Source organism: Sardina pilchardus, chromosome 1 (assembly GCF_963854185.1).
Source record: "Sardina pilchardus chromosome 1, fSarPil1.1, whole genome shotgun sequence".
Taxonomy (NCBI): Eukaryota; Metazoa; Chordata; class Actinopteri; order Clupeiformes; family Clupeidae; genus Sardina; species Sardina pilchardus.
The window spans coordinates 7008294-7135517 of record NC_084994.1 but is presented as its reverse complement, the minus strand read 5'-3'; the positions used below and the strand labels follow the sequence as shown (position 1 = coordinate 7135517).

General features: G+C 40.5%; 8 protein-coding genes and 1 long non-coding RNA gene across 9 annotated transcripts; 2 read left to right on the top strand and 7 right to left on the bottom strand.

Moving 5' to 3' along the window:
* Nucleotides 1-481: 481 nt before the first annotated feature.
* Nucleotides 482-2391, bottom strand: LOC134076010 (zinc finger protein 239-like). The gene is made up of 4 exons (XM_062531030.1): nucleotides 2187-2391; nucleotides 1694-2005; nucleotides 1215-1612; nucleotides 482-508 (listed from the first exon to the last, which is right to left on the bottom strand). The coding sequence occupies exons 1-4, from the start codon at nucleotides 2389-2391 to the stop codon at nucleotides 482-484; spliced, it is 942 nt and encodes a 313-aa protein (XP_062387014.1).
* Nucleotides 2392-9658: 7267 nt separating this feature from the next.
* Nucleotides 9659-11204, bottom strand: LOC134076000 (zinc finger protein 239-like). Its single transcript, XM_062531024.1, has 3 exons — nucleotides 11088-11204; nucleotides 10369-10609; nucleotides 9659-10284 (listed from the first exon to the last, which is right to left on the bottom strand). Exons 1-3 carry the CDS (start codon nucleotides 11202-11204, stop codon nucleotides 9659-9661), a joined length of 984 nt encoding a protein of 327 aa, XP_062387008.1.
* A 4604-nt stretch (nucleotides 11205-15808) lies between these two features.
* LOC134082325 (uncharacterized) lies at nucleotides 15809-17023 on the top strand. The gene is made up of 3 exons (XR_009939616.1): nucleotides 15809-15855; nucleotides 16746-16863; nucleotides 16948-17023. It is a non-coding gene; the product is annotated as an uncharacterized LOC134082325 (long non-coding RNA).
* Nucleotides 17024-37808: 20785 nt separating this feature from the next.
* On the bottom strand, nucleotides 37809-47182 carry LOC134075990 (zinc finger protein 883-like). Its single transcript, XM_062531016.1, has 5 exons — nucleotides 46963-47182; nucleotides 46401-46625; nucleotides 45729-46316; nucleotides 38497-39389; nucleotides 37809-37835 (listed from the first exon to the last, which is right to left on the bottom strand). Exons 1-5 carry the CDS (start codon nucleotides 47180-47182, stop codon nucleotides 37809-37811), a joined length of 1953 nt encoding a protein of 650 aa, XP_062387000.1.
* On the top strand, nucleotides 41641-45441 carry LOC134080314 (zinc finger protein ZFP2-like). The gene is made up of 6 exons (XM_062536689.1): nucleotides 41641-41785; nucleotides 42030-42577; nucleotides 43352-43433; nucleotides 43706-44426; nucleotides 44881-45001; nucleotides 45307-45441. Exons 1-6 carry the CDS (start codon nucleotides 41641-41643, stop codon nucleotides 45439-45441), a joined length of 1752 nt encoding a protein of 583 aa, XP_062392673.1.
* A 3104-nt stretch (nucleotides 47183-50286) lies between the features above and the next one.
* Nucleotides 50287-70420, bottom strand: LOC134082305 (zinc finger protein 850-like). The gene is made up of 7 exons (XM_062537957.1): nucleotides 70297-70420; nucleotides 69323-70197; nucleotide 69216; nucleotides 61107-62676; nucleotides 55230-56479; nucleotides 51333-52172; nucleotides 50287-51164 (listed from the first exon to the last, which is right to left on the bottom strand). The coding sequence occupies exons 1-7, from the start codon at nucleotides 70391-70393 to the stop codon at nucleotides 50287-50289; spliced, it is 5511 nt and encodes a 1836-aa protein (XP_062393941.1). The 5' UTR covers nucleotides 70394-70420.
* A 6601-nt stretch (nucleotides 70421-77021) lies between these two features.
* On the bottom strand, nucleotides 77022-80485 carry LOC134079918 (zinc finger protein 501-like). The gene is made up of 5 exons (XM_062536106.1): nucleotides 80341-80485; nucleotides 79470-79805; nucleotides 78546-79301; nucleotides 78261-78377; nucleotides 77022-77089 (listed from the first exon to the last, which is right to left on the bottom strand). The coding sequence occupies exons 1-5, from the start codon at nucleotides 80483-80485 to the stop codon at nucleotides 77022-77024; spliced, it is 1422 nt and encodes a 473-aa protein (XP_062392090.1).
* Nucleotides 80486-83930: 3445 nt separating this feature from the next.
* Nucleotides 83931-85295, bottom strand: LOC134079842 (zinc finger protein 658B-like). Its single transcript, XM_062535985.1, has 3 exons — nucleotides 85085-85295; nucleotides 84295-84985; nucleotides 83931-84231 (listed from the first exon to the last, which is right to left on the bottom strand). The coding sequence occupies exons 1-3, from the start codon at nucleotides 85293-85295 to the stop codon at nucleotides 83931-83933; spliced, it is 1203 nt and encodes a 400-aa protein (XP_062391969.1).
* Nucleotides 85296-96181: 10886 nt separating this feature from the next.
* On the bottom strand, nucleotides 96182-103469 carry LOC134079757 (zinc finger protein 665-like; the record flags this gene model as incomplete). Its single annotated transcript, XM_062535866.1, has 5 exons — nucleotides 103331-103469; nucleotides 102352-103121; nucleotides 102090-102189; nucleotides 96380-96936; nucleotides 96182-96295 (listed from the first exon to the last, which is right to left on the bottom strand). Coding segments are annotated over exons 1-5 (1680 nt in total), but the record flags the coding sequence as incomplete, so codon positions are not given.
* Between the last annotated feature and the right edge of the window lie 23755 nt (nucleotides 103470-127224).

The window sequence follows — 127224 nt, the reverse complement described above, 5'->3', positions numbered from 1 at the left end:
TGTCCTCTGACGGGTATTATTGTCTTAAGCTCTGTGTGCTGCTTTGGGCTCGTAAAGGAAGTCAATTGGATTCACTCATGGGAATGTAGCATGCTAATTCACTAGTCAGTCAATGGCTATGAGTGTCCTGGTCAACTGAGCTTGATTCAGGTATATGTCGGGGTGAGGGGGAATTTCCTATGATCCATCAACTCTGAATGTTGGCTCACTCAGAAACTTCAGTTGAAACCCTCTCATACAAGATGGCAAAATAGCATAGACACCTTCTCATATAAAAGAACACAATATTTCAGATGCCGTCTTATACAAGACAGCAGCATAAAATTGACACAGTCTTACACAAGACAGTAATATTGCAAAGAAACCCTCTTATGGAGTCAGGAGCCAACCTCCATGACCTCTCAGTTCACTCATCCACCCCACCCCCACCCCCACCCACCATCCTCTGCAGGTTTTTCTGCAGGTTAAGCTATGGCCCTGCTCACCTGAGGACCATCAGATGTGTCAACTGTGCCCATACACATGGGAATCATTACCACAATCTGTTGGCATTCCAGTTACAACATTCCTGCAGCTGACTGGCTAAATGTGAATTTAATTGTTCAGACTAATGGAGCATGAACTCTTTGTGTGTTTTAGATAATGGAATGGAGCACAATAAAATATCAACACAAATAAAAAACAGTATCATTTTAAAAGTGTTTTATGGTCACTACTGATCCCACTACAGTGCAGGAACAGACTCAAAACTACATAGCAATTGACCATCCAACATCTTAGTATTGACATGACACTACAGAGACAGCATGAGACTGAACCACTGGTGAGACACCTATTGTAAATATCTTTTCAAATTGAGAACATAGATATGGTCTCTTCGCTGACAGGATCCTCTGCTGTACCAGGAAATTAAACACAATTTAATGGCATTTAATAAATAAAGACATTCTACCCAAGGACTACCAAGCATGGATCTTCTGATGTGCCTTGAGATTACTCACTTCAGTAAAAGTCTCATCCCAATCTGAACAGTAATGAGACTTATACACAGTATGTACATTCTGCTGTCTCTTCACTTGAGATTCACAAATGAAAGTCTTTCAACACTCTGAACGCTACTATGGTTTAACTCCAGTATGGATCATCAGATGTGTTTTGAGGTGACCTGCCTGAGTAAAAGTCTTTCCACAATCTGAACACTGATATGGCTTCACTCCAGTATGTGTTCTCTGATGTGTCTTCAAATGATCTGCCCGGGTAAAAGTCTTTCCACAATCTGAACAATGATATGGCTTTTCTCCCGTATGTGTTCTCTGATGGACAGTGCGATCTTTGCTGGTTCTGAAACGTTTCAAACATGTAGAACAATGATATGGCTTTTCCCCAGTATGGATCATCAGATGTCTCTTAAGATGAACTGAGTGAGCAAAAGTCTTTCCACAATCTGAACACTGATATGGCTTTTCTCCAGTATGGATCATCTGATGGAGAGTAAGCCCTCTCTTGGTTATGAAACCCTTCCCACATGTAGCACACTGATATGGCTTTTCTCCAGTATGGATCATCATATGTTTCTTAAGATTACCTGCCTGAGCAAAAGTCTTTCCACAATCTGAACAGTGATGAAACTTTTCCCCAGTATGGATTGTCTGGTACCTCTTCAGATCAGTTCCTGAAATAAAAGTATTTCCGCAATCTGAACACTGATATGGCTTTTCTCCAGTATGGATCATCTGATGTGTCTTGAGATGAGCTGCCTGAGTAAAATTCTTTCCACAATCTGAACACTGATATGGCTTAACTTCAGTATGGATCATCAGATGGGTCTTGAGATTACCTGCCTGAGTAAAAGTCTTTCCACAATGTGAACAATGATATGGCTTTACTCCAGTATGTGTTCTCTGATGTGTCTTCAAATGATCTGCCCGGGTAAAAGTCTTTTCACAATCTGAACAATGATATGGCTTTTCTCCCGTATGTGTTCTCTGATGTGTCTTCAGACTTTCTGCCCGAGTAAAAGTCTTTCCACAATCTGAACACTGATTGGGCTTTTCTCCAGTATGAATCCTCTCATGTATCCTGAGATCCTAAAATGTTTGAGGAGGAAAATAACATTCCGTTATTTCATACCTGAGAGAATTAGACACAGTATTATGAGACCTTTTAGAGTCCAGTCATCTACTTACTTGTAGGAGAAGATCCGTGGTGACCATATTCTCTGAGATCAGATTCTTCTTCCACTTTCATTTCCATTGGTGACTCTTTGATTGGTGATGTATCCATCTTACAGCCATGTCCCAGTCCGGGGCTTTCCTCCATGTCTGTGTTGAGCAAATACTCTTGCAGGAAATCATCAAATTCTTCTTCTGCTATCTCCTTCTTCACTGGCATTAAGTCTTGTGATGGTTCTGTAAGTCTTGACATCTCAGACAGCCTCACAGTACCTCTGTGAAAAGAATGAGTTCAGTCATCTGACCCAACTCCTTTATGTTTCTCAAACCCATTTCTTTCCAACCAATCAAACAACTGTATTCAGACATGGACCAATCAGCAGCAGAGGCTTTTGTAATTCAAAACAATAGACTGGCAAAGGATTCTGGGAAGGAGTTCCATGAGTGTTTTGCATACCTGCAGAATCTCCACAAAGGAGGTGTGAACTGAAAGGTAATTGGACAACAGAGTAGAGGGGGGTGGGAAGTAAGGTGTGAACTGGAAGGTAATTGGACAACAGAGTAAATTAGGGGGAAGGAGGTGGGAAATGAAAGGTGATTGGACAACAGAGTAAATGGGGGTGGGAAGTAACGTGTGAACTGGAAGGTGATTGGACAACAGAGTAAATGGGGTGGGAAGGAGTTGGGAAATGAAAGGTGATGTGATAGGGTATGTAGGGAGGTCTACAGTGAAAAAAAAACAATAAAAATGTACACAAACATTCAGATAATAATTTGTGATTTACTGTATTATGAGGAAAAAAACAAATGCAGGATTATTTTTTAAGAAAAGCAATGTTTTGATGACACAGCTATTATTTAATATGTTTACATTAATCAATTTTAATATTTCCTTGGGGATCAATAGATAGATAGATAGATAGATAGATAGATAGATAGATAGATAGATAGATAAATAGATAGATAGATACTTTATTGATCCCCAAGGGGAAATTCAAGGTCCCAGCAGCTTAAGACACCACACACAACATACTGTACAATGTAGACAATGTAAACATGAAAAATAAAAAGCAAATCAACATGACTAAAGGAGCAGTAAAATACTATAGATTAGGTATGCATGAATGTACTGAGGATTGGTACTGTGATCCAGTCTGAGGTGTGTGTCAAGTTGGTAGTGCAAATAAGTCCAACAGTGCAACAGTGCAAGATTAAATTCTAGTGACCAGCAATAAATGTGTGCAGTACAAAATGTAAGCATAGTAATAATAATAACAGTACTAGTATAAATATATGGACAATTAAAATAAACTTAACATAGTAATAATATAAGAGTTGGACATGAGGGTAGACATGTAAGCCATGCCATGTAAGTGTATAAGAGGGTGTAGTTGCAGATATACTATGCATAGAAGTCCAACTCTCCTTTTCCCTTCAGTCCATCTATCTATTTATCTATCTATCTATCTATCTATCAATTTGGCAGACTAATTTATCCAAAGCTGCTTACAGCAATATGATGACATCTAAGCAACAGAGCTGCCTCCATTTCATGCAAAAGCTATTCTACTAGTCATAAGCCATTCAACTGAGAACCCCCCTTACACAAGTGAAGCAGAGTTCTTCCACAATAGGACAGTGTGATCCCAATAATAAAACAGGCCTCCTTACATGACTGAACCCAATGCTATGACTGGAGTACACAGCATATCACAATACTATAGACATCCTTTATGGAGTCTGGTGCAGATATCCATTACCTTTCAGTTCACTTACTCCATCCCCCATCCCCACCTTGCTGCATGTTGAGCTATGGCCTACAAGAGGACCATCAGTTTGGTCAACAGTGCCCTTACATATGGGCCTGATCCCATAATCTATTGTTATGCTAGTTAACCCTAAGCACCTTTGGCTATTACAAACATTTACTTTTAATTACAAACATTTACCCTGGTCATTGTAAGCAGTAGTCGAGTTGAGGGGGAATGGCATCCCCCTTTGGAATTGATATGGTCAAAATCATCCCCCCTCTGAAACGGCCATCCCCCTCCCCATCCCCTGTCATTTTTCAATGAATGTGGAAATATCACCACTATTTCATTTTCAACATTTAGCTTTTGCGCACATCGAGGCTAAAATACTGTGGACCAGGGGTGGAAATTAAAATTTTAAAATGCGACAATCTATCAGCCAATAGCAGATTTCTGGTGAAATCTACCAGCCACTCTCACATTTTACCAGCATTTGGCTGGTGGCTGGTGCTAATTTCCATCCCTGCTGTGGACGAGGGGCATGCTCCTCTTATTGTCACGGCAGTCAGCGACATGCATGAAGTAGTGGTGGGCGATACTGTAAAATTTGGTATCAATCCGATACCAAGTACTTATAGGGTCAGTATTGCCGATACCGATACCGATACGATACTTTTTACTTATATTAAAATATATATATATTTTACTTATAGGCTATATATTGTGTAGGGGAAAACAGTAGCCTATGTCATTATGTATGAATGATCAATTCTTTAGGAAATATTTTTTATTAATGTATTGAATTAGCCTACACAAAATTATTAGCACTTTATTTATTTATTTATCTCCTCAGCATAGGTCATATTACCTATAGATTGGTCATTATTTGACCAGTGAAAATAAGAGTTCTTGAACGTTAATGTCACTAATGCTGATTATTCAATGATTCATTTGAATTGAAAAACGTAAAATACTTTAACAGCAAAGATTAGGGTCACTCTATATGTGATTAATTTAGATTTATTGATCACAGAGTGTTCTGCAGTCTTTGATGAGAGTGTTGTTGATATGGTGAGATGATTCTGGAGAGGAGAGCAGGAACAGAACAAGATGGGAGAAAAGCAGAACGCTGAATAAACAGGATTTATGACTTCAGAGATTTGTGTTGTCACTGCCACATCACTGAGCTCATAGGTTCCCGACGAAACGAGACGAGCCGTGACGTTCGAAAACCTTGCGACTGCGATTAAACATGTTGAATGCTCTGCGACGGCTTGCAACTACGTGCAACTTCTAATTCACACCACTGCAACTCGATATGAGTAAAATATTATTAGCCTACTCTTACTATAAGCTACCTGGGTATTCTCTGCCTCTTTGAAATGACTCTGCCAACTAACTGTGCTCTAAAATAGCTCCACAGCTACTCCACACAGCGCTTCTCTGCCTCTCGGCATCTCTCATTCAAAGTGCTGCTGCTCCTCTACGTGTGGGGTTAGTGAGTCACGTGACGGCACGACAACGAATCACAGCAGAGCGGCAGGAGGCTCGTTCAAAGATGTGAAACAGCGTTTGCTCAGGATTGTAGTCGGAGACATGAGCAAAGAATAACGTAGAGGAGACATTTGAATAAAAATATCGATACTATTACAATTGGATCGATCAATACCAATACCAGCTTGGGCATCGATAGTATCGATTATTTATATCGATCCGCCCACCCCTAGCATGAAGCATGCAACCTTCTTTTACTGTCTATGCGCACGTCAGGTGATTTCATTCAGCAGCATCATGGCCAAGCGACAAGCAAAGTTTGATCTAAGGGACGTCGGCTTTATTACAGTAAGAGGACAAAAAGTTGATGAATTAGAAAGAGTACATTTATACTCAAAACTGAAACGCCCAGTCTCCCTTGTTTGCTAAAGTGAAGGTACCTAGCCCGCTAGCGAGAGCTAGGTGAAAGGATAGGCTACCGTAGCGGCTCATGGCGAGCTAACGCAATGTTGTCCAACCTTTTAGGTCATCTTATTGAGAGTGATGTATGAATGCATCCTCACTCACACGAAAGAATAGTTTTGTAGTGTGCGGTTCTGCAAATAGACAATGTCACGAGGTGGCTGAAGAGACAAACGTCTGAGCTTCTGTTCATCTTTAGAATTATTATTCCGCTGTGCAGGTAGCCTAGGCACAAAGAATACGCTTTTGTTTTGCATTTTTAAAGGTAGAGCGTAAGACTGAGACCGAGCTACAAAGTATCCCACCAACATTGTTGTGTGGCAATTAAAGTTTCTGTTCTAGGCTAGCCTACTTAGGCTATGGTGGTTGAATTCCAGAGTGAAAGCAAAAAGTCTCAACTTTTTTTGTTGGTTCCATTTAACTAGATTGGTAATTATAACAAGTCATCGTTGAATGCATTAAAATTGATGTCTGGTTCACTAATTCAGATCTGATAGATATTTAGTATATGTGATAATGTTATGTTACTCTGAACTGGGATCAATTTTAGCAACTCGACGTAGACATGATCTAAAATGTTAGTGACACATAAAATGTACATGAATTGGAAGAAATTTAGGATTTGCCAATGTCCAGCAGATCACGCTATAAATGGACTAGAATACAGGAAATTGCATCTTAAAAATTAAAAATGTTCTGGGGGAGGACCGCAAGACTAATACCCAGATGTGCATTTTAAAATCCACCATCCCCCCTGCCATTTTTTAACAACTCGACTACTGATTGTAAGTGCCATTCACACATGCTACATATTGTGTATTTTTCAGCACAGTCTAGGCTACCAAGAACTGTCACAATGTCATATACTAATACTTGCATTCATTTGATTTTGCTATTTAAACAATAAAAAATACCAGAAGCATAGACCTGTTTTTAGGAACTGTGTTATGCACCAGGTAGGCTGGTCTGTCTGGCCATACAAGATAGTAAAACAGCATAGACACCCTCTTACTGAATGCTTAAGCACTAATCCTGATTCTTGTAGCACAATTTCTAAAACTATGAACACATATAGCAAAACCACTCACTGAGTTTGACAAACTAAAAGCAAAAGCACTGCTTTGAACTCAGTTTGCAATTATGTAACACACACTTTGCAAAACTGGCACAATTCACTGCACAACACTCTTTTTGCGGAACTTTGAACACAACTCACTGCTTACACTGAATTACCAAATTTCTAACACACTCCTAGCAAAATTATACACACATTTATTATTATGTATACTGTTTTGCCAACTGTACGGCACACATCATGAAAACTGTTTTAGATAATTAGTTCACTTTGCAATCAGCCTAAGCAGTAAAAATAAGGCACAGGTAAGATATCCGTGTGTAGTACAATGCAGGGAGCAGGAAGAGTGAGAATTAGAGGAGGCCTAGGAGGAGGACATGGAGGTGAAGAAGTAGGAGGAAGAGGACAAGGGGGTGAAGGAGTGAGAGGGAGAGGACGACAAGGAAAAGGAGCCCGGTGCCTTGGGCAGGGGGACATTGCATGCGATGTAGATGAAATTTTGTGGCCGTACCCAGAGAGACGTCATCATGTAGACAGATTTTTTTTTTTTTTTTTTGTGTTTTGACTTTGTATTTGTTTTGATGAGTGTAAACACCAATACTTGAAGTTTGGATCCCTATATGTTTACAGAACTATGACAAAAGTATGACCTCAAACTGACATACCTTGTGCACAGAGAAAGCAAAGACAGATGTGTCTTGTATTCATACCTTCAGTGTGTAGTTGGCACATTGTGTGCTTAGTAAAAGATGGCATGAGTTTACTGTTTGATTCAGAAACACCATTTTTACAAAGGTGTGGAGAGTTAATCAAGCTGTGTTTGCTTTTGCAAGATAACTACAATGTTTTGATAATTGGTGAAAGGTTTTGTTATTTGTGGTGTAGTGGAGCTTCAAAATAATGGCAAATGTACAGTACTTTAGCAAATAGCTTTAATGAAAACATCAAGCAGAAGGTTTTGTTATTTGTGGTGTAGTGGAGCTTCAAAATAACGCTAAATGTACAGTACTTTAGCAAATAGCTTTAATGAAAACATCAAGCAGCAACATAACGTGTGTAGTATCTCACTCATACATTCTTCTTCAACTAACATAGTATGTGACTGCACACGCATACATTCTGTTACAGTGCCTCCTAGTGGCGGAATAATAAAGCTGCAAGCATTACAGAACACAACATTATTTGTATGTAGAGTTTTGCAAAAATAGCCAATAGTTACAAAAAATGTGCTTAAGCAATCAGAAAAAACTGTAAACAAGACAGTACAATAGCAAGAAAACCCTCATAGTAGGTGTTTACTCTAGGAGGTTTTTATTTACAGAAAACTCTAGACCTATGTGTTTTTTTTAAAAGATAAAAAGCAGACAGGGGTTTTTTATTCCCCTAAAACAGCACCGAACGTTAATTTGAATTCCCATGACAACTGCCGTTCTAGAGCACAAGTACCGGTAGCCTACATTACAGTTACCTTGCGTTCATTGCTACTGGTTAGCTTAGCTTGCCAGGTGAGCAGATGAAAACTGAAAATGAATATAATTATGCCTCAAAATCCCACCAATCGACCTCCAGCTGGTCTCCTTATAGTAAATGTTGTGGTATAACTTGTTGGTCATGTCATATAGCTCTACATGTTCACTCACAAAAACAACTACTTGTTCGGCTGGCACCTTTTTTCTTTGTTTTCGTCGGCATCTTTTTTTTCTGAAAAAATAACTTTCAATAAAGTTTCACTATGACTTGTTAATTGTTCAGCTGTAGAAAGAACACTTGACGTGGGGTGTTTTTTCTTGGAGAGTAGACATTTTCTCAACTTGAAAACCACCCAAGGCAGGAGGGGAAACGCTGGTGGCAGTGGTTTAAAAAGCGCCCAGGACATTTTTTATAAAACCTCTCTGTATCATAGGAATATAATGCAAAACATCCACCCGCACCCAAGAAAATACCTCCTAGTGTGAACACCCCCTTATGGAGTCAGGAGCCAACCTTCATGACCTCATCCACCCCACCCCCACCTCCCATCCTCTGCAGGTTAAGATATGGCCCTGCTCACCCACGGACCATCAGATGTGTCAACTGTGCCCATACACAAGGGAATCATTAACACAATCTGTTGGCATCCCAGTTACAACATAATTGGATAATGGGATGGTGTATAATAAGGAAACAACAGAAATAAAAACAGTATCATCTTAAAAGTGTTTATTGTGAGCACTAATCTCAATACAGTGCAGAAACAGATTGATAACTACATGGCAATTGACCATCAAACATTTTGATATGATCACGTAGATAAAGACAACACAGAGACAAAGACTGAGCCACTTGTGTCTCTTGAGAGATGAAACCGGAGTAAATGTTTCCAAAAGCAAAAAAAGGGTTAGCTGAGGCACTCCGAGATTTTTTTTTTGAGATATAAAAAGCCTTTAATGGTACATGGCTAGTAGTTTTAAAAGCACATGGGCCTATGCGTAACCCTAACCCTTTTTTTGCTTTTGGATTGTCACCTCACCCGTAGCAGAAGAGCACCTGAGTACTAATTTATCGATTCCTAAGCACCCTGAGCCCTTCTGTCTTTTCCGGAGTAAATGTTTTTTTCCAAACTGAGAACACAGGTATGGTCTCTCCGCTGAATGGATCTTCTGATGTACCAGGAAATTACACACCATTTAATGACATTGAATAACAAAAGGCTTCCTACACGAGGATTACCGAGCATGGGTTTTCTGGTGTGACTTCAGGTTAGATAAACATGTATAAGTCTTTCCACACTCTGAACAGATATATGGCTTTTCTCCAGTATGTGTTCTCTGATGGACAGTAAGTTCTGTACTGGTTTTGAAACCCTTTCCACATGTAGCACACTGATATGGCTTTTCTCCAGTATGGATCCTCTGGTGTGTCTTCAGATGAGCTGCCTGAGTAAAAGTCTTTCCACAATCTGAACACTGATATTGCTTTTGTCCGGTATGAATCCTCTGGTGTGTCTTCAGATTACTCACATAAGAAAAAGTCTTTCCACAATCTGAGCACTCATATGGCTTTACTTTAGAATGTGTTCTCTGATGGACAGTACGCTCTCCACTGGTTTTGAAACCCTTTCCACATGTAGCACACTGATATGGCTTTTCTCCAGTATGGATCATCTGATGTCTCTTCAGAGTACGTGCCTGAGGAAAAGTCTTTCCACAATCTGAACAATGATATGGCTTCTCCCCAGTATGGACCCTCTGGTGTGTCTTCAGATCGCCTGCCTTAATAAAACTCTTTCCACAATCTGAACAATGATATGGCTTCACTCCAGAATGTGTTCTTTGATGTTTCTTGAGATAACCTGTCTGAGCAAAACTCTTTCCACAATCTGAACAATGATATGGCTTTACTCCAGTATGGATCATCTGATGTTTCTTGAGATTACCTGTCTGAGCAAAAGTCTTTCCACAATCTGAACAATGATATGGCTTTTCTCCAGTATGGATCATCACATGTTTCTTGAGAGTAGCTGCATGAGCAAAAGTCTTTCCACAATCTGAACACTGATATGGCTTTTCTCCAGTATGGATCATCTGATGTATCTTGAGATGACTTGCCTTAGTAAAACTCTTTCCACAATCTGAACACTGATATGGCTTTTCTCCAGTATGGATCATCAGATGTGTCTTGAGATCATATGCCCGAGTAAAACTCTTTCCACAATCTGAACAATGATATGGCTTTTGTCCAGTGTGTGTTCTCTGATGTGGGTTGAGATCAGACCTGCTCTTGAAACTCTTCCCTTTTGTGATCTTTTCAGCAACTGTAAAATAAGAAGATGATTAAAAATAGGCTCAACAGTATTTATCCTACAACAATGCATGCAATCTCTCCACTCATCTGTGAGGGTCAACACTGACACAGAGATATGTATTCAAGGGCAGGACACAACTAATATAAAACAGCAAATAGCGTTCAAGTCTGAAAATAAAGATGACACATCTCAGAATAATCCCACTCCCACCGCAGACTGTCCTAATATGATTTTTTATTCTACAGTTTACTTGTAGGTGATGAGTCAGCGTCTTCATATTCTCCAAAATCCGAATGGTTTTCCTCTTTAATTTCCACTGGTGAGAATGGCTCTTCTTTGTAGGTACATACTGCCTGTGTCTTAAAGCCATGTCCCAGTCCAGGATTTTCATCCATGTCTGTGCTGAGCAAATACTCTTGTAGGAAATCATCAAATTCTTCTTCTTTTATCTTCTTCTTCACTGGCATTGAGTCTTGTGGCGGTTCACTAGATCTAGACATGTCACACAGACTGCAGTTGTTTGTAACCTAAATCCAGTCAACGATTCCCTCCAACAACATTCAGAGCACCCTTGTACCTCTGTGAAAAGAATGAGTTCATTCATCTGACCCAAGTCCTTTATGTTTCTCAGACCCATTTCTGTTCAACCAATCAAACAACTGTATTCAAACACGGACCAATCAGCAGCAGAGGCTTTTGTAATACAAAACAACAGACTGGCAAAGGATTCTGGGAAGGAGTTCCATGTGCATGAGTGTTTTGCATACCTGCATAATCTCCACAAAGGAGGTGTGAACTGAAGGGTGATTGGACAACAGAGTAAATGGGGGTGGGAAGGAGGTGTGAACTGAAAGGTGATGTGATAGGGTATGTAGGGAGGGCTTACAGTGACATAAGAATCAAAATGTACACAAATATTCAAATACATTATTTGTGAGTGATTTATTGTGTATGAGGAAAAAAAGCAAATGCAGGATTGTTTTTACAGTTTTTTCTGATTGGTTAAGCACTTTTTTTGTAACTATTGGCTATTTTTGCAAAACTCTACACACAAATAGCAAAACCTTTCACCAAATTATCAAAACATTGTAGTTCTCTTTCAAAAGCGAACACAGCTTGATTAACTCTTCACACCTTTGTAAAAATGGTGTTTCTTTATCAATCAGTAAACACAAGCCATCATCTACTAAGCACACATTGTGTCAACTACACACTGATGGTATGAATACAAGACACATCTGGCTTTTGCTTTCTCTGTGCACAAGATAGGTTAGAGTATGTCAGTTTGAGGTCATACTTTTGTCATAGTTCTGTAAACATATAGGAATCCAAACTTCAAGTATTGGTGTTCACACTCATCAAAACAAATACAAAGTCAAAACACAAAATAGTAATTTAACTGAGACAAAAAAAAAAAATCTGTCTACATCATGACATCTCTCTGGGTACGGCCACAAAATTTCATCTACAGTACATTGCATTCAATGTCCTCCTGTCCAAGGCACCGGGCTCCTTGTCCTTGTCGTCCTCTCCCTCTCTCTCCTTCACCTCCACGTCCTCTTCCTAGGCCTCCTCTAATTCTCACTCTTCCTGCTCCTTCCATTGTACTCCACACGGATATCTTACCTGTGCCTTATTTACACTACTTAGGCTGATTGCAAAGTGAACTAATGATCTAAAACAGTTTTCACATGTGAAAATGTGCCAAGACAGTTGGCAAAATAGTGTTAATGATAGCCATATATGTGTATGATTTTGCTAGGAGTGTGTTGGACATTTGGTAATTGAGTGTAAGTAGTGAGTTGTGTTTAAAGTTCCGCAAAAATAGAGTTGTGCAGTGAATTGTGCCTTCAGTTTTGCAAAGTGTGTGTTACAAAATTGCAAACTGAGTTCAAAGCAGTGTTTGTTCTTTTAGTTTTGCTATATGTATTAATAGTTTTAGAAATTGTGCTACAAGAATCACGATTAGTGCTTTAGCATTCAGAAAAAACTGTAAGAAAAACAATGTTTTGATGACACAACTATTATTTAATATATTTACATTCAGCAATTTGGTAGACTAATTTATTCAAAGCTGCTTACAACAATGTGATAACATTTAAGCAACAGAGCTGCCTCCATTTCATGCAAAAGCAAAACAGGCCTCCTTACATGACTGAACCCAATGCTATGACTGGAGTACACAGGATATCACAATACTATAGACATCCTTTATGGAGTCTGGTGCAGATATCCATTACCTTTCAGTTCACTTACTCCATCCCCACCTTGCTGCATGTTGAGCTATGGCCTAGAAGAGGACCATCAGCTTGGTCAACAGTGCCCTTACATATGGGCCTGTTTCCATAATCTATTGTTATGCTAGTTAACCCTAAGCACCTTTGGCTATTACAAACATTTACTTTTAATTAGAAACATTTACCCTGGTCATTGTAAGCAGTAGTCGAGTTGAGGGGGGATGGCATCCCCCTTTGAAATTGATATGGTCAAAATCATCCCCCCTCTGAAACGGCCATCCCCCTCCCCATGCCCCCCGGTCATTTTTCAATGAATGTGGAAATATCACCACTATTTCATTGTTCCCATAATCTATTGTTATGCTTGTTAACCCTATGCACCTTTGGCTATTACAAACATTTACTTTTAATTAGAAACATTTACCCTGGTCATTGTAAGTGCCATTTACACATGCTACATATTGTGTTTTTTTCAGTCAGTTCAGTTTCAGTCTAGGCTACCAAGAACTGTTACAATGTCATAAACTAATACTTGCATTCATTTGATTTTGCTATTTAAACAATAAAAAATACCAGAAGCACAGACCTGTTTTTAGGAACTGTGTTATGCACCAGGTAGACTGGCCTGTCTGGCCATAAAAGATAGTAAAACAGCAAAGACACCCTCTTACTGAATGCTTAAGCACTAATCCTGATTCTTGTAGCACAATTTCTAAACCTATGAACACATACAGTGGGTACGGGTTGAGAATGCACCTTCTCCCGCGGGACTCCCGAAGAGATCCCGCAGTGCGTCAAGCCGATTTTTTTCGAGGCTAAGGCAATGTACCCAAACAACCACCAGGTGGCAGAAAGTTTCAACTGCATTTAATGATGAAGACCGCATATCCGTCAATAGTCGACTCCTTAATCTCATTGAATCATTAAAATGAAGGTGATGACTGGCGAAATCATTCAAACGACACTTCAATGAACCATTGTTGAAATGAATGAAAATGGTTATAGAAATCGCCTACAGCCAGCGTTATAAGAAATATATAAGTAATAGTTAGTCTTCTTCCGTATTAAACAGATAGCCTACGACACGCTCTTTGTTCCGTAGGCTATTTTAAGGGACTACTCAATGCACACACACTGGGTAAACTGGCGCGCTACAAAGATTAAAATGTCAAATCATATTTATTTCTCTTTGTCGCCATGGTATTGGGGGAAACGCGGAGAGACGAGATGGTCAGTCCTCGTATTTTTTCTTCGCGTTTCGTTATAAGAAATATATAAGTAATAGTTAAAGTCTTCTTCTGTATTGAACAGGTAGCCTACGGGACGCTCTTTGTTCCATATTTTAAGGAACTACTCAATGCACACACACTGGGTAAACTGGCGCGCTACAAACATTAAAATGTCAAATCATATTTATTTCTCTTTGTCGCCATGGTATTGGGGGAAACGCGGAGAGGCGAGATGGTCAGTCCTCGTAGCCTATTTTTTCTTCGCGTTTCGTTATAAGAAATATATAAGTAATAGTTAAAGTCTTCTTCTGTATTGAACAGATAGCCTACGGGACGCTCTTTGTTCCGTATTTTAAGGAACTACTCAATGCACACACACTGGGTAAACTGGCGCGCTACAAACATTAAAATGTCAAATCATATTTATTTCTTTGTCGCCATGGTAGGCCTATTGGGGGAAACGCGGAGAGGCGAGATGGTCAGTCCTCGTATTTTTTCTTCGCGTTTCGTCATAAGAATATATAAGTAATAGTTAAAGTCTTCTTCTGTATTCTCTGCCACATTCGACAACAGCATTCAAGTTCCTTCTCAGCACGATGACGTGACTTTGCTTGCTGTTGGCCCAGAACAACATGCTCGAATTCACCAACAGAGTCGCGGCAACGTTGGAAGATACGGATGCCTGCTCTTCAGAGCCATCACAAAGGAGCACTACACTGTAAAAAATGGCTGTGAAATTCACAGTTATTTACAGGAAATTTCACAGTAGCACTACTGTATATGCTTTTTACAGTAGAATGTTGTGAAATTTACAGTAACGCCCCTACAATTACAGTAGTCCAAGTGTTACTGTAGACATTACAGTAGTCAAAGCACTACTGTAAAACAAATACAGTATAGCCACTATAGTACTGTAAATAGTAAAGTAAACTACTGTATTTTTTCTTTTCAACAATTGGCCAGTAAGTTACTGTAAATACTACTGAAATCACAGTATTTAATTGGTTTTCATTTTACAGTGAATGCATAAAATACTGTAAATGGAAATGCGGTACCTTTACTGTAAAAAGTATTCACAGTAACTTGCTGGCAACAATTGGGCAGTAAGTTACTGTAAAACTACTGAAATCACAGTATTTAATTGGTTTTCATTTCACAGTGAATACATAAAATACTGTAAATGGAAATGCGGTACCTCTACTGTAAACTACAATTACAGTAGTAAGTGTTACCGTAGAAATTACAGTAGTCAAAACACTACTGTAAACAAATCACAATATAGCCACTAGTAGGCTACTGTAAATAGTTAAGTAAACTAGCCTACTGTGTTTTCCCTTTTTTAATCTTATCTTTCTTTTAACTCATAATGACATACCAGAGATGGTTGAGAAAGTCAATTTGATGTCAAGAATTAAGGCTTTGATCACACTACTGAGCAAGCATAACACATTTCAGCCCAATAATTTTCCACGATTGTTTTTAACGGCTGCTTATCGCCTCTTGATAAGCGCATGCGCACACGCAGTAATTCCCATCCCCCACCCCTGACTTTTCAACTCCAGCCAGAGTGACTTCACTTCAACCATCAACCGTCACTTTTCAATGATGAATCTGACTGCAATCTTCAACTCTGTACAAACATCATATTCAAGGTAAGAATTACAGTACTTTTGTATGCCAATTGAAAACGGGAATTTATTAGAAATGTATTGTTTTCACAATGAAATGTTAACCAAAGCCATTATTGTCATGTTAGAATCAGCATAGCACATATCGATAGCTAGAACTAGCGAGCTAACGTCGCTAGCGTTAGCGATGTTAGCTGTTAATGTTAACTTTTCCAGTAACTAACTTAACCATCATGTGGGATTTTTCGAATGATAGTCAATATCATATCTAGCAATAATTCAGTCTGATATGTCGTTATGAATGTAGAGTTTTAGTTTGAATGAAATATCAGACGCAAGTAGCTTAGCTTAAAGTGGCTGTTACCATGCAGGCTGAAGGCTGAAGTTAACTAGCAGACAGACACAGGTGAAAGTTGTTAACGTTAGCAGCTAGTTAGTAACATTACTTTGCGAACTCCATGGGGCATGGGTAGTTAACGTTAAACTTAATACATGTAGTGTTGATGCATAATATGTAGTGTTGCTATAACTGGAAAGAGGACCAGTAAAACAAATTAATGAAGTAGGCTGATGTGTAGGTTATCTCACCCCTAATTTAGGAACTGTAGTTTTGCATAGTCATGCTCATAGATCCGTCATATAGTGGATGTGAAAGGGGAGCATTTGGGGAATTTCAATTACCAGAAATATCATGCCGATAAGTAAAGGGATCTTTAGTTTGTGAAGGGTAGTGTTTGGCTAAATGGTATTCATTTTATAGCCTTTATTTGCCCAATGTTTGGTGACTTACATTGAGGCATGTGTTTATTTAAGATGCATGTGAGTGTAGTAGTGCTTCAGTGATGGTCTTTTCATGTTCTGTGTGTTTTGCAATGTATTAATTAATGTAAGCCTCTTTCTGTTCCCTCTTTTAGTAGGTGGTGTGAGGACTGCTGCCCTGAGAACGCTGTGTCAGAGACACTTAGGCTGTGTGCATTTTGGAATGTTCCAAATGTGTGTCACTTCCATAAGGAAGAAGTTCCAAGCCTGCAAGTGAGTTCACTCACCAAATAGAGACACACGTATATAGCATTTAATATGTGTGCATGTACTGTATTTGTGTCTGTAACTGTTTAGTTTATCCCCTCCTTTCATGTGTCTGTTATGACTTTGTGGGCTCAACTGTCAACAACTGTCCAGGGCGAAGTCGGTCTACTCTGATGGCACTACCTGATGGCACTGCCCTGATGATGTCTGTTAGCCATGGCTGCTGCCCTCAACATGGTGTAAGTGTTTGTGTTTTATTTCTGTTCATAAATAAACTGATATCAAGAAGTAACATAGATGGTGACAAGGGTGGCAAGGGTGCCTCATGGCAAGGTAATTATCATTTCTATTTCTACATCTGATTGCCTTGCTTATTTTTTAAAACTATGATTTGTTTTGTATGGCAATTGCTGTTTATTAACAAATTATATGGCAATTGCTGTTTATTCTTTTTAGGAACCATCCAGAAGTCCCAGCCTGGAGCCAGAGGCTGCTATTGCAAGTCAGATGGGAGATGGCCTACAGTATGTTAGGCATCAGAAAAGTGGTGTTCGCATGAAGGCAGAGTTGCCGCAGGCAATTATGAGATTAGGTATGATATCACATAGACATACTTCTGTTCAGAAGTGTAGGGTCACTTCGAGATGTCCCCTTAAAAAAAAAAAAAACACTGGACATATCAAAGTGAACTCCCAAACTTTGCTATGGTGGTGTATTGTACACATCTGCATTACTTCTATCTATTGCACCTGACTAGTGTGGGTTTGCTTTTATTTGTCACACAACCGGAGTAGTTTGCATTAATTACTGTATATTCATGAACGGGGTCAATTGTAATGTATGCTTTCTTTCTCTTTTTCAGACACTTGACATTTACTGCGAAAGGTACCATCAGAGCACCTCTCCCTACCCTGCAGGATACCTATACCAGAAGAGTACAACAACGGCCCAAAAGTATTTCAAAAGACATTTCACGCTCTGACCACGGACTGTTTAAACCACGTCAAGCAGACGTCTCTGTTCCCACGTGGCAGACTGAGGGAACACCCACAAAACAGACTGGGGATGAGTTTCTTTACTCCGCATCCTGTACACACACAACTCCTTATACTACATTACATAGACTTGCCAGTTGCCATACTGCACTTACACACACTGCGCTTTTAACCCCCTTATCTGTGTCAAATCAGATAAGGTTGTGGTTGTGTTCAAACCATGTCTACTGTTGTCTGTCAACATCCACTTCAGTCATACATTTGAAATGTCTTATATAAATAACAAAAGTTAAAATTGTTTTATTGTCTGCAGTTAACTGAAATATTTTGGAATATGAGTTATTCTATTAATGATTGCTAATGTAAGTTCAATTGAATTCACAGTATTTAACTGACCTAGCTTCTACAGGGAAACAACCAATACTGTAAATACAACTAAAAAAAAAAAAAATCTTAATTTAAAATCAATTGTTTTTCACTTTACAGCGAATACATAAAATACTGTAAATGAAAATGCGGTACCTTTACTGTAAAAAGTATTCACAGTAACTTACTGGCAACAATTGGCCAGTAAGTTACCGTAAATGGAAATACAGCACCTTACTGTAAAAGGTTTTCACAGTAACTTACTGGCAACAATTGGCCAGTAAGTTACTGTAAATGGAAATACAGTGCCTTAACTGTAAAAGGTATTCACAGTAACTTACTGGCAACAATTGGCCAGTAAGTTACTGTAAATGGAAATACAGCACCTTTACTGTAAAAGGTTTTCACAGTAACTTACTGGCAACAATTGGCCAGTAAGTTACTGTAAATACGACTGAAATCACAGTATTTAATTGTTTTTCATTTTACAGTGAATATATAAATACTGTAAATGGAAATACAGTACCTGTACTGTAAAAGGTATTCACAGTAACTTACTGGCCAATTGTTGCCAGTAAGTTACTGTAAATTTTACAGTAAATTTTTTACAGTGTACAGAGCCTGGTGCAAAACCACCAACTGGGATGGATCGAAGGGCAAGCAAGCACTGCCACACAACGTCAAGATCAACGAATGCCTTCGCAAGCCCCGAAACCCTGGCGATACATTTTCTTTCCTTTAATTCAATAAAACATTGTTTATCTGAAGAACTTTTCCGAGGTTGTCTTGTCTAAATCCTACACTTAAATAGAGTAAACATTTTATCTTATGAAAAAACTCTTAGGGGGAACAGTTAGGCAGCCCTTCCTCCATTATCGTAGTAGGACTATAGGCAATTTATTAGAGGGGTCAAAAAAAAACTCATAAAGTAGGCTAGACTAAATGTGTCACTTTAGTGCAGTGGTTCTCAAACTTTTTCTTTCATTCCCCACTTCGATCAAGGGGGCTTTCTCGAGCCCCACCTGTCCATCATCGCTCTATAGAAAGTATAGGTCAAGCTCAAAATTGTCATATTTATAACGTCACTTGCTAAATATACATCAGTAGGCCTAACAAATAACAGTTAGGCTACTAAAGATAAATATCAGTTAAAGAATAGAGAAAATAAAAACCTTAATCAATGACCAATAACGTCAGTTTTTTGTTATTGACAAGGTGTCAATCCTTGCTTCAAAAAAAGCTGATTTCCAATAATACAGCAAAAGGGCCAACTATATGCTACCATTGTGTTATAAATGAAGTTTAACACTTTCAACCTCGTTCAAAATCTTATTCAGGTCAAGCCTTGACGCGAGCGCTTCCCTGAATGAAACAGTCCGTCTGTTGCGCATCTGGCACTACCCTCTTTATCACGACGATAGCATTTCTTTTACCTGCTTTCGTCTGTGCGCCAACCGAGCAAAGTCCCTCACAGTTTTTCCATTTGATGTCCTGTTCTGCCAGGTAGACTAATTGTTGAGATCAATGTTGAATAGTTCATCTGCAGTGGCCCTACTTTTGGCATACTCGCAGAATAGAATATCTTCGCCCGCTGTCAAGTTAACAAAGCGGACATAAGCAATAACTAAACCACCTTTGTAACTGTCGGTGGCCTTGTCCACTTGCAAGGCAAAACATGTTTGCGTTTGTCAAGCACTTGTTCTTCGAGATCGCAGAACAGCAATTGTGTCGTCGGACAGATAGCCAAGATATCCTTCAATTTTACTGCGCTCGTCTCGTACATAAACAGGTTTTTTTTGTTTCCGCTGCAATTAAAATTCCGACATCAATCATTTTTTTCGGACTATGGTTCCAGGACAGACTAACATTTTCATCTGGTCAATGATAGGCCTACAAGAGTCTAGATAACCTTGTTTGTGTTTGTTTTGTGAGATGGAGGTGCATTCTCGTAATTATCAATAAAGGAAGGCACAGGCTACAGATTAAAAAGAAATCTCCGGTTTTTCACGTCAGCTCGCGCCCCACCTGGCATGTCTCTGCGCCCCACAGTTTGAGAAACGCTGCTTTAGTGATTGGCTCTTTCAAATGCAAATTAGGTGGATGGGCTTTTGAATGGGCCTGCTGCAGGTGAGAGGACAAATCCTAAGAATTTATTGTTTTTAGAAAGTGCCATTATCATTGCCATATTCTCTTAAAACATAGGTTATATATTTGAAAACGAGTTGATTAAAGGCTTCTAATGGTGTTTCTATAATATGATAAAAGCAGAGATTGAGATGTGTGTTTGGAACAGTTTTTCAAATCCCCCGGGGATATTTAGACTCCAGGGTGTTAAGCACTCATTCACAACTGTCCCATCGCTAAATGCTCTCTTGTGTTGCGTGATCACACAAGTATACCTGTCGTAGTGTGCTTTTAATTTGATATGCTTAATTATTATCTCCGCCAAGGATATAGGATGAACAAAGTCTATGGATTTGCTATCCAGTAGCCTAATAATTAGGCGTGCCACGTCCGATTTCGCAAGTGGTGTAGTAGGCTACATTTAAAAACCGACAGCCGCCTGTGAGATCCATTTCATGAAGAGCATTATTGTCTTGTGCGATCATTCCCCCTCCCCCACACTCGTCTAACCAGTTCACTACATTATAGCCTATAGCCTATGCGGCACTGAGGACGACACTTGAGCCCGACACTATGTCAATGTAAAAATGTGTGTGAGTGCGCGCTGAACCACGAATTAACATATTAACTTTTCTTTTCAGCAGACATCGCAAACATAAAAAGAATCTCAAAACAGGCAATCTTTCATTTCTTTTAATAAATCGATTCATTTTGATGTGACGGGTTCCGGAGAGGTTCTTCGACTGGGTTTCGAACCTCGGTCGCTGGCGTACGGTACCTATGCTTCAACCACTTGCGCCACAGCTGGATGTGAATTTCGAAAGGCTTTATTCGGCATATGTACTTGAACGTCGCCGTACTTGAACGTCGCCGGTTAAAATGAACAAGCCTCCGTTTTAAAATAGCTTAGGCCTACACATTTCTAAGTATACCTAGCATGTAAATGTTGCCAAAATGTCCATCTTGTCCATCTCTTTCGTCTTCGCCTTGACGTTGACAATAATAGCCTATTCACGGAAATGCGGTCTTGTAACCGTAGCCTAATGAATTCATGAATTAATCTAAGGTTGCCTATTTCAGGTTGAATTGAAGGCTATTTCCTTCTGATAGGCCTATAGGTTTCTAAAACCATTTTCATTCATTTCAACAATGGTTTATTGAAACGTCGTTTGATTAATTTCGCCAGTCAGCACTTTCATTTTAAGGATAGGCCTATAGGATGAACAAAGTCTATGGATTTGCTATCCAGTAGCCTAATAATTAGGCTATGTGCCACGTCCGATTTCGCAAGTGGTGTAGTAGGCTACATTTAAAAACAGACAGCCGCCTGTGAGATCCATTTCATGAAGAGCATTATTGTCTTGTGCGATCATTCCCCCTCCCCCACAATCGTCTAACCAGGTCACTACATTATAGCCTATATGCGGCACTGAGGACGACACTAGAGGGCTGCATTGGGACTGGGACCCGCCGGGTCCCGCGGGACCCAACGCAAATCTTGCGGGAACGGGCGGTATGAACTTGACTGCGGGCGGGAGCGGGCGGCAGAAAAAAAACTCCGCGGGATCGAGATTTAGCATAGCAATAAAATGGAGAGCATAATTGGAGTGGAAAGCCTAGCCTAGCCTTGCCTCCCATTGAGATAGGCTACAGTGAGGGTTTAATTGTTTGTCCTGCGCGCTCTGTTGCGACTGTCATGAGGCAGAGGAGCTGTGATGCGCCTGGCTCGCTCCATGCCTGATTATTTTTATTTCTTTCCCGATATCTCAGACAGGCGTCCGTCATTTAGTACACAACGCACTGGGGGTGTGCAACACAGCCTAAGTGGCTGCATAAGTTGCAAAGATGTTTTAACTGAACGCAGTTTTTGTAGCCTAATGATTAAACGAAGTTCTAGCCGTGAACGGTCATTCAAACACAGTTGTTTTCTATTCAAGCAGCTGTTTTTTTTCTCTTGCGGGACGGGAGAAGATACAAAATCAATGCATGTCTATTACAATGCGGGCAAAAATTATCAGAATTTCGCGGGAGCGGGCGGGACTAAACATAAACATTGCGGGTGCGGGCGGGACTGTATCACACACTCCGCGGGTGCGGGCGGTAATGGTCAGAATTTCTGATTATGCGGGCGGGATTGGGATGAAGAAAACAGTCCCGCGCAGGGCTCCAGACGACACTTGAGCCCGACACTATGTCAATGTAAAAATGTGTGTGAGTGCGCGCTGAACCACGAATTAACATATTAACTTTTCTTTTCAGCAGACATCGCAAACATAAAAAGAATCTCAAAACAGGAAGTCTTTCGTTTCTTTTAATAAATCAATGCATTTTGTTTTGATGGGTTCCGGAGAGGTTCTTCGACTAGGTTTCGAACCCCAGTCGCTGGCGTACGATACCTATGCATCAACCACTTGCGCCACAGCCGGATATGAACTTCTATAGGCTTTATTCGCGAAATGTACTTGAAACGTCGCCGGTTAAAATGAACAAGCCTCCGTTTTAAAATAGCTTACACATTTCTAAGTATTCCTAGCATGTAAATGTTGCCAAAATGTCCATCTTGTCCATCTCTTTCGTCTTCGCCTTGACGTTGACAATAGCCTATTCACGGAAATGCGGTCTTGTAGCCTAACCGTAATGAATTCATGAATTAATCTAAGGTTGCCTTTCGAGTAGCCTATTTCAGGTTGAATTGAAGGCTATTTCCTTCTGATAGGCCAATAGGTTTCTAAAACCATTTTCATTCATTTCAACAATGGTTTATTGAAACGTCGTTTGATTAATTTCGCCAATCACTTTCATTTTAATGATTAAATGAGACGGATATGCGGAGCATTTCTCTCCCTCTCCGTTGACCAAAACGTTGCTCTGGCATCTCTGCTGGACTGACTGAGTTATAGGCTACGTCGAGTGAGAGAGCTGTGAGGTAGGCTGTAAACATTCGAAAACTCGGGCGGTCTATGTTGCCCCCTTGCGGTTGCAGTTTTCCCGATGCTTCGGGAGTCCCGATGTGCGGGAATGAAAGGAGCATTCTCAACCCGTACCATCTGTATATGTAACAGTTGTATGCGTTGTGTTGTAAATAGCAGAGCAGACACAAACTCCAAGTCGAGGGTTTTATTATTCTGAAGATAGACAAACAAAAGTTGTATCACACGACCGTCCAACCTGGCGAATGCCACACTTGCGCGGGCAAGATGAACTGGGGCACAACTAGATATATTCATAAAAACAAACATGTACCTTAAGATAGACAACAAAGTTGTATCACACGACTGTCCAACCTGGCGAATGCCACTAGAAGTATAGAGTCACTGTTAGCATACATGTAATATATTGTACACTTTACAAACCAACAGTCTACTTACTGGACAGTCCTAAACACATAGTTCTGTTCTCACTTAATGAAAATCGAATTCTAGGTACATGTAGATTGAGATAAAGGATATATATGCAATTAAAATTATTAAAATATCATACATTTTCTCCAGTGTGTAAAACTCGTAACCTACCACTCGCGCGGGCAAGATGAGATGGGAAGAGCCAAACGCGTCGTTCCCATACCAACCATTTTCTTAAAGGTGCAGAACACCATTACATAACATTACAGTGGCAAGTGGAAGCACTAACCCCGTTACATATAGCAAAACCACTCACTGAGTTTGACAAACTAAAAGCACCAGCACGGCTTTGAACTCAGTTTTCAATTTTGTAACACACACTCCTAGCAAAATTATACACACATTTATTATTATTTACGCTGTTTTGCCAACTGTACGGCACACATCATGAAAACTGTTTTAGATAATTAGTTCACTTTGCAATCAGCCTAAGCAGTAAAAATAAGGCACAGGTAAGATATCCGTGTGGAGTACAATGGAGGGAGCAGGAAGAGTGAGAATTAGAGGAGGCCTAGGAGGAGGACGTGGAGGTGAAGAAGTAGGAGAAAGAGGAGGAGGAAGAGGACAAGAGGGTGAAGGAGTTTGAGGGAGAGGACGACAAGGACAAGGAGCCTTGGACAGGCGGACATTGCATGCAATGTAGATGAATTTTTGTGGCCGTACCCAGAGAGACGTCATGATGTTTTTTTTGTCTCAGTGAAATTACTATTTTGTGTTTTGACTTTGTATTTGTTTTGATGAGTGTAAACACCAATACTTGATGTTTGGATCCCTATATGTTTACAGAACTATGACAAAAGTATGACCTCAAACTGACATACTGTAGCCTACCTTGTGCACAGAGAAAGCAAAGCCAGATGTGTGTTGTATTCACACCATCAGTTTGTAGTTGGCACATTGTGTGCTTAGTAAAAGATGGCTTGTGTTTACTGTTTGATACAGAAACATCATTTTTACAAAGGTGTGGAGAGTTAATCAAGCTGTGTTCGCTTTTGCAAGAGAACTACGATGTTTTGATAATTTGGTGAAAGGTTTTGTTATTTGTGGTGTAGTGGAGCTTCAGAATAACGGCAAATGTACAGTACTTTAGCAAATAGCTTTACTGAAAACATCAAGCAGCAACATAACATGTGTAGTATCTCACTCATACATTCTTCTTCATCTAACATAGTATGTGACTAGCTGCACACACATACATTCTGTTACAGTGCCTCCTAGTGGCTATGAGTGTCCTGGTCAAACTAATGGAGCATTGATTCACATGTGTGTGGTTATGATAATGGCATGGAGCACAGTAACATCACAACAGAAAGAAAAACAGTGTTATTTTAAAAGTGTTTTATTGTCACTACTGATCCCACTACAGTGCAGGAACAGACTCAAAACTACATAGCAATTGACCATCCAACATCTTTTTTTTTTTTTTAGTACTTTTATTGCATGTTTGTCCATATATACAGTACAAACTTCACTTACTTCAACTAACTTACATTGCATTCATTTTTTGTTTTGTTTTGTTATTAAGGATAAAGCAACAAAAAAAAAAGACAGAAGCAAACCGAGAGGGGGGGGCAATAACATAATCTATAAAAAATAAATAAATGAATAAAGAAAAAGGACTGTGTAGGGGAAGGGGAGTTACATATATATGCCCTATGTGTAATTGCTTATTGTTGAGTATTTTTGGGGGGGTAGGGGGGGGGGGGGGGTGTTCTTGCGTGTGTGTGTGTGTGTATATGTGGGTGCGTGTGTGTGTGTGTGTGTATGTGCATGTGTGTGCGTGCGCATGTAAAGTTGTAGTTGTTATTGAGGGGGAGGGGCGGGGAGGGGGTATTCGTTGTTGTACATTATGTGTACATAGGTGTGGGTGTGTGTGTGTTTGTGTGCGTGTGTATGTGTGTGAGTTCAGTGTATTTAAGCCTACAAGTATTGTTAACTTTTTATTTTAATTGCATACAAGCAAATCATGTCCTGTGTGGAATATTATTAATTAAATTGTATCATCTTATATTATTAAAGTAATTTGTTATTTTGTGTACTATTCTATCCGGGTATAAGTTTTCCCATTTGCCAAGCTGATCCCTAATTTTAAAAGTGAGTTTCTCCATTTCCAAAATGTTTTCTATTGTGTTGTGCCACTTACCTAAGTCTGGGGCTTTTGCTTGCTTCCAATTCCTGGTTATTTGTTTTATTGCAGATAGTCTTAATATATTGAATAATATTTCGTATTTAGGTTCCATTTTGTCAGACAAATTAATACCAAGTAAGTTTTCTGTTGTTACGTTCTGCTGTAAATCAAAAATAAATTTAATTGCTTCACCAAATTCCTCCCAGAATATTTCTAAGGCTGGGCAGAAAAAGAAAATATGACTATAGTTTGCGTTTTGTTCTCCACAGCTTCTCCAACAACTAGTTCCTTGTTGGGTGAATTTACTACATTTGTCAGGTGTAAGAAAGAATCTCTGTTGTACTTTCCAAGCAAATTCATTCCAATATCTTGATTGTGTTATTGCACAGTTTTCTTTTAACGAAGATCTCCAGTGTTCTCTTGTAATATCAATTTTTAACTCTTTTTCCCATTTTTCTTTAACTTCAGCCTTTACATCGGTTAGTTTTTGTAATATTTTGTAAATTTTTGAAAGATTCCCCTTACCTTTATTCCTATTGTGGATTAAATATTGTACTAAATCATTTTCTATTTCCTCCACTAACTTTTCCTTAACATAGCTTCTTACCTGTAGAAACTTAAAAAAGTGTCTTTTATCCAAGTCATATCTAGAGGCTATATTTTCATATGTGTCTACTGTATTTCTATTCATAACTTGTGCAAATGTTATTAATCCCTTCTTTGCCCAGCAATCTAAAATATGATCCATTCTATTTGGTAGGAAATCTGGGTCGTGTGCCATTTCTCTGAGATGTATACAGTCTGTCTTTATATTTATTTTTTTACAAATTCGTTTCCAAGTTCTTATGGTGCTCAAAATGCAAAAATGTTGCCCTGTATGAAGATTTTGAGTCTTTGAGTCCAAAAAAGGTAAGGTCCCCAAAGACACCGTTGTGAGTTCTCTTTCTATATTAATCCATTTAGTTTCTAATGCTATGTTCATCCATTTCATTATTGTTTGTATTTGTGTTGCATAGAAGTAATTTTGCAGGTCTGGCACCCCTAAACCCCCTTCTTCCCTTTGCTTAGTTAAGGAATTTAACTTAATTCTATGTTTCCCATAATTCCAAATAAAATTAGAGATCATTTTATTCCATACTCTAAACTGGGATTCTAGAAGTACCAGTGGCAATGCCTGAAACAAAAATAAAAATCGTGGAAGGACCATCATTTTGATCGCTTCCACCCTTCCCAACATACCTTCAGGAATTATTCTCCATCGATTCAAGTCTTGCCTTACTTTATGCTCCAATGCACCATAATTATTGTCATACAGATCATTCAGATTTTTACTTATATAGATACCAAGATATTTGATCTTCTGCTTATATTTAAAGTAGCAATCTTTCACCTCTTGTCTAATATCTCTCCCAATTATTAATGCTTCACATTTATTTTCATTTAACTTATATCCTGAAAATTTACTATATTCTTGAATTATTCTCTTTAACTCTGGTATTGTTTCTTTTGGTTCTGCTAAATAAACTATGACATCATCTGCATATAATGCTAGTTTGTGTATGTCGTTTCCTATGTTTATACCTTTTATCTCTACATTTTGCCTAATTGCTACTGCCAGCACTTCGATATATATCGCAAATAGAAGGGGCGAAAGTGGGTCTCCTTGCCTAGTGCCTCTCCGTATTTTAATATTTCTAGATAAAGTACCATTTGTTTTCACTCTAGAGGTCGGATTACTATATATTGCTTTTAGCCATGAACAGAATGTTTTATCTAAACCTACCTTATTAAGAACTTCAAACATAAAAGGCCAGCTAACTAAGTCAAATGCCTTTTCGGCATCTAATGTAATTAGACCCATATCCTTATTTTGTCTTTGGGCATAATCAATTATATTTAAAGTCCTTCTGATATTATCCCCCAGTAGCCTTCCAGGTATAAATCCACATTGATCCACGTTTACAACATCCACAATGATCTTTTTTAATCTATTTGCTAATATGGCTGATATAATTTTATGGTCTGTATTAAGCAGCGATATGGGCCTATATGAGGGACATCTTGTGGCATCCTTCCCCTCTTTATGTATAAGTGTTATTATAGATGACGCCCAAGTCTGTGCCCATCTTCCTGTATGTAGCGCGCAATTATATGCTTCAACTAATAGGGGGGTTAATTCTTTTTTAAATGCTTTATAAAACTCATTTGTAAAACCATCATCACCTGGAGTTTTCCCTATTTTCAAAGCTTGAATTTGTTTACTTACTTCCTCTGTTGTAATGTCTTTTATTAGTTCCATGTTGTTATCTTCTGTTAGCTTCGGCATGTCTAGGTTCCTCAGGTAGCTTTGAGTTGCCTCTATATCTTCACTTACCTCCTCTCTATATAGATCTTCGTAATAGTTGGCAAACTCCTCTGCAATCTGTTCTTTGTCAGTAATTAATGTATCATGCTTTGTTTTTAGTTTTGTAATATGTGCTCGTTTCATTTGTTGTTTTAATCTATATGCCAATATTTTTAAAGACTTTGGGCCGCCATCATAATTTTCTTGATTCATGAACTTCATTAATTTTTCAATTTCTAGTGTACGTAATCTGTCTAGTTTAAGACGTTTTTCCTTTAGTTTTATTCTATCTTCGTTACTATTTGTCTTGCTATGAGTATTTTCTATCTTCTTTATTTCTTCAGTTAACCATTTCTGTTGTGCTTCCCTTGCTCTTTTCTTAGCAGATGAGTATGAAATTATGTGGCCTCGAACAACAGCTTTAGCTCCTTCCCATAGCAGAATCGAATCTGTATCCTCTCTATCATTGATCTCTACATAATCTTTTAATACCTTTTTAATTTTATCCATGAAGTCTGTATGTTGTAACAATGAGTTATTTAATCTCCACAGTGTTTTGCCTTTATTAGAATTTAATACTAGTGTCAATGTCACAGCTGCATGGTCTGACATGTTTATCGAACTGATCGTACACCGTTTAACAAGTGTTACATTATTTTTAAACATAAAGAAATAATCCAACCTGTTGTATACTGAATGCCTACCCGAGAAACATGTGTACTCTTTTTTGCCTGGGTGAATTGTTCTCCATACGTCTACGAGACCCACATCTGTGCTAAATTTTCTCAGAAGGCTTGCATTTTTCTCTGCTCTATGTTTTTTAGTGCTGGACGAATCTAATTTTGGGTCCATAACTAAGTTAAAATCTCCTGCCATTACTAGTACTCCTTTACTTTTTGTTATTAACAGCTCTGTTAGGTGTAGCATAAATTCTATTCCTGTGTCTGGGGGATAGTAGACATTCAAAATAGAAAACTCTGTACCTTCTATGTTACCAACAACCAAAACATATCTACCTTCTTTATCGATAACACAGTTTTCTAATTCAAAGCCTACATGAGATTTAATGATTATTGCTACCCCTTTCTGACTAGAATTATATGAGCTAAAATAAACTTGGCCTTTAGTTTTTATTTTCAACTTTTCATGTTCTTGTTTTTGCAAATGAGTTTCTTGCAAACAGATTATATCTCCCTTATCTTTTTCCATCTGCAATAAGATTTTTTCCCTCTTTACTCGATTATTTAACCCATTCACATTTAATGATATTATATTTAGGTCACACATTAAGAATCAGTAAGGTTTGTTTTGCTTAATCAAAACCACATGCTGTTCACACATCCTGAAATATATGAGACTAGTTATGTTCCATTGTAATGTAGATAATGTATTTATGTATGGTATATACTTGTATGTGTAGGCAATTACCAGAAAGTTAGCGGGTTGGGTAAATAGGCAGGGATAAGGAAAAAGTACTCCCAAAAGGAAAAAGAAAAGAAAATCTAAAGACAAAAAAAGTAAAAAAAAAGAAAACACAAAATGATAGGTTCCAAAAATATCATTATCTTCAACCATCATCTCTAGATGGTTGGTTTGGCGTACTTGTAGTCGCCTCGAGAAAAAAAACAGGTCTATATCAAATAACACAATTTCTTCATTGGTAGGGATACTACAGTGTCTCTTCCCCCTTCATATTAATCAATTGCTATTTATCAACCTAAAGTTCACAGTTTAATTAACCAAAAGAAAGACAGTCATAATGTTTCCATTGTCTTACTCTCACACCCTCTCACCACCCTCCTCTCAACCCACTCCCCTCACATTCAGATAGACACACCCCAGTCTGTTCACATTAACACACAAACAGGCACACACACACAGACACGCACACACACACACATACCTCTGTACTCGTTGATCCACCTGTCTTCACCCACACGCAGACACTTGCACACTCACACAGACACACACATACACACCTCTGTACCCGTTGACCCACCTGTCTTTACTCACACGCATACACTTGCACACTCACACGTATACATTCTTTCGCTCCACCATCACTTAAACCCTTGCTTCCACCTTCCCATCTCTATTCACATTTACACACTCTCACACCCTTTCATTCCCTTATTCATACCCGTAACCCTTAACACCCTCACATACAACACTCCAAGACATGTATTCTCCTAATCTTTCCTATATAACCCCCACTCTCCACATGTAACCCATTTCATTCATACACTCATTCATTCATACACTCCCACACACAAATACACTCTTGTCTTTTTGCACTTCCATATACACCCACACATGTACAAACCCAAGCAAGCACCCTCACACAGATACACATGCTCACAAACACACATCCTTCATCCCACTGTCACTCACATCCATACATCCATTCCCCTCCCACCCCTTTCACATTCCCTCAACACACCCATTCACTCATGCATGCTAACTCAACCCTTCATCCACAGAATCCATAGAGAGAGATAAAGAGAGGGAGATACAGGTACAGGGAGAGTGAGAGACAGAGACAGACAGAGAAGAAGACAACAGCTGAGACAAAGACAAAAACAGAGAGAGAGAGAGAGAGAGAGAGAGAGAGAGAGAGAGAGAGCGACAGAGAGACAAGGATAGACGTCCATTTAGCAGTCAGTGTCCTCTTTTGTCTCTATAGCCTATACATTTTTTTTTTTTTTTTTTTGTCCATTGAGGCCTTCCACGATTCTTCATAGCTTAGTCCTTTGTCTCATTTTTAAATGTGTCCATCAGTCCATGAGAATAGTCGACCGCTGTTTAGTCTTAAACAAAGTCCCAATCCGACACAGAGTAGACTACAACAACGTCGGTTCGTTACACGCAATTCCTTCCGTAGGACGCTCCTAATCTTCGGCTGGCTTGTAGAGGCCTCTCTGTTGTAAATCCTTCTGGGCCTGTTCCGCGCTCCTATATATTGTTGTGGTTCCATCCGAATTGAACACCTTAAGTTTTGCTGGAGTCAGGATGTGTGATTTGAGCTGCAGCTTTTTTAATTGCTCTCGCAAAGGTCTATATTCCGCTCGCTGTTGTTTCACTTTTGTCGTCAAATCATGGTCGAAGTATACACGTGTATTATGGAAGAGGATCTCCTTCTTAGCCCAGGCAGTTTTAAGCATTTCATTCTTTCCATTGTAATTTGCGAAGTTAACAATGACTGGTCTTGAGAATCCTTCCTTTCGTTGACCAATTCTGTATGCCCGCGTAATGGGAAGTTCCTCTTTGATGCACAAGACGTCTGTACACAGTTTTTGGATGAACATAATCACGTCGTCACCTTCACTGTTTTCAGCAATATTATAGATGCATACATTGTTTTGTCTAGATTTGATTTCAATATAGTCCATCTGTTCGCCCATCTCATCAATGCGGGTTTGTAAGCAATTGATTTCTTTTTTATATTTTAACGTTTCGTCTTCTTGCTCACTCACCCTGGACTCTAGTTCAGAAGTTCTCTTCGTCAAGGCCTCTACATCTTCTCGTAAGGCCGCGGTTTGATGCATTATTGTCTTGATGTCTCGTTCCGTTTCTTTTCTGAAAGCTCTGAATTCCGTTCTAAACTCTTGAACTTCCCCAGAAAGTGATTCCTTTAAGTCCGTAATGAGCTGTTTAATTTCACCGGCGTCTACCATTGTTGTTGGCGGTTCGTCAGTTTCTTGTTGTTTTCCTTTCCGACGTCTTGTACTTGCCTTTGAGGACATCTGCGTTGTTTAACCAAACTGCATATCTTTCTTTGTTTTCCAAATTTAGCTTTGTTTGCTTATTTTAAGCACATTTTAGGGTTTGAGATCACGGAGTATCACACTACCTCCGCCATTAATCACCTGACCGGAACCTTACTCTGACCATCCAACATCTTAATATTGACATGACACTACAGAGACAGCATGAGACTGAACCACTGGTGTGGCACCTATTGTAAATATCTTTTCAAAATGAGAACATAGATATGGTCTCTTCGCTGAAAGGATCCTCTGCTGCACCAGGAAATTAAACACAATTTAATGCCATTTAATAAATAAAGACATTCTACCCAAGGACTACCAAGCATGGATCTTCTGATGTGCCTTGATATTACTCACTTCAGTAAAAGTCTCATCACAATCTGAACAGTAATGAGACTTATACTCAGTAACCACATTCTGCTGTCTCTTCACTTTAGATTAACAAATAAAAGTCTTTCCACACTCGGAACACTGCTATGGTTTAACTACAGAGTGTATTCTTTTATGAATATTAAGCTCATTATTGGTTTTGAAACCCTTCCCACATGTAGCACACTGATATGGCTTTTGTCCAGTATGGATCCTCTGATGTGTCTTCAGATTACTCACATAAGAAAAAGTCTTTCCACACTCTGAACAGATATATGGCTTTACTTCAGAATGTGTTCTCTGATGGAGAGTAAGTTCTGTACTGGTTTTGAAACCCTTTCCACATGTAGCACACTGATATGGCTTTTCTCCAGTATGGATCATCTGATGTATCTTCAGAGTACCTGCCTGAGCAAAAGTCTTTCCACAATCTGAACAATGATATGGCTTCTCCCCAGTATGGATCCTCTGGTGTGTCTTCAGATCGCCTGTCTGAGCAAAACTCTTTCCACAATCTGAACAATGATATGGCTTCTCCCCAGTATGGATCATCTGATGTGTCTTCAGACTATCTGCCCGAGTAAAAGTCTTTCCACAATCTGAACAATGATATGGCTTTACTCCAGAATGTGTTCTTTGATGTGTCTTCAAATTATGTGCCAGAGTAAAAGTCTTTCCACAATCTGAACACTGATATGGCTTTACTCCAGTAGGTGTTCTCTGATGTGGATTGAGATCAGACCTGCTCTTGAAGCTCTTCCCTTTTGTGATCTTTCCAGCAACTGTAAAATAAGAGGATGATTAAAAATAGGCTCAACAGTATTTATCCTACAACAATGCATGCAATCTCTCCACTCATCTGTGAGGGTCAACACTGACACTGAGATATGTATTCAAGGGCAGGACACAACTCATAATATAGCCGCAAGCGGCGATGGCGGGCCCGAGCACCTGCAGTGCGGAGACCTGTGAGATTTCGGAATCTAACAAAGCAACATGTGCGTGTTGGTGGGCATGTGCATGAGCAACACACATGCCCACCAAATTTGGTTAATTTTCATCAATGTATGTGTCAACCACAACAGACAACATGCTAGGTGGCGCTATAGAGTCCCAAAACCACACCCAAGGCCAGAGCTGTGTCTCTGACTAGTGGCAGCAATAACACACAAGCGTACCTAATTGTCGTGAATGTATGTGTCAACAATAATAGACAATGTGCTAGGTGGCGCTATAGAGTCCCTAAGCCTCACCCTAGGCCAGGGCTCTATCCCTGACAAGCAGTAGCAATAGCACACATGCCCAACAAATGTGGTTCATTTTCGTGAATGTGTCAACCATAATAGACAATGTGCTAGGTGGCGCTATAGAGTCCCTAAGCCACACCCTAGGCCAGAGCTCTGTTTCTGACTTGCGGCAGTAATAAAACACAAACTCACCAAATTTGATTCATTTTCGTGAATGTATATGTCAACCACAACAGGTAACACACTAGGTGGCGCTTTAGAGTCCCTAATTCACACCTGAGGCCAGAGCTCTGTCTCTGAATAGCTATAGCAAAACACATGCCCACCAAATTTGGTTCATTTTCTTGAATGTACGTGTCAACCACAACAGACAATGCGCTAGATGGCGCTATAGAGTCCTTAAGCCACACCCTCGGCCAGAGCTCTGTCTTTGACTAGCGGCAGCAATAACACACAAGCCCACCAAATTTGGTTAATTTTCGTGAATGTTTGTGTCAACCACAACAGACAATGCGCTATGTGGCGCTATAGAGTCCTTAAGCCACACCCTAGGCCAGAGCTCTGTCTCTGACTACCGATAGCAATAACACACAAGCCCACCAAATTTGGTTCATTTTCGTGAATGTATGTGTCAACCACAACAGACGACCCACTAGGTGGCGCTATAGAGTCCCTACGCTGCACCCTAGGCCAAAGCTCTGTCTCTGACTAGCCATAGCAATAACACACAAGTCCACCAAATTTTGTTCATTTTCGTGAATGTATGTGTCAACCACAACAGACAACCCACTAGGTGGCGCTATAGAGTCCCTACGCTGCAACCTAGGCCAAAGCACTGTCTCTGACTAGCCATAGCAATAACACACAAGTCCACCAAATTTGGTTCATTTTCGTGAATGTATGTGTCAACCACAACAGACAACACACTTGGTGGCGCTATAGAGTCCCTACGCCACACCCTAGACCAAAGCTCTGTCTCTGACTAGCCATAGCAATAACACACAAGTCCACCAAATTTGGTTCATTTTCGTGAATGTTTGTGTCAACCACAACAGATAACGTGCTGCTAGGTGGCGCTATAGAGTCCCAAAGCCACATCTTAGGCCAGAGCTCTGTCTCTGACTAGCAGAAGCAATTCCACATGTAGCTGCCAAATTACATCCAATTCATAACCTTTTTTCTGCCTATAACACCAACTTCCTGTTTCTTAATAAAACGCCATAATTCAAACCTTCGCCATTTGAATATACTTCAAAAATTCCAATTCCTCTCGGGCAACCCCTCAAGATCATTTTAGTGCTTATATGACATGATTTCGATAAACCGTCTAGGAGAAGTGTTTCAAAATATGTGATGTGCAAAAATCATAATCTTAATCATAACTCAAATTCTTATACGATTCACTATATAGTTTAAATGCAAAACTTGTTCAGATTCATACAACACACGTGTCCACCAAATTTGATTCATTTCCGTGAATGTATGTGTCAACCACAACAGACAGCGTGCTAGGTGGCGCTATAGAGTCCCTGAGCCACACCCTAGGCTACTAAGTCGGTCTTCCAGTAGAGGTATCAATTCTACAGGTAGCTGCCAAATTTCAAGAGTTTTAGAGCATGCCAAGTTGGTGAAAAAGGACACAACATTTCCGGTAAGAGGATTCCACTATAATAATAATAACAATAGGGCCTTGCACCTACGGTTGCACCTACCTCGGTGCTCGGGCCCTAATGAAACAGCAAATAGCGTTCAAGTCTGAAATTAAGGATTACACATCTCAGAATAGTCCCACTCCCACCGCAGACTGTCCTAATCTGATTTTTTATTCTACAGCTTACTTGTAGGTGATGAGTCTTTATCCTCTTCATATTCTCCAAAATCAGAATGGTTTTCCTCTTTTATTTCCACTGGTGAGAACGGCTCTTCTTTGTAGATAAATGATGCCTGTGTCTTACAGCCATGGCCCAGTCCAGGACTTTCCTCCATGTCTGTGTTGAGCAAATACTCTTGTAGGAAATCTTTAAATTCTTCTTCTTTAATCTCCTTCTTCACTGGCATTAAGTCTTGTGATGGTTCAGTAATACTTGACATCTCAGACAGACTGCAGTTGTTTGTAAACTAAATCCAGTCAACCTTTCCCTCAAAAAAAACATCAGAGCACCCTTGTACCTCTGTGAAAAGAATGAGTTCAGTCATCTGACCCAACTCCTTTATGTTTCTCAAACCCATTTCTGCCCAACCAATCAAGCAACTGTATTCAAACACGGACCAATCAGCAGCAGAGGCTTTTGTTATTCAAAACAACAGACTGGCAAAGGATTCTGGGAAGGAGTTCCATGTGCATGAGTGTTTTGCATACTTGCAGAATCTCCACAAAGGAGGTGTGAACTGAAATGTGATTGGACAGCAGAGTAAATGGGGGTGGGAAGGTGGTGTGAACTGAAAGGTGATTGGACAACAGAGTAAATGAGGGGTGGGAAGGAGGTGGAAAATGAAATGTGATGTGATAGGGTATTTAGGGAGGGCTTACAGTAAAAAAAAAAAACAATCAAAATGTACGCAAACATTCAATAATTTGAGATTTACTGTATTATGAGGAAAAAAACAAATGCAGGATTATTTTTTAAGAAAAGCAATGTTTTGATAACACAGCTATTATCTAATATATTTACATTAATCAATTTGAATTTCTCCTTGGGGATCAATAAAGTATCTATCTATCTATCTATGTATCTATTTATCTATCTATCAATTTGGCAGACTAATTTATTCAAAGCTGCTTACAGCAATATGATAACATCTAAGCAACAGAGCTGCCTCCATTTCATGCAAACGCTATTCTACTGTCCTAAGTCATTCTACTGAGAAATCCCCTCACACAAGTGAAGCAGAGTTCTTCCACAATAGGACAGTGTGATCTCACTAGTAAAACAGGCCTCCTTACATGACTGAACCCAATGCTATGACTGGAGTACACAGCATATCACAATACTATAGACGTCCTTTATGGAGTCTGGTGCAGATATCCATTACCTTTAAGTTCACTTACTCCATCCCCCATCCCCACCTTGCTGCATGTTGAGCTATGGCCTACAAGAGGACCATCAGTTTGGTCAACAAAACATATGGGATTGTCCCCATAAACTTGTGCTATGCCACTTAAAACACCCAGCATGTAACATTGAACATTATAGTGCCACCTATAGGTGCAGTGCCTCAGATTATAGTGTCTGAGCAGTAATGGTTCTCTGGTACCATATTGTGCAGTTTCACATTCCTGGGCCTTACAGTTTTTGCTTCACAGCAAGAGAGAGAGAGTGGGTTGAGAGAGTGGCTTGTGTTGTCCTCTGACGGGTATTATTGTCACATTCCTGGGCCTTACAGTTTTTGCTTCACAGCCACTTTTCACGAAGAGTAGCCCTAACAATGGCGTATAGGAGCAGGAGAAATTTCTTGTGTTGTTTCACATGTGAGAGAGTGGGCTGTGTTGTCCTCTGACGGGTATTATTATCTTAGGCTCTGTGTGCTGCTTTGGGCTCGTAAAGGAAGTCAATTGGATTCACTCATGGGAATGTAGCATGCTAACTCACTAGTCAGTCAATGGCTATGAGTGTCCTGGTCAGCTGAGCTTGATTCAGGTGTAAGAATGTGTCAATTTTATGCTGCTGTCTTGTATAAGACGGCGTCTGAGATATTTTGTTATTTTATATGAGAATGTGTCGGCTATTCTGCCATCTTGTATGAGAGGGTTTCAACTGAAGTTTCTGAGTGAGCCAACATTCAGAGTTGATGGATCATAGGAAATTCCCCCAGACCCGGACATATCCAAGACAGTAATATTGCAAAGAAACCCTCTTATGGAGTCAGGAGCCCCCATGACCTCTGAATGTTGGCTCACTCAGAAGCTTCAGTTGAAACCCTCTCATACAGGATGCCAAAATAGCATACACACCCTATTATACAAAATAATTACATAGCAAAGAAACCCTCTTATGGAGTCAGGAGCCAACCTCCATGACCTGTCAGTTCACTCATCCACTCATCCAAAATAGCATAGACACCCTCTTATACAAAATAATTACATAGCAAAGAAACCCTCTTATGGAGTCAGGAGCTAACCTCCATGACCTCTCAGTTCACTCATCCAGCCCACCCCCACCCCCACCCCCATCCTCTGCAGGTTTTTCTGCAGGTTAAGCTATGGCCCTGCTCACCTGAGGACCATCAGATGTGTCAACTGTGCCCATACACATGGGAATCATTACCACAATCTGTTGGCATTCCAGTTACAACATTCCTGCAGCTGATTGGCTAAATGTGGATTTAATTGTTCAGACTAATGGAGCATCATCTCACATTTGTGTGGTTTGGTTAATGAAAATGTACAATAACATCATAACAGAAATAAAAACAGTATCATTTTAAAAGTGTTTTATTGTCACTACTGATCCCACTACAGTGCAGGAACAGACTCAAAACTACATAGCAATTGACCATCCAACATCTTAGTATTGACATGACACTACAGAGACAGCATGAGACTGATCCACTGGTGTGACACCTATTGTAAATATAATTTCAAAGTGAGAACATAGATATGGTCTCTTCACTGAATGGATCCTCTGATGTACCAAGAAAATACACACCATTTCATGACATTTAGTAAATAAAGACATTCTACCCAAAGACTACCAAGCATGGATCTTCTGATGTGCCTTGAGATTACTCACTTCAGCAAAAGTCTCATCCCAATCTGAACAGTAATGAGACTTATACACAGTATGTACATTCTGCTGTCTCTTCACTTGAGATTCACAAATGAAAGTCTTTCAACACACTGAACGCTGCTATGGTTTGACTCCAGTATGGATCATCAGATGTGTTTTGAGGTGACCTGCCTGAGTAAAAGTCTTTCCACAATGTGAACAATAATATGGCTTCACTCCAGTATGTGTTCTCTGATGTGTCTTCAAATGATCTGCCCGGGTAAAAGTCTTTCCACAATCTGAACAATGATATGGCTTTTCTCCCGTATGTGTTCTCTGATGGACAGTGCGATCTTTGCTGGTTCTGAAACTTTTCAAACATGTAGAACAATGATATGGCTTTTCCCCAGTATGGATCATCAGATGTCTCTTAAGATGACCTGAGTGAACAAAAGTCTTTCCACAATCTGAACACTGATATGGCTTTTCTCCAGTATGGATCATCTGATGGAGAGTAAGCCCCCTCTTGGTTATGAAATCCTTCCCACATGTAGCACACTGATATGGCTTTTCTCCAGTATGGATCATCAGATGTGTTTTAAGATTACCTGCATGAGCAAAAGTCTTTCCACAATCTGAACAGTGATGAAACTTTTCCCCAGTATGGATCCTCTGGTGCCTCTTCAGATCAGTTCCTAAAATAAAAGTCTTTCCGCAATCTGAACACTGATATGGCTTTACTCCAGTATGTGTTCTCTGATGTGTCTTCAAATGATCTGCCCGGGTAAAAGTCTTTCCACAATCTGAACACTGATATGGCTTTTCTCCCGTATGTGTTCTCTGATGTGTCTTCAGACTTTCTGCCCGAGTAAAAGTCTTTCCACAATCTGAACACTGATATGGCTTTTCTCCCGTATGTGTTCTCTGATGGACAGTGCGCTCTATGCTGGTTCTGAAACTTTTCAAACATGTAGCACACTGATATGGCTTTTCCCCAGTATGGATCATCAGATGTGTTTTGAAATGAAATGCCTTTGTAAAAGTCTTTCCACAATCTGAACACTGATATGGCTTTTCTCCAGTATGTGTTCTTTGATGGACAGTCAGCTCTTTACTGGTTTTGTAACTCTTCCCACATGTAGCACAACGATATGGCTTTTGCTCAGTATGGATCATCATATGTTTCTTCAGAGAACCTGCCCGAGCAAAAGTCTGTCCACAATCTGAACACTGATTGGGCTTTTCTCCAGTATGAATCCTCTCATGTATCCTGAGAACTCCTAAAATGTTTGAGGAGGAAAATAACATTCAGTTATTTCATACCTGAGAGAATTAGAGACAGTATTATGAGACCTTTTAGAGTCCAGCCATCTACTTACTTGTAGGAGAAGATCCGTGGTGACCATATTCTCTGAGATGAGATTCTTCTTCCACTTTCATTTCCATTGGTGACTCTTTGATTGGTGATGTATATGTATCCATCTTACAGCCATGTCCCAGTCCGGGGCTTTCATCCATGTCTGTGTTGAGCAAATACTCTTGCAGGAAATCATCAAATTCTTCTTCTGCTATCTCCTTCTTCACTGGCATTAAGTCTTGTGATGGTTCAGTAAGTCTTGACATCTCAGACAACCTCACAGTACCTCTGTGAAAAGAATAAGTTCAGTCATCTGACCCGACTCCTTTATGTTTCTAAAACCCATTTCTTTCCAACCAATCAAACAACTGTATTCAGACATGGACCAATCAGCAGCAGAGGCTTTTGTAATTCAAAACAATAGACTGGCAAAGGATTCTGGGAAGGAGTTCCATGAGTGTTTTGCATACCTGCAGCATCTCCACAGAGGAGGTGTGAACTGAAAGGTAATTGGACAACAGAGTAGAGGGGGGTGGGAAGTAAGGTGTGAACTGGAAGGTAATTGGACAACAGAGTAAATTAGGGGGAAGGAGGTGGGAAATGAAAGGTGATTGGACAACAGAGTAAATGTGGGTGGGAAGTAACGTGTGAACTGGAAGGTGATTGGACAACAGAGTAAATGGGGTGGGAAGGAGTTGGGAAATGAAAGGTGATGTGATAGGGTATGTAGGGAGGTCTACAGAGAAAAAAAACAATAAAAATGTACACAAACATTCAGATAATAATTTGTGATTTACTGTATTATGAGGAAAAAAAACAAATGCAGGATTATTTTTTAAGAAAAGCAATGTTTTGATGACACAGCTATTATTTAATATGTTTACATTAATCAATTTTAATATCTCCTTGGGGATCAATAGATAGATAGATAGATAGATAGATAGATAGATAGATACTTTATTGATCCCCAAGGGGAAATTCAAGGTCCCAGCAGCTTAAGACACCACACACAACATACTGTACAATGTAAACAATGTAAACATGAAAAATAAAAAGCAAATCAACAAATCAACATGACTAAAGGAGCAGTAAAATACTATAGATTAGGTATGCATGAATGTACTGAGGATTGGTACTGTGATCCAGTCTGAGGTGTGTGTCAAGTTGGTAGTGCAAATAAGTCCAACAGTGCAACAGTGCAAGATTAAATTCTAGTGACCAGCAATAAATATGTGCAGTACAAAATGTAAGCATAGTAATAAAAATAACAGTACTAGTATAAATATATGTACAATTAAAATAAACTTAACATAGTAATAATATAAGAGTTAGACATGAGGGTAGACATGTAAGCCATGCCATGTAAGTGTATAAGAGGGTGTAGTTGCAGATATACTATGCATAGAAGTCCAACTCTCCTTTTCCCTTCAGTCCATCTATCTATCTATCTATCTATCTATCTATCTATCTATCAATTTGGCAGACTAATTTATCCAAAGCTGCTTACAGCAATATGATGACATCTAAGCACCAGAGCTGCCTCCATTTCATGCAAAAGCTATTCTACTGAGTCATAAGCCATTCAACTGAGAACCCCCCTTACACAAGTGAAGCAGAGTTCTTCCACAATAGGACAGTGTGATCCCAATAATAAAACAGGCCTCCTTACATGACTGAACCCAATGCTATGACTGGAGTACACAGCATATCACAATACTATAGACATCCTTTATGGAGTCTGGTGCAGATATCCATTACTTTTCAGTTCACTTACTCCATCCCCCATCCCCACCTTGCTGCATGTTGAGCTCTGATTGTTGTTGGAGGGAATCGTTGACTTGATTTAGGTTACAAACAACTGCAGTCTGTGTGACATGTCTAGATCTAGTGAACCGCCACAAGACTCAATGCCAGTGAAGAAGAAGATAAAAGAAGAAGAATTTGATGATTTCCTACAAGAGTATTTGCTCAACACAGACATGGAGGAACGTCCTGGACTGGGCCATGGCTGTAAGACACAGGCATCATTTATCTACAAAGAAGAGCCATTCTCACCAGTTGAAATTAAAGAGGAAAACCATTCTGATATTGGAGAATATGAAGACGCTGACTCATCACCTACAAGTAAGCTGTAGAATAAAAAAAATCATATTGGGACAGTCTGTGGCGGGATTGGGATTATTCTGAGATGTGTAATCCTTAATTTCAGACTTGACGCTATTTGCTGTGTTTTATATTAGTTGTGTCCTGCCCTTGAATACATATCTCTGTGTCTGTGCTGACACTCACAGATGAGTGGAAAGAAAACATGCATTGTTGTAGGATAAATACTGTTGAGCCTATTTTTAATCATCCTCTTATTGTACAGTTGCTGGAAAGATCACAAAAGGGAAGAGTTTCAAGAGCAGGTCTGATCTCAACCCACATCAGAGAACACATACTGGAGAAAAGCCGTATCAGTGTTCAGATTGTGGAAAGAGTTTTACTCGGGAACATCATTTGAAGACACATCAAAGAACACATTCTGGAGTAAAGCCATATCAGTGTTCAGATTGTGGAAAGACTTTTAGTCTGGCAAATAATCTCAAAACACATCTGATGATCCATACTGGAGAAAAGCCATATCAGTGTGCTACCTGTGGGAAGGGTTTCAAAACCAGCCAAGATCTTACTGTCCATCAGAGAATACATACTGGAGAAAGGCCGTATCAGTGTGCAGATTGTGGAAAGATGTTTAATCAGGCAGGTTCTCTGAAGAAACATCTGATGACCCATACTGGAGAAAAGCCATATCAGTGTTCAGATTGTGGAAAGACTTTTTCTGATGTGAATTGTTTCAAAAGACACCAGAGGACCCATACTGGAGTAAAGCCATATCAATGTTCAGATTGCGGAAAGACTTTATTACAGGAACTTGTCTGAAGAGTCACCAGAAGGTCCATACTGGAGAAAAGCCATATCACTGTTCAGATTGTGGAAAGTATTTTTCTGCTTGATTGGTTGAACAGAAATGGGTTTGAGAAACATAAAGGGGTTGGGTCAGATAACTGAACTCATTCTTTTCACAGAGGTACAAGTGTGCTCTGATTGTTGTTGGAGGGAAACATTGACTGGCTTTAGTTTACAAACAACTGCAGTCTGTCTGAGATGTCAAGACTTACTGAACCATCACAAGACTTAATGCCAGTGAAGATGAAGATTAAAGAAGAAGAATTTGATGATTTCCTACAAGAGTATTTGCTCAACACAGACATGGAGGAAAGCCCCGGACTGGGACATGGCAGTAAGATGGAAACATGTACATCACCAATCAAAGAGTCACCAATGGAAATGAAAGTGGAAGAAGAATCCGATCTCAGAGAATATGGTCACCACGGATCTTCTCCTACAAGTAAGTAGATGACTGGACTCTTCAAAAGGTCTTGAAGTGATGAAAAGCAAAATCCATAATGATGTGTTATTTGTGTATACATATCCTGAATTGTCAGTGAAGGGCTTAAGCTTGTGTATTGCTGTTGATGACAGTAAAAAGTATCATAATGCTGTCTCTAATTCTCTAATGTAAGTGCGTGAATCTGTTTTCATGTATAACTATTCTAACAAATTGTCCATCCTAAAACTTAAAAGCACAAAACTCAAGTGAAGAGGGCTGATATAACTGAATGTTATTTTCCTCCTCAAACATTTTAGGAGTTCTTCAGAAGATCCAGTCGAATGAAAGAGGGGATGCTGAGGAAAATCAAAAGACAGAGGGATGTCCCAATGGCTCCCAGTGCAGGAAGACATTATTACAGCAACAGAAATCACTGCAGCCATGTGGTCCCATTGGAAAGCAACATGAATGTTCTCAGTGCTTCAAGACCTTTGCTACTCCTCGGGCTCTCCACACTCATCAACAACGTCACAAAGGAGAAAAGCCACATTCGTGTTCACACTGTGGAAAGGCTTTCATTACAAAGGCTAAGCTAAGGATACCTGAGAGGATCCATACTGGAGAAAAGCCCCATCAGTGTTCAGATTGTGGAAAGACGTTTGCTCATGCAGCTACTCTCAAGACACATCTGATGATCCATACTGGAGTAAAGCAATATCAATGTTCAGATTGTGGAAAGACTTTCATTACAAAGGCTGAGCTCAGGACACATGAGAGGATCCATACTGGAGAAAAGCCTTATCAGTGTTCAGATTGTGGAAAGACTTTTACTCAGGCAGGTTCTCTAAAGAAACACCAGAGGATCCATACTGGAGTAAAGCCATATCACTGTTCAGATTGTGGAAAGACTTTTGCTCAGGCAGGTTATTTCAAAACACATCAGATGGTCCATACTGGGGAAAAGCCATATCAGTGTGCCACATGTGGGAAGGGTTTCATAACCAAAAGAGAGCTTACTATCCATCAGATGATCCATACTGCAGTAAAGCCATATGAGTGTTCAGATTGTGGAAAGACTTTTAGTCAGGCATGTAATCTCAAAACACATCTGATGATCCATGCTGGAGTAAAGCCATATCAGTGTTCAGATTGTGGAAAGAGTTTTATTCAGGCAGGCGATCTGAAGACACACCAGAGGATCCATACTGGGGAGAAGCCATATCATTGTTCAGATTGTGGAAAGACTTTTGCACGGGCAGGTACTCTGAAGATACATCAGATGATCCATACTGGAGAAAAGCCATATCAGTGTGCTACATGTGGAAAGGGTTTCAAAACCAGTAGAGAGCTTACTGTCCATCAGAGAATACATTCTGAAGTAAAGCCATATGAGTGTGCTACATGTGGGAAGGGGTTCAAAACCAGTAGAAAGCTAAATATTCATAAAAGAATACATACTGGAGATAAACCATAGCAGTGTTCAGTGTGTGGAAAGACTTTTATTTGTGAATCTCAAGTGAAGAGACACTTTGGGCTCGTAAAGGAAGTCAATTGGATTCACTCATGGGAATGTAGCATGCTAACTCACTAGTCAGTCAATGGCTATGAGTGTCCTGGTCAACTGAGCTTGATTCAGGTATATGTCGGGGTCTGGGGGAATTTCCTATGATCCATCAACTCTGAATGTTGGCTCACTCAGAAACTTCAGTTGAAACCCTCTCATACAAGCTGGCAAAATAGCATAGACACCTTCTCATATAAAAGAACAAAATATCTCAGACACTGTCTTATACAATAGCAAAGAACCCTCTTATGGAGTCGGTGGGTTCAATTCCTATCCCTGTAGTTCCCCTGAGAAAATCACTGAACCCCAAGTTGTTCATGGGACACCGACCCTTGTAGTCATTGCTGTGGGTACGCCAGTAGAGGAAGACGTCAGTAAGAAGGCTGCTGGTGGACACAAACAGGTAATGTGTGGAAGCTGGAGTTTTCAGGCCTCCTGAAATGATGCCTTGATAGCACTGTTATAGCCTCTGGCCAGGTCTGGAGGGATTTCCTATGATCTGCCATCTCAGAATGCTGGCTCACTCAGTAACTTCAGTTGAAACCCTCTCACACATGACAGTCTTATACAAAATACATAACAAAAAACGTCTAATAGAAGATAGTACAATAGCAAAGAAACCCTCTTATGAAGTCAGGAGCCAACCTCCATGACCTCTCAGTTCATTCATCCACCCCACCCCCACCCCCACCCCACCATCCTCTGCAGGTTTTTCTGCAGGTTAAGCTATGGCCCTGCTCACCTGAGGACCATCAGATGTGTCAACTGTGCCCATACACATGGGAATCGTTACCACAATCTGTTGCCATTCCAGTTACAACATTCCTGCAGCTGACTGGCTAAATGTGAATTTATAATTGTTCAAACTAATGGAGCATGAACTCACATTAGTGTGTTTTGGATAATGGAATGGAGCACAATAAAATCACAACAGAAATAAAAACAGTATCATTTTAAAAGTGTTTTATTGTCACCAATGATCCCACTACAGTGCAGGAACAGACTCAAAACTACATAGGAATTGACCATCCAACATCTTAATATTGAGAAATAAACGTCTTACAACGTTACAATCTTACAAATAAAAGTCTTTCCACACTCTGAACACTGCTATGGTTTAACTACAGTATGTATTCTTTTATGAACATTAAGCTCATTATTGGTTTTGAAACCTTTCCCACATGTAGCACACTGATATGGCTTTTCCCCAGTATGGATCATCTGATGGAGAGTAAGCTCTTTACTGGTTTTGAAACCCTTTCCACATGTAGCACACTGATATGGCTTTTCTCCAGTATGGATCATCTGATGTATCTTCAGAGTACCTGCCTGAGCAAAAGTCTTTCCACAATCTGAACACTGATATGGCTTTTGTCCAGTATGTGTTCTCTGATGGTCAGTAAGCTCTTTACTGGTTTTGAAACCCTTTCCACATGTAGCACACTGATATGGCTTTTCCCCAGTATGGATCATCTGATGTATCTTCAGAGTACCTGCCCGAGCAAAAGTCTCTCCACAATCTGAACAGTGATATGGCTTTTCTCCAGTATGGATCATCTGATGTATCTTGAGATAACCTGCCTGAGCAAAAGTCTTTCCACAATCTGAACAGTGATATGGCTTTTCCCCAGTATGGATCCTCTGGTGTTTCTTCAGACTATCTGCCCGAGTAAAAGCCTTTCCACAATCTGAACACTGATATGGTTTAACTCCAGTATGTGTTCTCTGATGGAAAGTGCACTCTCTGCTGGTTCTGAAACTTTTCAAACATGTAGAACACTGATATGGCTTTTCCCCAGTATGGATCATCAGATGTGTTTTAAGATGACTTGCCTGAGCAAAAGTCTTTCCACAATCTGAACAGTGATGAAACTTTTCCCCACTATGCAACTTCTGGTGAGTCTTCAGATTACGTTCCTGACTAAAAGTCTTTCCACAATCTGAACACTGATATGGCTTTTCTCCAGTATGGATCGTCAGGTGCATCTTCAAACTATCCGCCCGAGTAAAAGTCTTTCCACAATCTGAACAATGATATGGCTTTTGTCCAGTGTGTGTTCTCTGATGTGGATTGAGATCAGGCCTGCTCTTGAAACTCTTCCCTTTTGTGATCTTTCCAGCAACTGTAAAATAAGAGGATGATTAAAAATAGGCTCAAAAGTATTTATCCTTCAACAATGCATGCGATCTCTCCACTCATCTGTGAGGGTCAACACTGACACAGAGATATGTATTCAAGGGCAGGACACAACTAACATAAAACAGCAAATAGCTTTCAAGTCTGAAATTAAGGATTACACATCTCAGAATAATCCCACTCCCACCGCAGACCGTCCTAATATGATTTTTGATTCTACAGCTTACTTGTAGGTGATGCGTCTTTATCCTCTTCATATTCTCCAAAATCAGAATGGTTTTCCTCTTTAATTTCCACTGGTGAGAATGGCTCTTCTTTGTAGGTACATGATGCCTGTGTCTTACAGCCATGACCCAGTCCAGGACTTTCCTCCATGTCTGTGTTGAGTAAATACTCTTTTAGGAAATCATCAAATTCTTCTTTTTTAATCTCCTTCTTCACTGGCATCAAGTCTTGTGATGGTTCAGTAAGTCTTGACATCTCAGACAGACTGCAGTTGTTTGTAAACTAAATCCAGTCAACCTTTCCCTCCAACCACAATCAGAGCACCCTTGTACCTCTGTGAAAAGAATGAGTTCAGTCATCTGACCCAACTCCTTTATGTTTCTCAAACCCATTTCTGCCCAACCAATCAAGCAACTGTATTCAAACACGGACCAATCAGCAGCAGAGGCTTTTGTTATTCAAAACAACAGACTGGCAAAGGATTCTGGGAAGGAGTTCCATGTGCATGAGTGTTTTGCATACCTGCAGAATCTCCACAAAGGAGGTGTGAACTGAAACGTGATTGGACAACAGAATAAATGGGGGTGGGAAGGGGGTGTGAACTGAAAGGTGATTGGACAACAGCGTAAATGAGGGGGAGGAGGTGTGAACTGAAAGGTGATGTGATAGGGTATGTAGGGAGGGCTTACAGTGACAAAAGAATCAAAATGTGCACAAATATTCAGCTAAATCATTTGACACATTCATACATACTTATTTAACATATTATATTCATCAATTTGGCAGACTATTTTATTCAAAGCTGCTTACAACAATATGATAACATCTAAGCAACAGAGCTGCCTCCATTTCATGCAAAAGCTAAAGGGGAGAAACCCCCTTACACAAGTGAAGCAGAGTTCTTCCACAATAGGACAGTGTGATCCCACTAGTAAAACAGGCCTCCTTACATGAATGAACCCAATGCTATGACTGGAGTACACAGCATATCACAATACTATAGACATCCTTTATGGAGTCTGGTGCAGATATCCATTACCTTTCAGTTCACTTACTCCATCCCCCATCCCCACCTTGCTGCATGTTGAGCTATGGCCTACAAGAGGACCATCAGCTTGGACAGCTTGTGCTATTCTACTTAAAATTTTTTCTGATTGGTTAAGCACTTTTTTTGTAACTATTGGCTATTTTTGCAAAACTCTACACACAAATAGCAAAACCTTTCACCAAATTATCAAAACATTGTAGTTCTCTTGCAAAGAGAAATTACTATTTTGTGTTTTGACTTTGTATTTGTTTTAATGAGTGTGAACACCAATACTTGAAGTTTGGATTCCTATATGTTTACAGAACTATGACAAAAGTATGACCTCAAACTGACATACTGTAGCCTACCTTGTGCACAGAGAAAGCAAAGACAGATGTGTCTTGTATTCATACCATCAGTGTGTAGTTGGCACATTGTGTGCTTAGTAAAAGATGGCTTGAGTTTACTGTTTGATTCAGAAACACCATTTTTACAAAGGTGTGGAGAGTTAATCAAGCTGTGTTCGCTTTTGCAAGAGAACTACAATGTTTTGATAATTTGGTGAAAGGTTTTGTTATTTGTGGTGTAGTGGAGCTTCAAAATAACGGCAAATGTACAGTACTTTAGCAAATAGCTTTACTGAAAACATCAAGCAGCAACATAACGTGTGTAGTATCTCACTCATACATTCTTCTTCAAATAACATAGTACGTGACTGCACACGCATACATTCTGTTTCAGTGCCTCCTAGTGGCGGAATAATAAAGCTGTAAAGCATTACAGAACACAACATTATTTGTTTGTAGAGTTCTGCAAAAATAGCCAATAGTTACAAAAAATGTGCTTAAGCAATCAGAAAAAACAAGACAGTACAATAGCAAGAAAACCCTCATAGTAGGTGTTCACTCTAGGAGGTTTTTCTTGACAGACCTGTGTGTTTTTTTAAAAGATAAAAAGCAGACAGGGGTTTTTTATTCCCCTAAAACAGCACCGAACGTTAATTTGAATTCCCATGACAACTGCCGTTCTAGAGCACAAGTACCGGTAGCCTACGTTACAGTTACCTTGCGTTCATTGCTACTGGTTAGCTGAGCAAGCCAGGTGAGCAGATGAAAACTGAAAATGAATATAATTATGCCTCAAAATCCCACCAATCGACCTCCAGCTGGTCTCCTTATTGTAAATGTTGTGGTATAACTTGTTGGTCATGTCATATAGCTCTAAATGTTCACTCACAAAAACAACTACTTGTTCGTCTGGCACCTTTTTTCTTTGTTTTGGTCGGCATCTTTTTTTTCTGAAAAAATAACTTTCAATAAAGTTTCACTATGACTTGTTAATTGTTCAGCTGTAGAAAGAACACTTGACGTGGGGTGTTTTTTCATGGAGAGTAGACATTTTCTCAACTTGAAAACCACCCAAGGCAGGGGGGGGAACGCTGGTGGTAGTGGTTCAAAAAGCGCCCAGGCCATTTTTTAGAAAACCTCTCTGTATCATAGGAATATAATGCAAAACATCCACCCGCACCCAAGAAAATACCTCCTAGTGTGAACACCCCCTTATGGAGTCAGGAGCCAACCTTCATGACCTCAGCCACCCCACCCCCACCTCCCATCCTCTGCAGGTTAAGCTATGGCCCTGCTCACCTGATGACCATCAGATGTGTCAACTGTGCCCATACACAAGGGAATCATTAACACAATCTGTTGGCATCCCAGTTACAACATAATTGGATAATGGGATGGTGTATAATAAGGAAACAACAGAAATAAAAACAGTATCATCTTAAAAGTGTTTATTGTGAGCACTAATCTCAATACAGTGCAGAAACAGATTGATAAGTACATGGCAATTGACCATCAAACATTTTGATATGATCATGTAGATAAAGACAACACAGAGACAAAGACTGAGCCTCTAGTGTCTCTTGAGAGATGAAACCGGAGTAAATGTTTCCAAAACCAAAAAAAGGGTTAGCTGAGGCACTCCGAGATTTTTTTTTGAGATATAAAAAGCCTTTAATGGTACATGGCTAGTAGTTTTAAAAGCACATGGGCCTATGCGTAACCCTAACCCTTTTTTTGCTTTTGGATTCTCACCTCACCCGTAGCAGAAGAGCACCTGAGTACTAATTCATAGATTCCTGAGCGGCCTAAACCCTTCTGTCTTTTCCGGAGTAAATGGTTTTTTCCAAACTGAGAACACAGGTATGGTCTCTCCGCTGAATGGATCTTCTGATGTACCAGGAAATACACACCATTTAATGACATTGAATAACAAAAGGCTTCCTACAAGAGGATTACCGAGCATGGGTTTTCTGGTGTGACTTCAGGTTAGATGAACATCTATAAGTCTTTCCACACTCTGAACAGATATATGGCTTTTCTCCAGTATGTGTTCTCTGATGGACAGTAAGTTCTGTACTGGTTTTGAAACCCTTTCCACATGTTGCACACTGATATGGCTTTTGTCCAGTATGGCTCATCTGATGTGTTTTGAGATTACCTGCCTGAATAAAAGTCTTTCCACAATCTGAACACTGATATTGCTTTTGTCCGGTATGAATCCTCTGGTGTGTCTTCAGATTACTCACATAAGAAAAAGTCTTTCCACAATCTGAGCACTCATATGGCTTTACTTTAGAATGTGTTCTCTGATGGACAGTAAGCTCTCCACTGGTTTTGAAACCCTTTCCACATGTAGCACACTGATATGGCTTTTCTCCAGTATGGATCATCTGATGTATCTTCAGAGTACGTGCCAGAGGAAAGGTCTTTCCACAATCTGAACAATGATATTGCATCTCACCAGTATGGATCCTCTGGTGTGTCTTCAGATCACATGCCTGATTAAAACTCTTTCCACAATCTGAACACTGATATGGCTTCACTCCAGAATGTGTTCTTTGATGCATCTTGAGATTACCTGCCTGAATAAAACTCTTTCCACAATCTGAACAATGATATGGCTTCTCCCCAGTATGGATCATCTGATGTGTCTTCAGACTATTTGCCCGAGTAAAAGTCTTTCCACAATCTGAACACTGATATGGCTTTAATCCAGTATGGATCATCTGATGTTTCTTGAGATCACCTGTCTGAGCAAAAGTCTTTCCACAATCTGAACACTGATATGGCTTTTCTCCAGTATGGATCATCTGATGTTTCTTGAGATCATCTGCCCGAGTAAAAGTCTTTCCACAATCTGAACACTGATATGGCTTTACTCCAGTATGGATCGTCTGATGTTTCTTGAGATCATCTGCCCGAGTAAAAGTCTTTCCACAATCTGAACACTGATATGGCTTTACTCCAGTATGGATCATCTGATGTTTCTTGAGATCACCTGTCTGAGCAAAAGTCTTTCCACAATCTGAACAATGATATGGCTTTACTCCAGTATGGATCATCTGATGTATCTTGAGATTACTTGCCTTAGTAAAACTCTTTCCACAATCTGAACAATGATATGGCTTTTCTCCAGTATGGATCATCTGATGTATCTTGAGATTACTTGCCTTAGTAAAACTCTTTCCACAATCTGAACACTGATATGGCTTTTCTCCAGTATGGATCATCAGATGTGTCTTCAAATGATGTGCCCGAGTAAAACTCTTTCCACAATCTGAACACTGATATGGCTTTTCTCCAGTATGGATCATCTGATGTCTCTTCAGAGTACGTGCCTGAGTAAAACTCTTTCCACAATCTGAACACTGATATGGCTTTTCTCCAGTATGGATCCTCTGGTGTGTCTTCAGATCGCATGCCTGATTAAAACTCTTTCCACAATCTGAACACTGATATGGCTTCACTCCAGAATGTGTTCTTTGATGTATCTTGAGATAACCTGTCTGAGCAAAACTCTTTCCACAATCTGAACAATGATATGGCTTCTCCCCAGTATGGATCATCTGATGTGTCTTCAGACTATCTGCCCGAGTAAAAGTCGTTCCACAATCTGAACACTGATATGGCTTTACTCCAGTATGGATCATCTGATGTTTCTTGAGATCATCTGCCCGAGTAAAAGTCTTTCCACAATCTGAACACTGATATGGCTTTACTCCAGTATGGATCATCTGATGTTTCTTGAGATCATCTGCCCGAGTAAAAGTCTTTCCACAATCTGAACACTGATATGGCTTTACTCCAGTATGGATCATCTGATGTTTCTTGAGATCACCTGTCTGAGCAAAAGTCTTTCCACAATCTGAACAATGATATGGCTTTACTCCAGTAGGTGTTCTCTGATGTGGGTTGAGATCAGACCTGCTCTTGAAACTCTTCCCTTTTGTGATCTTTCCAGCATCTGTAAAATAAGAGGATGATTAAAAATAGGCTCAACAGTATTTATCCTACAACAATGCATGCAATCTCTCCACTCATCTGTGAGGGTCAACACTGACACAGAGATACCTATTCAAGGGCAGGACACAAATAAAACAGCAAATAGCGTTCAAGTCTGAAATTAAGGATTACACATCTCAGAATAATCCCAATCCCGCCACAGACTGTCCTAATATGATTTTTTATTCTACAGCTTACTTGTAGGTGATGCGTCTTTATCCTCTTCATATTCTCCAAAATCAGAATGGTTTTCCTCTTTAATTTCCACTGGTGAGAATGGCTCTTCTTTGTAGGTACATGATGCCTGTGTCTTACAGCCATGGCCCAGTCCAGGACTTTCCTCCATGTCTGTGTTGAGTAAATACTCTTGTAGGAAATCATCAAATTCTTCTTCTTTAATGTCCTTCTTCACTGGCATTACGTCTTGTGATGGTTCAGTAAGTCTTGACATCTCAGACAGACTGCAGTTGTTCGTAAACTAAATCCAATCAACCTTTCTGTCAAAAAAAACATCAGAGCACCCTTGTTCCTCTGTGAAAAGAATGAGTTCAGTCATCTGACCCAACTCCTTTATGTTTCTCAAACCCATTTCTGCCCAACCAATCAAGCAACTGTATTCAAACACGGACCAATCAGCAGCAGAGGCTTTTGTTAATCAAAACAACAGACTGGCTAAGGATTCTGGGAAGGAGTTCCATGTGCATGAGTGTTTTAAATACCTGCAGAATCTCCACAAAGGAGGTCTGAACTGAAACGTGATTGGACAACAGAGTAAATGGGGGTGGGAAGTGGGTGTGAACTGAAAGGTGATTGGACGACAGAGTAAATGGGGGTGGGGAGGAGGTGGGAAATGAAAGGTGATGTGATAGGGTATGTAGGGAGGGCTTACAGTGACAAAGGAATCAAATTGTACACACATATTCAGATAAATCATTTGACACATTCATACATACTTATTTAAAATATATTCATCAATTTGGCAGACTAATTTGATGATAACATCTAAGCAACAGAGCTGCCTCCATTTCATGCAAAAGCTAAAGGGGAGAAACCCCCTTACACAAGTGAAGCAGAGTTCTTCCACAATAGGACAGTGTGATCTCACTAGTAAAACAGGCCTCCTTACATGACTGAACCCAATGCTATGACTGGAGTACACAGCATATCACAATACTATAGACATCCTTTATGGAGTCTGGTGCAGATATCCATTACCTTTCAGCTCACTTACTCCATCCCCCATCCCCACCTTGCTGCATGGTGAGCTATGGCCTACAAGAGGACCATCAGTTTGGTCAACAAAACATATGAGATTGTCCCCATAAACTTGTGCTATGCCAATTAAAACACCCAGCATGTAACATTAACTTGAACATTATAGTGCCACCTATAGGTGCAGTGCCTCAGATCATAGTGTCTGAGTAGTGATGGTTCTCTGGTACCATATTGTGCAGTTTCACATTCCTGGGCCTTACAGTTTTTGCTTCACAGCAAGAGAGAGAGAGAGAGTGGGTTGAGAGAGTGGCTTGTGTTGTCCTCTGACGGGTATTATTGTCACATTCCTGGGCCTTACAGTTTTTGCTTCACAGACACTTTTAATGGAGAAAAAAATGAGCACAAAACCAGTAAGTAGGTTCCTGCTGCTGTTGTGATAGGAGCCCTAACAATGGCTCAGGAGCAGGAGACATTTCCTGTGTTGTTTCACATGTGAGAGAGTGGGTTGTGTTGTCCTCTGACGGGTGTTATTGTCTTAAGCTCTGTGTGCTGCTTTGGGCTCGTAAAGGAAGTCAATTGGATTCACTCATGGGAATGTAGCATGCTAATTCACTAGTCAGTCAATGGCTATGAGTGTCCTGGTCAACTGAGCTTGATTCAGGTATATGTCGGGGTGTGGGGGAATTTCCTATGATCCATCAACTCTGAATGTTGGCTCACTCAGAAACTTCAGTTGAAACCCTCTCATACAAGATGGCAAAATAGCATAGACACCTTCTCATATAAAAGAACAAAATATTTCAGATGCCGTCTTATACAAGACAGCAGCATAAAATTGACAGTCTTACACAAGACAGTAATATTGCAAAGAAACCCTCTTATGGAGTCTGGAGCCAACCTCCATGACCTCTCAGTTCATTCATCCACCCCACCCCACCCCACCCCCACCCACCATCCTCTGCAGGTTTTTCTGCAGGTTAAGCTATGGCCCTGCTCACCTGAGGACCATCAGATGTGTCAACTGTGCCCATACACATGGGAATCATTACCACAATCTGTTGCCATTCCAGTTACAACATTCCTGCAGCTGATTGGCTAAATGTGCATTTAATTGTTCAGACTAATGGAGCATCATCTCACATTTGTGTGGTTTGGTTAATGAAAATGTACAATAACATCATAACAGAAATAAAAACAGTATCATTTTAAAAGTGTTTTATTGTCACTACTGATCCCACTACAGTGCAGGAACAGACTCAAAACTACATAGCAATTGACCATCCAACATCTTAGTATTGACATGACACTACAGAGACAGCATGAGACTGATCCACTGGTGTGACACCTATTGTAAATATCTTTTCAAAGTGAGAACATAGATATGGTCTCTTCGCTGAAAGGATCCTCTGCTGTACCAGGAAATTAAACACTATTTAATGGCATTCAATAAATAAAGACATTCTACCCAAGGACTACCAAGCATGGATCTTCTGATGTGCCTTGAGATTACTCACTTCAGCAAAAGTCTCATCCCAATCTGAACAGTAATGAGACTTATACACAGTATGTACATTCTGCTGTCTCTTCACTTGAGATTCACAAATGAAAGTCTTTCAGCACTCTGAACGCTGCTATGGTTTAACTCCAGTATGGATCATCAGATGTGTTTTGAGGTGACCTGCCTGAGTAAAAGTCTTTCCACAATGTGAACAATGATATGGCTTCACTCCAGTATGTGTTCTCTGATGTGTCTTCAAATGATCTGCCCGGGTAAAAGTCTTTCCACAATCTGAACAATGATATGGCTTTTCTCCCGTATGTGTTCTCTGATGGACAGTGCGATCTTTGCTGGTTCTGAAACGTTTCAAACATGTAGAACAATGATATGGCTTTTCCCCAGTATGGATCATCAGATGTCTCTTAAGATGAACTGAGTGAGCAAAAGTCTTTCCACAATCTGAACACTGATATGGCTTTTCTCCAGTATGGATCATCTGATGGAGAGTAAGCCCTCTCTTGGTTATGAAACCCTTCCCACATGTAGCACACTGATATGGCTTTTCTCCAGTATGGATCATCAGATGTGTTTTAAGATAAGCTGCATGAGCAAAAGTCTTTCCACAATCTGAACAGTGATGAAACTTTTCCCCAGTATGGATCCTCTGGTGCCTCTTCAGATCAGTTCCTGAAATAAAAGTATTTCCACAATCTGAACACTGATATGGCTTTTCTCCAGTATGGATCATCTGATGTCTTTTGAGATGAGCTGCCTGAGTAAAAGTATTTCCACAATCTGAACACTGATATGGCTTAACTTCAGTATGGATCATCATATGGGTCTTGAGATTACCTGCCTGAGTAAAGGTCTTTCCACAATGTGAACAATGATATGGCTTTACTCCAGTATGTGTTCTCTGATGTGTCCTCAAATGATCTGCCCGGGTAAAAGTCTTTCCACAATCTGAACAATGATATGGCTTTTCTCCCGTATGTGTTCTCTGATGTGTCTTCAGACTTTCTGCCCGAGTAAAAGTCTTTCCACAATCTGAACACTGATTTGCCTTTTCTCCCGTATGTGTTCTCTGATGGACAGTGCGCTCTATGCTGGTTCTGAAACTTTTCAAACATGTAGCACACTGATATGGCTTTTCCCCAGTTTGGATCATCAGATGTGTTTTGAAATTACATGCCTTTGTAAAAGTCTTTCCACAATCTGAACACTGATATGGCTTTTCTCCAGTATGTGTTCTTTGATGGACAGTCAGCTCTTTACTGGTTTTGTAACTCTTCCCACATGTAGCACAACGATATGGCTTTTGCTCAGTATGGATCATCATATGTTTCTTCAGAGAATCTGCCCGAGCAAAAGTCTGTCCACAATCTGAACACTGATTGGGCTTTTCTCCAGTATGAATCCTCTCATGTATCCTGAGAACTCCTAAAATGTTTGAGGAGGAAAATAACATTCAGTTATTTCATACCTGAGAGAATTAGAGACAGTATTATGAGACCTTTTAGAGTCCAGTCATCTACTTACTTGTAGGAGAAGATCCGTGGTGACCATATTCTCTGAGATCAGATTCTTCTTCCACTTTCATTTCCATTGGTGACTCTTTGATTGGTGATGTATATGTACCCATCTTACAGCCATGTCCCAGTCCGGGGCTTTCCTCCATGTCTGTGTTGAGCAAATACTCTTGCAGGAAATCATCAAATTCTTCTTCTGCTTTCTCCTTCTTCACTGGCATTAAGTCTTGTGAGGGTTCTGTAAGTCTTGACATCTCAGACAACCTCACAGTACCTCTGTGAAAAGAATGAGTTCAGTCATCTGACCCAACTCCTTTATGTTTCTCAAACCCATTTCTGCCCAACCAATCAAGCAACTGTATTCAAACACGGACCAATCAGCAGCAGAGGCTTTTGTTTTTCAAAACAACAGACTGGCAAAGGATTCTGGGAAGGAGTCCCATGTGCATGAGTGTTTTGCATACCTGCATAGTCTCCACAAAGGAGGTGTGAACTGAAAGGTGATTGGACAACAGAGTAAATGGGGGTGGGAAGGAGGTATGAACTAAAAGGTGATTGGACAACAGAGTAAATGGGGGTGGGAAGGAGGTGTGAACTGAAAGGTGATGTGATAGGGTATGTAGGGAGGGCTTACAGTGAAATAAGAATCAAAATGTACACAAATATTCAAATACATTATTTGTCAGTGATTTATTGCGTATGAGAAAAAAAGCAAATGCAGGATTGATTTTAAGAAAAGCAATGTTTTGATGACACAACTATTATTTAATATATTTACATTCATCAATTTGGTAGACTAATTTATTCAAAGCTGCTTACAACAATGTGATAACATTTAAGCAACAGAGCTGCCTCCATTTCATTCAAAAGCAAAACAGGCCTCCTTACATGACTGAACCCAATGCTATGACTGGAGTACACAGGATATCACAATACTATCAACATCCTTTATGGAGTCTGGTGCAGGCATCCATTACCTTTCAGTTCACTTACTCCATCCCCCATCCCCACCTTGCTGCATGTTGAGCTATGGCCTACAAGAGGACCATCAGCTTGGTCAACAGTGCCCTTACATATGGGCCTGATCCCATAATCTATTGTTATGCTAGTTAACCCTATGCACCTTTGGCTATTACAAACATTTACTTTTAATTAGAAACATTTACCCTGGTCATTGTAAGCAGTAGTCGAGTTGAGGGGGGATGGCATCCCCCTTTGGAATTGATATGGTCAAAATCATCCCCCCTCTGAAACGGCCATCCCCCTCCCCATCCCCTGTCATTTTTCAATGAATGTGGAAATATCACCACTATTTCATTTTCAACATTTAGCTTTTGCGTACATCGAGGCTAAAATACTGTGGACCAGGGGTGGAAATTAAAATTTTAAAATGCGATAATCTATCAGCCAATAGCAGATTTCTGGTGAAATCTACCAGCCACTCTCACATTTTTCCAGCATTTGGCTGGTGGCTGGTGCTAATTTCCATCCCTGTGGACGAGGGGCATGCTCCTCCTATTGTCACGGCAATCAGCGACATGCATGAAGCATGCAACCTTCTTTTACTGTCTATGCGCACGTCAGGTGATTTCATTCAGCAGCATCATGGCCAAGCGACAAGCAAAGTTTGATCTAAGGGACGTCGGCTTTATTACAGTAAGAGGACAAAAAGTTGATGAATTAGAAAGAGTACATTTATACTCAAAACTGAAACGCCCAGTCTCCCTTGTTTGCTAAAGTGAAGGTACCTAGCCTGCTAGCGAGAGCTAGGTGAAAGGATAGGCTACCGTAGCAGCTCATGGCGAGCTAACGCAATGTTGTCCAACTTTTTAGGTCATCTTATTGAGAGTGATGTGTGAATGCATCCTCACTCACACGAAATAATAGTTTTGTAGTGTGCGGTTCTGCAAATGTCACGAGGTGGCTGAAGAGACAAACGTCTGAGCTTCTGTTCATCTTTAGAATTATTATTCCGCTGTGCAGGTAGCCTAGGCACAAAGAATACGCTTTTGTTTTGCATTTTTAAAGGTAGAGCGTAAGACTGAGACCGAGCTACAAAGTATCCCACCAACATTGTTGTGTGGCAATTAAAGTTTCTGTTCTAGGCTAGCCTACTTAGGCTATGGTGGTAGAATTCCAGAGTGAAAGCAAAAAGTCTCAACTTTTTTTGTTGGTTCCATTTAACTAGATTGGTAATTATAACAAGTCATCGTTGAAGGCATTAAAATTGATGTCTGGTTCACTAATTCAGATCTGATAGATATTTAGTATATGTGATAATGTTATGTTACTCTGAACTGGGATACATTTTAGCAACTCGACGTAGACATGATCTAAAATGTTAGTGACACATAAAATGTACATGAATTGGAAGAAATGTAGGATTTGCCAATGTCCAGCAGGTCACGCTATAAATGGACTAGAATACAGGAAATTGCATCTTAAAAATTAAAAATGTTCTGGGGGAGGACCCCAATACCCCCCGCAAGACTAATACCCAGATGTGCATTTTAAAATCCACCATCCCCCCTGCCATTTTTTAACAACTCGACTACTGATTGTAAGTGCCATTCACACATGCTACATATTGTGTTTTTTTCAGCACATTCTAGGCTACCAAGAACTGTCACAATGTATACTTGCATTCATTTGATTTTGCTATTTAAACAATACAAAATACCAGAAGCATAGACCTGTTTTTATGAACTGTGTTATGCACCAGGTAGGCTGGCCTGTGTGGCCATACAAGATAGTAAAACAGCATAGACACCCTCTTACTGAATGCTTAAGCACTAATCCTGATTCTTGTAGCACAATTTCTAAAACTATGAACACATATAGCAAAACCACTCACTGAGTTTGCCAAACTAAAAGCACAAGCACTGCTTTAAACTCAGTTTGCAATTTTGTAACACGCACTCCAAGCAAAATGATACACACATTTATTGTTATTTACACTGTTTTGCCAACTGTATGACACACATCATGAAAACTGTTTTAGATAATTAGTTCACTTTGCAATCAGCCTAAGCAGTGTAAATAAGGCACAGGTAAGATATCCTTGTGTAGTACAATGCAGGGAGCAGGAAGAGTGAGAATTAGAGGAGGCCTAGGAGGAGGACGTGGAGGTGAAGAAGTAGGAGGAAGAGGACAAGGGGGTGAAGGAGTGAGAGGGAGAGGACGACAAGGACAAGGAGCCCGGTGCCTTGGACAGGGGGACATTGCATGCGATGTAGATGAAATTTTGTGGCTGTACCCAGAGAGACGTCATGATGTAGACAGATTTTTTTTGTTTTGTTTTTGTCTCAGTGAAATTACTATTTTGTGTTTTGACTTTGTATTTGTTTTGATGAGTGTAAACACCAATACTTTGTTTGGATCCCTATATTTTTACAACACTATGACAAAAGTATGACCTCAAACTGACATACCTTGTGCACAGAGAAAGCAAAGCCAGATGTGTCTTGTATTCTTGCCATCAGTGTGTAGTTGGCACATTGTGTGCTTAGTAAAAGATGGCTTGTGTTTACTGTTTGATACAGAAACACCATTTTTACAAAGGTGTGGAGAGTTAATCAAGCTGTGTTCGCCTTTGCAAGATAACTACAATGTTATAATGATAATTTGGTGAAAGGTTTTGTTATGTGTGTGTAAAGTTTTGCAAAAATAGCCAATAGTTACAAAAAATGTGCTTAAGCAATCAGAAAAAACTGTAAACAAGACAGTACAATAGCAAGGACACCCTCATAGTAGGTGTTCACTCTGGGAGGTTTTTATTTACAGAAAACTCTTCACCTGTGTGTTTTTTTTAAAAGATAAAAAGCAGACAGGGTTTTTTTATTCCCCTAAAACAGCACCGAACGTTAATTTGAATTCCCATGACAACTGCCGTTCTAGAGCACAAGTACCGGTAGCCTATGTTACAGTTACCTTGCATTCATTGCTACAAACAGCAATGAAACAACAGATATAAAAACAGTATCATCTTAAAAGTGTTTATTGTGAGCACTAATCTCATTACGGTGCAGGAACAGATTGATAAGTACATAGGAATTGACCTTCAAACATTTTGCTATTATCATGTAGATAAAGACAACACAGAGACAGAGACTGAGCCACTTGTGTCTCTTGAGAGATGAAACCGGAGTAAATGTTTCCAAAAGCAAAAAAAGGGTTAGCTGAGGCACTCCGAGATTTTTTTTTGAGATATAAAAAGCCTTTAATGGTACATGGCCAGTAGTTTTAAAAGCACATGGGCCTATGCGTAACCCTAACCCTTTTTTTGCTTTTGATTCTGACCTCACCCGTAGCAGAAGAGCACCTGACTACTAATCTATAGATTCCTGAGCATCCTAAGCCCTTCTGTCTTTTCCGGAGTAAATGTTTTTTTCCAAACTGAGAACACATGTATGGTCTCTCCGCTGAATGGACCTTCTGATGTACCAGGAAATTACACACCATTTAATGACATTGAATAACAAAAGGCTTCCTACACTAGGATTACCGAGCATGGGTTTTCTGGTGTGACTTCAGGTTAGATAAACATGTATAAGTCTTTCCACACTCTGAACAGATATATGGCTTTTCTCCAGTATGTGTTCTCTGATGGACAGTAAGTTCTGTACTGGTTTTGAAACCCTTTCCACATGTTGCACACTGATATGGCTTTTGTCCAGTATGGCTCATCTGATGTGTTTTGAGATTACCTGCCTGAATAAAAGTCTTTCCACAATCTGAACACTGATATTGCTTTTGTCCGGTATGAATCCTCTGGTGTGTCTTCAGATTACTCACATAAGAAAAAGTCTTTCCACAATCTGAGCACTCATATGGCTTTACTTTAGAATGTGTTCTCTGATGGACAGTAAGCTCTCCACTGGTTTTGAAACCCTTTCCACATGTAGCACACTGATATGGCTTTTCTCCAGTATGGATCATCTGATGTATCTTCAGAGTACGTGCCAGAGGAAAAGTCTTTCCACAATCTGAACAATGATATTGCATCTCACCAGTATGGATCCTCTGGTGTGTCTTCAGATCACATGCCTGATTAAAACTCTTTCCACAATCTGAACACTGATATGGCTTCACTCCAGAATGTGTTCTTTGATGCATCTTGAGATTACCTGCCTGAATAAAACTCTTTCCACAATCTGAACAATGATATGGCTTCTCCCCAGTATGGATCATCTGATGTGTCTTCAGACTATTTGCCCGAGTAAAAGTCTTTCCACAATCTGAACACTGATATGGCTTTAATCCAGTATGGATCATCTGATGTTTCTTGAGATCACCTGTCTGAGCAAAAGTCTTTCCACAATCTGAACACTGATATGGCTTTTCTCCAGTATGGATCATCTGATGTTTCTTGAGATCATCTGCCCGAGTAAAAGTCTTTCCACAATCTGAACACTGATATGGCTTTACTCCAGTATGGATCGTCTGATGTTTCTTGAGATCATCTGCCCGAGTAAAAGTCTTTCCACAATCTGAACACTGATATGGCTTTACTCCAGTATGGATCATCTGATGTTTCTTGAGATTACTTGCCTTAGTAAAACTCTTTCCACAATCTGAACACTGATATGGCTTTTCTCCAGTATGGATCATCAGATGTGTCTTCAAATGATGTGCCCGAGTAAAACTCTTTCCACAATATGAACACTGATATGGCTTTTCTCCAGTATGGATCATCTGATGTCTCTTCAGAGTACGTGCCTGAGGAAAAGTCTTTCCACAATCTGAACAATGATATGGCTTCTCACCAGTATGGATCCTCTGATGTGTCTTCAGACTATCTGCCCGAGTAAAAGTCGTTCCACAATCTGAACACTGATATGGCTTTACTCCAGTATGGATCATCTGATGTTTCTTGAGATCATCTGCCCGAGTAAAAGTCTTTCCACAATCTGAACACTGATATGGCTTTACTCCAGTATGGATCATCTGATGTTTCTTGAGATCATCTGCCCGAGTAAAAGTCTTTCCACAATCTGAACACTGATATGGCTTTTCTCCAGTATGGATCATCTGATGTGTCTTCAGACTATCTGCCCGAGTAAAAGTCTTTCCACAATCTGAACACTGATATGGCTTTTCTCCAGTATGGATCATCAGATGTGTCTTCAAATTATGTGCCCGAGTAAAACTCTTTCCACAATCTGAACAATGATATGGCTTTACTCCAGTAGGTGTTCTCTGATGTGGGTTGAGATCAGATCTGCTCTTGAAACTCTTCCCTTTTGTGATCTTTCCAGCATCTGTAAAATAAGAGGATGATTAAAAATAGGCTCAACAGTATTTATCCTACAACAATGCATGCAATCTCTCCACTCATCTGTGAGGGTCAACACTGACATAGAGATACGTATTCAAGGGCAGGACACAATTAATATAAAACAGCAAATAGCGTTCAAATCTGAAATTAAGGATTACACATCTCAGAATAATCCCAATCCCGCCACAGACTGTCCTAATATGATTTTTTATTCTACAGCTTACTTGTAGGTGATGAGTCAGCGTCTTCATATTCTCCAAAATCAGAATGGTTTTCCTCTTTAATTTCCACTGGTGAGAATGGCTCTTCTTTGTATGTACATAATGCCTGTGTCTTACAGCCATGGCCCAGTCCAGGACTTTCCTCCATGTCTGTGTTGAGTAAATACTCTTGTAGGAAATCATCAAATTCTTCTTCTTTTATCTTCTTCTTCACTGGCATTGAGTCTTGTGATGGTTCAATAAGTCTAGACATCTCAGACAGACTGCAGTTGTTTGTAAACTAAATGCAGTCAATCTTTCCCTCCAACAAACATCAGCTCACTCTTGTAACTCTGTGAAAAGAATGAGTTCAGTCATCTGACCCAACTCCTTTATGTTTTTCAAACCCATTTCTGTCCAACCAATCAAGCAACTGTATTCAAACATTGACCAATCAGCAGAAGAGGCTTTTGTAATTCATAACAACAGACTGGCAAAGGATTCTGGGAAGGAGTTCCACGTGCATGAGTGTTTTGCATACCTGCAGAATCTCCACAAAGGAGGTGTGAACTGAAACGTGATTGGACAACAGAGTAAATGGGGGTGGGAAGTAAGGTGTGAACTGGAAGGTGATTGGACAACAGAGTAAATGGGGGGGAAGGAGGTGTGAACTGAAAGGTGATGTGATAGGGTATGTAGGGAGGGCTAACAGTGAAAAAATAATTTGTTTACATTTTGTATGAACAAATGCTGGATTGTTTTTAAGAAAAGCAACATTTGAATTATTTAAAATATTTACATGTATCAATTTCGCAGACTAATTTATCCAAAGCTGCTTACAGCAATATGATAACATCTAAGCAACAGAGCTGCCTCCATTTCATGCAAAAGCTATTCTACTGGGTCATAATTCATTCTACTGTAATCTATTTTTTTTTTCCTAAATTCCGCTGGTGCGTCTTATATTCAGGTGCGCCTTATAGTCTAGAAATTAAGGCACTGAAAAATCCCTTTACACAAGTGAAGCAGAGTTCTTCCACAATAGGACAGTGTGATCTCACTAGTAAAACAGGCCTCCTTACATGACTGAACCCAATGCTATGACTGGAGTACACAGCATATCACAATATTATAGCCATCCTTTATGGAGTCTGGTGCAGATATCCATTACCTTTCAGTTCACTTACTCCATCCCCCATCCCCACCTTTCTGCATGTTGAGCTATGGCCTAAGAGGACCATCAGCTTGGTCAGCTTGTGCTATTCTACTTACAGTTTTTCACAGTTGCTCAAACACTAAACCCCATTCTCTGAATCAAATTCTCAAATGCCTGAACACATTTATTGAATTATTCCCTTTTTTGGCAAAACCATAGACTACTTTCACCCACTTTCACCCATTTTACCAAACTCATTAACCCTTTTTGCAAAACTGTGAACACATTGTGCATTCTGATGCACTTCTTAATTATATTGATAACCAAACAACGCAGAAGTTGAATACAATTAGTGCACAGTTGTCTTCATTTGAACACTACCACTCAAAATTGATAACACTTCTGTCTAATGATGTGACAACCAATATAAGTCAGTTCAGAGTTGACAGAGACGCAGGGGACAAGTGTGTGTTACAGTAGAAGTTGGGTCCAAGGAAGAGGAGGGTGAAGGTAGGAGGAAGAGGATGAAGAGAAAGACAGAGAGTCCCAAGAGTTGCAATTCTGTAAATGATGATATTTGGGCAACAATCATTGACCATGTTCTGGTTCATGGAATGCCAATGAGAGAAGCAGGACTTCATGGTCCAACCCAACATCAGTGGTTTCTCTGTGGCATCAATAATCCAAAGATTCAGAAGAGAAATAGCGTAAATGTCCATTATCATACAGTACAGTAATCACTGAACATCCACTGTTACACACTTACTACCCTTTGAGCTCAACTCTGAGAGAGGGAAAGAGCTGAGTTATCAGTATGTCCAAGTAAGTTTACATTTAGGCACAATACAATATTACAGTATTGCATACTTACAGTACTATCAGAGTCTGTGGCATCACAGTACAAATCATATTCAGTACAGTATTGGCCTGTCTTTCTGTTTACTTACAAAACTATTGATTTATATCTTCATATAGGCTAAAGGATATGAGTAGAGAGTGATATAAGTCCTTATTCTTTATTTTCATTGTGATATTTTACAGTTTTTCACAGTTGCTCAAACACTAAACCCCATTCTCTGAATCAAATTCTCAAATGCCTGAACATATTTATTGAATTGTTCCCTTTTTTGGCAAAACCATAGACTACTTTCACCCACTTTCACCCATTTTACCAAACTCATTAACCCTTTTTGCAAAACTGTGAACACATTGTGCATTCTGATGCACTTCTTAATTATATTGATAACCAAACAACGCAGAAGTTGAACACAATTAGTGCACAGTTGTCTCCATTTGAACACTACCACTCAAAATTGATAACACTTCTGTCTAATGATGTGACAACCAATATAAGTCAGTTCAGAGTTGACAGAGACGCAGGGGACAACAAGTGTGTTACAGTAGAAGTGGGGTACAAGGAAGAGGAGGGTGCAGGTAGGAGGAAGAGGATGAAGAGAAAGACAGAGAGTCCCAAGAGTTGCAATACTGTAAATGATGATATTTGGGCAACAATCATTGACCATGTTCTGGTTCATGGAATGCCAATGAGAGAAGCAGGACTTCATGGTCCAACCCAACATCAGTGGTTTCTCTGTGGCGTCAATAATCCAAAGATTCAGACTACAGAAGAGAAATAGCGTACTGTAAATGTCCATTATCATACAGTACAGTAATCACTGAACATCCACTGTTACACACTTACTACCCTTTGAGCTCAACTCTGAGAGAGTGAAAGAGCTGAGTTATCAGTATGTCCAAGTAAGTCTAAATTTAGGCACAATACAATATTACAGTATTGCATACTTACAGTACTATCAGAGTCTGTGGCATCACAGTACAAATCATATTCAGTACAATATTGGCCTGTCTTTCTGTTCACTTACAAAACTATTGGATATGAGTAGAGAGTGATATAAGTCCTTATTCTTTATTTTCATTGTGATATTTTATTTTTCAAATTAGAATGAATACAATTCCTCCAGGAGCCATAAACACTGCCCTGAAAACTGTGTCTTCCATTGTTTGGTGTATTGTCTTATCACTGCTCTGCAGGAGTGTAGTTTTGCCTGATGTGTTCAATGATTTGAGACCATTAGCTGGTTTTGAGCAAAGTTAAAAGTGTTTTGAGGTGATTGTTCAGTTTTGCAACAAGATTGAAGGGTTTCGAGAATGTAGTTTGAGAAATGAGTTTTGTGTTCACAGTTTTGAGAAAAAGGTAAAGAGTTCTGAAAAAGATGTTCTAGCAATTGTGAAAAACTGTAAAACATTCAACAAGTAAAATTGAACATTATAGTGCCACCTATGGGTGCAGTACCTCAGATTATGGTGTCTGTGTAGTGATGGTTCTCTGATACCATATTGTGCAGTTTCACATTCCTGGGCCTTACAGTTTTTCCTTCACAGCCACTTTTAATGGAGAATAAAATTAGCACAAAACCAGTAAGTGCTGCTGCTCTGATAGGAGCCTAACAATGGCTCAGGAGCAGGAGACATTTCCTGTGTTGTTTCACATGTGAGACAGTGGGTTGTGTTGTCCTCTGACGGGTATCATTGTACTATAGGTGCAGTACCTCAGATTATAGTGTCTGAGTAGTGATGGTTCTCTGGTACCATATTGTGCAGGTTCACATTCCTGGGCCTTACAGTGTTTGCTTCACAGCAAGAGAGAGAGAGTGGGTTGAGAGAGTAGGTTGTGTTGTCCTCTGACGGGTATTATTGTCTTAGTGTCTGTTTGCTGCTTTGGGCTCGGAAGTCAATTGTATTCACTCATGGGAATGTAGCATGCTAACTCACTAGTCAGTCAATGGCTATGAGTGTCCTGGTCAACTGAGCTTGATTCAGGTATATGTCGGGGTATGGGGGAATTTCCTATGATCCATCAACTCTGAATGTTGGCTCACTCAGAAACTCTAGTTGAAACCCTCTCATACAAGATGGCAAAATAGCATAGACATCTTCTCATATAAGATAACAAATTACCTTAGACACTGTCTTACACAAGACAGCTATATAAAATTGACACATTCCTATTAGGAGTAAGAAAGTGTCGTCACAGCCGTGAGCTGAGCTCCTCCAAACGGAGCTCCTCCCCTGGTTGGAAGGATGGTCCTGGATACCGGGCGGCAAAGCGTAATTGTTTAAAGTGTGTTGTTAACCCGGTAGGTTCTAATTCCGCACAACTTGACAATGATTGGAAATCACTGCTGTGTGAAGAACTGCCCCCGTACCTCTTCTTTGTTTTCCCACTTAAGAACTTAGATAAGAATGCCCTGCACCATTCGTACACTAAACGCGATCATACGGTAGAGTTTTGTTTACAAGTGGCAACCGTTGCTAAGAGGAAAAGTCATGCCTTCAGGCACTCCCGGTTATCTTAACTTTGAAACGCTTTCTTTCTTGGAATTTGCCGTTTTTACTAGATAATACTGCCATTTCCATGGACTTTAGATATTTAAGAAATGAAACGTGTTCTACTCTGACGTCGACGTGCGCCGAATGCTGGCAGGAACCCTTCGGTCTATGCGAGTTTTCAGACAGAGGACTGAGCTACCGAAAGCAAGCTAAAATTGGCAATAAATGTTTGGCTCATATATCGTGAGTACACATAATAAAGGCTGATATTTCAAACGAGCTGTCTAAAACTGGTAAATGTGTTTATATTTATGACTATAAGAGGCCCGACTTTACGCTGTAACGTTTTTAAGACAGGTGCAGGGTTGTCTTAAAGTTGCGAGGAAAATTAAGAGTAGTCTACATTTAAGATCTTTGTTTTCAAGAATACCATTTGCAGGTTTTCTTAGGAAACATCTTAAGAAGAAAACATAAGAACTTTATTCATGAATATCAAATCTTCTTAAATTTGCTCTTAAGACAAAAGATAAGAAGAAAGCACCAGGAAGTATTTTTGTCTTAAGAAGCCTTCGTGAATCCGGCCCCTCGAGGCTTGTAGATGGCCAAATCCTGCACCCAACCACAGCAGAGAGTCTCATAACTTTCTAACGACTTGTGGCTTTTGAACTCTTGCATAGTGTAGTGACTTTGGATGCTGGAGAGCTTCTCCAAATATCGCTGCTTTGCGCTTGGTATAAGCTTGTCCTTGTACGGTCCTTGTAGACTAGAATCTAGACTACGGTTTTGATGAGCCTCTAAACGCGACTCTTCGGAAGGCGTTGCCCCTGGCAACCAATGATACATCCTTCCAAGATGGAGGATAGGCTCAGCCCCCTCCCAAATTGTCACGTGCTCGCTCATTCCTAATACAAGATAGTAAAACCAACCTCCATGACCTCTCAGTTCACTCATCCACCCCACCCCCACCCCCACCCCCACCCCCCCCCCCCCCCATCCTCTGCAGGTTTTTCTGCAGGTTAAGCTATGGCCCTGCTCACCTGAGGACCATCAGATGTGTCAACTGTGCCCATACACATGGGGATCATTACCACAATCTGTTGGCATTCCAGTAACAACATTCCTGCAGCTGACTGGCTAAATGTGCATTTAATTGTTCAGACTAATGGAGCATGAACTCTTTGTGTGTTTTAGATAATGGAATGGAGTAAAATAAATCATAACAGAAATAAAAACAGTATCATTTTAAAAGTGTTTTATTGTCACCAATAATCCCACTACAGTGCAGGAACAGACTCAAAACTACATAGGAATTGACCATCCAACATCTTAATATTGACATGACACTACAGAGACAGCATGAGACTGAACCACTGGTGTGGCACCTATTATAAATATCTTTTCAAAATGAGAACATAGATATGGTCTCTTCGCTGAAAGGATCCTCTGCTGTACCAGGAAATTAAACACTATTTAATGGCATTCAATAAAGACATTCTACCCAAGGACTACCAAGCATGGATCTTCTGATGTGCCTTGAGATTACTCACTTCAGCAAAAGTCTCATCCCAATCTGAACAGTAATGAGACTTATACACAGTATGTACATTCTGCTGTCTCTTCACTTGAGATTCACAAATGAAAGTCTTTCAGCACTCTGAACGCTGCTATGGTTTAACTCCAGTATGGATCATCAGATGTGTTTTGAGGTGACCTGCCTGAGTAAAAGTCTTTCCACAATGTGAACAATGATATGGCTTCACTCCAGTATGTGTTCTCTGATGTGTCTTCAAATGATCTGCCCGGGTAAAAGTCTTTCCACAATCTGAACAATGATATGGCTTTTCTCCCGTATGTGTTCTCTGATGGACAGTGCGATCTTTGCTGGTTCTGAAACGTTTCAAACATGTACAACAATGATATGGCTTTTCCCCAGTATGGATCATCAGATGTCTCTTAAGATGAACTGAGTGAGCAAAAGTCTTTCCACAATCTGAACACTGATATGGCTTTTCTCCAGTATGGATCATCTGATGGAGAGTAAGCCCTCTCTTGGTTATGAAACCCTTCCCACATGTAGCACACTGATATGGCTTTTCTCCAGTATGGATCATCAGATGTGTTTTAAGATAAGCTGCATGAGCAAAAGTCTTTCCACAATCTGAACAGTGATGAAACTTTTCCCCAGTATGGATTGTCTGGTGCCTCTTCAGATCAGTTCCTGAAATAAAAGTCTTTCCGCAATCTGAACACTGATATGGCTTTTCTCCAGTATGGATCATCTGATGTGTCTTGAGATGAGCTGCCTGAGTAAAATTCTTTCCACAATCTGAACACTGATATGGCTTAACTTCAGTATGGATCATCAGATGGGTCTTGAGATTACCTGCCTGAGTAAAAGTCTTTCCACAATGTGAACAATGATATGGCTTTACTCCAGTATGTGTTCTCTGATGTGTCTTCAAATGATCTGCCCGGGTAAAAGTCTTTTCACAATCTGAACAATGATATGGCTTTTCTCCCGTATGTGTTCTCTGATGTGTCTTCAGACTTTCTGCCCGAGTAAAAGTCTTTCCACAATCTGAACACTGATTGGGCTTTTCTCCAGTATGAATCCTCTCATGTATCCTGAGAACTCCTGAAATGTTTGAGGAGGAAAATAACATTCCGTTATTTCATACCTGAGAGAATTAGAGACAGTATTATGAGACCTTTTAGAGTCCAGTCATCTACTTACTTGTAGGAGAAGATCCGTGGTGACCATATTCTCTGAGATCAGATTCTTCTTCCACTTTCATTTCCATTGGTGACTCTTTGATTGGTGATGTATCCATCTTACAGCCATGTCCCAGTCCGGGGCTTTCCTCCATGTCTGTGTTGAGCAAATACTCTTGCAGGAAATCATCAAATTCTTCTTCTGCTATCTCCTTCTTCACTGGCATTAAGTCTTGTGATGGTTCTGTAAGTCTTGACATCTCAGACAGCCTCACAGTACCTCTGTGAAAAGAATGAGTTCAGTCATCTGACCCAACTCCTTTATGTTTCTCAAACCCATTTCTTTCCAACCAATCAAACAACTGTATTCAGACATGGACCAATCAGCAGCAGAGGCTTTTGTAATTCAAAACAATAGACTGGCAAAGGATTCTGGGAAGGAGTTCCATGAGTGTTTTGCATACCTGCAGAATCTCCACAAAGGAGGTGTGAACTGAAAGGTAATTGGACAACAGAGTAGAGGGGGATGGGAAGTAAGGTGTGAACTGGAAGGTAATTGGACAACAGAGTAAATTAGGGGGAAGGAGGTGGGAAATGAAAGGTGATTGGACAACAGAGTAAATGGGGGTGGGAAGTAACGTGTGAACTGGAAGGTGATTGGACAACAGAGTAAATGGGGTGGGAAGGAGTTGGGAAATGAAAGGTGATGTGATAGGGTATGTAGGGAGGTCTACAGTGAAAAAAAAACAATAAAAATGTACACAAACATTCAGATAATAATTTGTGATTTACTGTATTATGAGGAAAAAAACAAATGCAGGATTATTTTTTAAGAAAAGCAATGTTTTGATGACACAGCTATTATTTAATATGTTTACATTAATCAATTTTAATATTTCCTTGGGGATCAATAGATAGATAGATAGATAGATAGATAGATAGATAGATAGATAAATAGATAGATAGATACTTTATTGATCCCCAAGGGGAAATTCAAGGTCCCAGCAGCTTAAGACACCACACACAACATACTGTACAATGTAGACAATGTAAACATGAAAAATAAAAAGCAAATCAACATGACTAAAGGAGCAGTAAAATACTATAGATTAGGTATGCATGAATGTACTGAGGATTGGTACTGTGATCCAGTCTGAGGTGTGTGTCAAGTTGGTAGTGCAAATAAGTCCAACAGTGCAACAGTGCAAGATTAAATTCTAGTGACCAGCAATAAATGTGTGCAGTACAAAATGTAAGCATAGTAATAATAATAACAGTACTAGTATAAATATATGGACAATTAAAATAAACTTAACATAGTAATAATATAAGAGTTGGACATGAGGGTAGACATGTAAGCCATGCCATGTAAGTGTATAAGAGGGTGTAGTTGCAGATATACTATGCATAGAAGTCCAACTCTCCTTTTCCCTTCAGTCCATCTATCTATTTATCTATCTATCTATCTATCTATCAATTTGGCAGACTAATTTATCCAAAGCTGCTTACAGCAATATGATGACATCTAAGCAACAGAGCTGCCTCCATTTCATGCAAAAGCTATTCTACTGAGTCATAAGCCATTCAACTGAGAACTCCTCTTACACAAGTGAAGCAGAGTTCTTCCACAATAGGACAGTGTGATCCCAATAATAAAACAGGCCTCCTTACATGACTGAACCCAATGCTATGACTGGAGTACACAGCATATCACAATACTATAAACATCCTTTATGGAGTCTGGTGCAGATATCCATTACCTTTCAGTTCACTTACTCCATCCCCCATCCCCACCTTGTTGCATGTTGAGCTATGGCCTACAAGAGGACCATCAGTTTGATCAACAGTGCCCTTACATATGGGCCTGATCCCATAATCTATTGTTATGCTAGTTAACCCTAAGCACCTTTGGCTATTACAAACATTTACTTTTAATTACAAACATTTACCCTGGTCATTGTAAGCAGTAGTCGAGTTGAGGGGGAATGGCATCCCCCTTTGGAATTGATATGGTCAAAATCATCCCCCCTCTGAAACGGCCATCCCCCTCCCCATCCCCTGTCATTTTTCAATGAATGTGGAAATATCACCACTATTTCATTTTCAACATTTAGCTTTTGCGCACATCGAGGCTAAAATACTGTGGACCAGGGGTGGAAATTAAAATTTTAAAATGCGACAATCTATCAGCCAATAGCAGATTTCTGGTGAAATCTACCAGCCACTCTCACATTTTACCAGCATTTGGCTGGTGGCTGGTGCTAATTTCCATCCCTGCTGTGGACGAGGGGCATGCTCCTCCTATTGTCACGGCAATCAGCGACATGCATGAAGTAGTGGTGGGCGATACTGTAAAATTTGGTATCGATCCGATACCAAGTACTTATAGGGTCAGTATTGCCGATACCGATACCGATATGATACTTTTTACTTATATTAAAATATATACATATTTTACTTATAGGCTATATATTGTGTAGGGGAAAACAGTAGCCTATGCCATTATGTATGAATGATCAATTCTTTAGGAAATATTTTTTATTAATGTATTGAATTAGCCTACACAAAATTATTAGCACTTTATTTATTTATTTATCTCCTCAGCATAGGTCATATTACCTATAGATTGGTCATTATTTGACCAGTGAAAATAAGAGTTCTTGAACGTTAATGTCACTAATGCTGATTATTCAATGATTCATTTGAATTGAAAAACGTAAAATACTTAAACAGCAAAGATTAGGGTCACTCTATATGTGATTAATTTAGATTTATTGATCACAGAGTGTTCGGCAGTCTTTGATGAGAGTGTTGTTGATATGGTGAGATGATTCTGGAGAGGAGAGCAGGAACAGAACAAGATGGGAGAAAAGCAGAACGCTGAATAAACAGGATTTATGACTTCAGAGATTTGTGTTGTCACTGCCACATCACTGAGCTCATAGGTTCCCGACGAAACGAGACGAGCCGTGACGTTCGAAAACCTTGCGACTGCGATTAAACATGTTGAATGCTCTGCGACGGCTTGCAACTACGTGCAACTTCTAATTCACACCACTGCAACTCGATATGAGTAAAATATTATTAGCCTACTCTTACTATAAGCTACCTGGGTATTCTCTGCCTCTTTGAAATGACTCTGCCAACTAACTGTGCTCTAAAATAGCTCCACAGCTACTCCACACAGCGCTTCTCTGCCTCTCGGCATCTCTCATTCAAAGTGCTGCTGCTCCTCTACGTGTGGGGTTAGTGAGTCACGTGACGGCACGACAACGAATCACAGCAGAGCGGCAGGAGGCTCGTTCAAAGATGTGAAACAGCGTTTGCTCAGGATTGTAGTCGGAGACATGAGCAAAGAATAACGTAGAGGAGACATTTGAATTAAAATATCGATACTATTACAATTGGATCGATCAATACCAATACCAGCTTGGGCATCGATAGTATCGATTATTTATATCGATCCGCCCACCCCTAGCATGAAGCATGCAACCTTCTTTTACTGTCTATGCGCACGTCAGGTGATTTCATTCAGCAGCATCATGGCCAAGCGACAAGCAAAGTTTGATCTAAGGGACGTCGGCTTTATTAAGAGGACAAAAAGTTGATGAATTAGAAAGAGTACATTTATACTCAAAACTGAAACGCCCAGTCTCCCTTGTTTGCTAAAGTGAAGGTACCTAGCCCGCTAGCGAGAGCTAGGTGAAAGGATAGGCTACCGTAGCGGCTCATGGCGAGCTAACGCAATGTTGTCCAACCTTTTAGGTCATCTTATTGAGAGTGATGTATGAATGCATCTTCACTCACACGAAAGAATAGTTTTGTAGTGTGCGGTTCTGCAAATAGACAATGTCACGAGGTGGCTGAAGAGACAAACGTCTGAGCTTCTGTTCATCTTTAGAATTATTATTCCGCTGTGCAGGTAGCCTAGGCACAAAGAATACGCTTTTGTTTTGCATTTTTAAAGGTAGAGCGTAAGACTGAGACCGAGCTACAAAGTATCCCACCAACATTGTTGTGTGGCAATTAAAGTTTCTGTTCTAGGCTAGCCTACTTAGGCTATGGTGGTTGAATTCCAGAGTGAAAGCAAAAAGTCTCAACTTTTTTTGTTGGTTCCATTTAACTAGATTGGTAATTATAACAAGTCATCGTTGAATGCATTAAAATTGATGTCTGGTTCACTAATTCAGATCTGATAGATATTAGTATATGTGATAATGTTATGTTACTCTGAACTGGGATCAATTTTAGCAACTCGACGTAGACATGATCTAAAATGTTAGTGACACATAAAATGTACATGAATTGGAAGAAATGTAGGATTTGCCAATGTCCAGCAGATCACGCTATAAATGGACTAGAATACAGGAAATTGCATCTTAAAAATTAAAAATGTTCTGGGGGAGGACCGCAAGACTAATACCCAGATGTGCATTTTAAAATCCACCATCCCCCCTGCCATTTTTTAACAACTCGACTACTGATTGTAAGTGCCATTCACACATGCTACATATTGTGTATTTTTCAGCACAGTCTAGGCTACCAAGAACTGTCACAATGTCATATACTAATACTTGCATTCATTTGATTTTGCTATTTAAACAATAAAAAATACCAGAAGCATAGACCTGTTTTTAGGAACTGTGTTATGCACCAGGTAGGCTGGTCTGTCTGGCCATACAAGATAGTAAAACAGCATAGACACCCTCTTACTGAATGCTTAAGCACTAATCCTGATTCTTGTAGCACAATTTCTAAAACTATGAACACATATAGCAAAACCACTCACTGAGTTTGACAAACTAAAAGCAAAAGCACTGCTTTGAACTCAGTTTGCAATTATGTAACACACACTTTGCAAAACTGGCACAATTCACTGCACAACACTCTTTTTGCGGAACTTTGAACACAACTCACTGCTTACACTGAATTACCAAATTTCTAACACACTCCTAGCAAAATTATACACACATTTATTATTATGTATACTGTTTTGCCAACTGTACGGCACACATCATGAAAACTGTTTTAGATAATTAGTTCACTTTGCAATCAGCCTAAGCAGTAAAAATAAGGCACAGGTAAGATATCCGTGTGTAGTACAATGCAGGGAGCAGGAAGAGTGAGAATTAGAGGAGGCCTAGGAGGAGGACGTGGAGGTGAAGAAGTAGGAGGAAGAGGACAAGGGGGTGAAGGAGTGAGAGGGAGAGGACGACAAGGACAAGGAGCCCAGTGCCTTGGACAGGGGGACATTGCATGCGATGTAGATGAAATTTTGTGGCCGTACCCAGAGAGACGTCATCATGTAGACAGATTTTTTTTTTTTGTGTGTGTGTTTTGACTTTGTATTTGTTTTGATGAGTGTAAACACCAATACTTGAAGTTTGGATCCCTATATGTTTACAGAACTATGACAAAAGTATGACCTCAAACTGACATACCTTGTGCACAGAGAAAGCAAAGACAGATGTGTCTTGTATTCATACCTTCAGTGTGTAGTTGGCACATTGTGTGCTTAGTAAAAGATGGCATGAGTTTACTGTTTGATTCAGAAACACCATTTTTACAAAGGTGTGGAGAGTTAATCAAGCTGTGTTTGCTTTTGCAAGATAACTACAATGTTTTGATAATTGGTGAAAGGTTTTGTTATTTGTGGTGTAGTGGAGCTTCAAAATAATGGCAAATGTACAGTACTTTAGCAAATAGCTTTAATGAAAACATCAAGCAGAAGGTTTTGTTATTTGTGGTGTAGTGGAGCTTCAAAATAATGCTAAATGTACAGTACTTTAGCAAATAGCTTTAATGAAAACATCAAGCAGCAACATAACGTGTGTAGTATCTCACTCATACATTCTTCTTCAACTAACATAGTATGTGACTGCACACGCATACATTCTGTTACAGTGCCTCCTAGTGGCGGAATAATAAAGCTGCAAGCATTACAGAACACAACATTATTTGTATGTAGAGTTTTGCAAAAATAGCCAATAGTTACAAAAAATGTGCTTAAGCAATCAGAAAAAACTGTAAACAAGACAGTACAATAGCAAGAAAACCCTCATAGTAGGTGTTTACTCTAGGAGGTTTTTATTTACAGAAAACTCTAGACCTATGTGTTTTTTTTAAAAGATAAAAAGCAGACAGGGGTTTTTTATTCCCCTAAAACAGCACCGAACGTTAATTTGAATTCCCATGACAACTGCCGTTCTAGAGCACAAGTACCGGTAGCCTACGTTACAGTTACCTTGCGTTCATTGCTACTGGTTAGCTTAGCTTGCCAGGTGAGCAGATGAAAACTGAAAATGAATATAATTATGCCTCAAAATCCCACCAATCGACCTCCAGCTGGTCTCCTTATAGTAAATGTTGTGGTATAACTTGTTGGTCATGTCATATAGCTCTACATGTTCACTCACAAAAACAACTACTTGTTCGGCTGGCACCTTTTTTCTTTGTTTTCGTCAGCATCTTTTTTTTCTGAAAAAATAACTTTCAATAAAGTTTCACTATGACTTGTTAATTGTTCAGCTGTAGAAAGAACACTTGACGTGGGGTGTTTTTTCTTGGAGAGTAGACATTTTCTCAACTTGAAAACCACCCAAGGCAGGAGGGGAAACGCTGGTGGCAGTGGTTTAAAAAGCGCCCAGGACATTTTTTATAAAACCTCTCTGTATCATAGGAATATAATGCAAAACATCCACCCGCACCCAAGAAAATACCTCCTAGTGTGAACACCCCCTTATGGAGTCAGGAGCCAACCTTCATGACCTCAGCCTCACCCCCACCTCCCATCCTCTGCAGGTTAAGATATGGCCCTGCTCACCCACGGACCATAAGATGTGTCAACTGTGCCCATACACAAGGGAATCATTAACACAATCTGTTGGCATCCCAGTTACAACATAATTGGATAATGGGATGGTGTATAATAAGGAAACAACAGAAATAAAAACAGTATCATCTTAAAAGTGTTTATTGTGAGCACTAATCTCAATACAGTGCAGAAACAGATTGATAACTACATGGCAATTGACCATCAAACATTTTGATATGATCATGTAGATAAAGACAACACAGAGACAAAGACTGAGCCTTTTAGTGTCTCTTGAGAGATGAAACCGTAGTAAATATTTCCAAAAGCAAAAAAAGGGTTAGCTGAGGCACTCCGAGATTTTTATTGAGATATAAAAAGCCTTTAATGGTACATGGCTAGTAGTTTTAAAAGCACATGGGCCTACGCGTAACCCTAACCCTTTTTTTGCTTTTGGATTCTCACCTCACCCGTAGCAGAAGAGCACCTGAGTACTAATCTATAGATTCCTGAGCGGCCTAAACCCTTCTGTCTTTTCCGGAGTAAATGTTTTTTTCCAAACTGAGAACACATGTATGGTCTCTCCGCTGAATGGATCTTCTGATGTACCAGGAAATTACACACCATTTAATGACATTGAATAACAAAAGGCTTCCTACACGAGGATTACCGAGCATGGGTTTTCTGGTATGACTTCGGGTTAGATAAACATGTATAAGTCTTTCCTCACTCTGAACAGATATATGGCTTTTCTCCAGTATGTGTTCTCTGATGGACAGTAAGTTCTGTACTGGTTTTGAAACCCTTTCCATATGTTGCACACTGATATGGCTTTTGTCCAGTATGGCTCATCTGATGTGTTTTGAGATTACCTGCCTGAATTAAAGTCTTTCCACAATCTGAACACTGATATTGCTTTTGTCCGGTATGAATCCTCTGGTGTGTCTTCAGATTACTCACATAAGAAAAAGTCTTTCCACAATCTGAGCACTTATATGGCTTTACTTTAGAATGTGTTCTCTGATGGACAGTAAGCTCTCCACTGGTTTTGAAACCCTTTCCACATGTAGCACACTGATATGGCTTTTCTCCAGTATGGATCATCTGATGTATCTTCAGAGTACGTGCCTGAGGAAAAGTCTTTCCACAATCTGAACAATGATATGGCATCTCACCAGTATGGATCCTCTGGTGTGTCTTCAGATCGCATGCCTGATTAAAACTCTTTCCACAATCTGAACACTGATATGGCTTGACTCCAGAATGTGTTCTTTGATGTATCTTGAGATAACCTGTCTGAGCAAAACTCTTTCCACAATCTGAACAATGATATGGCTTTACTCCAGTATGGATCATCTGATGTTTCTTGAGATCATCTGCCCGAGTAAAAGTCTTTCCACAATCTGAACACTGATATGGCTTTACTCCAGTATGGATCATCTGATGTTTCTTGAGATCACCTGTCCGAGCAAAAGTCTTTCCACAATCTGAACAATGATATGGCTTTTCTCCAGTATGGACCATCTGATGTATCTTGAGATTACTTGCCTTGGTAAAACTCTTTCCACAATCTGAACACTGATATGGCTTTTCTCCAGTATGGATCATCAGATGTGTCTTCAAATGATGTGCCCGAGTAAAACTCTTTCCACAATATGAACACTGATATGGCTTTTCTCCAGAATGGATCATCTGATGTATCTTCAGAGTACGTGCCTGAGGAAAAGTCTTTCCACAATCTGAACAATGATATGGCATCTCACCAGTATGGATCCTCTGGTGTGTCTTCAGATCGCATGCCTGATTAAAACTCTTTCCACAATCTGAACACTGATATGGCTTCACTCCAGAATGTGTTCTTTGATGTATCTTGAGATAACCTGTCTGAGCAAAACTCTTTCCACAATCTGAACAATGATATGGCTTTTCTCCAGTATGGATCATCTGATGTATCTTGAGATTACTTGCCTTAGTAAAACTCTTTCCACAATCTGAGCACTTATATGGCTTTACTTTAGAATGTGTTCTCTGATGGACAGTAAGCTCTCCACTGGTTTTGAAACCCTTTCCACATGTAGCACACTGATATGGCTTTTCTCCAGTATGGATCATCTGATGTATCTTCAGAGTACCTGCCTGAGCAAAAGTCTTTCCACAATCTGAACAATGATATGGCTTTACTCCAGTATGGATCATCTGATGTTTCTTGAGATCATCTGCCCGAGTAAAAGTCTTTCCACAATCTGAACACTGATATGGCTTTACTCCAGTATGGATCATCTGATGTTTCTTGAGATCACCTGTCCGAGCAAAAGTCTTTCCACAATCTGAACAATGATATGGCTTTTCTCCAGTATGGACCATCTGATGTATCTTGAGATTACTTGCCTTAGTAAAACTCTTTCCACAATCTGAACACTGATATGGCTTTTCTCCAGTATGGATCATCAGATGTGTCTTCAAATGATGTGCCCGAGTAAAACTCTTTCCACAATATGAACACTGATATGGCTTTTCTCCAGTATGGATCATCTGATGTCTCTTCAGAGTACGTGCCTGAGGAAAAGTCTTTCCACAATCTGAACAATGATATGGCATCTCACCAGTATGGATCCTCTGGTGTGTCTTCAGATCGCATGCCTGATTAAAACTCTTTCCACAATCTGAACACTGATATGGCTTCACTCCAGAATGTGTTCTTTGATGTATCTTGAGATAACCTGTCTGAGCAAAACTCTTTCCACAATCTGAACAATGATATGGCTTTTCTCCAGTATGGATCATCTGATGTATATTGAGATTACTTGCCTTAGTAAAACTCTTTCCACAATCTGAACACTGATATGGCTTTTCTCCAGTATGGATCATCAGATGTGTCTTCAAATGATATGCCCGAGTAAAACTCTTTCCACAATCTGAATAATGATATGGCTTTACTCCAGTAGGTGTTTTCTGATGTGGGTTGAGATCAGACCTGCTCTTGAAACTCTTCCCTTTTCTGATCTTTCCAGCATCTGTAAAATAAGAGGATGATTAAAAATAGGCTCAACAGTATTTATCCTACAACAATGCATGCAATCTCTCCACTCATCTGTGAGGGTCAACACTGACACAGAGATACGTATTCAAGGGCAGGACACAATTAATATAAAACAGCAAATAGCGTTCAAGTCTGAAATTAAGGATTACACATCTCAGAATAATCCCAATATCGCCACAGACTGTCCTAATATGATTTTTTATTCTACAGCTTACTTGTAGGTGATGAGTCAGCGTCTTCATATTCTCCAAAATCAGAATGGTTTTCCTCTTTAATTTCCACTGGTGAGAATGGCTCTTCTTTGTAGGTACATAATGCCTGTGTCTTACAGCCATGGCCCAGTCCAGGACTTTCCTCCATGTCTGTGTTGAGCAAATACTCTTGTAGGAAATCATCAAATTCTTCTTCTTTTATCTCCTTCTTCACTGGCATTGAGTCTTGTGATGGTTCAATAAGTCTAGACATCTCAGACAGACTGCAGTTGTTTGTAAACTAAATTCAGTCAATCTTTCCCTCCAACAAACATCAGCTCACTCTTGTAACTCTGTGAAAAGAATGAGTTCAGTCATCTGACCCAACTCCTTTATGTTTCTCAAACCCATTTCTGTCCAACCAATCAAGCAACTGTATTCAAACATTGACCAATCAGCAGAAGAGGCTTTTGTAATTCAAAACAACAGACTGGCAAAGGATTCTGGGAAGGAGTTCCATGTGCATGAGTGTTTTGCATACCTGCAGAATCTCCAAAAAGGAGGTGTGAACTGAAACGTAATTGGACAACAGAGTAAATGGGGGTGGGAAGTAAGGTGTGAACTGGAAGGTGATTGGACAACAGAGTAAATGGGGGGGAAGGAGGTGTGAACTGAAAGGTGATGTGATAGGGTATGTAGGGAGGGCTAACAGTGAAAAAATAATTTGTTTACATTTTGTATAAACAAATGCAGGATTGTTTTTAAGAAAAGCAACATTTGAATTATTTAAAATATTTACATGTATCAATTTCGCAGACTAATTTATCCAAAGCTGCTTACAGCAATATGATAACATCTAAGCAACAGAGCTGCCTCCATTTCATGCAAAAGCTATTCTACTGGGTCATAATCCATTCTACTGTAATCTATTTGTTTTTTTTCCCTAAATTCCGCTGGTGCGTCTTATATTCAGGTGCGCCTTATAGTCTAGAAATTAAGGCACTGAAAAATCCCCTTACACAAGTGAAGCAGAGTTCTTCCACAATAGGACAGTGTGATCTCACTAGTAAAACAGGCCTCCTTACATGACTGAACCCAATGCTATGACTGGAGTACACAGGATATCACAATACTATAGACATCCTTTATGGAGTCTGGTGCAGAAAACCATTACCTTTCAGTTCACTTACTCCATCCCCCATCCCCACCTTGCTGCATGTTGAGCTATGGCCTACAAGAGGACCATCAGCTTGGTCAGCTTGTGCTATTCTACTTAAAACATTCAACAAGTAAAATTGAACATTATAGTGCCACCTATAGGTGCAGTACCTCAGATTATGGTGTCTGTGTAGTGAAGGTTCTCTGATACCATATTGTGCAGTTTCACATTCCTGGGCCTTACAGTTTTTGCTTCACAGCCACTTTTAATGGAGAATAAAATGAGCACAAAACCAGTAAGTAGGATTCCTGCTGCTGCTCTGATAGGAGCCTAACAATGGCTCAGGAGCAGGAGACATTTCCTGTGTTGTTTCACATGTGAGACAGTGGGTTGTAGTGATGCGCGGGTCGGGTATTTTTTCAACCCGCGGGTCCCGCTTTTATGAAATGATTTAGCCCGCCCCAGCCCGCCCCGCACCACTGTATCTATTTTGACAACCCGCCCCGCCCCGCACCCGCGACTATTACATACTGGGCATTGTAAGTGCTTGGAAACATCGCCTGTAAACTGGCAACAACAAAGGCTATATAATACGATACGATAATCAGGTCATTATAACAAGATGACAGGCTACAAATCTAGAAATACACAGCAAAAACCTACAAAGCAGCGTTTGTAATCTAGGCTAAACATTATAGCCTACGAAATACGTCCGAAATAAAACAAGGATTTGTATAGGAGATTGAGGCGGCTGAAAACGCAGAAGAATTTGAAGACAGTCAGTGTTGCTAATTTGCTCCTGGACAGATAAAGATTCATCAGTTTGGCTAACTTAGCCTACTTGTAAGCTACTTAGTGTAAATTGACATTTCAAATAGCCTATGACAGTCGAACAAACAAGTTATGCATGTTTGTGCAAAGTAACGTTATGTGGAGCCATATGGAGGAGGTGGCTCATTGAATTGAAAAGGTAGCCTAGGTTAAGGAATTGTTTGGGAAATAATAACGGCTAGTCATTGCTGACGTTAGCAATGCATTATCAGAGTTCGTTTCTCTGTCATTATGCTGAGGGAGACAACATTAGCACTTGCCATTGAAAGCTAGCAGCCTGTTGCTGTTCCTGTTGGATCCTGCAGCAAGCTGCCAACCGCGACTCAGAGGGGAGGGAGAGGCGATACGCCGCGCAACAGTATCTTGAAAGTAATTGCAGTGGGCTAGCCTACTCGTTTTGGCCACAATCCTACATACGGTTCCTTTAATATAGGCTATAGGGAATTGCACGCAACATACATGGATTTTAAAATGTAATTTTGTATTTAATGACCCGCCCCAACCCGCCCCGCAAATAAAGTGATCATTTCTTTACCCGCCCCAACCCGACCCGCGGGGTCCGCGGGTTACGGGCCGACCCGCGCATCACTAGTGAGTTGTGTTGTCCTCTGACGGGTATCATTGTACTATAGGTGCAGTACCTCAGATTATGGTGTCTGAGTAGTGATGGTTCTCTGGTACCATATTGTGCAGGTTCACATTCCTGGGCCTTACAGTGTTTGCTTCACAGCAAGAGAGAGAGAGTGGGTTGAGAGAGTAGGTTGTGTTGTCCTCTGACGGGTATTATTGTCTTAGTGTCTGTCTGCTGCTTTGGGCTCGTAAAGGAAGTCAATTGGATTCACTCATGGGAATGTAGCATGCTAACTCACTAGTCAGTCAATGGCTATGAGTGTCCTGGTCAACTGAGCTTGATTCAGGTATATGTCGGGGTATGGGGGAATTTCCTATGATCCGTCAACTCTAAATGTTGGCTCACTCAGAAACTCTAGTTGAAACCCTCTCATACAAGATGGCAAAATAGCATAGACATCTTCTCATATAAGATAACAAATTACCTTAGACACTGTCTTACACAAGACAGCTATATAAAATTGACACATTCCTATACAAGATAGTAAAGCCAACCTCCATGACCTCTCAGTTCACTCATCCACCCCACCCCCACCCCACCCACCATCCTCTGCAGGTTAAGCTATGGCCCTGCTCACCTGAGGACCATCAGATGTGTCAACTGTGCCCATACACATGGGAATCATTACCACAATCTGCTGCCATTCCAGTAACAACATTCCTGCAGCTGATTGGCTAAATGTGCATTTAATTGTTCAGACTAATGGAGCATCATCTCACATTTCTGTGGTTTGGATAATGGACTGGTGTACAATAAGATCACAACAGAAATAAAAACAGTATCATTCTACATCATTTACTGGCATTCAATACATAAATACTTTCTACCCAAGGACTACCAAGCATGGATCTTCTGATGTGCCTTGAGATTACTGACTTCAGTAAAAGTCTCATCGCCATCTGAACAGTAATGAGACTTATACTCAGTATGCACTTTCTGCTGTCTCTTCACTTGAGATTCACAAATAAAAGTCTTTCCAGACTCTGAACACTGCTATGGTTTAACTCCAGTATGTATTCTTTGATGAACATTAAGCTCTCTACTGGTTTTGAAACCCTTCCCACATGTAGCACACTGATATGGCTTTTCTCCAGTATGGATCATCAGATGTGTTTTGAGGTGACCTGCCTGAGTAAAGGTCTTTCCACAATCTGAACACTGATATGGCTTTACTCCAGTATGTGTTCTCTGATGTGTCTTCAAATGATCTGCCCGGGTAAAAGTCTTTCCACAATCTGAACAATGATATGGCTTTTCTCCCGTATGTGTTCTCTGATGGACAGTGCGATCTTTGCTGGTTCTGAAACTTTTCAAACATGTAGCACAATGATATGGCTTAACTTCAGTATGGATCAACAGATGTTTCTTAAGATGACCTGCCTGAGCAAAAATCTTTCCACAATCTGAACACTGATATGGCTTTTCTCTAGTATGGATCATCTGATGGAGAGTAAGCCCTCTCTTGGTTATGAAACCCTTCCCACATGTAGCACACTGATATGGCTTTTCTCCAGTATGGATCATCAGATGTGTTTTAAGATTACCTGCCTGAGCAAAAGTCTTTCCACAATCTGAACAGTGATGAAACTTTTCCCCAGTATGGATTGTCTGGTGCCTCTTCAGATCAGTTCCTGAAATAAAAGTCTTTCCGCAATCTGAACACTGATATGGCTTTTCTCCAGTATGGATCATCTGATGTGTCTTGAGATGAGCTGCCTGAGTAAAATTCTTTCCACAATCTGAACACTGATATGGCTTAACTTCAGTATGGATCATCAGATGGGTCTTGAGATTACCTGCCTGAGTAAAAGTCTTTCCACAATGTGAACAATGATATGGCTTTACTCCAGTATGTGTTCTCTGATGTGTCTTCAAATGATCTGCCCGGGTAAAAGTCTTTCCACAATCTGAACAATGATATGGCTTTTCTCCCGTATGTGTTCTCTGATGTGTCTTCAGACTTTCTGCCCGAGTAAAAGTCTTTCCACAATCTGAACACTGATTGGGCTTTTCTCCAGTATGAATCCTCTCATGTATCCTGAGAACTCCTAAAATGTTTGAGGAGGAAAATAACATTCCGTTATTTCATACCTGAGAGAATTAGAGACAGTATTATGAGACCTTTTAGAGTCCAGTCATCTACTTACTTGTAGGAGAAGATCCGTGGTGACCATATTCTCTGAGATGAGATTCTTCTTCCACTTTCATTTCCATTGGTGACTCTTTGATTGGTGATGTATATGTATCCATCTTACAGCCATGTCCCAGTCCGGGGCTTTCCTCCATGTCTGTGTTGAGCAAATACTCTTGCAGGAAATCATCAAATTCTTCTTCTGCTATCTCCTTCTTCACTGGCATTAAGTCTTGTGATGGTTCTGTAAGTCTTGACATCTCAGACAACCTCACAGTATGTCTGTGAAAAGAATGAGTTCAGTCATCTGACCCGACTCCTTTATGTTTCTCAAACCCATTTCTTTCCAACCAATCAAACAACTGTATTCAGACATGGACCAATCAGCATCAGAGGCTTTTGTAATTCAAAACAATAGACTGGCAAAGGATTCTGGGAAGGAGTTCCATGAGTGTTTTGCATACCTGCAGAATCTCCACAAAGGAGGTGTGAACTGAAAGGTAATTGGACAACAGAGTAGAGGGGGGTGGGAAGTAAGGTGTGAACTGGAAGGTAATTGGACAACAGAGTAAATTAGGGGGAAGGAGTTGGGAAATGAAAGGTGATGTGATAGGGTATGTAGGGAGGTCTACAGTGAAAAAAAAACAATAAAAATGTACACAAACATTCAGATAATAATTTGTGATATACTGTATTATGAGGATCAATTTTAATATCTCCTTGGGGATCAATAGATAGATAGATAGATAGATAGATAGATAGATCGATACTTTATTGATCCCCAAGGGGAAATTCAAGGTCCCAGCAGCTTAAGACACCACACACAACATACTGTACAATGTAAACAATGTAAACATGAAAAATAAAAAGCAAATCAACAAATCAACATGACTAAAGGAGCAGTAAAATACTATAGATTAGGTATGCATGAATGTACTGAGGATTGGTACTGTGATCCAGTCTGAGGTGTGTGTCAAGTTGGTAGTGCAAATAAGTCCAACAGTGCAACAGTGCAAGATTAAATTCTAGTGACCAGCAATAAATATGTGCAGTACAAAATGTAAGCATAGTAATAATAATAACAGTACTAGTATAAATATATGGACAATTAAAATAAACTTAACATAGTAATAATATAATAGTTAGACATGAGGGTAGACATGTAAGCCATGCCATGTAAGTGTATAAGAGGGTGTAGTTGCAGATATACTATGCATAGAAGTCCAACTCTCCCTTTCCCTTCAGTCCATCTATCCAGACTAATTTATCCAAAGCAGCTTACAGCAATATGATGACATCTAAGCAACAGAGCTGCCTCCATTTCATGCAAAAGCTATTCTACACAAGTTCTTCCACAATAGGACAGTGTGATCCCAATAATAAAACAGGCCTCCTTACATGACTGAACCCAATGCAATGACTGGAGTACACAGGATATCACAATACTATAAACATTCTTTATGGAGTCTGGTGCAGATATCCATTACCTTTCAGTTCACTTACTCCATCCCCCATCCCCACCTTGCTGCATGTTGAGCTGTGGCCTAAGAGGACCATCAGTTTGGTCAACAAAACATATGAGATTGTCCCCATAAACTTGTGCTATGCCACTTAAAACACCCAGCATGTAACATTGAACATTATAGTGCCACCTATAGGTGCAGTACCTCAGATCATAGTGTCTGAGTAGTGATGGTTCTCTGGTACCATATTGTGCAGTTTAACATTCCTGGGCCTTACAGTTTTTGCTTCACAGCAAGAGAGAGAGAGAGAGTGGGTTGAGAGAGTGGCTTGTGTTGTCCTCTGAAGGGTATTATTGTCACATTCCGGGGCCTTACAGTTTTTGCTTCACAGACACTTTTAATGGAGAAAAAAATGAGCACAAAACCAGTAAGTAGGTTCCTGCTGCTGTTGTGATAGGAGCCCTAACAATGGCTCAGGAGCAGGAGACATTTCCTGTGTTGTTTCACATGTGAGAGAGTGGGTTGTGTTGTCCTCTGACGGGTGTTATTGTCTTAAGCTCTGTGTGCTGCTTTGGGCTCGTAAAGGAAGTCAATTGGATTCACTCATGGGAATGTAGCATGCTAATTCACTAGTCAGTCAATGGCTATGAGTGTCCTGGTCAACTGAGCTTGATTCAGGTATATGTTGGGGTGTGGGGGAATTTCCTATGATCCATCAACTCTGAATGTTGGCTCACTCAGAAACTTCAGTTGAAACCCTCTCATACAAGATGGCAAAATAGCATAGCCACCTTCTCATATAAAAGAACAAAATATTTCAGATGCCGTCTTATACAAGACAGCAGCATAAAATTGACACAGTCTTACACAAGACAGTAATATTGCAAAGAAACCCTCTTATGGAGTCAGGAGCCAACCTCCATGACCTCTCAGTTCACTCATCCACCCCACCCCCACCTCCCATCCTCTGCAGGCTTTTCTGCAGGTTAAGCTATGGCCCTGCTCACCTGAGGACCATCAGATGTGTCAACTGTGCCCATACACATGGGAATCATTACCACAATCTGTTGCCATTCCAGTTACAACATTCCTGCAGCTGATTGGCTAAATGTGAATTTAATTGTTCAGACTAAGGCTGGGATTATACTTGCCGTTAGACCAAACGTAAGCGTATGCGGCCGTGTGCGACCTGCTGTGTCCTGTGTACAGAGTCGCTGCAGCATTACGCACCTTACTGGAGGTCTTCACCAGGGGGAGACTATTAGCCTAATATCAGATGTGGATGTGGCCATGTGCCATTGTTTACTCTCATGATTGCCCCCAGCTTTGATGTCGATAATGCATCTTGCAGTCACTTTCTTTTGGCAATGATCGCCCCCTACTTTCTTGTCAGTATTGCATCTCGCGGACGCGTCGTGTTCGCTTGCGACGACGTGCACGACCGACGCACCAAACGACCGCAAAATACGCGAGGCAGCCATGATGCGTACACGAATGCGTTGTCTACAGCAAGTCTAAACGTGCCTTAATGGAGCATGAACTCTTTGTGTGTTTTAGATAATGGAATGGAGCACAATAAAATATCAACACAAATAAAAAACAGTATCATTTTAACCCTTTCATGCACGCATTATGAAAAAAAGTGTCTAGATTTTTTTAGCATTGATTTTATTACTCTATATGAGCCCAATATTGAAAATCAGTTGGAATTTTTAAAAAATATGCTTTTATATAGAAGTTATGTTATTGTCCACGTATGTGGACAGTGCGCAACAAAGGGGTAAAAAAGAATAAAATGTAATGACAGAAAATGTGGAAACTATGGCCCTCTACTTCCTCCATACTACCCACCCAGCCCTCTACTACCCCCATACTACCCACCCACCTCTCTACTACCTCCATACTACCCGCCCAACCCCTCTACTACCCCCGTTATTGCTCACCGACCCTCACCCACCCCTCTACTACCCCCATATTACCCACCTCTACTACCACCACTACCCAACCACCCCTCTACTACATCCCTACTACCCACCCCTCTACTACTAACCCACCCACCCCTCTAGTACTCTCATACCCACCCCTCTACTACCCACCCACCCCTCTACTACCCTCATATTACCATACCACCTTGGCATTGCCACATGTAATTAGGTCATTATTTATAAATATGTTTACCAAATGTTTGTTTCTTTGTAATTTAAAGCAATTAAAATCATATTTGAAAAAATAAAAAATAAAAAAGTCCTAGTTACAAAATCTAATTTTTGGCCATTTAACTCCTCTGTTGCGCAACGTCCACATACGTGGACAGTTGCTTTTTAGGGTCTACAAACTCCATTTTACATCCGATTTAATTTCTGAAAACATAGAGTTGTTCAACACACTCTCCTGTACAGCATAATATTTTTTTTTACATGATTTTGCCTTCTTGAGTACTAGCTTTTTACAGATATGTCTGGAGCATTCAGCATATGGCCATTACTGTCACTCATGTTGAATTGATGATGTCATCAAGCAGTCAATATTCCAAATATAAGATGATACATATTGTTAATATATTGCCAAGGACCTACTAAAACTGCCCTGAAGTGGATTGGTGTATATCAACATTATAAATAAGTAGTAAACAGAGTTAAAGTTACTGTCCACGCATGTGGACGTTGCGCATGAAAGGGTTAAAAGTGTTTTATTGTCACCAATGATCCCACTACAGTGCAGGAACAGACTCAAAACTACATAGGAATTGACCATCCAACATCTTAATATTGACATGACACTACAGAGACAGCATGAGGCTGAACCACTGGTGTGGCAGCTATTGTAAATATCTTTTCAAAATGAGAACATAGATATGGTCTCTTCGCTGAAAGGATCCTCTGCTGCACCAGGAAATTAAACACAATTTAATGCCATTTAATAAATAAAGACATTCTATCCAAGGACTACAAAGCATGGATCTTCTGATGTGCCTTGATATTACTCACTTCAGTAAAAGTCTCATCACAATCTGAACAGTAATGAGACTTATACTCAGTAACCACATTCTGCTGTCTCTTCACTTTAGATTAACAAATAAAAGTCTTTCCACACTCGGAACACTGCTATGGTTTAACTACAGAGTGTATTCTTTTATGAACATTAAGCTCATTATTGGTTTTGAAACCCTTCCCACATGTAGCACACTGATATGGCTTTTGTCCAGTATGGATCCTCTGATGTGTCTTCAGATTACTCACATAAGAAAAAGTCTTTCCACACTCTGAACAGATATATGGCTTTACTTCAGAATGTGTTCTCTGATGGAGAGTAAGTTCTGTACTGGTTTTGAAACCCTTTCCACATGTAGCACACTGATATGGCTTTTCTCCAGTATGGATCATCTGATGTATCTTCAGAGTACCTGCCTGAGCAAAAGTCTTTCCACAATCTGAACAATGATATGGCTTCTCCCCAGTATGGATCCTCTGGTGTGTCTTCAGATCGCCTGTCTGAGCAAAACTCTTTCCACAATCTGAACAATGATATGGCTTCTCCCCAGTATGGATCATCTGATGTGTCTTCAGACTATCTGCCCGAGTAAAAGTCTTTCCACAATCTGAACAATGATATGGCTTTACTCCAGAATGTGTTCTTTGATGTGTCTTCAAATTATGTGCCAGAGTAAAAGTCTTTCCACAATCTGAACACTGATATGGCTTTACTCCAGTAGGTGTTCTCTGATGTGGATTGAGATCAGACCTGCTCTTGAAGCTCTTCCCTTTTGTGATCTTTCCAGCAACTGTAAAATAAGAGGATGATTAAAAATAGGCTCAACAGTATTTATCCTACAACAATGCATGCAATCTCTCCACTCATCTGTGAGGGTCAACACTGACACTGAGATATGTATTCAAGGGCAGGACACAACTCATAATATAGCCGCAAGCGGCGATGGCGGGCCCGAGCACCTGCAGTGCGGAGACCTGTGAGATTTCGGAATCTAACAAAGCAACATGTGCGTGTTGGTGGGCATGTGCATGAGCAACACACATGCCCACCAAATTTGGTTAATTTTCATCAATGTATGTGTCAACCACAACAGACAACATGCTAGGTGGCGCTATAGAGTCCCAAAACCACACCCAAGGCCAGAGCTGTGTCTCTGACTAGTGGCAGCAATAACACACAAGCGTACCTAATTGTCGTGAATGTATGTGTCAACAATAATAGACAATGTGCTAGGTGGCGCTATAGAGTCCCTAAGCCTCACCCTAGGCCAGGGCTCTATCCCTGACAAGCAGTAGCAATAGCACACATGCCCAACAAATGTGGTTCATTTTCGTGAATGTGTCAACCATAATAGACAATGTGCTAGGTGGCGCTATAGAGTCCCTAAGCCACACCCTAGGCCAGAGCTCTGTTTCTGACTTGCGGCAGTAATAAAACACAAACTCACCAAATTTGATTCATTTTCGTGAATGTATATGTCAACCACAACAGGTAACACACTAGGTGGCGCTTTAGAGTCCCTAATTCACACCTGAGGCCAGAGCTCTGTCTCTGAATAGCTATAGCAAAACACATGCCCACCAAATTTGGTTCATTTTCTTGAATGTACGTGTCAACCACAACAGACAATGCGCTAGATGGCGCTATAGAGTCCTTAAGCCACACCCTCGGCCAGAGCTCTGTCTTTGACTAGCGGCAGCAATAACACACAAGCCCACCAAATTTGGTTAATTTTCGTGAATGTTTGTGTCAACCACAACAGACAATGCGCTAGGTGGCGCTATAGAGTCCTTAAGCCACACCCTAGGCCAGAGCTCTGTCTCTGACTACCGATAGCAATAACACACAAGCCCACCAAATTTGGTTCATTTTCGTGAATGTATGTGTCAACCACAACAGACGACCCACTAGGTGGCGCTATAGAGTCCCTACGCTGCACCCTAGGCCAAAGCTCTGTCTCTGACTAGCCATAGCAATAACACACAAGTCCACCAAATTTTGTTCATTTTCGTGAATGTATGTGTCAACCACAACAGACAACCCACTAGGTGGCGCTATAGAGTCCCTACGCTGCAACCTAGGCCAAAGCACTGTCTCTGACTAGCCATAGCAATAACACACAAGTCCACCAAATTTGGTTCATTTTCGTGAATGTATGTGTCAACCACAACAGACAACACACTTGGTGGCGCTATAGCGTCCCTACGCCACACCCTAGACCAAAGCTCTGTCTCTGACTAGCCATAGCAATAACACACAAGTCCACCAAATTTGGTTCATTTTCGTGAATGTTTGTGTCAACCACAACAGATAACGTGCTGCTAGGTGGCGCTATAGAGTCCCAAAGCCACATCTTAGGCCAGAGCTCTGTCTCTGACTAGCAGAAGCAATTCCACATGTAGCTGCCAAATTACATCCAATTCATAACCTTTTTTCTGCCTATAACACCAACTTCCTGTTTCTTAATAAAACGCCATAATTCAAACCTTTTCCATTTCAATATACTTCAAAAATTCCAATTCCTCTCGGACAACCCCTCAAGATCATTTTAGTGCTTATATGACATGATTTCGATAAACCGTCTAGGAGAAGTGTTTCAAAATATGTGATGTGCAAAAATCATAATCTTAATCATAACTCAAATTCTTAAACGATTCACTATATAGTTTAAATGCAAAACTTGTTCAGATTCATACAACACACGTGTCCACCAAATTTGATTCATTTCCGTGAATGTATGTGTCAACCACAACAGACAGCGTGCTAGGTGGCGCTATAGAGTCCCTGAGCCACACCCTAGGCTACTAAGTCGGTCTTCCAGTAGAGGTATCAATTCTACAGGTAGCTGCCAAATTTCAAGAGTTTTAGAGCATGCCAAGTTGGTGAAAAAGGACACAACATTTCCGGTAAGAGGATTCCACTATAATAATAATAATAATCTGAGCAAAAACAATAGGGCCTTGCACCTACGGTTGCACCTACCTCGGTGCTCGGGCCCTAATGAAACAGCAAATAGCGTTCAAGTCTGAAATTAAGGATTACACATCTCAGAATAGTCCCACTCCCACCGCAGACTGTCCTAATCTGATTTTTTATTCTACAGCTTACTTGTAGGTGATGAGTCTTTATCCTCTTCATATTCTCCAAAATCAGAATGGTTTTCCTCTTTTATTTCCACTGGTGAGAACGGCTCTTCTTTGTAGATAAATGATGCCTGTGTCTTACAGCCATGGCCCAGTCCAGGACTTTCCTCCATGTCTGTGTTGAGCAAATACTCTTGTAGGAAATCTTTAAATTCTTCTTCTTTAATCTCCTTCTTCACTGGCATTAAGTCTTGTGATGGTTCAGTAATACTTGACATCTCAGACAGACTGCAGTTGTTTGTAAACTAAATCCAGTCAACCTTTCCCTCAAAAAAAAACATCAGAGCACCCTTGTACCTCTGTGAAAAGAATGAGTTCAGTCATCTGACCCAACTCCTTTATGTTTCTCAAACCCATTTCTGCCCAACCAATCAAGCAACTGTATTCAAACACGGACCAATCAGCAGCAGAGGCTTTTGTTATTCAAAACAACAGACTGGCAAAGGATTCTGGGAAGGAGTTCCATGTGCATGAGTGTTTTGCATACTTGCAAAATCTCCACAAAGGAGGTGTGAACTGAAATGTGATTGGACAGCAGAGTAAATGGGGGTGGGAAGGTGGTGTGAACTGAAAGGTGATTGGACAACAGAGTAAATGAGGGGTGGGAAGGAGGTGGGAAATGAAATGTGATGTGATAGGGTATTTAGGGAGGGCTTACAGTGAAAAAAAAAACAATCAAAATGTACGCAAACATTCAATAATTTGAGATTTACTGTATTATGAGGAAAAAAACAAATACAGGATTATTTTTTAAGAAAAGCAATGTTTTGATAACACAGCTATTATCTAATATATTTACATTAATCAATTTGAATTTCTCCTTGGGGATCAATAAAGTATCTATCTATCTATCTATGTATCTATTTATCTATTTATCTATCTATCAATTTGGCAGACTAATTTATTCAAAGCTGCTTACAGCAATATGATAACATCTAAGCAACAGAGCTGCCTCCATTTCATGCAAACGCTGTTCTACTGAGTCCTAAGACATTCTACTGAGAAATCCCCTCACACAAGTGAAGCAGAGTTCTTCCACAATAGGACAGTGTGATCTCACTAGTAAAACAGGCCTCCTTACATGACTGAACCCAATGCTATGACTGGAGTACACAGCATATCACAATACTATAGACATCCTTTATGGAGTCTGGTGCAGATATCCATTACCTTTAAGTTCACTTACTCCATCCCCCATCCCCACCTTGCTGCATGTTGAGCTATGGCCTACAAGAGGACCATCAGTTTGGTCAACAAAACATATGGGATTGTCCCCATAAACTTGTGCTATGCCACTTAAAACACCCAGCATGTAACATTGAACATTATAGTGCCACCTATAGGTGCAGTGCCTCAGATTATAGTGTCTGAGCAGTAATGGTTCTCTGGTACCATATTGTGCAGTTTCACATTCCTGGGCCTTACAGTTTTTGCTTCACAGCAAGAGAGAGAGAGTGGGTTGAGAGAGTGGCTTGTGTTGTCCTCTGACGGGTATTATTGTCACATTCCTGGGCCTTACAGTTTTTGCTTCACAGCCACTTTTCATGAAGAGTAGCCCTAACAATGGCGTAGGAGCAGGAGAAATTTCCTGTGTTGTTTCACATGTGAGAGAGTGGGCTGTGTTGTCCTCTGACGGGTATTATTGTCTTAGGCTCTGTGTGCTGCTTTGGGCTCGTAAAGGAAGTCAATTGGATTCACTCATGGGAATGTAGCATGCTAACTCACTAGTCAGTCAATGGCTATGAGCGTCCTGGTCAGCTGAGCTTGATTCAGGTGTAAGAATGTGTCAATTTTATGCTGCTGTCTTGTATAAGACGGCGTCTGAGATATTTTGTTATTTTATATGAGAATGTGTCGGCTATTCTGCCATCTTGTATGAGAGGGTTTCAACTGAAGTTTCTGAGTGAGCCAACATTCAGAGTTGAGGGATCATAGGAAATTCCCCCAGACCCGGACATATCCAAGACAGTAATATTGCAAAGAAACCCTCTTATGGAGTCATGAGCCAACCCCCATGACCTCTGAATGTTGGCTCACTCAGAAGCTTCAGTTGAAACCCTCTCATACAGGATGCCAAAATAGCATACACACCCTATTATACAAAATAATTACATAGCAAAGAAACCCTCTTATGGAGTCAGGAGCCAACCTCCATGACCTGTCAGTTCACTCATCCACTCATCCAAAATAGCATAGACACCCTCTTATACAAAATAATTACATAGCAAAGAAAGCCTCTTATGGAGTCTGGAGCCAACCTCCATGACCTCTCAGTTCACTCATCCACCCCACCCCACCCCACCCCCACCCACCATCCTCTGCAGGTTTTTCTGCAGGTTAAGCTATGGCCCTGCTCACCTGAGGACCATCAGATGTGTCAACTGTGCCCATACACATGGGAATCATTACCACAATCTGTTGCCATTCCAGTAACAACATTCCTGCAGCTGATTGGCTAAATTTGAATTGAATTGTTCAGACTAATGGAGCATGGACTCTTTGTGTGTTTTAGATAATGGAATGGAGCACAATAAAATCACAACAGAAATAAAAACAGTATCATTTTAAAAGTGTTTTATTGTCACCAATGATCCCACTACAGTGCAGGAACAGCCTCAAAACTACATAAGAATTTTACATATTGTAAATATATTTTCAAAATGAGAACATAGATATGGTCTCTTCGCTTAAAGGATCCTCTGCTGTACCAGGAAATTAAACACTATTTAATGGCATTTAATAAATAAAGACATTCTACCCAAGGACTACCAAGCATGGATCTTCTGATGTGCCTTGAGATTACTCACTTCAGTAAAAGTCTCATCACAATCTGAACAGTAATGAGACTTATACTCAGTAACCACATTCTGCTGTCTCTTCACTTTAGATTAACAAATAAAAGTCTTTCCACACTCTGAACACTGCTATGGTTTAACTACAGAGTGTATTCTTTTATGAACATTAAGCTCATTATTGGTTTTGAAACCCTTCCCACATGTAGCACACTGATATGGCTTTTCCCCAGTATGGATCATCAGATGTGTCTTAAAATGACCTGCCTGAGCAAAAGTCTTTCCACAATCTGAACACTGATATGGCTTTACTGCAGTATGGATCATCTGATGGAGAGTAAGCTCTCTATTGGTTATGAAACCCTTCCTACGTTGCACACTGATATGGCTTTTGTCCAGTATGGATCATCTGATGTGTTTTGAGATGACCTGCCTGAGTAAAAGTCTTTCCACAATCTGAACACTGATATGGCTTTTGTCCAGTATGAATCCTCTGGTGTGTCTTCAGATTACTCACATAAGAAAAAGTCTTTCCACAATCTGAGCACTCATATGGCTTTACTTTAGAATGTGTTCTCTGGTGGACAGTAAGCTCTCCACTGGTTTTGAAACCCTTTCCACATGTAGCACACTGATATGGCTTTTCTCCAGTATGGATCATCTGATGTATCTTCAGAGTACGTGCCTGAGGAAAAGTCTTTCCACAATCTGAACAATGATATGGCATCTCACCAGTATGGATCCTCTGGTGTGTCTTCAGATCGCATGCCTGAGTAAAAGTCTTTCCACAATCTGAACACTGATATGGCTTTTGTCCAGTATGAATCCTCTGGTGTGTCTTCAGATTACTCACATGAGAAAAAGTCTTTCCACAATCTGAGCACTCATATGGCTTTACTTTAGAATGTGTTCTCTGATGGACAGTAAGCTCTCCACTGGTTTTGAAACCCTTTCCACATGTAGCACACTGATATGGCTTTTCTCCAGTATGGATCATCTGATGTTTCTTGAGATCACCTGTCTGAGCAAAAGTCTTTCCACAATCTGAACAATGATATGGCTTTTCTCCAGTATGGATCATCTGATGTTTCTTCAGACTATCTGCCCGAGTAAAAGTCTTTCCACAATCTGAACACTGATATGGCTTTACTCCAGTATGGATCATCTGATGTTTCTTGAGATCACCTGTCTGAGCAAAAGTCTTTCCACAATCTGAACAATGATATGGCTTTTCTCCAGTATGGATCATCTGATGTATCTTGAGATTACTTGCCTTAGTAAAACTCTTTCCACAATCTGAACACTGATATGGCTTTTCTCCAGTATGGATCATCAGATGTGTCTTCAAATGATGTGCCCGAGTAAAACTCTTTCCACAATCTGAACAATGATATGGCTTTACTCCAGTAGGTGTTCTCTGATGTGGGTTGAGATCAGACCTGCTCTTGAAAATCTTCCCTTTTGTGATCTTTCCAGCATCTGTAAAATAAGAGGATGATTAAAAATAGGCTCAACAGTATTTATCCTACAACAATGCATGCAATCTCTCCACTCATCTGTGAGGGTCAACACTGACACAGAGATACGTATTCAAGGGCAGGACACAATTAATATAAAACAGCAAATAGCGTCTGAAAGTCTGAAATTAAGGATTACACATCTCAGAATAATCCCAATCCTGCCACAGACTGTCCTAATATGATTTTTTATTCTACAGCTTACTTGTAGGTGATGAGTCAGCGTCTTCATATTCTCCAAAATCAGAATGGTTTTCCTCTTTAATTTCCACTGGTGAGAATGGCTCTTCTTTGTAGGTACATAATGCCTGTGTCTTACAGCCATGGCCCAGTCCAGGACTTTCCTCCATGTCTGTGTTGAGTAAATACTCTTGTAGGAAATCATCAAATTCTTCTTCTTTCATCTCCTTCTTCACTGGCATTGAGTCTTGTGATGGTTCAATAAGTCTAGACATCTCAGACAGACTGCAGTTGTTTGTAAACTAAATTCAGTCAATCTTTCCCTCCAACAAACATCAGCTCACTCTTGTAACTCTGTGAAAAGAATGAGTTCAGTCATCTGACCCAACTCCTTTATGTTTCTCAAACCCATTTCTGTCCAACCAATCAAGCAACTGTATTCAAACATTGACCAATCAGCAGAAGAGGCTTTTGTAATTCAAAACAACAGACTGGCAAAGGATTCTGGGAAGGAGTTCCATGTGCATGAGTGTTTTGCATACCTGCAGAATCTCCACAAAGGAGGTGTGAACTGAAACGTGATTGGACAACAGAGTAAATGGGGGTGGGAAGTAAGGTGTGAACTGGAAGGTGATTGGACAACAGAGTAAATGGGGGGGAAGGAGGTGTGAACTGAAAGGTGATGTCATAGGGTATGTAGGGAGGCTAACAGTGAAAAAATAATTTGTTTACATTTTGTATAAACAAATGCAGGATTGTTTTTAAGAAAAGCAACATTTGAATTATTTAAAATATTTACATCTATCAATTTCGCAGACTAATTTATCCAACGCTGCTTACAGCAATATGATAACATCTAAGCAACAGAGCTGCCTCCATTTCATGCAAAAGCTATTCTACTGGGTCATAATCCATTCTACTGTAATCTATTTGTTTTTTTTCCTAATTCCACTGGTGCGTCTTATATTCAGGTGCGCCTTATAGTCTAGAAATTAAGGCACTGAAAAATCCCCTTACACAAGTGAAGCAGAGTTCTTCCAAAATTGAACAGTGTGATCCAAATAGTAAAACAGGCTTCCTTAGATTACTGAACCCAATGCTATGCCTGTGGGGTATACTACGAATCTCGTTGAACATAACCAGGTTTTCTTGGGATAACCTGGATTGCTAAAAACGAAAGTCGCAATCAGAGTTGAGTGGTACTACGAAACTCACTCAAGGATGAATTTGTCCAACTAGGCTTTCAGCTCAGATCTGTGCGTGTTCTCGTGGTTGGGGTGACTTTGACCAATCGGGAAACGTGGAGACGCACAAGACAGCCTAGGTTAACCAACGATTACTTCCGCATTTATGAGCGGCAGAGAAATCTAGGGTGGTCTTTTTTAGTGTCTAACCCATAACATCAAAAAATCGATGGTCATCAAATATTGCATGGTATGCACGTCCATAGTAGTGACATATTTGCACGTTGAACATAGTTAAAAGCGCCTTCGAGATTCAAAATGTTTGCAGAGGCGGGGCTGAACCTGTTCGAAGTTTGACAGATTAGCACACGTGAGATAACTTGGTTTTTCAAGATAATGGATTGGTTAGAATTGGTCAGAGGGTGGTGATTTTTCACGATTTGAGCTATAACTAAGCACATAACCTGCTCCCGACCAGGTTTGGTTGCGAGCATAAGATACCATGGTGATACAGCGACGCTAAAACAAATCCACTTTCGTATGACAGCATACCCTGGCTTTGAGCGCAACATACCTCGCTAACCCACTAATCGAGATTCGTAGTATACCCCACTGGAGTACACAGCATATCACAATACTATAGACATCCTTTATGGAGTCTGGTGCAGATATCCATTACCTTTCAGTTCACTTACTCCATCCCCCATCCCCACCTTGCTGCATGTTGAGCTATGGCCTACAAGAGGACCATCAGCTTGTGCTATTCTACTTAAAACATTCAACAAGTAAAATTGAACATTATAGTGCCACCTATAGGTGCAGTACCTCAGATTATGGTGTCTGTGTAGTGATGGTTCTCTGATACCATATTGTGCAGTTTCACATTCCTGGGCCTTACAGTGCTTGCTTCACAGCAAGAGAGAGAGAGTGGGTTGAGAGAGTGGGCTGTGTTGTCCTCTGACGGGTATTATTGTCTTAAGGCCTATTCGGACGGGATTAGTTTTATGGGGGGACATCAGGTAAAGTAATAATTACCAGGTAATGTAGTCCCGTCCGGACGCGCCATGTCAGTAAACATAACGGAGTATGTCAGTGACATTTACAGACACTTTTACCTTCCGTAAAACGGTCCGGAGAAATTACCTTAGGTAAAATTAATCCCGTGCGAACGCGACCCTCTGTAAAGATGTCTGTAATATTTCGTCACATCCTGATTTGAAAACAATTCCACCATAGTCTGAATGAAAACATAACATGCTGTGCAGCTCCTAATAGGACGGTAGCTAGTTTGCCTATTGGCTTGATATTGTTAGCCATTTCAAACTACTTATGGCATAACATAAAGCTAACGTTTGCTAGTTTAACCATCTTGTGTAGTCTTTCAAATCTGAAAATGCCGCACGTACCTGACGCAAAGTATCACGTGCACGGCGACGAAGATGTGACGGCAGAACGTAAACGTAGTTACTCCTCCCATGTCAGGTAAAATAACAGAGATGTTTAGTCCCGTCCGAATTGGACATTTATATTACAGAGGTCATATGATAAACCTGCATTACTCTACGTCCCCCCATAAAACTAATCCCGTCCGAATAGGCCTTTAGTGTCTGTCTGCTGCTTTGGGCTCGTAAAGGAAGTCAATTGGATTCACTCATGGGAATGTAGCATGCTAACTCACTAGTCAGTCAATGGCTATGAGTGTCCTGGTCAACTGGGCTTGATTCAGGTATATGTCCAGGTCTGGGGGAATTTCCTATGATCCATCAACTCTAAATGTTGGCTTACTCAGAAACTCTAGTTGAAACCCTCTCATACAAGATGGCAAAATAGCATAGACATCTTCTCAGTACGGGATAATGGACGACACGCCGTGCGGTTATTCAAAGTTAATGCACGTTCTAGACGGTGATACGGCCCGACGCGAAGCGGTTATTCCACTGTTGCCACTTGCGTTGTGTTCGTTTCCGGTGCTAATTTAATTGTTTTAATCGCTAGAACGGTATTGTTTGTAGAACTACTTTTCCCAGACACATTTCAACTAATTTCTCAAACTGCGGTTACTAGTTCTAAATGGATGGTTGCTATGGCCAAAAGCCAGTCGTTATTTCTAATCTCCCGTTGTCAAGCTGGCACATCCCAGGATTCTGATGAACGTTAACTTTGAAAGATTGCTATTTTTCTTAAGGCCTATTCGGACGGGATTAGTTTTATGGGGTGACATCAGGTTAAGTAATAATTACCAGGTAATGTAGTCCCGTCCGGACGCGCCATGTCAGTAAACATAACGGAGTATGTCGGTGACATTTACAGACACTTTTATCTTCCGTAAAACGGTCCGGAGAAATTACCCTAGGTAAAATCAATCCCGTGCGAACGCGACCCTCTGTAAAGATGTCTGTAATATTTCGTCACATCCTGCTTGAAAACAATTCCACCATAGTCTGAATGAAAACATAACATGCTGTGCAGCTCCTAATAGGACGTTAGCTAGTTTGCCTAATAGCTTGATGTTGTTAGCCATTTCAAACTACTTATGGCATAACATAAAGCTAACGTTTGCTAGTTTAACCAATTTGTGTAGTCTTTCAAATCTGAAAATGCCGCACGTACCTGACGCAAAGTATCACGTGCACGGCGACGAAGATGTGACGGCAGAACGTAAACGTAGTTACTCCTCCCATGTCAGGTAAAATGACAGAGATGTCTAGTCCCGTCCGAATTGGACATTTATATTACAGAGGTCATATGATAAACCTGCATTACTCTACGTCCCCCCATAAAACTAATCCCGTCCGAATAGGCCTTTAGCCTACTGCCACCTAACTAGCTAAATGACACCTCTGTCATATGCTAAACGTTACTATGATCTGAACGTCTGTATTTTACAGCTTCTATGTAACGTGACAGTGCATTTAAACTTCACAACGAGTTTGGCGAATTAATATTCAAGTGTGATACGGTCAAAAACAATGGAACTACTTCATAGCCGTGCGTATATCTAAAGTTAATGCACACCCTTATAGAACGCAGGACAATGGGGAACTCAACCGAGCAGTGGAATAATATAAGATAGCAAACTACCTTAGACACTGTCTTACACAAGACAGCTATATAAAATTGACACATTCCTATACAAGATAGTAAAACCAACCTCCATGACCTCTCAGTTCACTCATCCACCCCACCCCCACCCACCATCCTCTGCAGGTTTTTCTGCAGGTTAAGCTATGGCCCTGCTCACCCGCGAACCATCCGATGTGTCAACTGTGCCCATACACATGGGAATCATTACCACAATCTGTTGCCATTCCAGTCACAGCATTATTGCAGCTGATTGGCTAAATGTGAATTTAATTCTTCAGACTAATGGAGCATCATCTCACATTTGTGTGGTTTGGATAATGGACTGGTGTACAATAAGATCACAACAGAAATAAAAACAGTATCATTCTACCCAAGGACTACCAAGCATGGATCTTCTGATGTGCCTTGAGATTATTCACTTCAGTAAAAGTCTCATCACCATCTGAACAGTAATGAGACTTATACTCAGTATGCACTTTCTGCTGTCTCTTCACTTGAGATTCACAAATAAAAGTCTTTCCACACTCTGAACACTGCTATGGTTTAACTCCAGTATGTATTCTTTGATGAACATTAAGCTCTCTACTGGTTTTGAAACCCTTCCCACATGTAGCACACTGATATGGCTTTTCTCCAGTATGGATCATCAGATGTGTTTTGAGGTGACCTGCCTGAGTAAAGGTCTTTCCACAATCTGAACACTGATATGGCTTTACTCCAGTATGTGTTCTCTGATGTGTCTTCAAATGATCTGCCCGGGTAAAAGTCTTTCCACAATCTGAACAATGATATAGCTTTTCTCCTGTATGTTTTCTCTGATGGACAGTGTGCTCTTTACTAGTTCTGAAACTTTTCAAACATGTAGCACAATGATATGGGTTTTCCTCAGTATGGATCATCAGATGTGTCTTAAGATGATCTGCCTGAACAAAAGTCTTTCCACAATCTGGACACTGATATGGCTTTTCTCCAGTATGGATCATCTGATGGACATTAAGCTCTCTATTGGTTTTGAAACCCTTCCCACATGTAGCACACTTATATGGCTTTTCTCCAGTATGGATCATCAGATGTTTCTTAAGATTACCTGCCTGAGCAAAAGTCTTTCCACAATCTGAACAGTGATGAAACTTTTCCCCAGTATGGATCCTCTGGTGCCTCTTCAGATCAGTTCCTGAAATAAAAGTCTTTCCGCAATCTGAACACTGATATGGCTTTTCTCCAGTATGGATCATCAGATGTGTCTTCAAATGAGCTGCCTGGGTAAAAGTCTTTCCACAATCGGAACAATGATATGGCTTTTCTCCAGCATGGATCATCAGATGTTTCTTAAGATTACCTGCCTGAGTAAAAGTCTTTCCACAATCTGAACACTGATATGGCTTTTCTCCCGTATGTGTTCTCTGATGGACAGTGCGCTCTAGGCTGGTTCTGAAAGTTTTCAAACATGTAGCACAACGATATGGCTTTTCCCCAGTATGGATCATCAGATGTTTCTTCAGAGAACCTGTGCGAGTAAAAGTGTGTCCACAATCTGAACACTGATATGGCTTTTCTCCAGTATGGATCCTCTCATGTATCCTGAGCTCAGCCTTTGTAATGAAAGCCTTTCCACTGTGTGAGCCATTGGGACATCCCTCTGTCTTTTGATTTTCCTCAGCATCCCCTCTTTCATGGGACTGGATCTTCTGAAGAACTCCTAAAATGTTTGAGGAGGAAAATAACATTCAGTTATTTCATACCTGAGAGAATTAGAGACAGTATTATGAGACCTTCTACTTCTCATGAACAGCAATATACAAGCTTAAGCCCTTCACTGACAATGCAGGATATACACAAATAACACATCACTAAGGATTTTGCTTTTCACCACTTCAAGACCTTCTAAAGAGTCCCAAAGTTACTGACTTGTAGGAGAAGATCCGTCATGACCATATTCTCTGAGATCAGATTCTTCTTCCACTTTCATTTCCATTGGTGACTCTTTGATTAGTGATGTATATGTATCCATCTTACAGCCATGGCCCAGTCCGGGGCTTTCATCCATGTCTGTGTTGAGCAAATACTCTTGTAGGAAATCATCACATTCTTCTTCTTTTATCTCCTTCTTCACTGGCATTGAGTCTTGTGATGGTTCAGTAAGTCTTGACATCCCAGACAGACTGCAGTTGTTTGTAAACTAAATCCAGTCAACCTTTCCCTCCAACAACAATCAGAGCACCCTTGTACCTCTGTGAAAAGAATGAGTTCAGTCATCTGACCCAACCCCTTATATATTTCTCAAACCCATTTCTGTCCAACCAATCAAGCAACTGTATTCAAACATGGACCAATCAGCAGCAGAGGCTTTTGTAATTCAAAACAGCAGACTGGCAAAGGATTATGGGAAGGAGTTCCATGTGCATCAGTATTTTGCATCCCTGCAGAATCTCCACAAAGGAGGTGTGAACTGGAAGGTGATTGGACAACAGAGTAAATGGGGGTGGGAAGTAAGGTGTGAACTGGAAGGTGATTGGACAACAGAGTAAATGGGGGTGGGAAGTAAGGTGTGAACTGGAAGGTAATTGGACAACAGAGTAAATGAGGGGGAGGTGGTGGGAAATGAAAGGTGATGTGATAAGGTATGTAGGGAGGGCTTACAGTGAAAAAAGAATTAAAATGTACGCAAACATTCAGATAATTTGAGATTTACTGTATTATGAGGAAAAAAACAAATGCAGGATTATTTTTCAAGAAAATCAATGTTTTGATGACACAGCTATTATCTAATATATTTACATTAATCAATTTGAATTTCTCCTTGGGGATCAATAAAGTATCTATCTATCTATCTATCTATCTATCTATCTATCAATTTGGCAGACTAATTTATTCAAAGCTGCTTACAGCAATATGAGAACATTTAAGCAACAGAGCTGCCCCCATTTCATGCAAACGCTATTCTACTGAGAAACCCCCTTACACAACTGAGGCAGAGTTCTTCCACAATAGGACAGTGTGATCCCAAAACAGGCCTCCTTATATGACTGAACCCAATGCTATGACTGGAGTACACAGGATATCACAAAACTATCGACATCCTTTATGGAGTCTGGTGCAGATATCCATGACCTTTCAGTTCACTTACTCCATCCCCCATCCCCACCTTGCTGCATGTTGATCTATGGCCTACAAGAGGACCATCAGCTTGGTCAACAAAACATATGAGATTGTCCCCATAAACTTGTGCTATGCTACTTACAGTTTTTTCCAATCGTTTACACACAATTTTGAAAACAGGGCTCTTTTTGTTAAAACATATCACACAATTAGCCAAACACCACACCCAATCAGCAGAACATAACAGATTGTTAACAAAATGGAATATTTCTGTCAAAACAATAAACACATTGTAAAACCTTATACTGTTCTCATATCACTAACACATTCTTTGAATGATTCTACACTGTGTCCATCTTGTACACACCAACACAATAAATTCAAAGCACATCTGTGAAAACCCTCTTCCAATATATGGATCTTATTCAGACATATTGTTTGAGAGCATTAGGATAATTTAGAAATATTTTTTTGAACCCTCATCAAGCAATGCACAAAACTGCAATATTCCTTTCTTCCACTGTACCATATGTTCAGTTACAGTGACAAGTCAATCAACAGAAAATGGCAAAATTATAGTTCTTGCTACTGTAGGGGGAAAAAAATCTGTACACAAACAAAACGTACTGTACACTTACAGTCACTGAAGAAAAAAAAAAGAACAATACAAACAAGTAACAACAATACATAATACTCTAATCATCTCTCTGTCTATAGCTGGATCAGGCCATAAGAGTTCACCACATCACAGGCTATGGGTGCCTCTCATTTGGGCTTTTATACGTCCTCCCTCGCTCCTCTGGCCTCGATCCTCACTGATCGACATAAAGAATGATGGGGCGAAAACAATGGGATAGTCTATCCAGTGTTAGTTATAGATCAGTGTGAACGCCCCTCGAGGATCGAGCATAACACACCTGAGTGCTGCGTTTTCAATTTTGCACATGTGTGCTTACACACCTGGTGGATGTGATTATTCAATTTGTTCATTAGTGTGGTCATTGGCAAGCAAGGGATTTATAATGAGAAGGAAGTACCTAACAATCTTTATCTGTGTCTAAAGGTGTGAAAATGTGTTTTACGTTTTGACATTCACTGTGTGTAATGTTTCGCAAAAAGTGTGAAGCTGAATTTGTGCTTACTGTTGTACTACTCCTCGCAACCTAGTATCCTTGTTAAGGGAGAGATAATTAATACTGTTGACAACTTCAAATATTTGGGTGTAATCATTGATTCTAATTTAAGGGTGTATTCACACCAGGAAGGTCCGTTAGTTCACTTATTTGGTCCGGACCAATTTTTTTTCTTTTTTTCTTTTTCAGTGCGGTTCGCTTTCACACCGTGATTAATTTCAACCGGACCAGAATTTATAAACAAAAGCACATGTGCTAAGGTCGTTCAACCATTGGCTGGTAAACGTGTAGGTGGGCACATTATGGGAAATGTAGGATAGCTCCGTGACGCACAACAGCTGTAAGCAGCAGTGGGCTAACGCTTTTTTGCCAACAATAATTTGATTTTGCATCTCCTACCCGTTCCGTCTTCCGTAGGCCTGCTGTTAGCATGTTGGACACACATGAGAGCTCTTCTCAGCTGTTTTGTTGCACGTCTTCGTCGTTGCAAAATTACAAGCATGATATTGTTAAACTTGCATCAAACGGTCTTGACGCTCAAGCACTTCTGCAAAGCTGTAACTGTATAAACTATATTGCTAGGATAATAACGAGTACAGTACGCAAACATAGTATTTACGTGGGCCAATTTTGACTTTGGCTTCCTATTCTTCACCAAAAACTACGGGAGCTCGTCAAATCCAAAAAAGGTAGATTTCTGTAACTGGGTCGGATCGAGGTCGGTCTGCTTTCACACCATAAACGAACCGCACCAGGGTTCGAAAGGAAACGCTCCGAGACCACCTCCTCAGCTGGGTCTCGGTCCGCTTGTTTGGTCCGCACTAGAGTTCGAGTGATTGTATTCACACCAGTCAAAAAGGTCCGAACCAAGCAAGAAACGAACTTGAGTTCGTTTTAATCGAACTAAACAAGGCAGGTGTGAATACCCCCTAAATTTTAAAAAACACATAAAGAAAATATCCAAAAGTGTCAGAGCTAGTTTAGTTAACTTTAGACTATTAGGCACCAATTGCCACTCCCTGCTGCTAAACTGTTCTTACACTCCATGATCTTTTCACATCTGTCATACTGCTCTACTAGTTGGTCCCAGGCAGGTGTGACTACTCTACAACCTCTAGCCACCCTCTACAAAATGGCTGTAAAAGTTCTTGACAAAAAACCAGGGGCCTCATGTACAAAGACTTGCATGGAATTCCTACTAAAACATTGCGTACGCGAAAATCTGGAAAGAAGCGTACGCACAAAAAAATTCAGATGTATGAAACCATGCATACGCAGCAATCCACGCAGCTTTCCTTTGTACATCCCAAATAACGTGAAATTAAGCGCACATGCACGAGCATTATACTCCACCCTCTCTCCTCCCTCAATCACACTCATTTTAATATGCTAACTAGAAGGCCACTCGAAAACTCAGACCTCCGCGAAGGCAAAATGGCTTATCCCACAATATTAATAAGAGTTAAAACTCATTTGAGGATCCATCCGTTCTCGAACCTGCTACAAAATGTAATAGCCTAATTGAAATCATCAAATCAAAAAAGTTTTAAAAGTTTATTACCAGCGATTGCGAGGTAGAAGTGCTGTTATCAGACAAAATGGTAAAGATACAGTAGCCTACGGTTTTATCATCTGTAATTAATAACAAAACAAAAAAAACAGTAGTGGCAGAGCGTGGCAGTGGCTACAAGAGTCAGAGACCGTGGCAGATTTGGCCAGTCTGCAAGTGACAAGGTTCACGTAACGCGGTTTGGTGGGCATTTCAAGCATTACAAAATAACTGCATTAATTAAAAGGTCATTAAATCACTTGTGTCCGAGTAAGAACACGCATCGCACACCCATAGTAGAAGTTTATCCAGGCTTTGCCACGATGATTTCTTCCTATATTTTGCACAAGTGTTACAACAATAATGTGAATGCTTACTCGAGGAAAGTCAAAGCAGTGCAGTCAGTCAGGGAAATTGCTTCAATTCGCACTAAGCTATTCACGCGGATCATCTTGTCCCATTTGTATTTTGTTTTACTGAAAACTATCGGAAATATGTGAAAACACCCGGAAAATGTTTTAGACATGGACATATGCGTGAAGCCGACCACATTCATCGCAGATTTCGAGGAAGGAAAGCTCTTCGAAATCTGAAATGTTTGATAAGCAAGTGAATAATCTTGTATGGAACTAAATATAGGCACTATCTCTACGTTTCACTTTAGGCTACCTAATTCTTGATATCCTCTGATAAGACTACAGTTTTAATTGCAGATATAGGCTGTTGCATAGTTTGGTACTATTAACGCATGTTGCATGGCCAATTATCTAGAAACCTATGCCTATTTCGAAGTGCTATTTTTAATAGCCCACATTTCACAGTATGCTGTGCAAATAAAGGCCTTGATTCGCGATAAACTAATGTTGTTGCGCTGCATTGCCTCTATGTGTCGCCAACTGACGATACACACTGGAAATGTGCGTACACCAGGCATGAAGCTTGCGTGGAGGACCGCACATTCTCACGTTCAAGTCAGTCTTTGTACATCCGGACGTGAGCGTGAGAGTTAGCGTACGCAGCATTTTTGTGCGTACGCAAGCTTTGTACATGAGGCCCCAAGACATTACCATCACTGTGCCATTATAACAAAATACAATTTACTGACTTTTGAAAGTTTCATTTGTTTTGCTGATATGTGCTTGTTATATAAACTCATCCATGATCTTGCACCACCACCTCTCAAGCAATGCATATCACTGTGCAGGGATAAAATAAGGGTCTCTAGGTCCTCAGTCAGAGGTGATTGCTATGCAGTTTACAGGAAGACGTCATTTGGCCAGTCAGTTTTCTCTGTCAGAGCAGTGGATAAATGGAATTCAATCCCAGTACATATCAGGGGATGTACAACCTTCAGTCAGTTTAAATCATCCCTGAAGGCATGGCTAAAGGCTAATCAAAGATGTGATCATTAGTCATGGGTGCTGTTTTATGTGTTGTCATATGTGTTATATGTGTCCCTTGTACATGTATTGCTCTTATGTCAAAATGTCTAAGTGTGAAGTTGCTGTTGTCTATGTTGTGTTGTCTATGTCTTAGTATGAGGCTGTCTTAATCTGATGTTGCTGTTTTTACTGTGTAGTTATTTGTAATGGTAATAGTAGGGTGTGTAATGTTATATGTCTATGTGCATTGTTTTTTTATGTATTGTTTTATCGCCCCCTGCCCAGGGACCACAGATGCAAATTAGCTCTATAGCTAAATCTGGTGCAGGAATTATTCTGTACATGGCCCCTGTCAAATAAACAAACTAAACTAAACTAAACTACTCTGTGCAGGCGTTTTGCTTCTTAAGTGTTAAGTATAGAGATTGAGAACGTGACGTAAAACTCAACGCATTTTGGGAATAGGTGGCCCAAAATTAAGTTGTTTTACTGACGTGCGGGAACAACGAAGTGCAGTTGTCGAAATGCCGTTTACCTGCTGTGTTATAAAATTCAATAGAGTAACATGAAGCTTGTCTTTTATAGTTTTCCAGCGTGGAAAAATAATAGTATATGTCATGTTTCAGAGGTGACAAAAAGGCGAGGAATGGCTTGGATAGCAGCACTAAGGAAGCGCGAGATTATAACTGTTTTTCACACAATTTTTTCACGCTTAGTTTTCATTATTATCATGCCAGATCATAGACCCAGACCCACTAGTTTACATGGGCTGGCATCAGGCGAGCCAAACGTACCCATAATTCTTTGTGTTTTGATGACTTTGGTCACATGTCTTACACTGTAAATTTTGATAAGTTGACTTTACTTAAAAAATGTACGCAAACTCATTGCCTTGAAAAAAGTAAGGTCAATGAACTTACATTTTTTAAGTGAACACTGCTTGTTTATTCTGAGTAAGTAACACTTAATAACTTACACTTTTTAAGTGAATACAACTTATTTATTTTAATTAAACTGTACTTAATTAGCTCATGGTTCTTAGTACTCATATACCTAGAACCCATAGTTCTAATGGAAGCTTGTGTTTTCTGAGTAAATAATACTTAATTAGCTCACATTTTTAAGTGTGTACTACTGACTTGTTCTCTGGTTCAGTTTACAATGATACAAGCAATGTATGTAAAAACATCTAACAAAAAAAATGAAATGAGAAGGTTGGTTTAGGTTAATCACATTTTTATTTTATTTTTAATTATCCAGCATTCACATAGCAAACTACCCTGCCATTCAACATATTTAAAGTAAAATAAGAGTGCTTGGACTCCGCTGTAAAATAATAATAGTAATAATTATTATATAGTAATATCAAGCAGAAAATGAATATTATATTATATCAAGCAGAAATAAGGTGCCACCATAACACCTGACCACAGCTTGGACCCTGGAAATGATGTTAGCCGTCAATCTCCCCAAGAACAGTGAGCACATCAACACATGAGATGGCCCCATCTGTCACAGTGTCCTGTGAAGACACATATGCAAAAGAAAGTCTTGTTATCATGTGTTGCTACTAATGAACAAAGCTGTGACCACAAAATGAGTCCACCTGAACACTTATCTACTTTCCAAGTGTCAACACTTACCAACTGTCCTCCTACCAACTCCTCCAACCCCAGCACGAATGACAGATTAACCAAATGTGACAGTTCAACGAAACCTTATGATACTGGGTTGGAGGAGCTGGTAGAGGACAAGTTGGTAAGTGTTTTCTGTCATAAACTCCGGGTTCGCTAACTACGTTGTTGGTGCTTCCTTTTAAGTGTAGGGACCCTGAGCAAGCTACTGATGAGGTTTGGCGCTGTTTTTTTTAATATTATTGGTTAAAATGCTTTTTTGGAAGTGATTGCTCACCACCAGAATAACACTTTAAACTATTTTGGAAAATATCCAATGGGCCTCCTCCTCACCCAAAGACATTGACAATATAAACATGCGGAATAAGTGGCAATTTCCAATGTGTATTGCATAACATACATACTGTACATACATAAATAACCATAACTAGATATGATAACTTGCTTTATTTCTTATTATTATTATGTCCAAGTATACTTACAAGTGCTGTGCTGTAGAATTTGCTGGACTTGATCCATGTAAAACAGGAATTCCCTTCAGGACAAGGGTGCATTGGGCTATCACAGTCGATGTCTAAAGATAGAAACAATAAAGATTAAGACATTCACAAGACACAAACTGCACATTTAGCAAATAGCCTGTCTTTATCAGGATGAAAAGTGCAGTACTTACAAGTTCATTCAGGGATTTGGTCTGCTTGACAACATCTCTATAAGAGAAAAGATCATGTTAGCACCAAGCTCAATGAAATGAACTCAATCATATAAATAGTAAATTAGTAAACTAATGTTTTTGCTCAGGCAAAATAGGCCTGCTTTGTATTGATATGAAATAACATAAAATCAAAGAATTTGAAAGCAATTCCTGTAGCTGCTACCATGATGAAAAGAACTAGCTAGTGCTAATGACCAAGCTGCAATAATTCCAGTTGAAAAATGCTAGCTAATATGGAGGTCAAACATACTAATCATGCTTCATTCCATTTAGCTGTGTTACACATGCAAACGTGAAACTGGAGTTATTGGCTTTGGAGTTTTTAGAAATAATCGTTTTCAGTGATGAAAACACATGAGCCACGTCCGAAAAGAGTCTTTGGTAGATCTACAGTTTAATGTTTCTAACAGATAACGTTAGCAACAAACGTTGGGCTAGCGATAGCTAGACGCTAGGCTATGATACTTAAAATCACGACAGGCACAAGTCACATAGACATTGACATATGCTGAACAAAACTTAACTAGCGTTGAATGAATAATACATAAAGAAAGCAAATCGATTTCAAACGCTTACTCACCAAATGAGCCTGTAAAGTACTCCAGCGATGTCCATGTGTGTTTAGTCGTGTCGTGTCGGTTGGTTTCTACTAGAGGCTTCTGCGCATGCCCAAGTGTTGGACTAGTGTTTTGTGAGTGACCTGAACTTAAAATGATTTAGTTGGTTTGACTTTTCGCTCCCAAAGTACTACTAACTCAAACAAAGTGAGTATTCTCGACAGATTGGTCAAAACTAAGTCAACCCTACTTAATATTTCTTATTAATTTGAATGTTAGAATTTACAGTGTAGCGATCTCTATTGTTAACTGTCTGTTAATCTTAATTTTAGTGTGTAAATCAGGGCTCTTCAATTAGCGGCCCGCGGGTCGGATCCGGCCCCCGAGATACTTTGCAATGGCCCTTGAAATGTTGGCTGATGTTATATGAGCAAATCTTTATATTCGGTAGAGACGTAAATAGCTGGTGGAAAACACGATAATGGAGGTACAGCGATAGGCTACACTGCGAGTAGCGCCCATAAATAATGTTCTGTGTGGTGTGTTGCCGTTCTAGGCTACTGTGTTATTATACAAAGACGTTACTTGTGCCTTGCTTCATTTTTACGCAGCGTCATCAACATGTTGACGTGCGCCAAATCCAAGTTGTTTTCCTCAAAGCATGAAGCATTTTTGGTGCATGAAATTTCACCGGTAGTGCGCCTCTCCAGTCCAAGCAGATTCTCGCGAAAGCATTCGCCACTCGTAATGTAGCTATTGGAGCAAATAGTCGGTTTAAAAGTTTAACTTTGGTGGCATCAGTTCTGTTGCATGCTCTCACTCGCTCTGAAGTCCTGCAGCCACTGCACCTCAGCCAATTGCACGTAACGTTTAGAACGAGTTGAACATAAGTTCCATCTTAGCTTAGTTTCAACGTAAATTGCCACTACGTTGGAGTATAAGCTACTAACATTTTGACGGGTAGCACCACGCAAATAGTTTCAGTGTGAAACTAATACACATCCATCGCCTTGATGTCAAGTCCACTGCAAGTAACATTGATTTGTGAACGCGTTCATCCAATATAAATGGTGGAAACGTTAAATGTACAAGTATGTTGAGAAGAGTTACAATATTATGCGACCGATTACGCACGGCACATTTGATTCATTTGAACACTGTTTGAAACCTGTTTGTACCCATTGGAAATTGTATGGACCTAGCAGTTACTGTGCAAAGCTCAGATTGTCATATACAACTCAGCTCGGCTGTTAATGTTATCACAGAATTCATATTAGCCATATTAGCAATGTAGATCCAGTGTCACCTTCCCGATGCCTACCACTGGTAGTCTGGGCCTGTGGCAGAAATATTCCCAAAACACAATTACAACAAAATAACCACCAAAAACAATATTATGCTTTAACAAAATGCAACATATTAGCAATATAGATCCAGTGTCACCTTCCCAATGTTGGCCTACCACTGTGGTAGTCTGGGCCTGTGGCAGAAATATTCCCAAAACACAAATACCCACCAAAAAACAATATTATGCATTTACAAAATGCAACATTTGAACACCCATATTGGTGCTGTTGTAGTTTATTTTACCTACATTTGTACGTGATGACTCATATTTCAAGCTGTATTTCTCCGGCCCCTCAGTTGTGATACCTTTCATGAACTGGCCCCTATTACAAACTAATTGAATAGCCCTGGTGTAAACAATTGGAAAAAACTGTAAAACACCCAACATGTAACATTGAACATTATAGTGCCACCTATTGGTGCAGTACCTCTGATTATGGTGTCTGAGTAGTGATGGTTCTCTGCACATTCCTGGGCCTTACAGTTTTTGCTTCACAGCCACTTTTAATGGAGAAGAAAATGAGTACGAAACCAGTAGGGTTCCTACTGCTGTTCTGATAGGAGCCCTAACCATAGACCTCTGAAGTTCACCTACAAAAAAGCCACCATCCTTCCCTAAATAAGGAGATCCGGTATCTTGAGATTTTTTTTTTTTTGGAAAATAACATGTTTTTTTTTTATTTATCGCACCTGTTAAACTCTCGCTGAGACAAAGAAATTGGAAATGTCCGACACTGCCTCTACGTTTCCCCAAGCACTCATATGGACATGTCGACCTCGTATAACACATCTATTGATATTAGACACCACGTTTACCCTCCTCGCGATTATGGAGAGGCACACCGACACTGTCGAGGGAGCATATGGCTAGCGCGATAAAAAAAAAAAAAACACAGTGCCCCGACGCCACTCTAGTTCTCTCAACTAACATGTCTGATGAGGGTCAGAGCCATAGAAAGAGAGAGTTGTGACACTCTTTGATGTTGCCGCCACGACCAAAAGTTCCAAAAAAACCTGTGCTGAATGGCTGAAACGCAGGAGGGTGGGATGTACTTCTGATGCTGGAAGGTGTAATCAATTAACTCATTGACTAGTGACCAAGAGATTTAACCTGACTTTCGCCAGATCCTGTAGTTCGCTGTCTGCTTCACACAAGGATCTGGGACTTCTCGCTAGGGTATGTATTTCTGAAGGCGGGTCCTTGTAAAACATCCTCGCATGTGATTTGATAAACCACTTGCCTGTTATCTTGAATGACGTGCTCGGCTTCTTCAAGCTCTTGCCAAACCCGGTCGGAAGAAGAGTAAAAACATCCTTGCCACCAATAAATGTCTTCAAACCTATTCTCTGTTAATCTTTTAAAGAATGAATACTCGATAGATCCGACAAAACGGTTGAAATAGCAGAATCAATGTCAGCACAAGACTCCTCGCTGCGTGCCGCCATTGTTATTTGAATCAAACACTCGCTTCGGCGCTCCTGATTGGTTGCTCATTTTTTGAGCAACCGCCAGGGGTTTGGATTGCCCTCGCGTCCAGACCCTTGTGTGGAGCTCAGCGAAACGCCTCTGGTGGAGCATGGCGGAACTACAAGGGTCTGGCGAGAGTCAGGCTACAAGAGAATAGCCGTGTTCAAGTTCAACTCCAAATGACCTTTAGCAGCAACGAGAGCTGCCGGTGGCAGCAGGGGCGGGGATGCAAACGCTGCTATGAAGTTGTACACTCTCTACTTCCCGTGGTCTAGACTTGACCATGTGACGAATCACGAGGCACGGACCCGCACGGACTCTTGTGGATATGGGGAGGCATCTAAACACCTGCACACACGTCAGGGATGTAAAAGCCAATTAGGGCAAAGACCTGACGTCATGAAGGCAGGGTCTAGGCTCCGCTGCTCTCCGCAGTACCTCCAGACCGGCTGCTCTTTTGCGGAGCAGCCGCCTGGCCACGCCTTGCTCCCGCGATAAGTTGAGGCCATGTGATACCGACTGCCAAGTCGAAAACACGCCCATCTAGACCATCGTGGACAGATTTTTAACCACGTGCATCTTGTGCTGCGCAGTTTTTGTGCTGCGCAGCCAACTTGAACGCGCCTATTAGCTGTAAACAGTTCCAAAAGCCCCATAACCAGGAAATAGCCTGGAAAAAGCGCTGCCATTTTTTCCTATGGAGGTCTATGGGAGTGTCGCCACTCTGTTTTATCTACCGCTCTGATGAGGGTCTGCTAACTGTTTCATGGTACTTCTCATTGCAAAGCATAACATAAAACCCACTCCACACTACCTACACCTGTAGCCTATTTTGTCTGACGGCAGCAATTCGATCTGCCACGCGCGCCGGCAGAGTGGAGAGAAGTCTACGGTGGCCCTGAAGTGCAAAACACAACACAAATAAGACAACACAACACAAAGAGAGAAATCACGGCCCCGAAGTGCACAACACAACGGCATATCACACAACACAAAAAGAGGAAAGGCGTTTGAGTGGCAGCTAATATATATATAATATTAGACACATTACATACCCATGCGTTTTTGCTGTTGTTGGGAAATCATATTCTAAAGTTAACCGCATGACCATGGCCATATGCCAGTGCTATGAGCTCGGAGTGATGTCGGATTTGGTTCTCAGCCCAAGAGCACCTGGAAGGAGGTCTGGGACGCCCGAGCCGATGGTTACGCGGCCTTCATCATGGGGCAGAGCTGCTTCCCAGGGACGCGCATGCTCAAGGCTGGCTTAAGCAGCACCACCGCCAGCAGCAGCACCGCCACCGCTGCTGCATCATTCCCCCCCTTCCCCAGCCGCAGCCCTACCTCGGGTGCCTCTCAACATGCCTCCTCGATCCTCGATCCTCGAGGGGCGTTCCCACTGATCTATAACTAACACTGGATAGACTATCCTATTGTTTCCCCCCCATCATTCTTTATGTAGATCAGTGAGGATCGAGGCATCCTCACTGAGGACGTATAAACGCTGCATGAGAGGCACCCCATGGCTGCTTCGCAGGGGTCGGTCGCTCCCGCCATCTTGGCTTTGCTGGGGTGGCCATCCATGGGCCCAGGAGAGCTGCAGGCCAAGTTGAAGAAGATCATCAGCTCAGCTGCACGCCTCCTGCAGTTCCAGGTTATTAGCCCTTTTTTTTTTTTGCACGCCTCCCCAAACCTCCCCGCATGGCTGCTCCACCCACGCCCTCTCCGCCGCTGGCGGTGTTCCAGGAGCCTCGTCGCGTCTCCGTGGAGGAGACGCCGTCGGGGGAGGCCACCCTGGCACCAGCGCCAGCGAAGAAGAAGAGGAAGAGGAAGAGGAAGAGGAAGGAGAGAAATGTGGAGCAGCCCATTTTGTCCACTCCTGCTGCGGCTGAGGTAAGCTCATGCCCACGCATCAGCACAGCACAGCTTCCTACCACGCACACTCTGCAGCGCGCCAAAGCCATTCAGCCCTCTTATGGCCTGTACGGACTACACGACTTTTTTGTCTTTCACGATTATCTTTTATGATTGACCATGTCAGACTAGGCGATCAGAGAACCACAAAATCGTGCAGTGTCGTGGCCGCAAGAGTGGCCACATTACAAGATCATTTATCGTAGCCTCCTCGTCGTGTGTCGTCACAGTATCAGTGTCAACACGGGAGTCGTAGGAGATTCCCCAAAAAATCTAACATGCTAGACTTTTGGTCGTAACGTCTTAGAATGTCGCAGACAATAAATCGCGGGTCGTTGAACATGTCAGATTACAAGACGCTTCCTCCTTCGAACGTCGTTCCCGACTTTGAATATTCGGACCGGACAATGGAAATTTGTCGGCCACGACACAATCGTGGCAAAATCGGGCTGAAATCGTGTAGTCTGCACAGGCCATTACAGTGTGTTTTTCTGTCTTTGCAGCTCGACATACCTGGGAGCTGGCGGACAGCTCTCAGCCGTGAGCAGCAGGAGTGGGTCGGCCGGGCGCACTGATCTATAAAGAATACCTGGATAGACTATCTCATTGTTGCTGACCCATCAACATTGAAGCCAATGGAACTGTCCCGAGTGGTCCCATAATGGCGGCGTGGTGTTCCAATTCCATTGTTGCAGAACGGCAACATTCTTTTACTGTCTATGCATTCCTATGGCAAGTGGTCCCATAATGGCCGCCGCCATGTAGGCTTCAGAATTTTGAAGTAGATGCTCTATCCAGGTATTCTTTATAGATCAGTGGCCGGGCGCTGTTCACCATGGACAGCAGGGGGAAGACCTCGCTCACCACGGACCTCAACCTGTGGTGGGATCCCCCGCAACCCCGGCCGACATATGCATTAGGGTTGCATTAGGAAGAAATTGAAATATTCCGTTCGTTTTCGTTCCTTGAACCGGTTCAGAGCCCTGGCACAGACATTCAAAAGCATGTTTAGGTACATAGAACCTAGAAGGGTTGCATTAGGAAGAAATTGAAATATGACACAGAGGTCTGCTTATTACATTCCTGTAAAGCAAATATTGGCAAACGTATTATTAGCATCAGAATTGTGGAAAAATGTAATGTCACAACAGTCTTGTGAGTCAGATACACATGTTTTTAGCGACATAGGAGATGGGCATATCTGTAAGTCAAATGAGTTCTTCGTTGCAAACCCAGGGTGTCTTAAGCTGACTCTGTACCAGGATGCGTTCGAAATAGTCAACCCCTTTGGCTCAGCAAAGAAAAAACACAAAATGCTTGCAGTGTTCTTTACTGTTGCTAACATGCCTGTTCATGTGAGGTCCAACACTGATCGTATGTCCCTTGTCTTGCTGTGTGGTGAGAATGACTTTAAACACTTTGGTGCTGCTAACATCTTTTCAGAGTTGTTACAAGACTTAAAAAATCTGGGAAAAAAAATGGGATTGCTGTTGGTGGCGAAACAGTCAAAGGGCCTTTGTATTGTATTGCTGGTGACAATTTGGGATCTCACAATACAGGAGGGTTAACAGAAAACTTCAGCCGATCTCAATACTTGAAATTACTCGATGTGAATTTCATGATGATCCAAATGTTTGTGGTCCACAGTGCAACCGTGAGAATTATGACGCGGCTCTTGGACACCTACAAGCAGAAGGCATTCGAGACGTCAAAGGAATTAAGGTGAACTCAGTTTTCAACAACTTTGAATCTTTTCATGTACGTCAGCCAGGTCTTCCACCTTGTTTGGGCCATGACTTATTTGAAGGCATCTTATCCTATGATGTTGCACTGTATTTGAAGTATTTCATAAAAACAAAGAAATGGTTTACATACTCACTTTTGAAACGGCGTATCAAACAGTTCAAATGTAAAGGATCTGATGCTCTCACAAAGCCAGCTTCTCTGCATCTCTAGACTTTCAGGTCATGCAAAATTGGAATTTTTTGAGGTTGTTGCCAGTGCTGATTGATTGGTGACAAGGTGCAAAATCCAGAAGATGATGTATGGCAGTTAATGCTACACCCTAAAGACATTGTTGATTTGGTTTTGTTGCCACAACTTGCTCTCGACATCATAATCCAAGAGACCACAGCTGCCAGTGGTGGTGGCGATCTGAATAGTTTAGGTTCAAATGTATGATAACTTAAGCCTACCTTACATTGCCAGACTTTGCAAAGATTTGGAAAAGATTTTTGAAAAACTACAGTCTCAGACCCTCTCACATCTAAAGACAATTCATTGAGTTTTTAGTCACAGGCCAGTCTCAGATTAGGATTTTGCAAAGACTGTGGGTCACTATTTACAAGACTGCTGCTAGATTCCCTCAAATTATTTCCATCGTGCAATAGGCTACACGTCATCATTCACAGGAGATCACATGATAGCCTACTCATATCAAAGTAATTTTTTCGCGTTTCTGCAGCATTGTTTGATGTGTGACATCACTAACAGATATAGAGCTGTTCTGTCACGTAGAACAACCGACTAATAAATTATAAGAAATGAAATAACAAATAATCATAAAGGCTACAGCTGTCGCCTATTTTGCCCCTTCCTGTTTCATGTTCGCGCAAGGTTACTATTGGTTTTTAATGTTCACGTCACTATTTGCATGAGCCACGACTGAAAAGACTTCCGATAATATCAAACATGTTTGATATTGTCGTAACGGCAAAACTAGAAAAAGACTGCCTCCGACGGACTTAAAACCGCTAAGATTGGCACCTTACACTAAACGATTTAGATGACGGGAGCGCGCTGCGATTTCAGTACAACTCCCAAGATTTCCGCCCGATTTTGGAAATTTAGTCGCCGACTGTTAAAACAGACCAAAATCGTGCAATGTAAGCCAGCCTTTAGGAAGAACACTGCAGGTGGAGGTAGCTGAGCTAGTTTCCACTGTGACCTCCTCAAAGAGCTGTAGCACGTCACAGGCCTCCTCCACTGTTTCCCACTCAGCCAGAGTGAGTGCTGGCAACTGTGGATTAACTAGTGCCAGTGTGGAGACCAGGGGAGACCTCTTTAATTTTCAACATGCGCTGGAGCATGTAAAATGTTGAGTTCCAGCGCGTCACTTCATCTTGCCTTGGCCTCAGTGTATCCTGTCCCATTTGCTGGTGGACCCCACGCAGCTTTGCAGAGGCCACTGTGCTTCTGCGCACATACTCCACAATTGTCTTCACCTTTTGTATGGTGGCAACTTACTCAGGCTGCTGTAGTGAATTTCGATCCACCAGATTGATGACATGTGCAATGCAACTGATGCGGTTCCATGTCAGCAGCTCCCTCACAGCCTTAAAGGTATACTATGCAGGATTGGCGATTTCGTCGCCGGTTTCGCTTTCACTTTTCATTTTCGCTCGTTTTATGCTTGCATATTTTTCTGCAGAGCTTCCCCTACAGCTTTAGCGAGTATATTTGACAAAACAACTCAATCGGTCAGTCTGCCGTGCCTTTTAATGAGACTTTACATGACACTTCCTGGAGTAGAGCATGGGTGCGTGCCCGGTGTCTCCTGAAGTTGCAAGTGTGGTTTTACCGCTACAGACCACTAGTGCGGCCAATAAAAACACCGTTCGACCGGTAATGACCCATTTAATCATATATAACAGTATGGAACTAATTGATTAACTGAAAAACGTTGCTTAGTATACCTTTAAGGATGTCGCTTGCCTTGTCTGTAACACAAGTAGCAACCTTGTCTTTCGTTCCCCACTCTTGGGTCACAGCATTCATTTTGTGAGCCAGATGCTCTGCTGTGTGTTAAGCCAAAAAGCAGTCATTATTATTATGACTGCCGCTAGCGTAGCAAGCTTAGTGGTCATATTGTTCTTGGCTGCATCCGAATACTCATACTAACGTACTAAATAGTAGGCGAGACGCAGTACGTCATAGTAGTAGTACGTCCGAATGCTTAGTAGGCAGCGACTAGTAGGCGAAAAGTACCCGGATGGCCTACTACTGCCACAGTATACAACGGTTGGTTACGCTATCCCACAATTCAGCGGGTACCCGATAACCGTAGAAGAAGACAGACCGTCGGGAAAATCAAATGAGACAAAATGGCTAATGCAGTGACAGCGACAGCCGATGTTTATAAATTTAAGTATATTAGGAGAAATGTTGAGTTTAAATGTTGGTTGTTTCGATGTTATGTATGTTTTGTAATATGTTATGTATTCACCCCTTGCCAATGATGTCATAAAAGTTCGCGCCACAGCGAAATAGCTAACTGGACGGCAAGAAGACGAGTCGAATCAATGGGTTCTGATGGGACGTATAGCGCTAGCTCAAAGATTATATTGAAATTGTACCTTCATAATGTCCTTCCACCACTGTTAGCATATTGTCTGTAATGAATCAACATCCGATTACTTGAAACAGATATATTTTGCTTTGTTTTCTTGAGTGTTTCGGGAGTATTTCAACCACGATTGCACTGTCATCTGGTCCGTCTACTTAGCTCAGCAAGGGTTGTTATAGCAACCATAAACTCTGAATGGGACGGCACGTTTAACGAGTTCAGTGCTAGGATAAACGTAAGCTAGGTTAGCTAATAATAGTGTTCAATGACCGCTAACGTTATTTCATATACTGATATGTTATGTTTTGACTATGTTTCATCTGTTAAGAGCATTACAAATAAAGTGGCCAAATCGGTTTGAAATATTTTAGCCCAGAAATACTTAATATGGGTGTTAATATACAGTAGGCTAATATTAGCAGTAGACTACGATCTAGCAGCCCTATGTTAGTGCTGTTATCACAAGTTTAATAACTATGTAAATTTGCGATCACAACCCATTTCACCTTACAACACATCTGGCATGTTTATTTGACTACCAGACGCTGACCAAAGTAATACATTGAACTACAAAAGATGTTAAAGTTAAGGTGTTCACTTCTTCATAATGTCATTTGCCGTACATCTCCTATCTTTCTGCCGTCCGTCATGGTGCCGTCCGGCGCTGTCACGTCACTTTGTGACGTTTCAGCAAGGGGTGAATACCAGTTGAGGTAAGTTATATTTGCTAATGTATTATCGAGAGAAGAAATTAATTCAGATAAATGTTCGTTAGTATCTAAGTTTTGTCTGCTTTAGTTTGCCTGCTCATTTTAGTGTAACGTTTAAAAAAAAAAAAAAAAAAAATGTTTACTATCGACTTTAAAGTAGAATTTGTGATAAACGTTAAATCTGTTGTGTACGTTACGGTCAGGCAATAAATGTAAAGCTAGCGTTATTATCGAGTTCTGACACTGATTAACGTTAGCACTAATGCTGTAAAGTGATCTGAGGTAAATTTGTTATTTTAGAGACAGTTGTGCTGTGCTGTGTATCGAGGGTAATATTGTGTGCATTCCAGCCTACCTGTTAACGGCAGTGTTGTGGTAAAACCGGAGCAAATGCATCTGTTAAAGCAGATTTAAATATGGCTATGTACTATAAACAATGTATGAGCGACATGTACAAATATGTGCAGTATAATAGCAGTATGCAACACATAGACAGATATGTTACAGCTATGTGCGTTACACAGCGTGAATGTTTCATAGGAACTACAGCGGCGATCTTGGAAATGGTATGCCGCCATGGACGAGGCAATCGGCAGGAGGCCATCAATAAGTCCTCCTTGCCTGATTGCCTCATCCAGCCAGGGTCCTGCTGTGGTCTCCCCACCCTCTCCTGCTCCTCGTAAGAGAAAGTCAACAGGTGGTGTCACTGATTTGTTGGAGCTGCTGGAGGAGAGAGAGAAGAGGGACAGAGAAAGAGAGAGTGAGATGCAGGAGATGGAGAAGAGGTGATGGCGGGAGATGGTGGAGAGGGAGGAGAGGCGAGAGGCAGAGGAGAGAAGAGAGGAGAGGAGAGAGAAAGAGGCGAACGAGAGGGAGGAGCGATTCCTCCTTCTACAGTTAAAGAAATAAACATTTAACATTTTATTTAAATAAATATTTATTGAAAAATGGCTGTAGTTTTGTTAAATGTGTATGTACCATGTTATGCAAGTTGTCACATTTGATAGAACCTGTAATTGACTACTGGAGCTGACTTGTTTATTTACTAGAGCAATCTAGACCTTATCAATTTACTTTCATTTAATTTAACTTACAGACCACACAAACATTGCACATGTCTCATGGTGCTTTACAAAGTGTTAAACATTATAGAGAGCCCATTAGTATCAGGGCCCAACCCATCTGCCTAGGGTCAGTTTGAGAAAGGTGTGGTCATTCAGTGTTTGAAAGTTCACATAGTCCAGTGTAAGGAATAAATTGTCCATAGCATAGGGATTAGTAATTTTCTTAAGGAAAGTAATGGGTCGCTAGGATGTGTGGGCCAGGAATCCGGGGAAAAGGGACAGCAGCAGGTGATGGTAGGGCAGTCGGGGATGGGACTTCGGGTGTGATGAGGGCAAGGCACAAGGATGGCTGATGACTGGTCATTAGCCATTTTCACGTGATGTCAGCAGCTGGGTATCAGTTCGTCCAGTAACAGTAATATGCAGTCATAACGTCATTTAACTTCACTCTCAAATCAAGGCAGCTACGAGAGCAATGATTGCAAACGATAACTGAACATAACAACGTTAGTCCTAACGTTGGGAGACCCCTGCTATACACAGCAGCAACTTCAGCTAGCTTATGAATGTGATAAGAAGATGCAAATAAATTGGAAAAAAATAAAAAATATCAAAATCAGTTTTAGCCCTGAGTCCATTTTTAAAATGTTTTGCTTTTGATCGGACCACGAAATCAAGTCTCAAAAACAAAGCGTTATTTGCTTCTTTGTATCACATACACATGAATGTGTATACAACTGTGTAACTCCTTAAAGGTACATTATGTAGGATTTGAAGTGTTTTAGTACCTCAAGTCAACATCTGCATTCATAAATAGATCCTCTTTGGAGTAAAATAACCTATGCCAATGATCTGACATATGTCCTACTGGGCGAAGAATCACTTCTCTTCATTCACATAGAAAGGGACGTTCACAGGAAGGCTTCCATGTCCTTCCGGTGTATGAACTGCCGAGAGGGACATAAAACACTACCTGTTAATACCGCTAAGGAAAAAAAATAGCTATGTACCAAACATGACATTTTACCGTGACTCGAGGACCTGTAACCAACTTGTAAGGTCGCGTGTACAAAACCGCTAGCCTAGCTAGCGAACATCATTTCCCATTACGCCTTCGGTGCAAACGTTAGCTAGCTAGCTCGGTTACACAGGCTAAATAAAATGGTTTATTGTGTCTGAAAGTGTGTTTTATTGGTATGACACACAAGCAACGAATGGGGAAGTTTCGATTTTATGTTATTTCGGGTTAGTTTGCAACAAGTTTAACCACAGTCCTAGCTACCTAGCTAGCCAGCCTGACTAGCCCTTCCCATTAACTTTTTATGTACTGTGCTAGCTAGCTATTGTCCTTAGCTCGGTTTAACAGGCAAAGTGAAATAATTTATTACGTGTCCGAAAGTGAGCTTCACACACAAGCAACGACAATAGAGAAAAGTTCTGTTTTGACTAGGAGACTGGAACTAGGGCCATTGATAGATAGATACTTTATTAATCCTCAAGGGGAAATTGTCTTGGTAGATTCACGACGAGAGGAACCTTGTACTGCAACAACCTAATGAATGCTTTGCAACGGCTTGCAAATGCTGGCCACGATGTGCAACGTTTAATCATAGACAGTAAAAGAAAATTTAATTTAATTCACACCTCCGCAACAGTTTTGTCTCGTCGCAGATATTTGGGTTATGTTTTTGACAAGAGATGGCTACCGTAGTCTCTAGGCTGCGATATAATCCCTAACCGCTAGATGGGAGAATTTCACAATGAAATTTCCACAGGCTTACACAGTGTCCGTTTAAAACCATGTACCATAAGCCATGCAATTAGTTGACTCTCTCCTCTTTCGCAGACTCTCCTCTACACATTCCTTTCTTTTGCTGCCTCTCTCCTCTCTCTCTCCCTCTTCTGGGGATAAAATCCCATTCGGAATGAACAACGGATACCCACTCTGGGACTTTTCGTCCTTCGCGCGCAGAGTGTATTGTTGTGTTATTGAAAAGCGCCACGTTGGTAGTAAAAGGTGTTCAACCTTCAACGTTGTCAACGTTGATACAACGTGTGCATGCTAGCTGGGCATGCTAAGGTAGCAAACTAGCCCAAAATCTAGAAATTTGCCAGTGCGTGAAAAAAACAATGTTATCACCAGCCGTGTCTAGCCTTAAAATGCTAACATTACAGTAGAGTAAAGTAACACAAATAGTACAGTGAACGTACATCTCCAATTGGATTTTATATCACTAAATTAGTTAAAAGATATTCTAGCATTCTACATGCTAGCCCCATTCTAATGCAATTGTTGCTACCTGATGCTAATCACTCATTAGCAGAAAAATTACTCACCGTAGTTCAAAAGTAGATAAAGACATGAAAATTATCAGGAAAGATGAAGGATGAAGTCGGATAAGTAAAACGATACAAGAAGTATTAAAAGTTCTGCGTTTCGAGGCAGCATGCGAGCAAACTTACACACGGCATCTCACCAGAATTTAAAATAAATGTCTGACAAGCTGATGAATAACATGTTTTCACTCAAAATTTATGAGGCCACAGATAAAAGCATGGATACATTTCTATATGTCTGAATTTAAAACGAGGATGCAGCAGGCTATGGGAAAACACAGCACCTTGCCAGTAAAAGAGATCCAGAGTGCGACCAAAATGTTAGAGTGTGACTGAGAAATATAACAGGTTGCACTGGTGCACCTGACGCTTCCCGGTAGAATGTATAAAGTTATTTCGCAAGTTTTCGTTGTAGACTAGCTATGCGTGCAACTTCACCAAACAGTGTAGAAGTAAGCCCCCTGTCCTTGACTCGCTTTCTCTCGCTCTCCCTTAGTCTCGTGTGCAGCGCGCTCAATGGACACCCGCTCCTCGACATGAACATTTGATCCAAATAAAACATTAACAAACGTGGAAGCAATGACGCATAGAAAATGACTAGCTAAATTATTGTTAAATTCGGTTAGCATCTTGTTAGCATGCTACATTGATTAAAAGTTTTGATCATTGCTCATCTCGATACCAATATTTTCCAAAAAGGGCCTGTCCCAAGAAGAAAAAGTATTGGCCTACCTTGAAACTTAAACACACGTTGGGAGATAGTCCAACCAGTATACTATGATGAGCTAGTAATTTTAAACATTATTTCGAGGCTTCAACCAGACAGCTGAATTAAAGAGGTGGAGTTGTAACAGTTGAATAGTAGGCTATAATCTGCATTTGTACTGGAATAAATATCAGACATTTCAGCATATAGAATATTTGAAGAATAACAATATTATATAAAGAAATGAATTATAATGTGTTTTAAAAAGACCAGCATTTTCTACACCTTGTTGTTAAAAAAAAAAATCTTTCACACCTTGTTCTTTCACATCTAGGATTACGTTGATCAGGGAATATATTGTGGCTAAGGGGCCTCCCAGGGGAAAAAAACACACTACACTTACGTGGTAGTGAGTAGAGGATCCCTAAAGCCAAACCGAAGTATCCCCACGTCTTTATGTGGTCGAATAGAGAGTCCAGAATAAATTTAATCGAGTCAGTACCTTTCCGGAAATGTCGCAGCTGCAGCTAGCAACGTTTTAACAACACTTTATTAACATTTCCGGAAAGGTACGGACTCGATTTTGGTGTCAACTCAACGTATGTACTCCCAATAGTCCGAAAAATTGATCCAAAGTGCATTTCACTCCGGATTATCCCTTTAAGGTTTGTTCAAGAACTCTTCCAAAGTTTTTACCTCAAACAACACAAATCAACACAAATACATGAACAGATAACTCAAACGTGCTGTATGTCATAATGAAACAAACAACCAGAGATTATCAACAACACGGTCTGACACGAATGACACATGGTTTAGTGCAAACTGAATTTATGACCAAACGATTTAATTCGTGCACGAAGCGCCATCTAGCGATCATTATGTGTAAGTAAAAGCCTCCCAGTCTAAGGACTCAGCGGTCATTTGACCGCCTCGCCGCGCTTTAAGTAGTTCACAACAGCACGGCGCTTCTAGTAGGTCGTCAAAGCGGTCAAATGACCGGGGCGCGGCGCTTCTAGGTATAAGTGGGTCAGAACGGCGCGGCGCTTCTAGTGTTAAAAATGTACACTGTATTAAAGCATTATATTACAATCGTCAATGACACAACATTGTATAGGCTACAAAAATATCTGCTAACAGTAGCAAAACATGTTTAGTAGTAAACAATGCTATCATTCACAACTCTTCTGTTACTCTCCGCCATGTTGAAAATGTCAAAGGTTATCTCATCTCGGCAACTCGTCCATCAAAATATTCTACGAGTTGCCCAGTGGAAAATACCACGAGATGGTGTTCATGTGCATTTTTGACCTCGGCTTTTGGTATTTACCATAATTACCATAGCACAAGACCTGGGGATACTTCGGTTTGGCTTTAGGGACCCTCTACTCACTACCACGTAAGTGTAATGTTGTTTGGAAAAGTAGAAGAGGTATAAAAATAGCGTTTTGTAGCAGCGAAAGGACGTGCCCCGTTCACTTCCAGGCTAACGAGTTTTTGGCTAAAAACAGTAAAATTGAACTTTCTCAAAACACATCCGAATGACATGATCAACGTATGTACTCCCAATCATCCATAAATTGGTCTTAAGTGCATTTTACTCCGGATAATCTCTTTAAGCATGACGCTAGCAGGCGAGATGCTAATGGTCTAATTCGATTCAATGATCTATGCTAGGCTGAAGCTAAAAGTTGTAACAGAATGGCTGGATGAACAGGAAAAAGGAAAATATCGATTATTTTGCTCGAGGGGAGGTGGAAAATGAGCTAATTTCCCAAAACAATTGGTTGAAGAGAAGTATATCCAACATTAAGTTACACAACCGCCCCGTTACCACCTCCA

Excerpts from the sequence above, each read along its gene's own strand:
- LOC134076010 (XM_062531030.1), bottom strand. The coding sequence starts at position 2,391 with ATGCCAGTGAAGAAGGAGATAGCAGAAGAAGAATTTGATGATTTCCTG. Across the intron at positions 2,006-2,186 it reads CCACGGATCTTCTCCTACAA|AAAGTCTGAAGACACATCAG; the intron begins GTAAGTAGATGA and ends TTACTCGGGCAG. Across the intron at positions 1,613-1,693 it reads GCCATATCAGTGTTCAGATT|ATTGTGGAAAGACTTTTGCT; the intron begins GCGGAAATACTT and ends ATCACTGTTCAG.
- LOC134076000 (XM_062531024.1), bottom strand. The coding sequence starts at position 11,204 with ATGCCAGTGAAGAAGAAGATAAAAGAAGAAGAATTTGATGATTTCCTA. Across the intron at positions 10,610-11,087 it reads ATGGCTTTAAGACACAGGCA|ACACATCTGATGATCCATAC; the intron begins GTATGTACCTAC and ends TATGATCTCAAG. Across the intron at positions 10,285-10,368 it reads AAAGACTTTTGCTCAGACAG|GTTATCTCAAGAAACATCAA; the intron begins GTAATCTCAAGA and ends TTGCTCAGACAG.
- LOC134080314 (XM_062536689.1), top strand. The coding sequence starts at position 41,641 with ATGGAGGAACGTCCTGGACTGGGCCATGGCTGTAAGACACAGGCATCA. Across the intron at positions 42,578-43,351 it reads AGACTTTATTACAGGAACTT|GAGTTCTTCAGAAGATCCAG; the intron begins GTCTGAAGAGTC and ends CAAACATTTTAG. Across the intron at positions 43,434-43,705 it reads GGATGTCCCAATGGCTCCCA|CTACTCTCAAGACACATCTG; the intron begins GTGCAGGAAGAC and ends TTGCTCATGCAG.
- LOC134075990 (XM_062531016.1), bottom strand. The coding sequence starts at position 47,182 with ATGCCAGTGAAGAAGGAGATTAAAAAAGAAGAATTTGATGATTTCCTA. Across the intron at positions 46,626-46,962 it reads TAAAGACGCATCACCTACAA|CAGATTGTGGAAAGACTTTT; the intron begins GTAAGCTGTAGA and ends CATATCATTGTT. Across the intron at positions 37,836-38,496 it reads GTGGAAAGACTTTTACTCAG|TTGACACATCTGATGGTCCT; the intron begins GCAGGTCACCTC and ends GTATGGGCACAG.
- LOC134082305 (XM_062537957.1), bottom strand. The coding sequence starts at position 70,393 with ATGGATACATCACCAATCAAAGAGTCACCAATGGAAATGAAAGTGGAA. Across the intron at positions 70,198-70,296 it reads CCACGGATCTTCTCCTACAA|GAGTTCTCAGGATACATGAG; the intron begins GTAAGTAGATGA and ends CAAACATTTCAG. Across the intron at positions 52,173-55,229 it reads AAAGACTTTTACTCAGGCAG|GTGATCTCAAGAAACATCAG; the intron begins GTCACCTCAAAA and ends TTGCTCAGACAG.
- LOC134079918 (XM_062536106.1), bottom strand. The coding sequence starts at position 80,485 with ATGGAGGAAAGTCCTGGACTGGGCCATGGCTGTAAGACACAGGCATTA. Across the intron at positions 79,302-79,469 it reads AAAGAGTTTTACTAAGGCAA|ATGATCTCAAGAAACATCAG; the intron begins GTAATCTCAAGA and ends TTACTCGGGCAG. Across the intron at positions 78,378-78,545 it reads AAAGACTTTTGCTCGGACAG|GTTATCTCAAGATACATCAA; the intron begins GTGATCTCAAGA and ends TTGCTCAGACAG.
- LOC134079842 (XM_062535985.1), bottom strand. The coding sequence starts at position 85,295 with ATGCCAGTGAAGAAGGAGATAGCAGAAGAAGAATTTGATGATTTCCTG. Across the intron at positions 84,986-85,084 it reads CCACGGATCTTCTCCTACAA|GAGTTCTCAGGATACATGAG; the intron begins GTAAGTAGATGA and ends CAAACATTTTAG. Across the intron at positions 84,232-84,294 it reads GGTCATCTTAAGAAACATCT|CAAAGATCGCACTGTCCATC; the intron begins GTTGATCCATAC and ends TTTCAGAACCAG.